General features: G+C 44.3%; 1 protein-coding gene and 1 long non-coding RNA gene across 2 annotated transcripts; one reads left to right on the forward strand and one right to left on the reverse strand.

Annotated features, from left to right (window-relative positions):
* Positions 1 to 64840: 64840 nt before the first annotated feature.
* Positions 64841 to 94353, reverse strand: LOC132532668 (uncharacterized). The gene is made up of 4 exons (XR_009544572.1): positions 93538 to 94353; positions 72481 to 72566; positions 66293 to 66387; positions 64841 to 65183 (listed from the first exon to the last, which is right to left on the reverse strand). It is a non-coding gene; the product is annotated as an uncharacterized LOC132532668 (long non-coding RNA).
* A 1035-nt stretch (positions 94354 to 95388) lies between these two features.
* Positions 95389 to 121685, forward strand: SKIL (SKI like proto-oncogene). The gene is made up of 7 exons (XM_007518338.3): positions 95389 to 95533; positions 96805 to 98494; positions 110150 to 110244; positions 114119 to 114348; positions 115804 to 116048; positions 116880 to 117104; positions 118066 to 121685. Exons 2-7 carry the CDS (start codon positions 97478 to 97480, stop codon positions 118222 to 118224), a joined length of 1971 nt encoding a protein of 656 aa, XP_007518400.2. The 5' UTR covers positions 95389 to 95533; positions 96805 to 97477; the 3' UTR covers positions 118225 to 121685.
* The last annotated feature ends 9360 nt before the right edge of the window (positions 121686 to 131045 follow it).

Consider the following 131045-nt stretch of genomic DNA (forward strand, 5'->3'; position numbering starts at 1 on the left):
TTGTTGGATAGGACAGAGAGAAATGAAGAGAGGAAGGGGAATACAGAGATGGGGGAGAGAAAGACACCTGCACACCTGCTTCACCACCTATGAAGTGACACCCCTCCCCCTGCAGGTGGGGAGTTGGGGCCTCAAACAGGGATCCTTAAATAGGTCCTTGTACTCTGCCCCATGTGCGCTTAACCTGCTGTGCCACCGCCCAGCACCCGTGTTTGCGATTTCCATGACTACAGTTGAGAGGTAGTCAGATGACTTCATCATCTCCTCACATTCTGGAACCTGAACAAGTCACTAGGCGTATCTGCACCTCAGCTGCCCCTCTGGAAACTGAGGCTAATGAGTGGATACCTTCATATCAGCGTTTGAGAAAGAAATGAGATGATGTATACACAGTACTCTAGATCAAACAATGTGTGCTGCAAGATTTAAATTATAAGGAGCTTAGTCGTGCAGACAGTAAAGAACCCTTGGAAATGTTTTGTGAAAGTAGGTTGACAGCAGCAAGCCCAAGTTCTCAGGGAATTGGTGGCAGTGAAGTCAGCCCACCTTTTTCCTGTCCACACTATCTCCTTTTGGTTGGCTTCTGTGTTGTGATATAACACTGCCTCTTTCTGGGAAACTCTACATATTCCAGTGTGTCTATGAACTGCCTGAGCATCTGGTAAAATCTTTATATGCTCTGCCTGCCAAGTCTGGTTTTCGTTGCTTGCAAGTAGAAATTCTTCCTTTTTTATATCTGACTTTACTCGCTATCCAAATTCATAGTCTTTAGAAATAAGACAAGATTGGTCTGAACCTCACTGTATCATTTAATGTATTTCATTTTCTTTTTTCAAAATATTTTTTAATATTTATTTATTCCCTTTTGTTGCCCTTGTTGTTTATTCTTATAGTTATTATTGTTATTGTTGCTGTTGTTGTTGGGTAGGACAGAGAAATGGGGAGAGGAGGGAAAGACAGAGAGGAGGAGAGAAAGATTGACACCTGCAGACCAGCTTCACCGCCTGTGAAGTGACTCCCTGGAGGTGTGGAGCTGGGGGCTCGAACTGGTATCCTTACTCCAGTCCTGGTGCTCTGTGCCACATGCACTTAGCCCACTGCGCTACCACCCGACTCCCTATTTCATTTTCTTGAACTCATCGAGTCTCCAGCTTTTTTTTTAATGGAAATAGCATTGCCTACTATACAAAGTAGTCAGAATATGTAACAGAGATCATGTATAGTGGTCTGGGAGGTGACACAGTGGATAAAGTATTGGATTCTCAGGCATGAGGTCCCAAGTTCAATCCCCGGCAGCACATGTACCATAGTGATGTCTGGTTGTTTCTCTCTCTTCTCCTATCTTTCTCATAAATAAATAAATTCTTTGAAAAAAAAAACAACAGAGATAATGTATATTAAAAGCTCATATCACTAAATGCCACCTCTAATAAATATACAGGACAAGTGAATATCCTTCTCCCAAAGCCAGTACAATTATCTTTATTGATTTCATAAGAGGGATTGGATTTTTTTTGTGTGTGCTCTATTTCTTTTTCTAAAATTTATTTATAAAATGGAAATATTGACAAGACCATAGGATAAGAGGGCTACAATTCCCACCACCAGAACTCCAGGTCCCATCTTCTCCCTTGAAAGCTTTCCTATTCTTTATCCCTCTGGGAATTATGGGGTGCAGAAGGTAGAAGGGATTGGATTTTATAAACATTTTAAAGTGAAAATTGACGCTGATAGCAGGATGAGTCAAGGAAGCTGGTGAGAAGTGTGCCTTTGAGATCAAATAGGAAACCATTGGAAAGGCCTGTCTTAACTGAGTAGAAAGAATGCCCCAACTTAGAATGAAGTGTTCAACAAGCCTGAGTGTTTTGCCTGCATTCAGTGCCAACTGAGTCTGCATGATTGTGTTCACCCCATTAGGCAACTATATTGTTAGCATCATATTCACAAGGGTCATCATGCAGCAAGAGTCACTGGAGGCAAATCCTCCTTGAATCATGTAGATATTTTCTTTCTTTCCTCCTTGTGTCCTTCTTTACTCTTACTGAAAACACACACACACACTGCAGGAAGGATATGTATTTATGCACAACTGGCTCATTTATGGCAGTGAATCTAGCTTCCCCTAGCACCCAGGATAATGACCCAGTAAAGTCATACTAGCTCAGTTACTCTGAGTGTGAAAAATATTTTATCTCTTATTTTATTGATATTCTTCAAGGGAATACTTTAGAATAGTGGTTCTTAAACTTCATCATGAATGAAAATCACCAAAGAGATCACTAAGGATGGAGAATTTGTGAATCACTCAAATGAGGCTAGTATTACTGCAGCTTGGCTTCCAGGAGGTGTAAACAGAACAGAGAAGTTAAATGACTTGTCTGGCATGGCTGCAGTCATAGAGTGAGCTTGAATAAAATCCCAAATACTCCTGATTTCATAACACATAGAAAAACAGCAGGACATTATGCTCTCTGACAGCAAGATTAGTATCCTAATCATAGTCCAATAATTAATGTATAGATTATTTTGTATTCAATTTTTTATTTTGACAGCAAGATTAGTATCCTAGTCATAGTCCAATAATTAAGGTATAGATTATTCTGTATTTAATTTTTTATTTTAATGAGAGAGAGAGACATCAACCATAACATTGCTCAGCTCTGGCTTATGGTGGCTGTGCATGCTGAATCTAAAACCTTGTAGTCTCAGGCATGAAAGTCTTTTTGCATAAACATTATGCCGGCTCCCTAGCCCTGTTGTCTTTTTATAATACAAGTTTTTACCAGTTTTCAATTATGGGTGACATTCACCATTCTCTTGGTTCTGTGTATTTTATTATCCCTTTTCCTAACTGATAATATATATATCAAATAACTGTCCAACAAAAAACAATACTTGAAGGCATCATCGTATAAAAGCATCTTCTTGTATTTCTAGATCTGTTAGACTTCCCCCATGTAATTAGGGTTAAGAAATAGACATCTGGTCCTGTTAAGACATAAAGATCTCAAGAAATCCATATTAAAATATAGTTATAATAATTGGATTTTCTTAAAACTTCTTCTGGAAAAAAATATGACTCTTGCACTAATTGCCCCATGTCCAGTTTTTTATAACCATTATGCTTTCTACCCCCACCCATGTTCAGTTTTTATTATTGTCTGTTGAATCCTTTCCATACGCAGTTACCTTCCATCTAAGATCATAATTACTTGTTACAACCACCATATATGCAGTTCTTTTACTCTGTTATTATCTTATTCTTCCTACATAATCAGTAACAGAAACATGAACTTCTCTAATATCACACAGGTAACAAGCAGAAAAGCAAATTAATTTTTTATTTTTATATTTTTTATTAGTGATTTAGTGGGCAAACGCTAGAAGAAGAAGAAGTGATTTAGTAATGATTAGCAAGATTGTAAGATAACAGGGGTACAATTCCACCACAGTTCCTAATACCAGAGTTTTGTATCCTCCATTGGAAGCTTCCTTATTCTTTGTCTTTCTGTGAGTATGGACCAAAATTCTTTATAGGGTGCAGAAGGTGGGCATTCTGGTTTCTGTAATTGCTTCTCCACTGATCATGAATATTGGCAGGTTGATCCATACTCGCAGCCTATTTCTGTATTTTCGTAGAAGGGGAAGGGCTCTGGAGAAGTGAGATTCCAAGACACATTGGTGAGATTGTCTGTCCAGGGAGATCAGGATGATATCATGGTAGTATCTGCAACTTGGTGGCTGAAAGGTGGTGTGACATAAAGAAAATTGTTCAATAAAAAGCCACCCAAGGGTAGGAAAAGAGCAAATGACACTAGGTGCCTTTGTGGGGGAAGAAGCTGGGAAGTCTATTTTAGGTATTTTCCATGTGGCAAATTAATTTAGTTTTTTTTTTTTTTCTGAGCTTAATCACTCAGATGGAGATGGACTAAAAGTATTGTCTGAGAAGATATTGTCAGAGTTGAGAATAGTACTAGAAAGCTGGATTAGGGCAGAAAGCAGATCCCAAATATGAGAAGAGAATATAAATACCATAAACTAGTAATCCCATTGATCTCACCCAGGGTCCATGTCTATTCATATTTAGCACAGGAACCTGTGTAAGCTCTGAGTCTGTCATTCTGACATCACAATCCATGCTCACAGCCTGGAACATTCTGGGCTGCACTCATTTCAGGAGGGTGGCATGTTCTCTAGACAGGCCTCAGTAATTTCAATTAGAAGAAAGAAAAAATAGAAATTGGGTGGAAAAGAAACACGCTGTTGTAAAATCATTCCAGTTGCTCACTTAACTATGAAATTGTAGGGTGGGAGAGAGACAACATAACGGCTGTGTAAGTGACTTTCATACTTTAAACCCTAAGTTTTCAGGCCAATCCCTAGCACCATCATATGCCAGAGCTGAGAGCTGTTCTGGTAAAAGGAAGAAATAAATAAGTACCATGTGAGGGAGGGCTGGGCGCACTCAGATGACTACACATGTTACAATTCACAAGGACATGGCTTCAGGCCCCTGGTCCCCACCTGTAGGAGGAAAGCTTCCTGAGCAGTGAAGCAGTGCTGCAAGTGTCTCTCTATTTCCCCCTTCCCTTTAAATTTTTCTGTCTCTATCCGAGAAATAAATATGTAAATAAATAAAAATAAGTGCCATGTGCATGACCTGCTTGAAATTCATCCCCATCACATTGAAGAGTCAGTTCTGTGTTCTCTCTCACTCTCTGTCTCTCTACCTCACTGTTTCTATCATGAGTCAAAAGCAAAACAACCAAAAAAGCATGGCATTGTGAGAACTTGAATTTAAAACAACATCTAGATTTCAACAGTGTCCTTTGAAAGAAGTTAAAAGTTATTCCACAAGGAACAGAGAATGCTTCCTTAGAGAGTAGAACCTCTGAGCTTTGCATTTCATACTACACTGCCCAGGAACTCTGAATCTAGACATCATATCACAGTGAGGTGTGCCATGTTATTTCTGGATGTCTTGTACTGTCAGTTTTGCACAATAGACCCATACTCACTCTTAGTTCTGTGCTCATTCTTTTAAATAATATTTCCATATTGAGCAAGGAAATACTTCTTCTAGTGTTTGCCCTTCTTCCGTAGCCAGTCAACAGCGTCAGGTTGAAAGCTGTCAGGAGCTGCTTGTTGCTGGCTTTCAAAGTGACTAGGATCCATGTGGATTCAGTAGGCTAGGAAGGATCGTCAGTTTCCCCAATGAATGGGTACTCAAGGGATGCACCACGAGAAGGTCGATCCAATGCATCCCAAAGAAATACTAATGATTCACAACATCAGTGATGCGCAGGCGTACCTGAGTGAATTCTGGGATCGCAGACATGCAATTATTGCTTCAAATAAAGCTGCCTGGCTGTTTGATTTCTTGTCAACAAATGTACATGTTTATTTAATACTATCTAAACATGACATTTGGGTTTCATGGATTCGTTTCTGAGGTGTATTCTACGCCATGCCCACAAGATGGCGACATAACACTACAGTACAACTTGTTTGCAAGACCTCCAAGTGCACAGCCTGCCCCTGCTTCTTGCTTATTTGTTCGTTTTCCTATGAAGCAACCAGTTAATCAACTAAACATTTTTGGAAATGTTCTTTCATGTCAAATGCTAGTGAGTAACAGATGGAATTCCTCAATCCGTTATTGGTTGAAACTCTGAGCTCTAAGGTTTAATACCCAGCATAAGCCCTAATTTGCCTTTGATAACAATATGCAGGCTTCAGGTATGCACTTTGCAAAAAATCTAAGGTATTCCACAAGTGACAAAGGTTTTCCTGATCTCTGTATTTCATATTACACTGCCCAGAAACACTGAAATTACAACTCATGTCAATGAATTTACAGCTCATGTCATGGCCTCAGGAAATAACATACTGATTATGCAAAAAGACTTTTCATATCTGAGGCACCAAAGATCCCAGGTACAGTCCCCAGCACCACCGTAAGCCAGAGCTGAGCAGTGTCCTAGAAAATAAAAAATAAAGAGGAAATTTAAAAAGGGGTGGGCGGGTGGTGGTGCGCTGGGTTAAGCTCACTTAGTACAAGGTGCAAGGACCCACACAAGGATCCCAGTTTGAGCCACTGGCTCCCCACCTGCAGGGAAGTCAGTCGATTCATAAGCAGTGAAGTAAGTTTATCTTTCTCTCTCTCTCTCTCTCTCTCTCTCTATCTCCTCCTCCTCTCTCAATTTCTCTCTGTCCTATAAGAAAAAAAAATGGCCGCCAGGAACACTGGATTCATAATGCAGGTACTGAGCCCCAGAGATAAACATAGAGGAAAAATAAATAAATAAATAAATAAAATAAAAAACTAGAACTCATGACAAATCGTGGTGTGCAGAGGTGAACATTCTTTCTCTGTATTTCTTTGTGGTGTACATTTTCCATGCTTGGCCTATATTCTTTCTTCCTAAATGATAAATCCATTTGAGCAAGGAGATAGAGTCCACAGCAGCAGTGAGGCACAGAGTAAGTGAATGAAGACTGGAATCTTACACATGCAATTCCTGCTCTTAATCTCTTAATTACACAGCCACCAGTGTGGCTATTCAGTTTCTCATCAACAAAATTATTTTATTTTATTTTATTTTATTTTATTTCTTCCCTCCAGCATTATTGCTGGGGTTCAGTGCATACACTGAAAATCCACTGCTCCTGGAGACCATTTTCCCCCTTTTTTTGTTGCCCTTGTTGTTATTATTATTGTTGTTGCCATTGGTGCCATTGTTGTTGGGTAGGACAGAGAGAAATGGAGAGAGGAGAGGAGACAGAGAGGGGGAGAGAAAGAGAGACACCTGCAGATCTGCTTCAACACTAGTGAAGCGACCCCCCCTGCAGGTGGGGAGCCAGGGGCTGGAACTGGGATCCTTATGCTTGTCCTTGCACTTTGCACCATGTGCACTTAACTCACTAAGGTATCACCCTATCCCCCTTATTTTATTTTTAATGGTTCATTTTTATCAGTGATTTAATATTTATTTACAAGATTGTTTGGGGAGTATAAATGTAATAAGGTGTAATCCCATACAGTTCCCACCACCAGAGTTCTGTCTCACCAACAAATTTACATGCCTATTTAATCCTACCTAAAATTAACATTTTGATATCATGAAGGGTTCCCTTCTGAGTTGCATTGTACTGTTCCATAAGACCATGATATAACAACTCAACACACCTTGTCAGCAAGTCTTCTTTCCAAGTGGATGGCCTCAAGTGAGTTCTTGCTTGCTTGGTCAATTTCCTATGGAGTAACATTTTATAAGGCTTTACATCATTCCAAGTGCTAGAGAGTAGCAGATGGGGATAGATAGCACAATGGTTATGCAAAGAGACTCTCATGTGTGAGGCTCCAAAGTCCCAAGTTCAATCCCCAGCAGCACATAAGCCAGAGCTGATCTATGTTCTGAGAAAAGAAGGAAGAGGAAGAAGAAGAGGAGGAGGAGGAGGAAGAAGAAGATGAGGAGAAAGAAGAAAAAGAAGAACCTTTTCAGTGACCAAGTAGTGAAGTGCCTTTTTAAATGCATAAATTACAGTGCATAAGGACCCAGGTTCAAGCCCTCACTCCCTACCTGCAGGGGGAAAGCTTCACAAGTGGTGAAGATATCTCTGTCTCTTTACCACTCTATCTCCCCCTCCTCAGTTTCTGTCTCTATCTAATAAATAAATATTAAAAAAATAAAAGAGAGACAGAGCAGCAGTAGATGGGATAGCTCAACCAGTAAAGAGAAGTATGGGACTATGTGAAAGCTTGGTAGAGCTTAGGGGAACTCTCCCATCCTTGGATGGAGGGCTGGAAAGACACCCCACTTGTTAGCCTCTCTCCTTATAGAGATGAACAAAGAGGAAAAGTCTCCCAGACTCAGCTTCCCCTTGTTAGTATCTCAAGCCCACAGAAAGCCTACAAGCCTCTCACACTTCGTTCCCCCTGCTAGCAGGCCAAGTGGCTACCTGCTTGAGGGTTCACTCAGAGTTCACTATAGTCATTCAAAGTTCACACATTCACCTTTTGATCATATAGGAGAACACACTCTATCATACACCCCTGCCAGTACCCCAGCATCGACCCCATATTCTATTTCCTTGTGTCCTTTGATATCTGTGATTTACATCAAGCTTTGTTTTTCCTCCTTCTCTGCCTCACCTTATTGGTTTAACCCCTATTCTTTCCCCAAATACCTTTGGATAATTAACTTGTCTGCATCATGGAAACTAATTGACTTGACCTTTATGTATCTCATCAATTCTTGTCATACCAACCCCCTACTATGGGGGAAATCTGACCTTTAAGAAACCTGTAATTTCTGACATATATGAAAAATGTTCTTTGTTTAACTCAGTATAAAATCCTGCACCCAACTCGAAATAAACAGATGTTCGTACCAGAATATCTCCTGATGTCTCTGTCTAATTCATGCAGTCCATAGAGCTGGTGAGGAGGCTTATCCCCCTGGTTGGAGCCACTCCACATGAGCACCAGCAGAGAAGAACTTTATCCTTAAGGCTCTGGGCTCTACTACCTCCCATCGCCATTGTTGCAGTATTATTTTGATATGTGTGTGTGTGTGTGTGTGTGTGTGTGTGTGTGTGTGTGTGTGTGTGTGTGTGTTATGTATGTCTTGTATAACTCTACCCTTCTCTGTTGAGAAAGAAGTAAATATCTCTTTAACAAAACAGAGAGAGAGATGTGGAGAGAAAGCAGAGCAGGAAACTGATCAAGACATTACTTGGGATTCAAGGGAGAAACTGTTAGGGACAGGTCTGAGGGACAAAAGGCCTGGTACCTCAGTTAGTCAGGATTGTGAATCTGTGGTCACTTTGCTTTGTGGTATCACATGTCTTTTGTTCCCCAGTATGGGTGGGGGAGAACTGAAAGGTAACACCAGGGAAGTGGAAGAGGATGAACATCCGGAAGTTGCAAAATATATGGATGTGGCCTAGAACATAAATGAAGGTATGGCCTTTGAAGTTCATTAAATGCTAAATCCACATTTCAGCCTTTTCACCCATGTGTCAACCTGCATGTATGTGCTCATTTTTCCAAAATAAAAGCTTAAAATTTTCTAAAAAATAGGGACCACTTGGTGGCACACCTGGTTAAGTGCACATATTACAGTGTGCAAGGACCCAGGTTCAAGCCCCTGGTCCCCACCTGCAGGGGGAAAGTTTCATGAGTGGTGAAGTAGGGCTGCAGGTGTCTCTCGGTCTCTCTCCCTCTCTATCTCCCCTTCTCAATTTCTCTCTATATCTAATAAAGGACATCTTTTAAAAAGAAAATTTTTTTTAAAAATTCTAAAAAATAATGTTTTCCCCTCCAACTCTTTGTTGAGTTTAAGTATGATGAACATACCATCATGTGGGAGAGCCACCTCAGTCTTTTTCCTCCCCTCTACATTTGGGAATGCCAAGCAGAAGCCAAAACTCAAGTGTTTTAAAGCTCTTATCCCTGTGTCACTGACACTTTTTTTACCCCCCTAACACTTGTCTCCACTATTCCAAGCTTTGGGTCCATGATTGCTCTACAATTTGTTTGGCTTTGTATGTTTTTTTTTTTAATTTAAGAAAGGATTAATTAACAAAACCATAGGGTAGGAGGGGTACAACTCCACACAATTCCCACCACCCAATCTCCATATCCCACCCCCTCCCCTGATAGCTTTCCCATTCTCTATCCCTCTGGGAGCATGGACCCAGGGTCATTGTGGGTTGCAGAAGGTAGAAGGTCTGGCTTCTGTAATTGCTTCCCCGCTGAACATGGGCGTTGACTGGTCGGTCCATACTCCCAGTCTGCCTCTCTCTTTCCCTAGTAGGGTGTGTCTCTGGGGAAGCTGAGCTCCAGGACATATTGGTGGGGTCCTCAATCCAGGGAAGTCTGGCCGGCATCCTGATGACACCTGGAACCTGGTGACTGAAAAGAGAGTTAACATACAAAGCCAAACAAATTGTTGAGCAATCATGGACCCAAAGCTTGGAAAAGTGGAGAGGAAGTATTAGGGAGGTACTCACTGCAAACTCTAGTGTACTTCTGCTTTCTTACTTTGGTGCCATACTCCAAACTCAGTCAATTTCTGCTTTGCGTTTCTACTTCTTTTTTTTTTTTTACATGCATAACATTCCCCAGATTCCCATTTAACAATACAACCCCCACTATTTCATTCATCATTTTTCATGGACCTGTATTCTCCCCACCCACCCACCCACCCCAGAGTCTTTTACTTTGGTGTAATACTCCAATTCCATTTCAGGTTCGACTTGTGTTTTCTTTTCTAATCTTGTTTTTCAACTTCGGCCTGAGAGTGAGATCATCCCATATTCATCCTTCTGTTTCTGACTTATTTCACTTAACATGATTTTTTCAAGGTCCATCCAAGATCGGCTGAAAACGGTGAAGTCACCATTTTTTACAGCTGAGTAGTATTCCATTGTGTATATATACCACAACTTGCTCAGCCACTCATCTGTTGTTGGACACCTGGGTTGCTTCCAGGTTTTGGCTATTACAAATTGTGCTGCCAAGAACATATGTGTACACAGATCTTTTTGGATGGATGTGTTGGGTTCCTTAGGATATATCCCCAGGAGGGGAATTGCAGGGTCATAGGGTAGGTCCATTTCTAGCCTTCTGAGAGTTCTCCAGACTGTTCTCCACAGAGGTTGGACCAATTGACATTCCCACCAGCAGTGCAGGAGGGTTCCTTTGACCCCACACCCTCTCCAGCATTTGCTGCTGTTACCTTTTTTGATGTGTGACATTCTCACAGGAGTGAAGTGATATCTCATTGTTGTCTTGATTTGCATTTCTCTGACAATCAGAGACTTGGAGCATTTTTTCATGTGTTTCTTGGCCTTTTGGATCTCTTCTGTGGTGAATATTCTGTCCAAGTCCTCCCCCCATTTTTGGATGGGGTTATTTGTTGTCTTGTTGTTGAGTCTGGCAAGCTCTTTATATATGTTGGTTATTAAACTCTTATCTGATGTATGGCATGTAAAGATCTTCTCCCATTCTGTGAGGGGTCTCTTGATTTGGGTAGTGGTTTCTTTTGCTGTGAAGAAGCTTTTTAATTTGATGTAGTCCCATAGGTTTATACTTGCCTTAGTCTTCCTTGTAATTGGATTCGTTTCATTGAAAATGTCTTTAAAATTTATGCGGAAAAAAGTTCTTCCAATATTTTCCTCTAAGTATCTGATAGTTTCTGGTCTAACATCCAAGTCCTTGATCCACTTGGAATTTACTTTTGTATTTGGTGAAATACAGTGATTCAGTTTCATTCTTCTGCATGTTTCAACCCATTGTTTCCAACACCATTTGTTGAAGAGACTCTGCTTCCCCCATATAATAGTCTGGGCCCCTTTGTCAAAGATTAGATGTCCATACGTGTGGGGCCTCATTTCTGGGCTCTCAATTCTATTCCACTGGTCAGTGTGTCTGTTCATGTTCCAGTACCAAGCAGTTTTGATGACAATGGCCCTATAATACAGTTTGAGATCTGGCAGTGTGATGCCTCCAGTTCTGTTCTTTTTTCTCAAGATTGTTTTGGCAATTCTAGGTCTTTTCTGGTTCCAGATAAACATTTGTAGCATTTTTTCTATTCTCCTAAAAAATGTGCTTGGGATCTTGATGGGGATAGCATTAAATTTGTAGATGGCTCTGGGTAATATATTCATTTTGATGATGTTAATTCTTCCAACCCATGAGCATGGAATATCTTTCCACTTCTTTGTGTCTTTTTCAATTTCTTTGAGTAATTTTCAGTATACAAGTCTTTCACTTCTTTGGTTAGGTTTATTCCTAGATATTTTATTGTTTTTGTTGCTATAGAAAAAGGAACTGATTTCTGGATTTCAATTTCTTCTAACTTAGTGTTTGCATAGAGGAATGCCACTGACTTTTGAATGTTAATTTTATAGCCTGACACATTACTGTATTGCCTGATGATTTCCAAAAGCTTCTTGCTGGATTCCTTAGGTTTTTCCATGTATACTATCATGTCATCTGCAAATAAGGAGAGTTTGACTTCTTTTCTTCCAATCTGTATGCCTTTAATTCCTTGCTCCTGCCTGATTGCTATGGCAAGAACTTCCAGCACTATGTTGAATAGTAATGGTGATAGTGGGCAGCCCTGTCTAGTACCTGATCTGAGGGGAAATGCTTCCAGTTTTTTACCATTGAGTATTATGTTGGCTGTAGGTTTGCTATATATAGACTCCACTATCTTCAGGAATTTTCCATCTATTCCTATTTTTTGTAGTGTTTTGATCATAAAGGGATGTTGTATTTTGTCAAAGGCTTTCTCTGCATCTATTGATATGACCATGTGGTTTTTGGTCTTGCTTTTGTTGATGTGGTGGATCACATTGATTGATTTACGTATATTAAACCAACCTTGCATGCCTGGGATAAACCCCACTTGGTCATGATGAACAATTTTTTTGATATACTGCTGTATCCGGTTGGCTAGAATTTTGTTCAATATTTTCGCATCTATGTTCATCGGAGATATTGGTCTGTAGTTTTCTTTTTTGGTTTTGTCCCTGTCTGCTTTTGGTATCAGAGTGATGTTGGCTTCATAGAAGCTGGCAGGGAGTATTCCAGTGTCTTCAATCTTCTGGAAGACTTTTAAAAGTAGAGGTATTAGTTCTTCTTTGAAAGTTTTGTAAAATTCATTTGTAAAACCATCTGGTCCAGGACTTTTATTTTTGGGAAGATTTTTGATAACTGTTTCAATTTCATTAGCTGTGATGCGCCTGTTGATGTTATCCACTTCCTCTTTACTTAGTTTTGGAAGTTGGTAGGTATCTAGAAAATCATTCATTTCTTCCAGGTTCTCTAGCTTGGTGGCATATAGTTGTTCATAGAAGCCTCGCATGATATGTTGAATTTCTGCAGTGTCTGTTGTGATTTCTCCTCTTTCATTTACTATCCGATTTATTTGGGTCTTCTCCCTTTTTTGTTTTGTGAGTCTGGCTAAAGGTTTGTCGATTTTGTTTACTCTTTCGAAGAACCAACATTTACTTTCATTGATCTTTTGTATGGTTTTCCTATTCTCAATGTTATTTATTTCTGCCCTAACTTTAGTAATTTCTGTCCTTCTGGTTGCTTTAGGATTCCTTTGTTGTTCTTCTTCTAGGTCTTTAAGATGTGCAATCAGGCTGTTTATTTGTGCCTTTTCTTGTTTCCTAATGTGTGCTTGTATAGCTATGAACTTCCCTTTTAGGACTGCTTTAGCTGTGTCCCAAGTATTTGGATAGCTTGTGTCTTCATTTTCATTGAACTCTCAAAACATTTTGATTTCTTCCTTGATTTCCTCTTTGACCCAGAAGTTGTTAAGAAGTGTACTGTTGAGCTTCCACATTTTGGCACTGTTACTAATCTTTTGTTGATTGTTAAGTGTTAGTTTAATTCCACTGTGGTCTGAGAAGATGCTTGGGATGATTTCAGTGCTCTTGAATAGGCTGATGCTGTCTTGTGGCCTAACATATGGTCTATCCTTGAGAATGATCCATGTGGATTTGAGTAAAATGTGTATTCCAGTTTCTTGGGATGAATGACTCTGAAAATGTCCAATAGTTCTAGTTTATCTATCTCTTCATTTAGCTCCCTTATGTCTTTACTGATTTTCTTCCTGGATGATCTGTCAAGTTGAGATAGTGGGGTGTTGAAGTCCCCTACTATGATTGTGTTACTGTTAATATATTGCTGTAGCTCTTTCAGTAGAAGTTTGATGTATTTAGATGGCTTCTCATTGGGTGCATAGATATTAATAATTGTTAAGTCCTCTTGATTGACTGATCCTCTGAGCATTAAGTAGTGTCCATTCCTATCTTTTTTAATCTTATCTATTTTAAAGTCTGTCATGTCAGATATGAGAATAGCTGTTCCTGCCCTTTTTTGTGGGCCATTGGCTTGAATGATAGTTTTCCATCCTTTCACTTTAAGTCTGTGTTTGTCTTGTTGCGTTAGGTGAGTTTCCTGTAGACAACATATTGTTGGGTTGTGTTTTCTGATCCATCTTCCTACTCTGTGTCTTTTAATAGGTGAATTCAGGCCATTGACATTTATTGATATCAAAGATTGAAGATATTTTAACGCCATTCTTGTAGAGTTTTAGAGTGTTTTGATATATGTCCTATTTGTGGTGGTCTGGTTGTTTATAGGAGACCTTTCAGAACTTCTTTCAGGGCAGGCTTGGTGATGGTTGCTTCCTTCAACTGTTGCTTGTCTGAGAAGGTTTTGATGCTTCCATCTAGTCTGAATGACAATCTAGCAGGATATAGTATTCTTGGCTGAAAGCCTTTCTCATTGAGCACTCGATAGATAGCTTGCCATTCTCTTCTGGCCTGTAGTGTTTGTATGGAGAAGTCTGCTGCTAATCTTATGGGTTTTCCTTTGTAGGTGACTCTTTGTTTTCCTCTTGCAGCCTTGAGGATCCTTTCTTTATCCTTATTCCTTTCCAATCTAAGTATGACATGTCTTGGTGTCTTTAGGTCTGGGTTAATTCTGTTTGGGACCCTCTGGGCTTCTTGAATCTTTATGTCTTTGGTGTTGTCTAGACTAGAGAAATTTTCAGCTATTATGGCCTGGAGAACGCTTTCTTCCTCCCCTTCTCTTTCTTCCTCTGGTAAGCCAATAATGCGTATATTGTTTCTTTTGAAGTCATCCCATAGGACTCTGTTGTTGTTTTCAGCATCTCTTAATCTCTCTTTGAGATCTCTTACTTCTTTTTTAGTTGTCTCTAATTCATCCTCAATCTTGCTAATTCTGTCTTCAGCCTCATTGATTCTATTCTCTCTGCCCTCTACTGCTTTCTGGAGTTCATCTATTTTGTTGCCCTGCTCTGATACTGTTTTAGCTTGTTCAGCTAGTTGCCTTCTTAGCTCAGCGATTTCAGCTTTCAGCTCTCTAATAACCATGAGATAATTAGAATTTTCTTCCATATTCTCATTTGTTGTTCCTGCATTTCTGATTACAATTTTTTCAAATTCTTTACTCACTCCTGTTATTATTTCCTTAGCTAATGTTTGGATGTTGAACTCGTTGTTTTGTGCTTCACCCTCTGGTGGACTTTTAGCTGGACTCTTGTCCTGGTTCGAGTCTCCAATATTTTTTCTTGTTGTTTTAACCATTTTATATAAGTTAACAGTTTTTTCAATCCCTGAGTTGGAGTTCAGTGGTGTAAAAGCCTCTTTTTTTTTTCCCCTGTAGGATATGGGAGCCTGAGGGCTTTTAAACTATCAATAGGCTTCTTAGCTTAATCACTGACTCCTGACCAAGAGATAAAGCAGGGTGTGGCAGAGATAATCCAGTGGTTATGCAAAGAGACTTTCACAGCCCCTCAGCTATGCCACCGAGGTATAGGTCTTCTCCTGAGTTTCCCAGTTAGATCTCTGTACCCTGGTGTCCCTCCCTGTTGCTGCTCCAGATACTGAGGGTAGTAGCAATGGAGACTCAGAGTTGCACTTGGTGAGTCTCTGGGGAGTCCTTTCCTCCCTTCAGCTTTCCCCTTGTTGGTGGAGCAGACTGGAGGTGGTGTCTCCACTGACAAACTGTTGAACTGTTAGCAGTCACTTAGTCTCTCCTTAGGCCCCTCTCTCCTCTCTGTCACCAGCCACGCGTGTTTGTACTCACGGGTGATTTACTGGGTTTCTGTGGTCATTCTAGTCCTGTCTTGTTTCGGTCTGGGTGGTCTCCCTTGGTATTCCTAGTTGATCCGGGAGAGGAGAGGAGAGGAGAGAAAGCGATCTGCTGCTCGTAGCTCCGCCTCCGGAAGTCGAATCCTGGCTTTGTATGTTAACTCTCTTTTCAGTCACCAGGTTCTAGATGTCATCAGGATGCCGGCCAGGCTTCCCTGGACTGAAGACCCCACCAATGTGTCCTGGAGCTCTGCTTCCCCAGAGACCCATTCTACTAGGGAAAGAGAGAGGCAGACTGGGAGTATGGACTGACCTGTCAACGCCCATGTTCAGCGGGGAAGCAATTACAGAAGCCAGACCTTCTACCTTCTGCAACCCACAATGACCCTGGGTCCATGCTCCCAGAGGGATAGAGAATGGGAAAGTTATCAGGGGAGGGGGTGGGATATGGAGATTGGGTGGTGGAAATTGTGTGGAATTGTACCCCTCCTACCCTATGGTTTTGTTAATTAATCCTTTCTTAAATAAAAAAGAAAAAAATACTTAAATATGTTGTACAAAGTATCTCTCTACAACAAATGATGTTGGGAAAATTGGATTAATACATACAGAAGAATGAAAGTGAATCACTACATTTCACCACAAACAAATGTAAATTCCACATGGGTCAAGGATGTGGATGTTAGACCAGAGGCAATCACTATTCTAGAAATTGAATCACTCATCAAAAATCTTCCCAAGAATAAAATCCCAGGCCCGGAAAGCCTTACTAACAAATTCTATAAGACTTCCAAAGAAGAAATAATACCTATTTTCCTCAAACTATTCCAGAAAATTGAAGAAGGACAAACACTACTGAGCACATTCTCTGAGTCAAACATCATTTTGATCCCCAAAGCAAGAAAAGACCCTACCAAAAAAGAAAACTATAGACCTATATCCCTGATGAACATTGATGCAAATATGCTAAATAAGATTATGGAAAATTCAATCCAACAGCATATCAAGAGAAAAATTCACCAAGACCAAGGGGGTTGTATCCCTAGGAAAAGGGATGGTTCAGCATCCAAAAATCAATCAATGTACTGCATCATATCAACAAAAAGAAAGCTAAAAATCACTTGGTCATTATTAATTGATGCCCCAAAAGTCACTGAACAAGGTCCAATACCCATTTCTGATAAAGACCCTCCAGAAACTAGGAATAGAAGGGCCACCCCTCAACATAATAAAGACTATTTACGACAAACCTACAGCTAACATCATTCTCAATGGGGAAAAGCTAAAAGCTTTCCCACTAAAATCAGAAGTCAGAAAGGATGCCTTCTATCTCCACTCTTATTTAACATAGTTTGCAAGGTCCTTGCCTCTGCAATCAGACAAGAAAGAGATATCAAAGGCATACAGATTGGAAAAGAAAAGAAAAACCCAACTATCACTATTTACTGATGACATGATATTATAACTGGAGAACCCTAAAGACTCGACCAAAAACCTACTGGAAATAATTCAGAGATTCAGTAGAGTAGCAGGATACAAAATTAAGGCACATAAATCTGTGGCATTTCTGTATACAAACAAGGAGTAAGAAGAAAGGGAAATAAAAGACTCAATCCCATCTACAATTGAACCCAAAAAGATAAAATACCTTGGAGTGAATCTCATAAAGGAGGTGAGGGACCTTTACAATGAAAACTCTAGGACATTGCTAAAAAGAAACAGAGAACACACAGAAGTGGGAGAAAATGCCTTGTTCCTAGATTGAAGAATAAACATTATTAAAATAGCCATTGTACCAAAAGCAATCTGCAATTTCAATCCAATCCTTATCAAAATTCCAATGGCATCTCTCAAGCAAATTGAACAACTTGTTCAAAAATTTGTGTGGAACTACAAAAGGCCACAAATTTCCAAAGACTTCTAAGAAAAAAGAGAGAGAGGGAGAGAGAGAGAGAGAAAATATGGAGGTATCACACTCTCCAACTTCAGTTTATGCTACTGAGCAAAAATAATCAAAACAGCATAGTACTGGAATAAAAATGGACACTTGGAAAAATGGAGCAGAATCAAAAGCCTAGAAATGAGCCCAAACATATATAACCATCTAATCTATTACAAAGGGGCCAAAACCATTCAATGGGATAAAGAAGGTCTCTTCAGGGGGCCGGCAGCAGCACAGCAAGTTAAGTGCACATGGCAAAGTGCAAGGATCAGCATAAGAATCTCCATTCAAGCCCTCCCTCCTCCCCCTCCCCCCCCCCCCCCCCCCCGCACTCCCCACCTGCTGGGGGGAGTCATTTCACAGGCAGTGAAGCAGGTCTGTAGGTGTCTATCTTTCTCTCCCCCTCCTCTCTAGATTTTCTCTGTCCTATCCAACAGCAATAACAACAATAATGGCAACAACAACAATAACAACAAGGGCAACAAAAATGGGAAAAACGGTCTCTAGGAGCAGTGGATTTGTAGTACAGGCACCAAGCCCCAACAATAAACCTGGAGGCAAAAAAAAAAAAGGTCTCTTTAGCACTTCAGCAGATAGTGCTGGGAAAATTGGACAGCCCCATGTAGAGAAGTGAAATTAGACCACCACCTACTACACCAAGGTCATACAAGGTCAAGTCACTATACACCAAGGTCAAATCAAAATGGATTAAAGATCTAGATATTAGACCATAAACTTTAAAATTTATAGAAGAAAATGTTGGTGAAATTTTGAATGACCTTCACATCAAAGATGTATCTGGAGACTCAACCCCTGTATATGGGAATTGAAAACATGAAAAAAGAAATGGTATTACATGAAACTAAAAAGCTTCTACACATCAAAAGCAAATTTCACAAGGGTGACCAGGCTCGTCTCAGTGACAAGGAGGGATGGATATTCATGGTCCTCCTCCCTTGACAGCTGTACACAAAAACAATCACACTCATACACACACACACAGAGAGAGAGAGAGAGAGGGAGAGAATCCAGCAGGAGTGTTCGGAATCATGCAGGCACAGAGCCACAGTGATCACCCTGTCACCTTGGTAGTTAAATTCAATGAATCAATCAAGCAAACAAACATGTGAGCATTATACTTGGAAACAAGAGGTCCTGGGTTCAATTCCTGGCATCACATCTGCATGTCATGTGCCAAAATGATGCTCTCTCTCCCCCTCCCTCATTCTCATTCATAAATAAACACATCTTACAGAAAAGGAAGGAAAGAAGGAAGGGAAGGAGGGAGGGAAGGGAATCCCCATCCTATTCTGCATGTACTCTCCCCTTTTCTGTTTCTCTTTCTGGTATCCTCTCTCTCTCTCTCTCTCTCTCTCTCTCACACACACACACTTTCTGTTTTCAGTCAGAGTGCTGTTCATTTCTGGCTTATCATGGCAATGATGATTATACCTATAATACTTAGACATGAAAGCCCTTTGTGGGAGCTAATCTCTTCCCTGATCCAGCTTTCTAGCCCTTTTTCCAACCATGACATCATCTCCCCAGATAATAACTTGGGTCCACCTGCATGTCAGAGGTCAGGCTAAGGAAAAAACTAGTATAGTCATGGGTCCCTTAGAATATACCTAAAATAAACCTACTAGCTTTTTCCAAAATGGAGACCCCAAATCTTCATGTGCAATATTACAGCCTTTAGGTTCATGATTAATCAATGATTTGTTTGGCTCTATATGTTAATTAATTCTTTTTTCAGCCACCGGGATCCAGAAGCTACCATGATGCCAACCAGTCTTCCCTGGGCAGACGACCCCACCAATGTGTCCTGGAGCCCCGCTTGCTTCCTCTGAGCCCCACCCCACTAAGGAAAGAGATAGACAGGCTGGGAGTATGGATCAACCTGTCAACGCCCATGTTCAGCGGGGAAGCAATTACAGAAGCCAGACCTTCCACCTTCTGCATCCCACAATGATCCTAGGTCCATACTCCCAGGGGAATAAAGAATAGGAAAGCTATCAGGGGAGTGGCTGGGATACAGAGTTCTAGTGGTGGGAATTGTGTGGAATTGTACTCCTCTTATCCTATGGTCTTGTCAGTGTTGCCGTTTTATAAATTTTTTTTTAAAAAGCCCTTTGTCCATTTCTCTCTTGCACTTTGTAGCGTGTTCTCCCCCCCCTCCCGCGCGCGCGCGCGTGTGTGTGTGTGTGTGTGTGTGTGTGTGTGTGTGTGTTTTCAGCAGAGCATTGCTCATCTCTGGCTTATAATAACAATGATGATTGAGCCTGGGACGTACAATGCTTCAGGCATGAAAGTCCCTTCCCTTTTTCTCTCCCTCTCCCTCTCCCTCTCCCTCTCCCTCTCCCTCTCCCTCTCCCTCTCCCTCTCCCCCTCCCTTCCTCCTTCTCTCTCTCTGTTTTAGTAGAGCACTGCTCATTGTGCCTTAGACCCACTTGCAGATGCAGTGCTGGGCCCAGGATCTCAGATCTGAATCACTGCCCTCCAGCCCCCTTCTCCCCACACACATCATAAGCATAGGAACTGGTTACTGAATCTGTGAAATTCACATATTCAAATGTACTGTGCAAGTCTGAACTATACCACCTGAATTGTGATGTTTTTCTGCCCCCTTGTGGACATGCCGCAGAATGCACCTGAGGACCAAAATTCATCAACTCCCAGTGAAGTCTTCAGATTAAAATATAGAAATCCTACAAATTGCATCACCAGGACTCTTCCAAGTACACTGCTGCCATCAGGAAGGGGTTTGATCCTCCTTGGCCAGCATCTGTAAATCCCACCCGCCTGCCCACCAATTGAGGGTCCTGCCCCTCCACTCAAAGTGTCCAGGGACTGAAAACACTGCCAATGCCCCTTTGCTTTACTTTCATTGGCCAGAGCTCTTCAGCTCAGCCCATGGAGGTCAGTCCTCCTAGTTTCCTAATGGCCAGCTTTCTGTCCCAGAAGGGACTCCCCACACGCTCATTGGACAAGGTCTGTAAAGTCTGCACCCAAGGCCCTACGTCTGATCTTTGATTGGCCAGTTTCCATAAAAACACCCCAGGAAGCCCTCTTATAGGCTCATATTAGTCAGACTCCTTAAGACCTACCCATTTTTCCCTACCTGTGCTGATAGGCTAGGAATTTTGGGGGAAGCCCAGGACCCCTGCCAGCAATATTATTGGCCAGTAACCTTAGGACACGCCCAGGAAAGTCAGGTCCTCCTGGTCTGTCATTGGCCACAATCTGGTGGTTTTCTGCCACCTTGTGGACAAACATCAGCGTACACCTAAGGACAGAAAGTCACCAACTTCCAATGGAATCTTCCATCAAAAAGAGAGAAATAAATCCTAGGAATTTGAAAAAACAAATTGTGGAACACCTTGAAGAAAGAACAAGCGTTTTCTGAGCCATATGTGGAATTCACACATGAAAATGCACTGCGGGCTGGCAAGATAGCTTGCGAACTTTCCTTCTCATGGGCACAACCCAGATTCAAGGCCAGTCCCTATCACACTGAGGGAGGCTTCAGTGCTGTGATCCATCTCTCTCTGCCTCTCTCTCCATCTCTCTTCTCTCTTCACTCTTCTCTTTCCCCTACCTGAAAATTTTTCAGCCTGAAATGGTGAAACCCCCGTGATGACCAAAAATAAAGATGTGCTTCAAGTAAAATGTAATTGGAGATCATTCTTTAGAACCTTCATATCAAATCAGCTTTATAATTGATGCCAAAATCATAAACAATCTAAGGAAATGCTTAATTTCCTAACAATGAAGTTTTGTGCACCAAAAGACACTATTAATTTAAAATCAAAGACATCGAGCACAAGCAAATGCTTCACATGGTATATCAGCAAAACCTGAGGGGCAGGATGTGGGATTTTTACAAATTATTAACAAATCAAACAAAAAATGGCAGAGAAACCAAAAGAAAGTGACATAATAAAGGCAGAGTGTCTAAATGGTAGAGTTTGCTTCAAGAAGTCTTCTGACATATTAGTGTTTATGGGAAATTAAGATGTCCAGAGAATGAAAGCAAATGCATGTATATCAAAATAAGTTAGGCTGGGGGCAGGGGAAGCAGTCTCTCCGCAATGATGGATAAAATAAGTGGTTTTATTTAAAAGATAAAAACCAGGAAATAAAATTTAACATAGGGAAAACTTGGTCCATACATGTGGCAAAGAGCTTAGGGGGCTGGGTGGTGGTGTACCTGGTTAAACACAGGGAGTACCACATCAGGAGCTCATGCAAGGACCCAGGTTCAAGTGACTGCTCTCCACCTTCAAGGGGGGTACTTCATAAGCAGTGAAGCAACTCTGTAGGTGTCTATCTTTCTCTCTTCCTCTCAGTCTCCCTCTCAATCTCTCTCTGCCTTATGAAATAAAATAGGTAAAATCTGGCTATCATGAGTGGTGGGTTCATAGTGCCAGCACCAGGCTCCCTATGATAACCCTGGAGACAAAAAAATAAAAATAAATAAATGTTTTTTTTAAAGAGCTTATGTAAAGGGAATCAGGATAGTATGTGATAATTCTGAATTAAGATCAAATATATTGCTCAGAAAGTTTTGAATGAGCTGTCTGCTGTACAGTGCAGTATAGTTTTGTAGAAACTCAGTTGTGGGCAGCAAGACACGCGTAGGTGAAGTTGCAGGTTTGATCCCCACTCCTCCTAGGCCTGACTGCTGCTCTAGGTGCTCTCTTCTCTTTTTAAATAAAGAAATATCTTTAGTATAATTTTTTAGATAGAGACAGGTAGGCAGAAAGAGGGGCCGGAAGAGACTGCAGCACCAAGGCCTCCTGCAAAGCTGTCACTAATAACTAATAACCTGGGTTGTACAGATGGTACAACAGCAGCAGCACCATATCCAAGGGACCTTTGGCCTCAGCCCCATAAAGACCTTTCTAAAAACAGGAGCACACATGCAGTGAGGGAAATGTAGACCCCAAAGACATGGCAGAACTCATGTGGAGCAGGGCTCTGTACTTCCTCTCTCTCGAGAAAAGAATAATTAAGTCACTTAAAAAACCACAAAGGTGGGAGTCAGGCAGTAGCGCAGCAGGGGACTCAAAGCACTAGGACCAACGTAAGGATTCCGGATCGAGCCCTCGGCTCCCCACCTTCAGGGGAGTCGCTTTACAAGAGGTGAAGCAGGTCTTCAGGTGTCTATCTTTCTCTCCCTCTCTCTGTCTTCCCCCTCCTCTCTCCATTTTCTCTCTGTCCTATCCAATACCGACGACATCAATAACAACAACAATAATAACTACAACAATGAAACAAGGGCAACAAAAAGGAATAAATAAATAGGTAAATATTATTTTTTTAAAAAAAAGGTAAATTGACTAACTCAGCAACACAATCATGGCAGTAGCCACTTTGCCACTTCTTGACCACGACTCGAGAGACACTGGACACCAGGCTCTGTACTGATGCCGATGCCTGCATTTCCCCAGGAGCTGACACTCACTCCAGGCTCTGGTCCCCACCAGCTCCCAGGTTTCCTTCAGCTCCTGCCATCTGCCGCCCCACCTGTCCAGACCTGTGTGTGGCTACACAAACCTTGCCTCCTCTAATCTCTCAGCACGGCTGCCAGGTAGCCACCCTCACCTAAAACCTACCTACACCTACCTACAGACACCCAGGAGGTTGGGAGCTAGTCAACAAGCTTGAGACGCTGGCTGGGGAGGACTGGGAAGATAGCATGATGGATATACAAAGAGTCTGTCATGCCTGAGGGCCCCTAATTCAGTCCCCTTTACCACCATAAACCAGAGCTGAGCAGTGCTCTGATTTAAAAAAGGAGGCTGTGGTAGCGCAGCGGGCTAAGTGCAGGTGATGCACCAAGGATCCGCGACCCGCTGAAGGATCCCAGGATCCCAGTTCCAGCACCCCCCCCCCCCCCCCGGCTCCCCACCTGCAGGGAAGTCGCTTCACAGACGATGAAGCAGGTCTGCAGGTGTCTATCTTTCACTCCCCTTCTCTGTCTTCCCCTCCTCTCTCCATTTCTCTCTGTCCTATCCAACAACAATAACAACGACAATAATAACCACAACAAGGATAAAACAACAAGGGCAACAAAAGAAAAAGAAAAAGAAAAAGAAAAAGAAAAAAAAAGCCTCCAGGAGCAGTGGATTTGTGGTGCAGTCACCAAGCCCCAGCAATAACCCTGGACGCAAAAAAAAAAGGAGGAGGAGGAAAGAAGAAAGGGAGAAAGGGAGGGAGGGAAAGGCTGTGCAGTGGCACACCCAGTTAAGCACACATAGTACTAAGTGCAAGGATCCAGGTTTGAGTCCCCAACTCCCCACCTACAGGGGAAACTTCACAAGTGGTGAAGCAGGTCTGCACGTATTCATCTTATTCTCCTTCACTATTTCCCCCTCCCCTCTCAATTTCTCTCAGTCCTATCTAATAAATGGCCTATAGAAGCAGTGGGATCATTGCCAGCACTGAGCTCCAGCAATAACCCTGGAGGCAAAAAAAAAAAAAAAAAAAGGAGAGAGAGAAAAAAAATGAGAAAGTCAGATGTGGAGATGCTTAGTCCCTCCCAGGGCCCCTCCTCCCATGGCTGAGGCCTCAGTTCTGCTCTAGCTGCTGTCCAGTCCCCAGGGCTCAGCTAGGGAGGCAGGAGACAATGTTTGCAGAGGTCCCGGTGGCGAAGGGAGAGCAGGAACAGGCCAGAGGACTGTCTACTTCCTGTCCTCCACCCTGGCAAGGGGTGTACAGACTGTAGAGCTTCCAGGCAAAGCCATTCCCCACCCAGGAATCTCCACACAGTGCTGGGTGAGGGTAGCCCACCTGGAGCTACCCAGACGACGTCCCCCTAGGACTCTTGTGCACCCCCCAAAGCTCAGGGGCAGGAGCCTGGCTAGTCACCTCATGCTGCCCACTGAGCCTCCAGCTTCTTGGACCCAGAACCACAGATTTAGCTGCTCCAGACTCCAGATTGCAGACATCTGCTGTCAACGCTCCTTCAAGCTCTTTAGCAGCTCTGAGAACACCAGAAAGCGGGCTGATGGAGGTCAGACCTACAATATTAACTGTGCTAGAAACTAGAGTTGAGAACAAAAGAATTTAATCATTTTAAAACAACCCAGTAATAACAGCAATGGCCTGTTTCTATGAAAACAACTGTTATCCCAAAACAAACACCTCCAAATGCTAGGAAGCAGAGCTGCAGGTTTTTTAGTGCTTGTTTTGCTTTGCTTTTTTTTTTTACAAAAAAAAATATTTTATTTATTAATGAGAAACATAAGAGGAGAAAGAAAACACCAGGCATCACCCTGGTACATGTGCTGCCAGGGATTGAACTCAGGACCTCATGCTTGAGAGTCTGATGCTTTATCCACTGCGCCACCTCCCGGACCACTTTGTTTTGCTTTTTATGGAACTCTGTGTGACCTAATAAAAGGTGAGCCAGGCCCCCTATCTGCTGAGTCTGCTAAAGTATTGCTACTGCGACCTCCAGGAATCTCAGATGTGCACTCACAGGGGACAGGTGGTGTCCAGGAGTCTGTACACCACATGTAGAAACTTCCCAGAGCCAGTCAGGAGTCTCGGATGTGAGGTAGCTCTGCACACCACTCAGGCCTTGAAAGCAGGTCCTTCCTGGCTCTAAGCTTCTGTGCATGAAGCTTTGATCCTGCTGTCATGGAAAGAGTTCTGAAGTACATAGTAAAAGCTACTGAAAGACACAGTTAAGATGTCTGACTACATTTGCAGAATAAAGTACTTCCTGCAGAAGCTCACAGCCCCACCTCTTCTTTGCTTGCCTGGCTCTTTCAGAACAAAGGGAAGTTTAAGATCTGTTACAAACTTTGGCCCTGAGGAGATACCCAGAAAAGCCACCTGGATGACCTTCTGACCTCTTGTATTTGACCCAGAGGTGAACTCCTGGTTTTCCAGTCCCTCAATCAATATACTGGAACATTCCTGGAAGGCAGGGTGTATGTGGCGGCGGGGGGGGGGGGGGGGGGGGGGGGAGCAGGGAAGTCTGAATAATGCTCCTGCCTTGGTCACAGCATCCCAGTTCCTGCCAGAAAAAGAGACAGAGAGGAAGGTACAGGGCTGGGGATAGCATAATGGCTTAGAGAGAGACTTAGGGCCACAGTCTTGTTCTTTGCCAAGCTAGGAGCATCAACATGTGAATAAATTTCTCTCTCTCTCTCTCTCTCTCTTTCTTTCTTTCTTTCTTTCTTTCTCTCTTTCTCTCCCCACATGTACTCCAACATGCATGTGTTCTCAGTTTTTCTGAATAAAGCTTAAAATTCCTGAAAATCACACTTTCCCCTCAATTCTTTGTTGAGTTTATGTGTGATGAATCTAGTTATGCAGGGAGCCATCTTGGCCGTACTCCCCCCAGTGCAAGAGGACAGAGAAAAACTGAGGGGAAGAGAGAGAGAGAGAGAGAGAGAGAGAGACCTGCAGACCTGCTTTACCACTCCTAAAGCTATCCCTTACAGGTGAGGACAGGGGCCTTGAACCCAGACCCTTGCACTTGGTAACCTGTGACCTCTACCAAGTGCACCACTGCCTGCCTGCCCACTGTTTCCCATCTTTGTCTGTGTTCCTAAGTGTTGTCCAGGATGGAATGGGGTCAAGAGGCATGCCCCCCCTTTTTTGAAACGTATCTTCAAAGATTTTTTAAAGATTATTATCCCACACCTATGGACATCTAGTCTTTGATAAAGGGGCCAAAAGTATTAAATGAAGGGAGTAGGATCTCTTCAATAAATGGTGCTGGGAAAACTGGGTTGAAACATGGTGTGAGGAACAGGAAAATTTATACATTCAGTCAGGTGCCCCCCTGTATTCAATTGTAACTGTAACATTCAACTGTAGTAAAGCTAGACTGACTGAATATTTAAAGTGTTAAAATACTTAGCTAAGTGACAAATAATAAAAAGTGTGTACTTAAAATAATATTGATATATAAGAAGTGTGAACTTAAAATAATACTTGTGTGCCTAGGAGTGAAAAGTGTTTGTAATAAAATATGTATGAAAAATATTTATGAAACTAATGGTAAATATTTGTGAGAAGTTAGTGGTAAATATTTTTCAAAGTATTTTCCTCACAAATAACAACCCAGAGGCCCAAACCCGAGATAACATATGTGCCTGTTTAGGATGTTAAGCTTAGTTTGACGTGTTAGAGAAGTTAGTGGAAAGTAGTTAGTGGAAAGTATTTGTGTAAAAATATTTGTCAAAATATTTTTGAGAAAGAGAAAAATATTTTCCTCACAAACAGCAATCAGAGGCTTGAACCTGAGATAACATATATGCCTGTTTAGGTCAATAAGTTTAGTTTGACGTGTTAGACAAGCCCCGGACCTAATTGGATGGGAGGTGGTGTAACCCCACACCCCCAGCCGGGGAAGCATAGGATAAAAAGTCCATGAAATGGACACTGGACGGACTGACTGAAATGGAGCAATCCATAACATCACTCTCCTGTGCTCATCCGCTTGTCACACAACCACTTTGTAAAAGGCAGTAGCCTTGAAATTCCCTTTTTATGCAGTTGTTTGTGTGACAGACAACAATATGCTGTTACTTCCCTTCAGTACCAATGATTTATTAATATTTTTTATGGTTAAGTTCCTTTTTTTAGGTTTTAGTGTTAAATTCCTATCTCTCTCTTTAGAGTTGAGCTGTCTTGCTGAGTGAAGTAGGAAATTCCTTGCCCCTTCCCCCTTGAATAAACAGGATCTGATCAGTGAAGGCCACCCATAGTTCAAAGGACCCTACATGGGGATAAGCCTTATCAGGACCTTTGAACTGACTTTGTGGTATGCAGCCCACCGGATGGGTGGTCATAGCAGATGGCAGGGGGATGTGGCGACCCTGCCTGGTTGAATTCTATTGGTTGTGTGATCTTACTATATTTGAAACTAGCCCGCGCTTTGCTTTGAATGGATCATGCTTTTGCTAAGTTTGAAATGATTGGATCTTGTGTTTGCTATAGCCTGTTATTGGATGTAGATTGATAAGGTGATGTGCTCCCCCTCCCTGAGTGTAGTCTGAATTCCTATAAATTGTATGGTTTGAGCCCTGTTCGGGGCCGAGCTTGGTAGACTAACACCAGTCACCATCTTGGCCCGGATTGCAATTCGTCAATAAACATCTTTGCTTCCTTACAGTGGATGGTGGTTTGATTTATGCTCGCTAACATTTGGAGGCCCCAGCGAGATCCCTCAGACGGGTATTCCTGAGGACACCCCATCCTGGGTCCGGACCCTCGGAGGCCTTGGAAGTCCTGCCCGGCGCCGGTAAGTCAGGCCTGAATTTTGTATGGTACCATTTCTTTTCTAGCTCTGTGCCTCCGGAGGACCAGTGAGTCAAGCTTGATTTTTGTGTAAGTCCCCGCGGGGCCTGGGGGTCTGTGGATTGCGGGACGCCGCGTTAAAATCCCAGACCGCAGCACTGGGGAGTGACGACTCCCAGGCTGCTGGGGTAAGGATCTGGAACAGGGTTCGCCCCGGAACCTGAAACAGGGTTCACCCGGGACCTGAAACAGGGTCCACGTAAGGATCTGGAAAAGGGTCCTCTTCCGAACTGTCTCTCGTGGCCACTCTGTGTTTGTCTCTTTTACTCTCCTCTCTTTGGCAATTCGCGAAAAGGCTGAGCCTATTAGTGCAACTGAGGGGGTCTGGCCGGAGCTACTCTCCGGTGACTCCTGAAGGCCTAATTAGCAACATTCCTTAGTAGCGGCGGCCGGAATGGTAATTGCCCAATCTTGACTGAGTAAGTGGTCTGCTGCATGCGTGTGTGTGTGTGTGTGTGTGTGTGTGTGAATACCGCGTGCCTCACGGCCTCAGGGCTACGGGGCCTGAGTGGGCCCTAACCTGCGTGTCCGTGGAGTCATTTCAGCTAAACGGGGATTCTCAACTTAGTTGAGACCAGGGCCGGGGATCATACGGCTACCCTTAAGCTAAGACTCCTTAAGGTCCCGCGAGGGGCCCGGCCAGGCGGGCACAGTTGAGTGCCTGGCGTCCTTCGGATGCCAGTTCTATTTCCCCACTAACTGTCTTGTTGGTTGTCTATTCGTTTGTCTCCCCCTTGTGTTGTGTTACGGTACCACAAAGAAGTTAACAAATTAGGAAAACTGGAGTCATCACTAATAAAGGAAGACCATAGCCCTGATGTAGGAGAAGGTCCCAAGTGGACACCTTTTGGGCTATTGGAAGTAGAACAAAGGTGTGTGAGTGAGAGAGCGTATGAAAGCCTTCTGTGTGCTGGCCAGCGAGTGAGTGGAAGAAGGAAGGTAATCCTAGGTGCGACTGCAGTGACAATTGTTGCCTTGTTTGTTTCCTTGTTATTTCATTTTGACAGGAAGATGGGACAGGCCTCATCAAAACCCACCCCACTCTCCCCCCTGGAATGCTTAATTAAGAATTTCTCAGATTTCTCTCGCAGGGCAGCCGGATTCGGAGTCCAGGTAGACGCCTTCACCCTACGAAAGTTCTGTGTTAGAGAATGGCCCACGTTTGGTGTGGGCTGGCCGGAGGAAGGGAGCCTGGACCCTGGCACCTGTGCAGCAGTACAGGACGTAATTTTTGGCGAACCAGGGCACCCTGATCAGATGCCATACATTGAAATCTGGGCTGGTATCATTTATGACAAACCCAAATATTTGCTAAAATGTCAGAAAGGTTCCAGGGAGAAGGGAGAGTCAAAAGAAAAATCTGGAATATATGTGGTACGGGGAGGCAGGAGAGCGGGAACACCTAAACGCCCCAGCCGTCCTGTGCTCCCGAGCCCCCCTGAGTCCCCACCGGGACCGGGTAGAAAGAAAAGTAATAATCCTCCCCCTTACTCCAGCTCCCGTAGGCCCACTGCTCCCGAGCCTGATTCCACCTCAGAGACTCCTCCTGGGCCCTTTAGTCCACCCCACACCAGAGCGGGGACAGCTTTCGGCTCCGGGAGGACCCACGAGGAGGCGGTGCCGGCTGGAGTTTTTCCCTTAAGGGAAGCCGGGGAGCGAGAGGCGGGAGGGAGGCCACTTAGGATATATGTTCCCTTCACTACCTCAGATTTGTACAATTGGAAAAATCAAAACCCTCCCTTCTCTGTAGACCCTGAAGGTGTGGCAACCTTGCTTGAGTCGGTTTTTTACACTCACCAACCTACGTGGGATGATTGTCAGCAACTGTTAAATACTTTGTTCACGGCCGAGGAGAGGGAGAGGATTAGACTGGAAGGGAGGAAGCAGGCTCAAGTTGGAAAGGGGGAGGCATTTACGGATGCCGAGATGGAAGAGGTGTTCCCACGTAGTAGACCGAAATGGGACCCGAACACACACGCCGGACTTGAAGCCCTTTCCAGGTACCGCCAGACTCTATTAAGGGGCATTCGGGCGGCTGGCCGAAAGCCCACTAATTTATCTAAGGTGACCGAGTGCATCCAGGGTGCGAGCGAGAGCCCGACGGCTTTCTTAGAGAGGCTTTATCAGGTCTATCGGACCTGGACCCCTATAGACCCTAAAGCCCCCGAGAACTTGCAGGCCATTGTTCTCCAGTTCGTAGCCCAATCCGCCCCAGATATTAGAAAGAAATTGCAGAAGCTGGAAGGTTTCCAGGGGAAGTCTCTTTCTGAGTTAGTGGCCATAGCCCAGAAGGTTTTTGAGAATAGGGAAGATCCAGCTAAGGCTACAGTGGAGCTCAGTAAGAAGATGACCCAAGTTCTTATGATGAGAGAGACAGAAGGTAGAGAGGGGAGAAGGAGTTTTAGGAGAAATGCTAAGGAAGGAAGAAGCCAGAAAAGAGCTAAGCCTTTAGGGAAGAATCAGTGTGCATTCTGCAAGAAGGAAGGGCACTGGAAAAGAGAATGCCCGGAGAAGGAGAAGAGGAAGCCTGAAGAGGAAGCACCCCTATTAACCTTTGATTAGAGAGGTCAGGGCTCCCCTAGCCCCCGGGAGCCCAGGGTAAAACTCTCGGTAGGGGGAAAGTTAGTTAATTTTCTAGTGGATACCGGGGCCACACATTCAGTAATCCAGCAACCAGTAGGACCCACTGGAAAGGAGAAAGTTAAAATTATGGGAGCTACGGGGGAAGTAAAAAGTTATCCGAAATCCACTGGAAGGGTTGCGGGCCCTGGCCTGCAGACTATCACCCACTCCTTCTTGGTAATTCCTGAATGCCCGGAACCACTCCTTGGAAGAGATCTCCTCCAAAAACTACAGGCAACTGTTTCATTCGAAGTAGACAAGGGACCCACGGTACATTTTGGTGGGCGCATCTTGCTCACTATGCCAGCCAGTGAAGAATACCGACTATATGAGGATATGAGGCAGGAAAATGACTTGGGCCTGTTGGAAATATGGAAGCAGGAAATCCCTAATGTTTGGGCTGAAACAAACCCCCCCGGGCTAGCTAAACATGTGACCCCCGTAGTGGTGCAATTAACCAGTTCTGCCACTCCAGCCCGTGTGCGCCAGTATCCCATGAGCCGAGAGGCCCAGCAAGGCATCAGGATCCATATCCAACGCCTGAAGAAGGCCGGCATTTTGGTACCCTGCAAATCAGCGTGGAACACACCTCTCCTCCCAGTTCGGAAACCAGGAACGAACGACTACAGGCCAGTACAGGATCTGCGAGAGGTAAATAAGAGAGTGGAAACTGTCCACCCCACAGTTCCTAACCCTTATACTCTTCTCAGCCTCCTGCCACCAGAACGGACTTGGTATAGCGTCCTGGACTTGAAGGATGCTTTCTTCAGCATTCCTCTGGCCCCTCAGAGCCAGCCCATATTCGCCTTTGAATGGACGGACCCTGAAGAAGGAGAGACTGGTCAGTTAACTTGGACCCGCCTGCCACAAGGGTTCAAGAATTCCCCAACCCTGTTCGATGAAGCCTTGAGTAAGGACTTGTCCAGTTTTCGAGGTGAACACCCATGGTGCAGCCTCCTACAGTACGTGGATGATCTTTTAATTGCTGCCCCCTCCAGGAAAGATTGCGAAGAGGCTACTCGTGACCTATTGAAGGTATTGGGGGCTCTGGGGTATAGAGTGTCTGCCAAAAAGGCCCAACTGTGTGCCCAAGAAGTGACCTACCTGGGCTACCAAATAAAGGAAGGCCAGCGGGCGCTGTCCCAGGCAAGGATCCAGACTGTCTTGAAGATCCCGACCCCGTCCACAAAGAGACAGGTCAGGGAATTCCTGGGGGCGGTGGGCTACTGTAGGTTATGGATCCCAGGATTTGCAGAACTGGCCAAACCCCTCTACGTCGCCACTGGAGGAGGCGATACGTCATTAAAATGGACAGAGACAGAGGAGAAGGCCTTCCAGGCACTGAAAACAGCCTTGGTAAGTGCCCCGGCCCTGAGCCTCCCTGACCTCAATAAACCTTTTCAGCTGTTTGTCGCAGAAAGTGTGGGGGTGGCCAAAGGGGTTCTCACCCAGACTCTGGGACCCTGGAAGAAACCAGTAGCCTATCTGTCTAAGCGCCTGGATCCTGTGGCAGCTGGGTGGCCGGGGTGCCTGAGAACAGTGGCTGCCGCCGCTTTGCTGGTAAAGGAGGCTACGAAACTGACATTTGGACAGACTCTAGAAATTGTTACGTCCCACAATCTGGCTAGCTTGCTCTACTCTCCTCCAGACCGGTGGATGACCAACGCCCGGATCACGCATTACCAGGTACTATTGCTAGACCCGCCCCGTGTTACTTTCAAGCAGACAGCCGTATTAAATCCCGCCACCCTGCTCCCCAACCCGGAGGACGAAGCCACCCATGACTGCGGAGAAATCCTGGAAGCCCTGACCTCACTGAGAGCTGACCTGACAGACGTCCCCCTGCCTGATGCACTGGTAACTCTCTACACTGATGGAAGCAGCTTTGTGGAGGACGGTGTGAGGTATGCAGGGGCAGCCGTGGTCACTAACCAAGAGGTCCTATGGGCAGCTTCGCTACCTCAAGGGACTTCAGCTCAGAAGGCAGAGTTGATAGCACTGACTCAAGCACTCAAGTGGGGAGCAGGGAAGAAGATAAACGTGTACACTGACAGCAGATACGCTTTTGCCACTGTCCACGTTCACGGGGCATTGTACCAAGAGAGAGGACTGCTAACTGCAGGAGGTCAGGCCATCAAGCATGCACCAGAAATCCTAGCCTTGCTGGCAGCTATATGGGAGCCTGAGAAGGTAGCTGTAATACACTGCAAGGGCCACCAGAGGGACAATTCAGATGTAGCACAGGGTAACCAGTTTGCTGACGACATCGCCCGGAAGGCTGCCAAAAGACTAGTGGGGACTCAGGCTCAGTTAGTAGTAGCCTCACCTACGGAAATATCACCAGACAGACGACCAAGTTATTCAAAACAAGAGGAAGAATTGGGGAGAAGACTTGGAGGAAGACAAAGTGAAGACGGGTGGATTATCCTCCCAGACCAAAGGATACTGCTGCCCCAACAGTTGGGGAGACAAGTTGTGACCCTGGCTCATGGAAGTACTCACCTGGGGGGAGAAAAGTTGGCTGAACTAATAAACAAATTCTATCTAATAACAGGTTTATACAGGATTTCCAGGAGTGTGGTAAGCCGCTGCGTCACATGTGCCAGAGTAAACGCCAACCCCATCCAGGCCAAGCGGCCTGGAACCCGATGGAGAGGAGAAGAGCCTGGTGAACATTGGGAAGTGGATTTCACTGAGATGCCCACAGCTCCGGGAGGTTACAAGTATCTCCTAGTGATGATAGACACCTTCTCGGGTTGGGCCGAAGCCTTCCCTACTAGGAAAGAGACTTCCCCAGTAGTGGTGAAACAATTGGTATCTGAAATTATTCCAAGGTTTGGTCTCCCATATTCCCTGGGGTCGGATAATGGTCCGGCATTTATTGCCAAGGTCACCCAACAATTGGCTGAGACTTTGCAAATTAAATGGAAGCTGCACTGCATTTATCGCCCTCAGAGTTCAGGGCAGGTAGAAAGGATGAATAGGACACTTAAGGAGACTTTGACTAAGTTAAGGATAGAGACTGGCGGGAACTGGGTTACTCTTTTACCTTTTGCTTTGTTAAAAAGTAGAAATACCCCTTATGTTTCTGGATTCACCCCATTTGAAATTGTGTACGGCAAGTTGCCCACCCTGGTGCCCCGGATAGGGGCTGAGAAGTTGGCTGAAATAGCCCGAGGTAACCTATTAGAATCTCTGCAGGCCCTTCAGGCGGTGCGGGGAAAGGCCAGACTCGCTGTCCGGACTGCTAAACCAGGGACCCGGAAGGAGGAAGCCCGAGGCCGGATTGCACCCCTGTTCGAGCCTGGGGACTCTGTGCTAGTGAAGAAACTGCACCCTGATCACCTGGAGACCCGGTGGGAAGGACCATTTACCGTCATCCTAAGCACACCGACAGCGGCGAAAGTCGCCGGGAAGCGGCATTGGATCCACCACACTCGCTTGAAGAAATTTGTTCCGGATCCCACTGATTCCACGGAAGCGGAAGAGCCGAAGAGATGGCGTGCTGTGCCCACCTCGGACCCCATGAAAGTCCGGCTAGTTTCTTCCTAACTCTGATATTTTTGCTTTGTTTCAGCTGGGCCTCCCAGGATGAACACCCTCAGGTGGCCCCAATACATGTATGGGAACTGAGAAATGCAGAAGGGAAAGTAATTAACAGCTTGCCAACCACTGGCCAGCCGATATTCTCCTTTGACCTCTGTGACTTATTTGGGGAAAATTGGAACGGCGCGAACTGGTCCAGCTCAATTACTAAGGATGGAGGGTGCGGCTCCATCAACAGAGAAAGTCGCCTGTGGGACAGACCCTACTATGTCTGCCCCAGGGAAGGACGTTCCAATGACTGCAGAGGAGAAAACTACTTTTTCTGTGGCCTTTGGGGGGAATGTTTGACGGCATCTCCGGTGAAGGACAGTGATAAGCACCTGGAATTTACAAGAGTGACCCGGTTGGGTGCCCCAACTAAACAAGGCACCTGCAATCTCGGAGACTGTAACCCTGTGGAAGTTAAGGTCAAGACATGGCATGAGACTGAGACTTGGACAGGAGGCCGGATGTGGGGCATTCGGATAGTGTTCGCTGGGAAGGATCCGGGAGCCCTTTTCACCATCCAATTGAAGGTGCAACCCTGGTTCCCGAACCCCGCAGGTCCCCTGAGACCCATTCCCTTGGACCAGGACCCTGGAAACCCCCCAAATGACACAGGGATTGGAAAAGACCAAATTGGTATGAGTTCTGCAGGGAGAACAGAACTAGGTACCAACCACCTGCCCGATGTACATCCCAGAGTAAAGACGCTGGTGAGGTCTGTGGAATTGGTGTATGCTCTTTTAAATAGCTCTACCCCAAATGTAACCCGTGACTGTTGGCTATGCCTGCATCCTGAACCCCCTCATTACATTGGAGTAGCAGCCATAGCTAAGACAGGCACAAGTAAGGGAAACATCAAGATGTTAACCTTGTCATCAAGGAACTCAAATAGCCCAGAATGCAAATGGGGAACGCAGCTTCACCAAGTAACCCTGGGGGAGACTCAAGGGAAAGGAACTTGTTTTGTTACGGCTAATTATCAGCTAGAAATGTCCCCATATCGGGGCCATTGCTCCCAGATTATAGAGGCTAATAAAACTCAGGAATGGGCAGTCCTCTTAAGAGCCCCAGAGGGAACCTGGTGGGTCTGCACTTCAGGCATGGGCATGGCCCCTTGTGTTACTTTCTGGGGAATGGAGAAAGAGGGACTTTGTATCCTGACTCATGTCCTTCCCCACTTATACTATGCACACGGGGAGGCTGGGTGGGCGCACCTGGAAGGCCAAGAGAGTAGCCCCCTCCGGTCCGAGAGACAGAAGCGTGCTCCGGTACTAGTTCCCCTACTGACAGGAGTAGTAATTGCCGGATCCATTGCTGTAGGGGCAACGGCACTGGCCAAGGAAGAAACCATAGTTGAATTAGACCAACAGGTGGACCAGGACTTAAGGACATTAGAGGACTCAATGGAGGCTCTTGAAGGGTCACTGTCCTCCCTGGCTGAGGTGGTCCTCCAGAACCGGAGAGGACTTGACTTGCTCTTTTTAAGACAGGGAGGATTATGTGTTGCCCTTAATGAAGCTTGCTGTTTTTATGCCAACCATTCTGGATTGGTAAAAAAAAGCCTAAATGAAGTCAAGAGGAGAATAGGAGATAGGGCTCAGAAGTGGAAGGAGCTGAGAGAGAGCAGCTGGTTTAAAGGCGATTGGTTTTCTAACTGGTTTTCAAATATTTTCTCCGGCTGGCCGTCTTGGCTTAAAACCCTAGTTGCCACCATAGCTGGGCCCCTGATTACTTTACTGCTTATAGTCACCTTGGGTCCCTGCCTGTGGAGAACCTTGGTGTCTATGATCCAGCAACGGACTGGAAAAGTTATGAGCTTAGAAACCTATCTAGAAGCCAATGGAGGTCATATTTACTATGACTCAGACTATGACTCAGAAGAGGAAAAGAAAGGTGAAGAAGAATCAAGGATTTGATTTGCGGCCAAGACTAGTGGGGAATGTGACAGACAACAATATGCTGTTACTTCCCTTCAGTACCAATGATTTATTAATATTTTTTATGGTTAAGTTCCTTTTTTTAGGTTTTAGTGTTAAATTCCTATCTCTCTCTTTAGAGTTGAGCTGTCTTGCTGAGTGAAGTAGGAAATTCCTTGCCCCTTCCCCCTTGAATAAACAGGATCTGATCAGTGAAGGCCACCCATAGTTCAAAGGACCCTACATGGGGATAAGCCTTATCAGGACCTTTGAACTGACTTTGTGGTATGCAGCCCACCGGATGGGTGGTCATAGCAGATGGCAGGGGGATGTGGCGACCCTGCCTGGTTGAATTCTATTGGTTGTGTGATCTTACTATATTTGAAACTAGCCCGCGCTTTGCTTTGAATGGATCATGCTTTTGCTAAGTTTGAAATGATTGGATCTTGTGTTTGCTATAGCCTGTTATTGGATGTAGATTGATAAGGTGATGTGCTCCCCCTCCCTGAGTGTAGTCTGAATTCCTATAAATTGTATGGTTTGAGCCCTGTTCGGGGCCGAGCTTGGTAGACTAACACCAGTCACCATCTTGGCCCGGATTGCAATTCGTCAATAAACATCTTTGCTTCCTTACAGTGGATGGTGGTTTGATTTATGCTCGCTAACAGTTTGTTAAGTGCTTTTAGTATGAGTTGCTTGTAGTATGAGGTGGAAAATTCCTTGCCCCTTCCCCCTTGAATAAGCAGGACCTAATCAGTTAAGGCCACCCATTGTTCGAAGGACCCTGCCTGGGGACAAGCCTTATCAGGACCTCATCAGTGAAGGCCACCCATTGTTCGAAGGACCCTACATGGGGACAAGCCTTATCAGGACCTCTGAACAGACTTTGTGGTGTGCTGTCTACCGGATGGGTGGTCATAGCCGATGGCAGGAGGATGTGCCTGGTTGAATTCTATTGGTTGTGTGATCTTACTATATTTGAAACTAGCCCGCGCTTTGCTTTGAATGGATCATGCTTTTGCTAAGTTTGAAATGATTGGATCTTGTGTTTGCTATAGCCTGTTATTGGATGTAGGTTGATAAGGTGATTTGCTCCCCCTCCCTGAGTGTAGTCTGAATTCCTATAAATTGTATGGCTTGAGCCCTGTTCGGGGTCGAGCTTGGTAGACTAACACCAGTCACCATCTCGGCCCGGATTGCAATTTGTTAATAAACATCTTTGCTTCCTTACAGTGGATGGTGGTTTGATTTATGCTCGCTAACATTTGGAGGCCCCAGCGAGATCCCTCAGACGGGTACTCCTGAGGACACCCCATCCTGGGTCCGGACCCTCGGAGGCCTTGGAAGTCCTGCCCAGCACCGGTAAGTCAGGCCTGAATTTTGCATGGTACCATTTCTTTTCCAGCTCTGCACCTCCGGAGGATCAGTGAGTCAAGCTTGATTTTTGTGTAAGTCCCCGCGGGGCCTGGGGGTCTGTGGATTGCGGGACGCCGCGTTAAAAATACCAGACCGCAGCGCTGGGGAGTGACGACTCCCAGGCTGCTGGGGTAAGGATCTGGAACAGGGTCCGCCCCGGGACCTGAGACAGGGTCCACCCGGGACCTGAAACAGGGTCCCCTAAGGATCTGGAACAGGGTCCGCTTCCGAACTGTCTCTCGTGGCCACTCTGTGTTTGTCTCCTTTACTCTCCTCACTTTGGCAATTCGCGAAAAGGCTGAGCCTATTAGTGCAACTGAGGGGGTCTGGCCGGAGCTACTCTCCGGTGACACCTGAAGGCCTAATTAGCAACATTCCTTAGTAGCGGCGGCCGGAATGGTAATTGCCCAATCTTGACTGAGTGAGTGATCTGCTGCATGCATTGTGTGTGTGTGTGTGAATGCCGCATGCCTCACGGCCTTAAGGCTACGGGGCCTGAGTGGGCCCTAACCTGCGTGTCCGTGGAGTCGTCTCAGCTAAACGGGGATTCTCAACTCAGTTGAGACCAGGGCCGGGGATTATACGGCTACCCCTAAAGCTAAGACTCCTTAAGGTCCCACGAGGGGCCCGGCCAGGCGGGCACAGTTGAGTGTCTGACGTCCTTCGGATGTCAGTTCCATTTTCCCCACTAACTATCTGTCTTGTCGGCCTTGTAGTCTTAGCTGGTTGTCTCTTCGTTTGTCTCCTTCCCTTATTTTGTGTTACGGTACCACAGGAGGTTAAAGGTTAAAAATTTTTTTTAGAAAAACTGGAGTCTCCATTAATAAAAACTTCTTGCAACCTAAAAAGGGAAGAAGGTCCCAAGTGGACACCCTTTGGGTTGATAGGGAAAAACTGTGTGAGAATGAGAAAACAGTGTGCCAGCTGGCTGTAAGAAAAAATATAAAAAGAACCCGTGAAATCTGGGGTGTTAGGTATTGTCTGGACATTTGTTAAGCGCGCTTGTCTGTCTGTGTGTGTCTGTCTGTTTGTCAGTCTGTGTTTCGTGTTCACTTACTTTCACTTTGCAGGAATGGGCCAGGCGGCATCTACCCCATTGGACCTGGTTACTCATAGTTTGGGGGTAGGAGTGCATAAATATAAACTCATGACTTTTTGTTCCTCAGAGAGGCTCACCTTTGATGTAAGATGTGTTTCTGTGCTTTTTTGTGTCCCTGTGTCTTTTTGGTCAACATTAAGAAATCATCTCAGAACGACGGGACCAGATTTGGTTCCGGCCTGAAGTTGCCAGCTGAATTTTGCCTTGTCTTTGTCTCTCTTTTAAGCCTGAGTAGCAGAAGCATGTCCTCAGGCTAGTCCAGGCAGGACCCTGAGGGTGCCACCCCTCCCTCACAGGAGTCAGGCTGGCTGGTCACAGCAGGGGCCTGGAGCCGGCCCAGGCAGCAGCTCTAGTGCAGGGGCGACACCCCGCCCTGCCTTGGTGTGGCTGTGACCTGGGACGGGCCCATGGGTGCAGATGGGTGATAGTGCTAGCATGTGTGTGGCTTTACCCATGCCCCCCGGAGCTGACTGGAGCTGTCTGAAAACTGTCCTTGGTCCTCTTGGGCTCCTCGTGGAGAGAAGCTGAAAGAATTTGTTTCTTCCTCCTTGTTTTTTTAGGGCTAGTTAAGGTTGTCCTAGGAACTATTGGATAAAAAGAAAAATCTTAGTATATAAATGTGAGATGCTTCATCTTGAAAAATTGTGTGAGTGCAGATCTAAATTTGTGTTTGACCAGGTATGTTGCTAAGATGTGTCTGTACTGGTTAAAAGCTGCTCTTTTCCCCTAAGCAATCAGCCCAGATATATAAATGATTAAAAGGTGGCTATGAGATGTCTTACATGTTTATATGTGTGTTTTAGGTTTGTTTTTGTGGCCTAAAAATGTTAATCTTAAGGTTAAAAGTGTAAGTAACTTTAAAGCTGCATTCTTATCAAAGTTCTTTAAAAAAGAGTTCTCAATACAGTTCTTATGTGGTAATATAAGGGTAAAAATTCATTTGCTAAGACAGCTAAAGATTTAAAGTCTTGAGTATTTAATGTGACAATTCATCTTCTCCAAATTGATATGCAAATTATCTATTTTATAGATATTGGTCCACAGCAAATTTGGCATTTGTCTGACATTGAAAATGCTTTGAGAAGTCACTAGTATGTGTTAACTCTCTAAGTAATTAGAGTTTGTTTAAAGTTTAAAGAAAAATTTAGTTAAACTGAATTTGGTTTAGAGATCCTGGTTATGAAAATTGCTACAGGAGGTTAAAAAAATAACTTTTAAATGTATGCTCTTTAAAATTCAAACAGAGTCTCTCAAGTTAGGTATCACATACTGAAGATGTGTCTCTATCCCTTGTGTGAAAAATGGCAGAAAGGTTATTGACATGTAAACGTTTTAAAATACCTTCTCAACTAAAGAAGTAGAACTGGCTTAGGTGAGTGAAAAATAACACAGTGGTTATATTAATGATTTTCTAGCCTGAAGCTTTTGCTCTGGTTTTCCTCTTTATATCTTTCTGCTTTTAAAAATTATCTGGTTTGTTTTAAGACACTGTCAGAGATTTATTCTTGGCAAATGGTATTTTTGGTCTGATAGAAGATTTGTTTTGGCAAATCCTGATTTAACAAAATTATTATTTTGAATATTTAAGTTATGAGGTTTATTTTAGCCCTTTAAGTTGCCATATTAGAGTTCTAAGGGGTAAAATCTATTAAGAGTTTTATATCTACACTTATTCATGATAGCTTTGTGATGAGTAAAGATCTTAACAAAAACTGTTTTGATATTGTGCTTAAATTGTCCAAGCAGTTTAAAATAATGCCAAAAAATGGTGATCATTTTATTATGTCAACACATTAGATATTGACTTTATATACTATACTGGTATATCTGTTTGTTAAAAAGACCTTCTAAAATTACATAGAGATGTATAGACAAATTCTGGTCATTAGATTGTCAGTTTTGGTAAGCTCTTAATCTGGTTTTGTGTATGTCTCACTGGTTACAAATGTAAGAGTACTGCAGTGATACCCCTTCAATCATACTGCCAGGTTCTCTTAGGGGGTCTCCAAGAGGCAGTAAAATGGCCCACAAATTTCTCTAAGGTAAATAGAATGACACTAAATTTGGCGTTTTGTTGCTCAAATCTGCCCCAGGTGTTAGAAAAAAGTTACAGAAGACAGAAAGATTTTAAAGAAAAGCTGAGAGATTGCTAAGAGGGTTTTTAAGAAGTTGGTAAATGTTTTGACATTAGACTTTGGAAAGAAAGAAAGGAAGGAAGGAAGGAAGAAAGAAAGAAAGAAAGAAAGAAAGAAAGAAAGAAAGGGAAAGTTGGGGCCATGCCCAGAGGGAAAAGGAAAGTCAGAAAATTGGGGCTAAGGGTAGAGAAAGATCAGTGATGTTACTGCAAAGAAAAAGGACACTGGAAGAAAGGCTGTTTTATCAACAAGCCATTTAGACTGCTGGTGGATGAACTTAAAGGCATAAGCCGGGGAGTGCTGACCCAAAAACTTGGGCCATGGCACAGACCCGTTGCCTATTTGTCAAATATTGAACCCTGTAGCTGCTGGATGGACAAAATGCCTGAAGACAGTAGCACCTGTGGCACAGCTGGTAAGGAAAGCAGACAAGCCATCACTGGGGCAAGTCCAATGCCCACCTAACCTGCTACCAAGTTCTGTTCCTAGACCAGCCATGAGTGAAATTCAGTGCTGCCACCGGCCTGAACCCTGCCACCCTGATGTTGGAGATGGATCCTGAGGCTCCCTACAAAAGCATGACTGCCAAGAGGTATGCCTTTGCTACATGGTGTGTGCACGGAGCATGTGGGGAGAGAAGATTCCTGACTCCCACCGGGAAGATGATCCAGCAAAAGAACCTACTGGAGGCCGCATGGACCCTGCAAGAAGCAGCCGTGACCCATTGTTCCGGACATCAGAAAAGAAACTAGAGGGCAGATGAAACCACTTGTGCAGCTACACAACAAGCAGAGCCAGCCTTGACATTGATTCTACTAGGCTCCCTGCTTCCAAAGGACCCTGGATACAGTAAGGAGAAATAAGATGGGCAAGAGATTAGGACTAGAGACTAAATAGATTTTACAGAAGTAAAATCAGAGACTTTTGGGTATAAGTACTTGCTGATAGACACATTTTCAAGTTGGGTAGAGGTTTAACCAATAAAGTCTGAGGGGGCATAGATGGTGAGCAAGAAAATTTTAGATAAAACAGTGCCCAGGTGGAGAGTTCCCTCTCACCGTTGGTTCTGGTAAGCAGACATTCACTGTTTTTGTGTCTCAGTTAGTGACCCGAGAAATGGGAACAAATTGGAAATTTCATTATGCTAACGAGCCCCATATCCCTGGGCAGGTAGAGAGATAAATTAGACCTTAAAGGAGACTTTAACTAAATTAACCCTTGAAACTGACAGGGGATGGGTATCGCTCCTGGCTCAGGCCCTTCTGAGAGTACACTGTTTCCCATTGTAAACAAACTGTCTCCCTTTGAAATGGTTTTTGGCAGACTGCTGCTGTCATGATCTGTGATGCTCTTATCTCTGATCTATCCCACAACTGTTACCAAGTTCTTACAGATCTCCAGCCTATATTGCAGGACAATTAGAATGCTGTGCTACAAGCCTTTGGGAAGGACCCTGTCACCTGCTGCCTGCTCCACAAGGCACACCCAGTGAGAAAGACCTTATATTGTGATCCTGAGTACACCAACTGCTGCAAAGGTTGCCGGAAAGTGCCACTAGATTCATCACACTCCTTTGAAGAGGACAGTTGCTGATCCCACTGACCCAAAAGAAAAAAAAGATGAAGATGAATCAAAGATTTGATTCTCGGCTAAGACAAGTGGGGAATGTAAAAGGCAGTAGCCTTGAAATTCCCTTTTTATGCAGTTGTTTGTTAAGTGCTTTTAGTATGAATTGCTTGTAGTATGAGGTGGAAAATTCCTTGCCCCTTCCCCCTTGAATAAGCAGGACCTCATCAGTTAAGGCCACCCATTGTTCGAAGGACCCTGCCTGGGGACAAGCCTTATCAGGACCTCATCAGTGAAGGCCACCCATTGTTCGAAGGACCCTACATGGGGACAAGCCTTATCAGGACCTCTGAACAGACTTTGTGGTGTGCTGTCTACCGGATGGGTGGTCATAGCCGATGGCAGGAGGATGTGCCTGGTTGAATTCTATTGGTTGTGTGATCTTACTATATTTGAAACTAGCCCGCGCTTTGCTTTGAATGGATCATGCTTTTGCTAAGTTTGAAATGATTGGATCTTGTGTTTGCTATAGCCTGTTATTGGATGTAGGTTGATAAGGTGATGTGCTCCCCCTCCCTGAGTGTAGTCTGAATTCCTATAAATTGTATGGTTTGAGCCCTGTTCGGGGTCGAGTTTGGTAGACTAACACCAGTCACCATCTCGGCCCGGATTGCAATTCGTTAATAAACATCTTTGCTTCCTTACAGTGGATGGTGGTTTGATTTATGCTCGCTAACACACTTCAGCTCAGCCCTTGGGTGGTCATGGTTTACTGATTCCTAAGTTGGACCCAAGACAGACAGTTCTTCAGGCTGACCGCATCTGGACCTGCTCTCCAGGCCAGGCTGACCACATACAGACCTGTTAGAGAGACCAAACTGACTGCTGACCACAGACTGCTGGACCTGTCCTAGGCTGACCACAGACTGCCAGACCTGCTATAAGATGACCACCAGCTTCTGGACCTGCCAGAGAGATCAGACTGACCAGCCTGTTTAAGAGGACATCACTAAAAAAAATAAAAAATAAAAAAATAAAATAAAATAAAATAAATAAATAAATAAAAAAGAGGACATCACTGACGAGACCTTACCTGCGCCATTATAGTTCATAGGAGAGGTACTAGGGAATTGGGATTGTATATGTATTGAATAAAGTGTTGTGACAGCATCATAAACAGCCCCGGTCTCATTAAAAGAGGAGAGAGGTTCTCTCCCCCTGTCCGCCAACCTAATTTAACTCTCCTAACCTTTAATGCTCTCATCACATGCAGAAGAATGAAACTGAACCACCTTATCTCACCATAAAAAAAAAATCAACTCCAAATGGATCATGGACATGGATGTTAGACCAGAAGCTATCAAATAATTAGAGGAAAACATTGGTGGAACACTTTCCCACCTAAACCTCAAGGACATCTTTGATGATACAAAACCAATTGCAGGGAAGACTAAAGCAGAAACTAACCAATGGGACTATATCAAATTGAAAAGCTTCTGCACAGCCAAAGAAACTATCATACAACACTGCCAGGCTGGAGTAGTGGCTCTGCCTATGGACTCTGAGACAGAAACTATCACACAAAGAGATCCCTCACAGAATGAGAGAAGATCTTCACATGCTATACATCAGACAAGAAGAGGCTAATAACCAAACTATACAAAAAGCTCAGCAAACTTAGCAACAAAAAAGCAAATGACCCCATCCAAAAATGGGCAGAGGATATGAACAGAACATTCACTACAGAAGAGATTCAAAAGGCTAACAAACACATGAAAAACTGTTCTAATTCTCTTATTGTCAGAGAAATGCAAATAAAGACAACATTGGGATACCGCCTCATGCCTGTGAGAATGGCATACATCAAAAAGGACAGCAGCAACAAATGCTGGAGAGGCTGTGGGGACAGAGGAACCCTGCTGCACTGCTGGTGGGAATGTAACCTGGTCCAGCATCTGTGGAGAGCAGTCTGGAGAACTCTCACACGGCTAGACATGGACTTTCCATATGAACCAGTAATCCCTCTCCTAGGGATATACCCCAAGGACTCCATAATACCCAACCAAAAATAATTGTAGCAGCACAATTCATAATAACTATGCTTGTATCAGCATAATTCGTAATAGTTAAAACCTGGAAGCAATCCAGGTGCCCAAAAACAGATGAGTGGCTGAGAAAGTTATGGTATATATACCCAATAGAATACTATGCAGCTATTAAGAAGAATGAACCCACCTTCTCTGACCCATCTTGGATGGAGGTAGAAGGAATTATGTTAAGTGAGCTAAGTCAGAAAGATAAAGATAAGTATGGGATGATTCCACTCATAAACAGAAGTTGAGAAAGAATAACAGAAAGGGAAACTAAAAGCAGGATTTGACTGAATTTGGAGTAGGGCACTAAGTAAAAACCCTGGGTTGAGGGTGAGGGTGGATGTGCAGCTTCATGGGGGGGAAGGGACACAGTGGGAAGGTGATGGGAAGGGTGTTTATATACACTCCTATCAATTTGTAGTCATATAAATCACTATTTAATTAATATGAGAGGGTAAAATTGATTGAATCTCTCAAACGTTTAAAATCACAGATTGAGTCTTTTTAATACATAGGCTGAATCTTTGATATGTTGACTCTCTTAAAAGCTTAGACCAGGGAGAACAGCTGGTGGCACAGCTATATACAAATAATGTCAAAAGGACATAAATTATGGTGATGTTGTGTGTGATACAGCAAATCCTAACAAAGGGATATTTCAAAGTTAACCCAATTGCCAAATAATGTGATTATAGCAATAACTATCTATTGTCTTCTTAAATCCTAAGACAGCAGGTACCTCCTGCTTTCTCTATAGAGCCTATATTTCCTCCAGTCCTGGAACCTCTAGGGTGGGGCCCACTTTCCTGCATGCTCCTCTCAATTCATACCAAATGATATTGCATCTGCTGATCCCAGCTTAATAAACACAACGCAACGAGTACCACCTCAGCATGCTTCACTTCAGACTGTGTCCAGAGAAGTTAGGTATGGAATGTCAACCCTTCACCCTCATTAGTCAGGTGAGAACTTTCCTTTCATAGTATTCTCTAATTCCATTCCAGGAGGTTCACTTCCTAACAAAGTCCGAAAACCTAGATATAGACCAGGTCCCATAAGATAGAGCATATGTTCACATGTATCCATAAAATTAGGGCAAAATATATACCTGAAAGCAAAAATACACAATAATCTGTAGTGAATGAGTATAAAGTTAATAATGAAATAGAATCTACTTAGACTTAGATACCCTCCTCACCTACTTCCTATTACAGTTCTCTCACTCATTCCAAAGCTAACCTCATCAAAGCAAGGACTGCAAAAGCTAAATAAGGGCAAGAGACTGGCATATTTTAATGATGACTCTTTAGTCACTATCAGGCTACCCCATCAGCTGGGGCCCTAGTAGGGGAGTCCTGAGATTCCCACACAGACATGATGGGCCTAGACCTCAAATAAATCCCTCTCTCCCTTGTTACCTGTAATTTCTATCAGGAACAACACAATAGACCCCTCTGTGGGCCCCCCATAGTACCTTGGCCTCAACTTGGATCAACAATGATAGAAAATGCTCCATCCTCCGAAGGGAGGATGGACAATATTTTCTATGCTACACCTGAGGAAGATGGGTCCTGAAATTGGGGCAGCTTGGAATGTTCCTACTTATGACCACAGAATGTGAGCTCAGATCTACAGGGATGCTGAGGTCACATAAGCTCGTAAGCTGATTATGGGCCCCAGATCAGATCAAATAGATGGGGTTTACAACCAACAATATTTATATACCTTTCCTATATTTGGGAGCTACTCTCTTCCCTGATCCAGCTTTCTGGTCCTTCTGCCAGCCATGACATCATATCCCCAGACAATAATTAGGATCCACCTGCATATCAGATTTCAGGCTCAGGCAAGAAACAAAAAACAAAAACAAAAAAAACTACTATAGCCACAGGCCCTTTGAAATATAACTAAAATATGCCTACTAGCTATCTACAAAATGGAGGCCCTCCCCCCAACTCGTCATCTGCACTATTCCAGCCTTTAGGTCCATGATTGTTCAACAATTTGTTTGGCTTTGTATGTTAACTCTCTCTTCAGCCACCAGGTTCCAGAAGCTACCATGATGCCAATCAGACTTCCCTGGACAGACAACTCCACTAGTGTGTCCTGGAGCTCCAATTCCCCAAAGTCCCACCCTGCTAGGGAAAGAGAGAGACAGGCTAGGAGTATGGTTTGACCTGTCAAGACCCATGTTCAGTGGAGAAGTAATTACAGAAGCCAGACCTCCCACTTTCTGCATCCCACAATGACTTTGGGTCCATACTCCCAGAGGGATAAAGAATAGGAAAGCTATCAGGGGAGGGGATGGGATATGGAGTTCTGGTGGTGGGAACTGTGTGGAGTTGTACCCCTCTTATCCTATGGTTTTGTCAATGTTTCCTTTATGTAAATAAGAAAAATTTTAAATGATTATTATCAATACCCTGAGCCAATCAGCAGTGAACTGACACAGGTTTTGTGTCTATTTTGTTTGTCTTAAAAATATGACAGCAGATAATGTGGGCTATTTTGATCAATTATCTGTCATTGCAGATTCCCTTCTCAAGGTCTTCATGGCTTATTCATGTGTTCATTCCTGCCCACTCCCCATGCAGCTGTTCTAGCATCTGCAATGTGGACAACTGAACCCCTCCCCCATGACCCACACCATGCTCAGTGGGCCAGCTCTGCCTAAGCTGGACCTGCGGGATGAACTCTGTCAGAATGTCTTCCAGCCAGAACAACTCTCTCACTCTCCTTAGCTTTACCTTCTCCCGCCTGCCCTTTCTCTCACCTGCCTGTGTTCCTAACTGCCTGTCTCCACCTGCCCAGGTCCCCACCTGTCTGTGTCCTTACCTACATGTGTCCTTACCTGCCTGTCTCCATCTGCCTGTGTCCCTACCTGGCTGTGCCCCTACCTGCCTGTCTCCACCACCTGCCTGTGTCCTCACCTGCCCCTGCCCCCACCTACCCCTGTCCCTACCTGTCCATGTCTTCACCTAACTGTGAGCCCTCTTGGTGCAAGGACAAACTTGCTGCTGACCTGGAGACAGTGAGCTATGTGTATTTGCCACCTACAGAAAAGCATTCCTTTCATCTACTGCCTGCTGCAAGAGCTAGCCACTACATCTACATTGAGCTATGAAAACAGAGATGAAACTAGTTTTCAGACATTCACTTCAAAGCTAAGTTACCCTAGTAATCCAGCAGCCTACTGACGAGTGATAAAGTGGTCTTCTTCATTTAGAGGAAATACTGGTGCTTTACAAAAAAGAGTATCTGTGTCCCCTATGCTAAATATGAGTATATATGGGCCCCAGGTCAGATCCATGGGGCTAACAGCTAATGGTATTTACATAGTTTCCTCATATTTGGGAGTTAGTCACTGCCTTGATCCAGCTTTCTAGTCCTATTCTCAACTTTGACACCATCTTCCCAGACAAAGCTTTTAGGCCACCTGCATGTTAGCTATCAAGCTCAGGCAAAAATTAATAAAGGCATGGGTCACATGAAACATACCTAAAATAGACTTCCTAACTTCTTCCCACACAAAGACCCACAGTTTCATTTGCTCTTTTCTACCTTTAAGTGAATGTTTTACTGAAAATTTTGTTTTATATCATACTGCCTTTCAGCCACCAGGTTGCAGACACTATTATGACAGTGTCCTGACCTCCCCTGGAAGATGACGTTACTAATGTGTCCTGGAACCTCATCTCTCCAGAGCCCTGCCTCACCAGGGAAAGATAGAAACAGGCTGAAGGTATGGATTGACTTACCAATGTCCATGTCCAAGGGAGAAACAATTACAGATGCCAGACCTTCCACTTTCTGCACCTTATAAAGAATTTTTATCTATACTCCCAGAGGGATAAAGAATAAGAAGCTTTCAATGGAAGGGATGGGACACAGAATTCTGGCAGTGAGAAATGTGTGGCATTGTACCCCTGTTATCTTACAAATCTTGTTAGTCATTATTAAATCACTAATAGAAAGGAAGGAAGAAAGAAAGAGAGAAAGAAAGAAAGATAGATAGATAGATAGATAGATAGATAGACAGAAAAGGAAAGAAAGATAAAAAAGGAAAGAAAGATAGAAAAGGAAAGAAAGAAAGAGAAGAAGGAAGGACTCTCTGTGGAACTGAAGCACACATGGTAGGATTACATCAGAACTGTCATTTAAATTCAGGGCTCCAGCAGGCCAGGCTAGCTTCACGGCGGTAGACAAAGACTCTAGGACACACGGCTGGGCTGAGAAGCTGCAGTTTAATCTTTATTCACGAGCGGGAAAATCACCACACCATGTGCTTCCCCATCATTCTTCTTCAGCAGCTGCTGCTGGAACTCTGGATCTCCTTAGCATAGGGGGTGGGGAGAAAGAGGGGTGTGAAACTAGCAGGGGCCAAACCAAATCTCTCAGAGGTAGGGGGAAGGGGACCAAACCAACACGAAGAATACCAACATATTCTCCCTTCTTTTTTTTTTTTTAACTAAATGACCATAGTATCAGGGGTGTGGGGTGAACAGAAACCTATATTGTACAGGCATTTTCAAAAAAAGAAACTGGCACAAACATGGAGAAACATATAAGCAAGTAACAAGAACCAGTGTGCTGCCAAGGGAAGGCCTGAGGGGGGCTTTTTTGCCTCTGTGGGCAAAACTTTATCAGCTAAAAAAAAAAATTTCCTGCCTCTGGGGGCTTCTTTTGCCTCTGGGGGGCGTTACTTGCCTCGATGAGCATTTTCTAGCATAGGAGGAGGGTGAGGCCTAGAGTCTCAAGGCAGCTGGCTACAGTCAGTCTTTGAGAAACCCAGCAGCATAAAGGGAAGCTGCTAGTTTTGTGCAAAGTGTCCGAGGTGTACCAGTGAGTCTGATAGAAGTACGAGTCCAAAGCAGATGTCCACCGAAGAATTGCCAAGGGGTGAATTGTTGTATGTCTGTCTCGATGGGGAATGTCAGCCATTGGAATTCTGCTTTTCTTTAGAGAACTTGACAGCTGCAATTCACTTACTTATGAAACAAAACTTGTAGCAGGTTAGAAGTTTACCACAATTGATAACTTTATTACAATTGGAAGTCCCTTCCAGCATGATTCCAAGGCTATTATAGTTCAAACAATAAAATGTGGAAAGGCAAACATGAACCATAGAAACAAAAAAGCCTCAGGCACGAGAATTATTAGCATAACCATAGCGCAATCTAACGTTTCTAATTGAGAAGGAATTTGAGACATTTACATATCAACAACGTCCTTTTAACCTTTTGTTACACCCATTCAAGATGGAGACACACCCTAGGTGTGCACAGGTTTTTTTTTTGACCAACTTAGTTAAAATATATTGATTGTTAACTAATTTTTACCTCAGACTTTAAATGTAAGTTAATTTTATCTTTATGAGAATTAAGTTGAAAACCTTTTTCATTTAACTTTGTCTGGTAAGAATTTAGCCTTAAAGTTATATTCTTAACCTTAAAGTTAATGTTACCAAACTTTAAACACACACATACACATGGTCTTCAATACACAAGGAGAGAAACTTTTGTTACGAAGACATGTCATTTCAAACACGAATTCAGATCTGTACTGTCTTAGTCGTTCTGGGAGTGCATTGTCCAGCAGTGGCCTCTTGGGCAACTTCAGCTTTAGGAATTGTAGGTTGCGATCTCTGCACGAATCTCTGCATATTCTAGCTTGTCTGCCTTCAGACCCAAGCTGGAGATCTCGGCCAGGGGGCCCAGTTTCGGCAGGGAGCCCGCGGTCTCCGGGTGATCCAGGATCTGCCCAGACTTCATAGCAGGAGGGCAGCGGGCCAGCCGTGCAGAAGGCGTGGGCCGAGGTGCCCGGGGTGGCACCTGTCCGCCATGTCTGCTGCCCTGCTCCCCCCGGCCGAGCAGCGTGGAGGGAGCCCACGCCCAATGTCCCGCGCCACACGGCGGAAAGCGGGCTCTTGCAGGCTGGCGTTGGGCGGAAACCACAGAGTGGTCCAGAGACAAATGTTCAAGAAACAGCGAAACAGTCTCGTGAAGAAAGAGCAGAGGCCTTTGGAGATCTCTTCACAAGCAGAAGAGAAGGCCATAGTGTGTAGGTAGCCAAATTGTCTTCACTTATCTGAGAGATGCACAGGTCCGGTCCCACATTGTAGGCGCCATTTGTTGTTTAAATTTGGGGCTCCAGCAGGCCGGGCAAGCTTCACGGTGGTACACAAAGACTCAGGGACACACGGCTGGGCTGAGAAACTGCAGTTTAATCTTTATTCATGAGCGGGCAAATCACCACACCATGTGCTTCCCCATCATTCTCCTTCAGTGGCTGCTGCTGGACCTCCTTAGCATAGGGGGCGGGGAGAAAGAGGGGGCGAAACTAGCAGGGACCAAACCAAATCTCTCAGAGGTAGGGGGAAGGGGACCAAACCAACACGAAGAATACCAACACAGAACTCTGCCATGCTTTTTGTCATTTTTTGCTAAGGTATTTAAGTTAATCAAGTTAATCAATTGACTTTTGATTTTTGCATAGAAGATGCATTCAGAATATAACATATTATGATGTTACCTACTACTTTCTGGGTTTTTTGCATTTAAAAATTCAACCATAAATTGTATCATTGTCTTGTGTAAATTACTGATTTAAAGGACATGATTATTGATGATAGTCACTTTGCATAACCATTATGCTATCTACCCCTGCCCAGGACATTATTGTTAAATTAGTGATAAACAGTGTTGCTTGGATTAGAATTGAGAAATAGACTCCTTGAGAGGGAGAGAGAGGGAGAGAGTGGAGGTGGAGAGTAGAAAAAAGCATGTTTTACTAAGAACTAGATTATGATTCATCATCTATCTGGAGAAAAGTTAACTGTGATATTTTTAGTATATTAAGGACTTAGCTTCTAAGTTTATCCATCTAGCCAAAACATTAAGTAGAATATTCATAAATGTAATTCAAAGGACCCAGCCCAAGATGCTATTGAATAAAAGATTTTCCATTATACGGAAAGGAAAAATAGAGATCTGAAAAAGGAAAACACAATGGTAACATTTACCTATGTCCTTTTAGAGAGTAAATCTCACAATTATTTTTTGTCATTTAAGCACTCACTTGTTATTAAACTTGTAAACTCATTCCACTTCTCCAACGGAAACAATTTTTACTATTATTTTCTTTAATGATGTGGCACTTTTGGTAAAGTAACTTTTCAGATTGTATCTTAAATATACTCATTTCATTCCCCATGGCACATTATTGTTCATACTTTTCAGATAATCTCTGTGGATTCTTCAGTGAAATAGAAGAAAAGTAATAAAACAAACATGAAGATACAAAAAAATATACATCCACCCGAAAGAGAGACAGAGAGAGAGACTCTCTCCCACACCCACATAAATCACAGTTCCAGCTCCTTGCAGGAGTTTTTGCTAAGTGGGTAATATATGTAATAAAGCAGGCTACTGTATTTCGGAGGCAAAGTTGATTTTATTTTTTTATTAATATTAGTGTTTATTGATGTACTATTTAAAGGCATGTCAGATAGCACCCTTTGTGCTGTTTTGTTTTGAGTATATTTCTATGGAAAGAGACTTCAAAAATTAACCACACTGAGTAAGTTTTGGTATATATACACAATGGAATACTACTCAGCTATTAAAAATGATGAATTCACCTTCTTTACCCCATCTTGGATGGAGCTTGAAGATATCAAGCTAAGTGAGATAAGTCAGAAACAAAAGGATGAGTATGGGGTGATCTTGCTCATAGACAGAAGTTGAAAAACAAGATCAGAAGGGAAAACACTAAGCAGAACTTGGACTGGAGTGGTATATTGCACCAAAGTAAAAGATTCTGTGGAGGGGCGATCTGGTCCTGGAACAGCATGCCGGTGAAGGACCTGAGGGGGTTGTATTGTTATGTGGAAATGTTATACATGTACAAACTATTGTATTCTACTGTCGACTATAGACCTTTAACCCCCCAATAAAGAAATATTTTTAAAAAATTAACCACAAACATCTAAATGATTTAACAATGCTTCAACCTTAGTAATATTTTATTTAGGTAAAATGTGTTCAGTCTTAAATGTTGGATGACAACATCTCATAGGCATTTAATAAATTATATGTACTTATATATAATTTGTTAAATATACATTTATATATATTTGATACTGCATTTCATTAGAAATAAATTTTCAGGCTGGGGAGACAGTATTATGGTTCAGTAAGACTTTCATGCCTGAGGCTCTATGGTCTCAGGTTCAGTTCCCAGCAGCAACCTCAAAGGTGAGCAGTGCTCTGGTCTTTTCCTATGTATCTTTCTCTCTGCTCTCTCTCATTAAAATAACTAAAATATTTAAAAAGAAGAAGAGAAAGAAGAGAAGAAAGAAATATAAATTTTCCAAAGTTTATGGGCACATAACTTTTCTTCAAATAGCTAGTCTGAAAGAAAAAAAAAACACTTCAGTAGAAAATGTTTCTGAGGTGTCGGAAGGTAGCACAGCGGGTTAAGCGCACGTGGTGCAAAGCACAAGGACCACCGTAAAGATCCGGATTTGAGCCCCTGGCTCCCCACCTGCAGGGGAGTTGCTTCACAGGCGGTGAAGCAGGTCTGCAGGTGTCTATCTTTCTCTCCCCCTCTCTGTCTTCCCCTCCTCTCTCCATTTCTCTCTGTCCTGTCCAACAATGATGACATCAGTAACAACCACAATAATAACTACAACAATAAAAAAACAAGGGCAACAAAAGAAAATAAATATTAATAAAAAAAATTTTTTTAAAGAAAATGTTTCTGGAGGCAGGCGTGAGCTCAGTGGATTAAGCGCACATGGCCTAGAAGCCCACCTGCTCCCCACCTGCAGGGGGGTCGCTTCACAGGCAGTGAAGCAGGTCTTCAGGTGTCTATTTTTCTCTCCTCCTCTCTGTCTTCCCCTCCTCTCTCAATTTCTCTCTGTCCTATCCAACAACAACAGCAATGACAACAAAGGCAACAAAACGGGGGAAATGGCCCCAGGCACAGTGGAATGGCAGTGCAGGCACTGAGGTGCAGCAATAACCCTGGCAGCAAAAAAAAAAAAAAAGTTTCTGTATTATAAATGTATATTTAAGGGGTACATACATACATGTATACATATATACAGATATATATATATTATTAAGTTTCTCTTAATACCTGAAACATATTTTAAAACAAAAGGCAGTGTCATACACTTACAAAAACTTCTTTAAACTGTATCAGAAATATGTTTAGGATTTTGTGTTTGACTTGTGCAGTTCCCCAGAGCATTAGTTCTCTGGCTTTTGGAATGTGGGATAAACAACTAAGAAGGTAATTTTAAATGACACTACTGGACTCACCTTAGAATCCCTGTCAGTCGTTGGACCTCATTTTGAAAATCAGGTCAAATCATTCATTGTTTGACCCAGTAGTCAAATATTACAAAGACCATTAATGCCAAAACAGTTTGGCATGGTGTAGCCAAATGAATTACTACAGTCTTAAGTAAAATTTGAATGACTTCTTCAAATTAGATATCTTTTGAAAATATCCATCAGTTTTCTTTTTTTTGTTTTTGTTTTTGTTTCTGTTTCAGATGCTTGATATTTATTTATATGTATTTGAAACAATAAGAACTCTTTGTGGAACACATATGCCCATATTATAAATGGTGTAGAAACACACAAGCTAGATACCAGTACAAAGGAAGCGCACCTCTCCTCATGAAATTAAAAAAAAAACCCGAATAGTTGATACAAACAGGCAAATCCATTCTCACATTCACAGCCATATACAGACCCAACACTGAGAAAGTGCAGTGTTCATTGAAACTTGCTGGCTATCCATCCATCAGTAATCTACCAGTGTTAACAATTCATGAGCATTTGTCTATAAGGAGGCTTTACTGTTTCTCAGAGTGTTTGTTTCTAAAACTTTTTTTTTAACTGATAAGATTTACTGTGCATATTTTATAGAGAATTGGTCTACAAAGGTGTCTTTAATTTAATTTAATTTAAAGATGTCTTTAATTGTGGTGTTTTTTTTTTTAAATCGTGGTGTTTTTGATCTTTTTTTTTTCTTTTGTAGTCTTTAGGTGCCAGGTCGATTCTTTTATTCTGTAAAATGTCTCTTGGAATACTCAGCAGGGAAATGAGGAAGTTAACAGAATGGCTGGAACTTTGGTGTCCTAAAAAGCTCTGTTCATCCTTTGGTTAGTTCTTTTTTTTGGGGGGGAGGGGGGCAGTATTATGCTTCTTTGATACCTGTACATTTGCTTCTTTTTAGATTTTGTGTCGATTTTTGTCCTGTAAGAAGCCTGCCTACTCACTACCTACAAAACAGAGACACCCACCCACACACACACACACACACACACACACACACACACACACACACAACTCTTCATTTGAACTATTCCAGCCTTTAGGTTCATGATTAGTCAACAATTTGTTTGGCTATATATGTTAACTCTTTTTTCAGCCACCAGGTTCCAGACACCATGATGCCAACCAGACTTCCCTGGGCAGACGACCCCACCAATATGTCCTGGATCCCTTCCCCAGAGCTCCACCTCACTGGAAAAATAGAGTTGCAGGCTGGGAGTATAGATCGACCTGTCAATGCCCATGTTCAGTGGGGAAGCAATTACAAAGGCCAGACCTTCCACCTTCTGCAACCCATAATGACCCTGGGTCCATACTCCCAGAGGGTTAAAGAACAGGAAAGCTATCAGGGGAGGAGATGGGATACCAAGTTCTGGTGGTGGGAATTGTACCCCTTTTATCCTATGGTCTTGTCAGTGTTTCCATTTTATAAATTAAAAAAAGCAAATAAAATTTAAAAAAAGAAAGAAAGAAAGAAAGGAAGGAAGGAAGGAAGGAAGGAAGGAAGAAAAGTGGGCCCCGGTGTGACATAAGAAGGGTATAAAAGGTGGATGTGAGGGAGATCTGGCTGCGACATCTGTCACCCCATTGATCGCCAGGGTTGATTCAGCTGATCTGGCTGGCTAGGCGGGTGTCCTCTTCCTCCCTCACCGCTACATGTGCGTCCCTCCCGAAGCTACGCGCCTTCCCCGAATAGAGATGGACTGGTATACGAGTAGCTGCGCTCCCCTGCTCGAACCTCCAACCAAGCTCTCAAGAAGGGTATAAAAGGGAGGGGCTTGTAGAAGTCTTGGTCTTTTGGTCTTGGACTTTTGCCTTTTGAAACAGGTCCAGAGACCCCTGGAAACCTGTCCCCCAAGCTTTTAACTCTAGCTTTAATTATAACTTCACTTTTGCTTGGAACTAACTATCTCAGACACCAATAAAGAACAAATTTACAAACTGCACACTTGTAATGCATGTTCTCTTGAAATTTTTTTCCAGCAAAACTGTGTCAAACCCCAGAAGGGAATCATACCTACCCTAGAACCCTTCTTCAAACCCATTGAAAGACTCTAGCGAAATCTTTGGGAAAAATGAGACTCGGGCCAGGTGGTGGTGCACCTGATTAAGTGCACACATCACAGTGCACAAGGACCCAGGTTCAAACCCCTGCTCTCCACCTTCAGGGTGACAGCTTCACGAGTGGTCTTTCTTGTCTCTTTCCTTCTCTGTCTCCCCTTCCTCTTGAATTCTCACTGTCTCTATCCAATAAATAAAGAAAAATTTAAAATTTAAAATTAATTTTAAAAAAGATGAACATCTGTGTACATTTCAACTAGAACTTAGTTGAGGACATTTTCTTTACTTAAGGCAGTACTGGGAAGACACATGGGGCCTTTGGGTGTGTAATATTGTCAAGCCATCTCCATGGCCCAATTTTTATTATCCGTTTTGAAGAGAGGGACAGAAAGACAGAGGGACAGATGTGCCCAACACCAGAGCATTGTTGTTCTTATGATCTCTCACACTTGGCATTGAGAATTAGACTCAGGACCTCACACGCCAAAGGCCTGCACAACTACAGGTCCTGAGACAATATTTTAGTAAGGGAACTAAATCAATGTGCCAAAGACATGATATTCTTTTTATTATTATTATTATTATTATTATTATTTTATAGAAAGGAAAACCATAGGATAAGAGGGGTACAACTCCACACAATTCCCACCATCTGAACTCCACATCCCATCCCCTCCCCTGATACCTTTCCTAATTTTTATCCCTCTGGGAGTATGGATCCAGAATCATTATGGGGTGAGAAGGTGGAAGGTCTGGCTTCTGTAACTGCTGAACATGGGCATTGACAGGCCAATCCATACTTGATCTCTACAATTGTTGATCCAAGTTGAGGGCAAGGTCCTATGGGGGCCGCCCTATTCGAGTCCTGAGATTTCCAGACAGACATGATGCGTCTAAAGCTTAAATAAATCCCTCTCTCCATTGTTATTGTTCATCTATATGAGGAACAACACAATACACCCCTTTGTGAGCCCCCCATAGGACCTGGCCCTCAACTTGGATCAACAATGGTAGAGAACGTTCCATCCTCTGAAGGGAGAATGGACAACATACTCTATGCTATACCTGAGGAATATGGGTCGATATTGGGGCTGCTTGGAATGTTCCTACTTATGACCACAGAATGTGAGCTCAGATCTACAGGGATGCTGAGGTCACATAGGCTCCTAAGCTGAATAAGGGCCCCAGATCAAATCAAATAGATGGGGTTTACAGTCAACAATATTTATACCCTTTTCCCTTATTAGGGAGCTACTCTCTTCCCTGATCCAGCTTTCTGGTCCTTCTGTCAGCCATGATGTCATATCCCCAGACAATAATTAGGATCCACCTGCATATCAGATTTCAGGCTCAGGCAAAAAAAAAAAAAAAACTACTATAGCCACAGGCCCTTTGAAATATAACTAAAATATGCCTACTTGCTATCTACAAAATAGAGGACCCCCCAACTCTTTATCTGCACTATTCCAGCCTTTAGGTTCATGGTTGTTCAACAATTTGTTTGGCTTTGTATGTTATCTCTCTTTTCAACCTCCAGGTTCCAGATGTTAGCATGATGCCGACCAGACTTCCCTGGACAGACAACCCCACCAATGTGTTCTGGAGCTCCAATTCCCCAGAGTCCCACCCTGCTAGGGAAAGAGAGAGACAGGCTGAGAGAGAGAGACAGGCTGAGAGTATGGATCGATCAGTCAACACCCATGTTCAGTGGGGAAGCAATTACAGAAGCCAGACCTTCGACCTTCTGTATCCCACAATGGCCTTGGGTCCATACTTCCAGAGGGTTAAAGAATAGGAAAGCTATCAGGGGAGGGGATGGGATATGGAGATCTGATGGTGGAAACTGTGTGGAGCTGTACCCCTCTTATCCTATGGTTTTTTTCAATGCTTCTTTTTTATAAATAAAAAAAGAAAAAGAAAAAAAAACAAAAACAAAAAAAAAGGTTCTATGGGGGCCCACAAAGGGGTCTATTGTGTTGTTCCTGATAGAGATGACTGATAATATTGGGGAGAGGAATTTAATCAAGGTCTAGGCCCATCAAGACATGATATTCTGTATCTTTACTGTCTTTTAAGTTTTTTAAAGTCATGTTTTTGTTGAAGTCTTTGCAATGTCTTTAGTACCTGTTGATTCTGTGGGACTGAAACAATGTGATCACAAGGGATGTGCGGAGTGTGTGTGTGTGTGTGTGTGTGTGTGTGTGTTATAAGAAATACCTTCCAGAGAAGATAACTTAGGTTTAAAAGAAAAGCCTGTGTCGGGGCAGCCAATGGTTATGCAAATGACCTTTATGGCTTAGGCTCCAGTGTCTCAGCACCACCATAAACCAGAGCTGAACAGTGCTCTGGTTTCTCTCTGTGTATCTTTCTCTCTGCATATTTCTCTCTTGATAAAATAAAATTTAAAAGAAAGAAAGGAGAGGAAAAAAGAATGAGAAAGAAAAAAAGAAAGAAATAGTAATTAAGAAAGAAAGAAAGAAAGAAAGAAAGAAAGAAAGAAAGAAAGAAAGAAAGAGGAGAAAGGAAGGAAGGAAGGAAGGAAGGAAGGAAGGAAGGAAGGAAGGAAAGAAGGAGGGAGACCAATCCTGTGTGGCTGTGTGGCAGCCTGGAAGGTGGTGTGGTGTATAACGGATTAGGCTTTCAAGCAGGTGGTCCTGAGTTTGAGCCTGGCTATCACATGTGTTAGATGCTCTCTGGTTCTTTGTCCCTCTCTCTTTCTTGTAAATAGATAAATATTTTTTTAAAATCTAAAGAAAAGTCTCTCTGTGTGTTATCCTTTTTTAGGGGATATTTCCTTTGATTAGAGTGAAAATGATCCTTCTCCCAGTTCCAGAAAATGTAGAAATGGGTGGGGGGGGGGGGGTGCGGACAGTGAAGATTCTCAGGATGTTGGATTTTCTGCTTCTCCACCAGGGGTCAGTATTACTGTGATAAACGATACCTCAGCAGCCCTCACCCAGCAGATGACAACTTTTTATCAGATTTTGTCAAAGGATCTTCTCTGTTACTTCTAGAGCCCTGATCAGCTCTGGCTGATGGTGGTGCCAGCAACTGAAGCTGGGACTTCAGAGCCTCAGGCAAGAGAATCTGTTGTGCCACCAATGGTGCTATGTCCCCAGCCCCTAAAATTGATTTGTTAAAAGATATTTTGGGGGAAGGAGAGATAACATAATGGTTATGCAAAGAGACGCTCATGCCTGAGCCTCCAAAGTCCCAGGTTCACTACCATGAACCAGAGTTGAGCAGGGCTCTGGTAAAAATAATAATTAATGAGAGATATAGATACCAGAGCCCTACTCATGTGTGGTTTTTCATAGTGCTGGGAATTGTGCCTCTGAGGCTTCAGGTATACAAGTCTGGTGAGCTACCACTGTACTGTCTCCACATGCCCAAAATACATTTCAAGTGATTTTTTAAATTGTACTTTATGAGAGAGAGAGACTGAGCTGTAGAGGAGCTCCAACACATGTGGTTCTGAGGAGTCACAAGGGGGGTGGGGGAAGGGCTCACATTTGCAAGTCCTGCCCTCTACCCACTGAGAGCTGCTCCCCTCAACTTCTCACAACCACATTGGTTTTACATAACTGCTAATATCAATATGCCTTTTGTTAATTTAATTTTTCAAAACCTTTCATTTTCAAAAAGCATTTATTATTTGAGAGGAAAGACAGAAATAGAGGAAGGGAGAATATTGAGAGACACCTGTAGCCCTGCTCCACCACTCGTGAAGCTTCCCCTGCACCTGTAGGTGAGGACAAGGGGCTTGAACTCAGGTCCTCATGCTTTGTAACATGTGCTCTCAACTGGATGTGCCACTGTCTGGCCCCCTCAATACACATTTTAAGTCAATCTTCTGAAGGAAAGGCCACTTCTGCCAAGCTTTCTTGGAATTGCTCAGACTTCTTAAACTGGTTTTGGGAGTTAGACCTTCCCTGTTTATTTACAATGTAGGGAATTTCCTGTGTGGGAACTGTCTAGAGAGAAACCTGCAGGCCATATTGCATGTGGCCTGGGCACTGTGCTGCCCAGGAGGGTACCTTTAGCTGAGAATAAAAGTGAGCTGATTTAGGTTACTTAAAGACAGAGAACTTGGGGGTCGGGGTGGTGGCACACCTGGGTTAAGCACACACAGTAGGAAGTTCAATGATCCTGGTTCAAGTCTCTGACTCCCCAACTATAGGGAGATCACTTCACAAGCAGTGAAGCAGATCTGCAGGTGACTATCTTTCTCTTCCCCTCTTTATCTGCCCCTCCTCTCCCAATTTCTCTCTGTCCTATCCAATACAAATGGAAAAAAAAATGGCCACCAAGAGCAGTAGATTCATAGTGCAGGCACTAAACCCTAGTGATAACACTGGAGGCAAAGAGAGAGGGGGGAGAGAGAGAGAACTTAAGACAAGCTCCAAGAAATCATCTATGATTTTTAGTGGAATTTCCTAAAGCCAATACTGCCTGAGAATGAAGTAGCACCCTTCACAGATTCCACACCTCAGTGTCTGCAGACACCCACATTATTTGGAGATGGTGGGTTCGGCGGGACTGCTTGGGCCATGCTGTTCTTTCACCAGCACTCTCTGTATTGAAAGTGGATAGTTTAAAGCCTCCATTGGGATTCAAGGAAAGATGCCTGTCCTGATCCTGTTAAGCTGAATCTCTGCCATGCCCCCATTCCAGGGCTACTCACATCACTGCTGAAAATAGCAGAGTGTGCCAAGTGCAGTAATCTGTGTTAAACAACCTCACACTTCTCCTTCACAGGTTTTTTCATCAACAACTTTTTTAGATTTATTGTGTTGTTGACACCACTTTGTAATCTGCACACTGTAACTCAGTAGTAAGAGTAGCTAAGGAAGTATGAAATCCATCCACTTACAGAGTATTCCTGCAAGTAGAGGAATTCCTTTTCATATTAAGAAGTAGAAGAAGCACACGCCTTATCATTACAGTGAGGTCTGGCATCTTTTTATTTTTTTAATTTTTTCCCCTTTATTGGGGAATTAATGTTTTACATTTGACAGTAAATATAATAGTTTGTACGTGCATAACATTTCTCAGTTTTCCACATAACAATACCACCTCCCCTAGGTCCTTTGTCATCCTTTTCCAGCACCTGTATTCTCCCCCGAGCCCACCCCAGAGTTTTTTACTTTGGTGCAATATCTTTACTTTTTTTAATATATATTTATTCTTTATTTTATTTCAATGAGAGAGGGACAGAGAACAGACCACTGCTCACCTCTGGCTGATGGCAGTGCTAAGAGGTGAACCTGGACCTCAGAGTTTCGGGCATGAAAGTCTTTTGCAGAACTATTATGCTGTCTCCCCAGTCCCTCTTCGATTTTCCTGTAATGCCAAAGGATGTTAAGTTTCCCAAAGAAAAGACTCTTCTTGTGGCCTGGGAGGTGGTGCAGTGAATAAAGCTGTCAGACATCACCTATACCAGAATCATGCTCTGGTTATCTCTCATAAGGAAATGAATACATAAATTTTTTAGGGTCAGCAAAACAGCTCCCTTGGATAGTGTACTGCTTTGCAATATTGTGATCCCTGATTTGAGTGCAGCCCCAATCGCATTGAAGGAAGCTTTCACTATTTTTTTAAATTTTTATTATTTATTACTGTATAGAGACAGAGAGAGACTGAGAGGGGAGAGGGAGATAGAGAGGGAAAGAAAGATGCCTGCAGCTCTGATTCACCACTCGTGAAGCTTTCTTCCTGCAAGTGGGGACCCCAGGAACTTAAACCTGGATCCTTGCACACTGGAATATGTGTGCTTAACCAAGTGAGCCACCACTTGGCCCCCAAAGCTTGCTCTCTCTCTTTCTCTCTCTCTGCTTTTATCTTAAAAAAATAAGAAAGACGGGGGTCAGGCGGTAGCACAGTGGGTTAAGCACACATGGCGCAAAGCGCAAGGACTGGCTGAAGGTTCCGGAAACCATCACCCGTCTCCCCACCTGCAGGGGGAAAAGCTTTGCGAGTGGTGATGCAGTGCTGCAGGTGTCTCTCTGTCTCTTTCCCTCTCTATCTCCCCCTTCCCTCTCAATTTCTGGCTGTCTCAATCCAATAAATAAATAAAGATGATAAAAAATTAAAAAAAAAAAAAACATTTGCACATACCTCATTTTCCCTTAACAATTCCATTTCCCACTGCAGAACTACTGAAATAATCTTTGTTGGTGGAGTCAAAAGCTAGTAGCTTAAATTACTCTCAAGTTAAATTTTGAAAACCACTAACCTGTATTGATATGTGTCATTACCACATTCATTAACTTAGGAAGGAAAAAGAGACACAGAGGCATTTAAAAAAATAGTCAAGGGTGGACCTGGAGCAGTGGGTAAAATTATTGGACTCAAGCATCAGGTCTCAAGTTTGATCACATGTGCCAGCATGATGCTCTGCTTCTCTCTTTTCTCTCTCTCTCTCTTCCATTAATAAACAAGTAAAATCTTTTTATAAAAAAGATAAACCCACAGGAGAGGATATTTACATGTCACACATCATATAAATGACTAATAACCAAAATATATAAATAATTTAGTAAACTCAACAACAAAAATCAAGTGACACCATTTAAAAATGGGAAGAAGACATGGACAGAATATTCACCAAAGAAGAGATCCAGAGGGCTAACAGACATATGAAAACATGCTCAAAGTCACTGAAATGAAGACAGAGAAATGAAGATAGCAATGAGATACCACTTTACACCTGTGACAATGTCAGACATGAGAAACAACAGAAATGGGAGTCTGGCAGTAGCACAGCGGGTTAAACATACGTGGTGTGAAGCACAAGGACCTAAGTAAGGATCCCAGTTAGAGCCCGCAGCTCCCCACCTCCAGGGGAGTCCCTTCGCAGACGGTGAAGCAGGTCTACAGGAGTCTCTCTTTCTCTCCCCCTCTTTTTCTCCCCCTCTTCTGTCTAACAAAGATGACATAAATAATAACAACAATAATAACTACAACAATTTTTTTAAAAAAGGGCCACAGAAACAACCAGTCTTGGCAAGGATGTGGGGTAAAAGGAATACTTCCACATTGCTGGTGGGAATGCAAACTGATCCAACTCCTGTGGAAAACAGAAATTACTCAAAACACTAGAAAAAGACCTATTGTACGGCTCAGAGATTCCTCTTTTGGGGTTATATCAAAAGGAATCAAACACACCCATCCAAAAAGATCTAAGTGCACCTATGTTCACAGCAGCACAATTTGTAATAGCCAAAACCTGGAAGCAACCCACATGTTCATCAACAGATGAGTGGCTGAGAAAGTTGTGGTGTAGATACACAATGGAATACTACTTAGCTAGTAAGACATTATGAAATCTTGGGGGAGTCAGGACCAGCGTAAAGATCCCAGTTCGAGCCCCCGGGTTCCCACCTGTAGGGGAGTCATTTCACTGGCGCTAAAGCAGGTCAGCAGCTATCTTTCTCTCTCCTTCTCTGTCTTCCCCTCCTCTCTCCATTTCTCTCTGTCCTAACAACAACGACATCAATAACAACAACAATAACTACAACGACAATAAAAAACAAGGGCAACAAAAGGGAAAATAAATAAATAAATATTTTTTTAAAAAAAGAAATTATGAAATCTTTTCCTTATCTTTATCTTCGATGGAATTTGAAAGTATCATGTTAAGAGCGATAAGCCAAAAAAATAAATACCGGGTGATCTCACTTATAAGTGGTGCTTAAGAAGCAAGGCATGAAAAGAAAAAGAAAAAAAAAAAAACAGAGTGAAACTTGGACTGGATAAGATGTGTTGCACCAAAGCAAAGGACTCTGGGAAAGAGGGCAGGGAAGTGGGTCAGGTGTCTTTGGGGTCCTGGTGCAGGATGGGGGGGAATGAACCTAGGTTGAGGGTAAGAGTGTTTTACACACACCTATCACAGGGAGATGGGAAATTGTACCCAGGTGTCAGCAATTTCACTGTAAACCACTAACCTCCCCCCGCCCCACAATCCAATGGTTAGAAAATAGAAGAGGAACTTCCCAAGGCTTGCACCGTCCCAGTGCTATCACTCTGCAGACTCATAGTACACATGTCCCTGGTTAGGGACACCTGCCCACCCCCCCCACACACACTCCCTGGGGTATCTCTGCTCTCAAGGCTTAAGTCCCTTCTCTGCAGCCATGTTGCTCCACACAAGCAGCTTTCCCCTGCTGTCGTGTTCTATTTTTCCACATTCTACACCTCCTCCTTCCTAAACCTAAAGCATACATGCAGAACTGTGTGGGAGAGTCAACGGAATAGCTCAGTGGGGTAATGCGCTGCTCTACCAGATACATGACCCCACCTCACTGAAGCTTGGGTGCTAATGCCCTTCTCTTTCTCCTCTCTCTCTCTCTCTGTGTGTGTGTGTGTGTGTGTGTGTGTGTGTGTGTGTGTGTGTGTGTGTCTGTCTGTCTGTCTGTCTGTCTTTCATGAAAAGACGATATAGAGCTGTATCAGAAGTTTTCCAGCATGGTCTGAGCCCCAGAAAGGTCATCCCTTGTGCACTGCTTGATGGACACCCTCCAGACCCAGAAGCCCAGGATGCTGCCAAGCACTGGGTGATCCATTGGTGCCCATCCTCACAGGCCCCTTGGTGTCATCTGTCCAGTCACCACCCTGCAGCCCACCTGCCCTTCTCTGTTCTCAGTTCCCACTCCTCCCCTCCACTCAGCCCTGCGCTTAGCAGGCCCATTTCCCTGTCAGCAGCCAGTGGGCTCGGCATCCCCAGTCTGGCCACTGCCTCCCTGAGGACAAATTTCTTTTTATTTTATTTTATTTATTTATTTTCCCTTTTGTTGCCCTTGTTGTATTTTTATTGTTGTTGTTGTTATTGATGTCATCGCCACTAGATAGGACAGAGAGAAATGGAGAGAGGAAGGGAAGACAGAGAGGGGGATAGAAAGATACCTGCAGACCTGCTTCACCGCCTTTGAAGAGACTCCCCTGCTGGTGGGGATCCGGGGGCTCGAACCGGGATCCTTAGGCTGGTCCTTGCGCTTTGCACCACATGTGCTTAACCCGATGTGCTACCACCTGACTCCTGAGGACAAATTTCTTTTTTTATTATTTTATTTATTTATTTTTAAAAAGAGACATTAACAAAGCCATAGGATAGGAGAGGTACAACTCCACACAATTCCCACCACCAGATCTCTATATCACATGCCCTCCCCTGATAGCTTTCCTATTCTTTATCCCTCTGGGAGTATGGACCCAAGGTTATTGTGGGTTGCAGAAGGTGGAAGGTGTGGCTTCTGTAATTGCTTCCCCGCTGAACATGGACATTAACTGGTCAGTCCATACTCCCAGTCTGCCTCTCTCTTTCCCTAGTAGGGTGGGTCTCTGGGGAAGCGAGCTCTAGGACACACTGGTGGGGTCATCTGTCCAGAGAAGTCTGGTAGGCATCCTGCTGGCATCTGGAACCTGGTGGCTGAAAAGAGAGTTAACATACAAAGCCAAACACATTGTTGAACAATTATGGACCTAAAGGCTGGAATAGTGCAGATGAAGTGTTGGGGGGTACTCACTGCAGACTATTGTGTACTTTTGCTTTCAGGCATATATTTTGCCCTAGTTTATGGATATGTGTGAACATATGCTCTATCTCAGGGGACCTGGTCTATATCTAGGTTTTGGGACTTTGTTAGGAAGTGAACCACCTGGAATGGAATTAGGGAATACTATCAAAGGAAAGGTCTCACCCGAGTAATGAAGCTGAAGGGTTGCTGAGGACAAATTTCTATGCCCCTTCTCTGGGGGAGGGGGCTCACTCCCTCAGGGCCCCAGGTCTGGGCAGCTGCCTGGTCCCTGCCATAAGTCAGCATTAGGGTCATATGGTTTAAAAATGTATAAGTACTTATCTATTGGATAGACAGAGAAAAACTGAGAGGGGAGGAGGTGGGAGAGAAGAGAGTCAGAGAGAGACACCTGCAGATCTGCTTTACCATATGTGAAGCTCCCCCGCTCCCTGCAGGTAGGGAGCAGGGGCTCGAACCCAGGTCCTTGTGCATGGTGATATATGTGCTTAACTGGGTGCACCACCACCATAATTCTTTTTCTTTTCTTCTTTAAAATTTATTTATTTTTACATTACAGAATTACATGTCAACAGGGGTTTGGATCCACACCATTCCCACCAGCAGAGTTCTGAATCTTCGGTCTCCTACTGCAATCCACCACAGTTACCCTAAGGTTGTAGATATGGGCCGACCATCTTCCCTGCAACTATCTGTCCATATTTACACATAGTTGTTCCCTTTTTTTCTGATTCAATCCTTTCTTCCCCTCTAAGCCACTCATGACATCATTGCTACCTCCATATGTCCCTCTCCTTTTTTTTTCCCTGTCTCTCTGGGTGCTGATAAAGCTGGAGTTCAGAGTCCTCTTATCTTCATCCTATGACTTCTCCCCTGCTGGGAGTATGGATCAAGGTTGTTTTACAGGAGCAGAAGATAGGAGTTCTGGCTTCTGTAATTGCTTCTCCACTAAGCATGGGCCTTGACAGGTCAATCCATACCCCCAGCCTGTTTCTATCATTACCTAGCTCTGGAGATTCAAGGGTCCAGAACACATTGGTGAGGTCATCTGCCCCGAGAAGTTGGGATGGAGTCATGGTAGCATCTGTAACTTGGTGTCTGGAAGGTGGCAGGACATAAATTGAGACAAAATGGTTAATGAACAGGAACCAAAATATGTAGGACTAGAGCAGAGGAGATTAGGGATTTTGGGTAGAAGAAAGCTAGGAAAACCATTTTAGACATGTTCCTGGGGCACAAAACAATAGGAATTTTGCTTGAGTTTGTTAGCTAGCGTGAGGTTGGATGAGAATATTGTCTGAGAGAATGGTGTCACAGTAGAGGAAAAGGGCTAGAAAGTTGGATTAGGGGAGGGAGTAGCTCCCATTCTTGAAAAAAAAAATTCTGTGGCTAAAATTAACTATTTACCTCCTTCCACCTGCTCCAGGGCCTATATTTCACCAGAGCCTATGTCACCTCTAAGTCCCTATTGGTCTGGGCTTATCCTCATGGTCACAGCTGAGAACATTACAAGCTGAACTTATTTCAGGACCAGTCTTTTTCGAGTGGCAGGGCAGGACATCCCCAGCCTCCCTTCGGAGACTGGGGTTATCTGTACCATCATTGTTTTGTGGTGAGGACAAGGTCTTGGGAAGGCCCACAAGATGCCATTCCTTATGGAAGCAACCAGTGGCCACCACCATCATTCTTAACTGAATTCATTATACCTACATTTGGGACAGAGAATCTGTATTCATTAAAGTGTGGGTGCTAAAAGAGAAACATCTTGCACACAAGGTGGCCTGACAAGATCTTTAGAGATGCATATACATCTGTCAGCTCTGAGAGCCCAGGGCAGGAGTGGGGTGAGGTGGGGTGGGAGTGGCAGTTTTAGGGGCAATGGCTGGTCTGGATTTCAAGGCTTCGATGGCAGAATACTGAGCCCCCAAACCCCAGTTTTCTGGTTCTGACACCTGCACTGTACATACCAGAATGATAGTGCTCATGCTTGTCTCTCTTTTTCCCTCTCTCTGCCTCAAGTGAAACATTCTCTCATATATATATATATCCTTTTAAAAGGAAAGAAAGTGCATTTTTCTTTACAGAACTCAACCCATTTGAAACAGGGGAGAAAATGCTAGCGGATATGAGAGGAAGTGGGTGACAGAAGCCTGCCGGCTGTACCTGCCCACAAGAATATGCCCGCCTGATGACAACGACACTAATTATAGAAAATATAAGTTGAGTGGAAGAAGACAAATTATGTAAATTCATACCCATGGCATTTCCTTCCAGAGGATTCCAGAGTTTTGATTGTGGAAAATAAACCCAGAATTTTCCTGCTTGGGGAAGCAATTAGAAGGTGAAGGCAGAGTCCCTGTGGGCTCAATGAAACCTGGATCAGCCTCAGTGAAACCCTTTACTGACATATCTGTGAATGACAGAAGTACATAGTGTGGACTAGCTTGCTCGTTCATGTTAGATTTTTTTTTAATTTTGTTATATTTATTTATTTTCCCTTTTGTTGCCCTTGTTGTTTAACATTGTTGTGGTTATTGATGTCGTTGTTGTTGGATAAGACAGAGAGAAATGGAGAGAGGAGAGGAAGACAGAGAGGAGGACAGAAAGACAGATATCTGCAGACCTGTGAAGCGACTCCCATGCAGGTGGGGAGTGGGGGCTCAAACTGGGATCCTTGCACAGGCCCTTGCACTTTGCACCATGTGTGCTTAACCCACTGCGCCACCACCCAACTCCTTTTTTTTTTTTTACTTTTAAGAAGTTCCCTGCCTCAGAGTCTCAGTGTTAGCATAGAAATTCACAACTTTCTCTGCTCCATTTCAAGTCATTTTCTTGTTTTTTTTTCTTATTTAAATATTTAGGATGGGGGTACAGAACTTTGGGGTGAGTGTGGTATGTAATCCTATGATCTTGTAAGCCACTATTAACTACATTTAAAAAAAAAATCATTTGTAAAAAATAAGGGGCTGGGGGTCAGGAGGTGGCGCAGTGGGTTAAGCGCACGTGGTGCAAAGTGCAAGGACCTGCTTAAGAATCCCGGTTCAAGCCCCGCCTCCCCACCTGCAGGGGAGTCGCTTCACAGGCGGTGAAGCAGGTCTACAGGTGTCTATCTTTCTCTCCCCCTCTCTGTCTTTTCCTCCTCTCTCCATTTCTCTCTGTCCTATCCAACAATGAACAACATCAACAATGGTAATAATAATCACAAGGAGGCTACAACAATAAGGGCAACAAAAGGGGGGAAAATGGCCTCCAGGAGCCGTGGATTCATGGTGCAGGCACCGAGCCCAGCAATAACCCTGGAGGAAAACAAAATAATAATAATGGACTGGGCAGTGGTGCATCTGGTTGGATGTACACATTACTACTATACTCAAGGATTCAAGTTCAAGTCTCCAGTTCTTATTTGCAGTGGGGAAGCTTCCCAACTGGTGAAGCAGTGCTGCAAGTGTCTCTGTCTCTCTCCCTCTCTCTCTGTCTTTCTGTTCTCTTTCAGTTTCTCTTTTTTTAAAATAAAAAAAAAAAAGAAAGAAAAGGAAGACATGAAAATAGCTGCTCAGAGTGGTGGATTCCTCATGCAGGCATTCTTCTTCTTCTAGCGTTTGCCCTTCTTCCGTAGCCAGTCAACAGCAAAGCTGTCAGGAGCTGCTTGTTGCTGGCTTTGAAAGTGACTGGGATCCATGTGGATTCAGTCTGCTAGGAAGGATCGTCAGTTTCCCCAATGAATGGGTACTCACGGGATGCACCATGAGAAGGTCGATCCAATGCAACCCATGCAGGCATTAAACCCCAGTGATAGCCCTGATGACAAAAAATAAATGATAGATACTAAGATAGGTGCTAAATAAAACTGAACATTGTATAAAACTTTTATGAAAACAGTATAAACCTTAAAGACTGAGGTCTAGCAAACAACAAAGAATGGTAAATCCTGCCAGCTTTTAAAAGAAAGCATTTATTTGGTAGTTTTTTTTTAACTTGTTTGTTTTTGTTTTGTTTTGTGTTCAAAGATGGGTCATGGAGAGCACTTCCTCCCTAAGGCTGCTTATAGGGATCCTTACACATTTAAAAGCTGGATGAGGTCAGGTTTAGCAAATACAGTAACAAAAGCAAACGAAACTGATACTTAAAATTTCCCTTAGTGAAACATTACTCAACACTTTAATTTAACATGCTGTAATTTCAAATGAATCCTTTTCCCCCTCCTCAGACACATTGGAAACACAGCAGAATTGTTTCAGCCACCCACTCACAGAACAGGAGAGGCGGAAAAAAAAAAAGACTTGTGATACATTAGAAGGGTGAAAGGTCTCCCACTGAAGCCGTGATTTTCACAGAGAAGGTTTTCTTCTCACTCCCAGCCTCCTGGTACTTGACAGGGTGGGGGCAGCCCTCCTACACCAGGCTCAGAACACCATGGACAGCCAGGTGCCCAGTGTCCATTGTAGCCCTGAGTCCCAAGTGAGACTCTGAGCACGGCCCCTGCGCTGGAAAGGACCCAGGCCTTTTTCCATGTGCAAACCCTCCCTTGTTTTGGATCAAGATGGAAAGGCCTCTTGCAGACAAAGGGCAGCGTGGGGGAGCCTAGTCTATACCCAGCACTAGCCGGCACTTCCCTCCCTGTGCCTGGGGACAGAGGGACTAGCAGAAAAAGCGGCACTGCATTTAGCAGGAGGCCACCATGAAGCCTGTAGGCAAAACAGCCAGTGCATAAATCACAGTATCCACCAGCAAGGGCTGGAGCACCATAGGGCTCCCTCCTCATATCCTCTACCTTTTTCTTGTTACGATGCTGCGGATGCTGGATCCAGTGCTAAACCTCACATTTGCAAATGGGCACTATGCTGTAAGACAGCCCTTTGAGAGCGCTCGGGGAGAACAACCAATCGATCGATAGCAAGTTTAATTAATCGACTGCAGACTGAATTCACACAGAGAAGCCCGGACAGAAACACCAGCTAGGACCACCCCCTGTCGTGAGCAATGAATTAGAGCAAGGACTCACTCGGAGAGCATGTCGGGGTTAAGCAATAATTCTTTACTTATTTTAGGTGCCAGAGAAGGGTCACACAATTCACACAACACACAGTCAGCCCGATACCTCTCCTTACTAGGAGCTGTCTGCAGGTAAGGCTCACGAAGTGGTCACCATCCTCTGTGTTGCTGGACTGGAGGTCCTACGTCTGCTGGCACAACGAGACTAGCGAGGGTCTTTGGAAGCTGGGGAAGCGGTTACTTAGCCTAGCCCCATGTCTTTAGTAACGGTGAAGGTGCTTCATCCAGCTGGTTTCTGAACCTTTACTTATACTTAGCTTGCCTCTGGTTTCAAAGTTACATCTCCATTGGCCAATCAGAAGTCTTATCCTATGTATACATATATCTCTGTCTTTATCACACTATGCAGGAGCACTATGGTTACTATAGTTACTAGGGGTACATGTTCACAACACCCCCCACCCCACCCCCACGGACCATGGTGCAGCTGGAGAGTCAGAACGAGGATGTCTGGGTGGGTGAGTTGGTGAGTGGGAGAGAGAAGTTGTACTGCCTGCCCTCTCAGGGCCAGGAGGGGCCCTATGGCTGTGGTCTTTTCAGAGTTCCACACCTACTGAGCCAAAGTGGCCATGACTGGTGACAGCTTCCACAGGAAGGGATGGAGAGGCAGCAGGAGACCAGGCTATGTCTCTTTCTCTCTCTCTCTCTCTCTCTCTCTGTGTGTGTGTGTGTGTGTGTGTGTGTATGTGCACATATATGCTGTGTGTACCTCTCTGTGTGCATGCGTATCTGTGTGTATGAGTATGTTTCCCAGGGCTCTGCTCAGCTCTGGCTTAAGGAGGTATAGGGGATCGAACCTGGGACCTTTGGTGCTTCTGGCATGTAAGGTGTTTTTGCATGACACCCTGCTGTGTCCCCAACTGTGAGCAGAGCTCCCTGCTTCCACCACACAGGGGCCCTGACCTGTTTCTGAAGGGGGTGTTGGGTGCTCAGTGTGATGGGTGTGAGGCACCCTGAAGGACAAGTGCCCAGTGAGCTGTCCTCTCCCTCTCAGTGCTGACTTGGTGAGTGAAGTCCACAGAGCTATCCAGCCCCAGCTGCCTCATTCCAATCCATCCCGGGGTCAGCACAACTTTGGCCACTCTGGTAGGTGCACCCCTTCCGCACTAGGTAATAAACACTTGCTACAGGTGGGCCTGTCCTCAGCCACAAGCCCAATGGTGAAGAGTGTCTACAAACATGACATGGACTGTTTTATCAGTCACTTTGTACTCATCCTGGGCCACAATGCGAATGTTTGAGTGTTGTATTGGCTTAAATACGGTATCTTAAAATAAATCCCCACTCATTTCACTTTTTTAAATTGTGGATATGGAAGACTGAGAATTACATATGTAGGGGTTAGGCAGTGACTCACCTGGTTGAGTGCACATATTACCATGCACAAGGACCCAAATTCAAGCCCCTGGTCCCCACCTACAGGGGGAAAGCTTCAGGAGCAGTGGAGCAGAGCTGCAGGTGTCTCTCCTCAACTGTTTTTCTCTCCCTCTTTCTCTTTCACTCTCTTTACCTCTCTATTTCTCACCCTCTATTTAAAAAAGAGCCCACCAGAAGTGGTGGAACTACACAGGCACTGAGTCCCAGCAATCGCCACAAAAGCAAGATAGAGAATGAGGAGGAGGAGGAAAACATAATTATAGGCATATCTCACAGTTGTGGTTTACACTGTTTTCTCATGGGACCAGAACATAACTCTCAAATACCTTAGATCACATACTCCATTAGTTATGAGAAATACAAAGTTGGTAGAAGCCCCCCAAATATGTCAATTTTCTGTTTTTAAGTGTGCCTGGCATTAGAGACTGTCCAACACAGACATAACTTGTCTGGAAGGAAGTCCTGGTGACTCTTGTCCCTGCCAGTGGCATGTCCTGTGCAGACTGCTGCCTCAGAGCTGGGGCCTGAGAAGGCAAAGGGCCACTTCTCTGGAGGAGAGGGAACAGAGCTCAAAATTACAGCAAGGATTGCAACACCACACAGATTACACAAGTACAGACCAAGCACTGTAGATAAAAAACCATTATACATGTAACAAGGCTGACAGTGGCTCTGGGCACTTGCTGTGGAGTATTTCTGGGGCTGTGGGCTGGGGGGGAGAGGCAGAGTGAGAGACTGGCGGGGCGGGGGGGGGGTGCGCACCTGAACAATGAGAGACTGAAGTCTGCACAGGAAACCTCATCCACAGAGAACTCTGCTCACACCCAAGCTTTGTCTTCAGCAGAAACCTGTAGAAATGTGACAAACCTGAATGTAGAAACCTGAATCAGAAACCAGTAGAAATGTGACAAACTTTTAATTTAAAAAAAAAAGATTTATTTACAGAGAGTATGTATCTATGGCCGTACCACCCCGAACACATCTGATTTCAACAGAGAGAGAGAAACTGAGTGTCACTCTGGCATGAGGTACCTCATACCGGAGAGTCCAGCCCTCTTTATCCACTGCACTACTTTCTAACCCACTGTAAGTTTTTAAATTTGCATAGCTACATTGCTAAAAGTGTCAGACAATTGGAAATAAAAATCCACAGTCCTATCTCCACAATACCATTCTTCACTCTAGGAATATCCACCTTCACCTATTTTTAGCTGTTGTTTTTTATATTTCCTTCTTCCTCTTTTCTTTCTGTAGGCCAGAGGCCTCTCACCTATGCTGTTTCATTGCTCCATTTCAGTTTCAGTTAGACAAAGAAACAAAGACACAGAGAGGGAGAGACACCACAGCACTGGACCCTCTCCTGGTGCTCTAACATCCCTCATGTGGTGCCAGGGCCTGCACTCTACCTAGTGAGCTACCTCTCCAGCCCTGCCTTAATATCTCTTTCCCTTTTATAACAAGATTTTTAGAATTTATTTTTAAAGTGATTAAGGGAGAAAAATACAGAAAGAGAATAAGAGAGACTACAGCCCTGCTCAGCTCTGGCTGATGGTGGTGCTGGGGATTGAACTTGGGACCTCAGAGCTTCAGGCAGGAGAGTCTTTTACAGAACAATTATGCTGTCTGTCTCCCTAGCCCCATATTTCTTTTTATTTTTTAAGTGTTCTTTATTTGTGAGAAAGAAAGATACACACACATACACACACGGGGAGAGGGGGGAGATGGAGAGAGACATCTAGAGCATCTTTCTGCAGTGCTAGGGTTCGAACTGGTAACCTCCGGCTTGCAAGTTGGGTGTTCTACCAGATAATCAACTCCCAGGCCACTTTGTATTCTCATTAACATTATTAACCAGAACTCTACTTAGTTCTCGATTCTGGTGGTACTGGGGGTTGTACCTGAGATCTCAGAGCCTTAGGTAGGGAAGTCTTTATGCAAAACCACTATGCTGTCTCCTTAGCTCCCACCTTCTTATTTTTAAATAAGGCATTCTTTCTGCTTTCTGATATTACAGGACTTTTTGTATCTTATATAGTGTCTAAGAGCCTCTTACTATGGAAGATAAATGTTCAACTCACACACACACACACACACACACACACACACACACACTCCTTTCTCTTCTCAGCATAAGTATATCCCAGTTTTCGTTGTGAATATTAACATAACTATATGATCCAGGCAATATATTGTGCTTTTCCTTTCCTGAATAACTTCACCCCCCCACCCCAAAGTTAATAAGTAGCTTAGAATGCTTTTGCTTAGTCTTCTAGTTAATTATTTATCACTCATTCATCTTTGAGCTTTCTCACTGCATAATGAGACTCTCACTTAGTTCTATGCTGAGGGACATGTGTCCTTCCTCTGTCTTTCCCAAGAACTCACACTCATCTGGTCAGGAACAAGTCTGTCACAGAGCTTCCCCTTTGCCATCATCCCCATGTCCTTTTGTCCTGGCCTGACATTAAGGCTGTTCTGGTGCATGTGTGGCTACTGCACTCATCTACTTCCCTTTTTATGAGAGTCCTGGAAGGGGCAGTGATTTTATTTTCCAGAAGGGCTGCTTATTTTGTCATAGAAAGAAGACATTACTGCTTTTTTATTTTATTTTTATTTTTATTTATAAAATGACAAGACCAAAGATGAGAGGGGTACACTTCCACACAGTTCCCACCACCAGAACTCAGTATCCCATTCCCTCCTTTGATCACTTTCTTATTCTTTATCCTTCTGGGAGTGTGGACCCAGGATCACTATGAGGTGCAGAAGGTGGCTGGCTTCTGTAATTGCTTCCCCACTGAACATGGGTGTTGGCAAGTCGATCCATACTCCCAGAAAGAAAATGCTTCCAACTAATGAATGAGATGGGGTAGGTGATATGGTAATATCTAATGAGATAATGGATCAATAATCATTGATAATTACCAAAACCATGTGCTGAGAATCAGTGAGGAGCTTTAGCATAGATGGATTATGCTAGTGCTACCTGAATCTTAAGACAGCAGATGAACTTTGTGTAAACAGGAAAGGCATTGCATCATCAGTGGGATTTTCTTGTCCCACAGATGGCACAGGGGGAAAGCTTCACAAGTGGTGAACTGGGCTGGAGGTGTCTCTCTGTCTCTCTTCCTCTCTATTTATCCCATCCCTCTAGCTTTCTGTCTCTATCCAATAATAAATAAATAAAAATATTTTTAAAAAGAAAAATACACTAAAATGGCCCCTTTCCCTTTCTCTCTCTCTCTCTCCTCTCTCTCTCCTCTCTCTCTCTCTCCTCTCTCTCTCTCCCTCTCTCTCTCTCTTTCTTTCTCTCCAGTTTATATAAGAATGCCAGACATCATTCCGGCACATGTGGTGGTGGGGATTGAACTCAAGATCTCTTACTGGTGAGTAAAAAGCCTCACCTACTTCACCATGTCCCAGAAGTTTGGATGGCTGTTATGGTACTTTGCACAGAGGAGCAGTGGTCTGTAACTGTAACAATCAGCAGCAGGGGGTGTGCTGGCTGCAGTAATAGGATGGCCGTGGGCAGTGTAGCAAAGGCCCAGCTTGGTGGGCAGCAGAAAGCCCACTCTCTGCTCTCTAAATGCCCCCAGGCTCTCCTACCATAAGTGCTCCCCTTCTTGCCCACCAACTCCCACCAGCTGCCCAGCACACTGAAGCCCCAGTGGGGGTTAGCACTAAAGATTGGATACTCAGTCTAGGCCAGTGGCAGATGCTCTCTTTTTTTCTTTTCTTTTCTTTTCTTTTCTTTCTTTCTTCCTTCTTTTTTTTTTGTAGAGACAGGCAGAGAGAGAAAGATACAAGGTCACAGCTCAAAAGTTTCCTTCAATGAGGTAGGGACCAGGTTTGAACCTGGGTCTTGCAAATAGCTAAGCAGTCCACTATCCAAGTGAGCTATTTGGCTGGGATAATAAACCTTCAAAACCTCATTTGAGCACCGAGCTTCACAGGCAAGTGAGCCGCCGCTGGGAGTCCTGCCACAGCTGCTGAGCTGAAGAGGGTGTGCACTGTCTGCTGAGGTGGATGCTGACATGGGGCAGAAACCAGGTGCTTCGGACTCACAAACTTTATGGTTTTATTTTGTTTGTTATTTTGAAGGGACACAGATAGGAGGGAAGACAGAGAGAGAGAGACAGAGATACCTGCAGCCCCACTCACAGAGCCTCCCCCCTACAGGTGGGGCTGGGCCTTGACCCCTGCTGCCCCCGTCTTACAGCTGCTCAGAGGATCTGGCTGACACCTGGCAGGGACTTGAGGCCCCCAGTGGACCAGTCAGCCTCACATCTGTGACCCCCTTCACCACTTGTGCCAGAGAACCAGCCATCCACTGACTCTGGTGTACAGGAGGTTGCAGAATCAGGCAGCCCAGGCCCTAGTGGTCACCAGTGAAACCCAAAACTGCCTTTTCCCCTTACAAAGACATCTATAAACATTGCTCCCCAGTCTCCTTGCAAACACATACCCCAACTCTTCCCAGTCAGACCCTGCCCCCCAAATAACATACCACATAAGGTGCCCGGGTTGGCACCCGGCCCATGGCAAAGAAGGCACACTAACTGGTACAACATAGAACAGGACCCAGGGCCACTGTCCTCTTCAAGGTGTCAAAACTCCTTTCCCTTGCAGCTTGCCCTGCTCACACTCCCTCCTGCACCCCAACACCCAACTCCCCAGAGTCCAGTCCTCTCTGGCTGAGTCCTGGCTCAGAGACCAGGAAGGTAAGGGGAGTCCTCACATGCCTCACATGCTGAGGCAGGGCTGTAGGGTCTGTCTAGGGCCTCACCCCCAGCCTCCTAAAGATGCTACCTGTGGGAGGACTCAGTATCAGTACCCAGGAGGCCTTGAAGAAACCCAGACATGGAGGCGGGCAAGCTGGGCCCTCCCTGGAGACCTGCCCAGGACTGGCTCCAGCTGCTGGAGGTCATCTGGTCACTGTGTCAGGACATGCGTTCCTGGACCAGACAGACCTGTCTGGCTCTGTGCTGACTCCAGGGCCCGGAGTGGTTGGGATCCCTCCGCTTCCTGGGAGCTGGAGGTAGGTGGTGTCTGGATCCAGGAGAGAAGTGGGGTCTTGGGTGGTGATGGAGCTAAGGTACTGGGCTCTTATGGGAAGGCAGGTGTGAAGGGGCGGGGGATGGGGGAGAAAGGGCAGTCCTTGGACGGAGACCCACAGCCTAAATCCTTGAGAATTCTGGAAGAGAAATAAGGGGGATAGATGCCTGTGTGGGAAGGAAAAGGGGGTGCAGGAGTGGCATTGGGGGGCTGGGACCTCCCTAGGTACCCCGAGTTGGGTGCCAGAGCTGGTTCCAAGGATCCTGGAGGAGACACGGGTTGGCCTCTGGGTGGGGAGTGGAAAGAGGGGTCAGCTGGCCTCGGCCTGGGCATCCCCAGAAATGTCAGTAGTGCAGTGTCCCCGGATGCCCCAAGGCCCAGCCAAGCACCTGCAGCTGCACCCTGATGTCACCGGACCCGCTCACCGGCCATGTTGCCTGCCAGTCAGTCCCATCCTCCAATCTGCTCTCGTTGTCTGCGGAGGCCCCTCCCAAATGCAGCTGGTTGTGGGGTTAAGTTTCCTTCTCATTGCGGGGTCAGTGTTGAGCGGGCTACTTGGGTTGGGGTCCCAGAACCCAGGGAAAAGTGTAGGGCCCTGGCTTCTCGTGTGGAATTTTCCACTTCTGTAAAATAAATCGAATAAATCTTTTATAAAGCCAGGGAGACAGCATGATGGTTTTGCAAATAGCTTTTTCTGCCTGAAGCTTTGAGGTCACAGGTTCAGTCCCTAGCACCACCATCAGCCAGAGCTGAGCAAGGCTCTAGTAACATCATCATCATCATCATCATCATCATCATCATAATTACAACCTTTTATAGTATCATGCCCATGGACAAACACCCCACCCCACCCCCCAGGAAAAGCCAGGTGACAGGGGACCAATGTGGAGTGACATTGTGGCCTCCAGGCTTCTCACAGGCTCCAGGAAATCCCCACAGCTCAGGAAGAAGCAACCTAAGTTGTGCCCTGAATTGTACAGGGGAGAGAGGTTCCCCTGCAGAGGCCTGGGGAACCCCCATCACCAGAGAGGGAGGAAGGGCCTCTGCTCTCCAGACTGCAGGATGCTCTGAGTGCATCTGGGGAGCAGGTGGCTGTCCAGTGGGATGGGATTAGGAATTCCGGGGCCCCTGGGTGCAGGCAGGATCCTGCCTGCCCCCAATGGGAGGTGAGGTGACAAGAGGTCAGCAGCTGTGCTAGTGGTCCCCGCAGAGGATCCTGAACTCTGGGTGGTTTGGAAGCAAGGTCTGTGAGGAACAGAATGGCCTTTTCAGAAAACTATTGTTTCCAGGGCTGGGGAGGCTGGAATATCCCCTCTTGATCTTGGGTCAACTTCTTTACGCATCTGGCATCCTTGGGGAGGACTCATGGAAGAGATGATCTTTTTACACATAAGTAGAAATGTATACAGATCAAAACCTTTCTTTTAAAGGAAAGAAATAGGGGGCAGGCACTGGTGTACCTGGTTAAGTGCACACATTACATCTTGCAAGGACCTGTGTTCTAACCCCTGGTCCCCACCTCCAAGGGGAAAGCTTCATGAGTGGCTACAGGTGCTTCTCTCTCTCTTTTTCCCTATCTCTCCCTCACTTCTCAATTTTCTCTCTCTCTCTATGTAATAAATAAATACTTTTTTTAAAGACATAAAGAATACAATTTGAGATGGAGAAGCAAAAGAATTCCAACTCTAACTGAGGTGATCAGTGGCAGGAAAGAACCAAGAACACAAACTCAAATGTTGGTAAATAAAGACCAATTTAAGAAAGACTGTTATAGGGCTCAACAGTGATGCAAAAGACTTTCATGCCTGAGGCTCTGAGGTCCCAGGTTCAATACCTAACACTACCATAAGCCAGATCTAAGTAGTGTTCTGATCCCCCCCAACTTTCTCTCTCCCTTTTTCTATCTATCTTCACTCTGTATCCCTCAAATTAAAAATAAAATATTTTAATTGATTTAGAATACTGTGGTATATCTTGTAAGTCAGACACAACACTCATTGTAAATAAAAAACAAAATAGTGGTCTGGAGGTGGTGCAGTGGATAAAGCACTGGACTCTCAATCAAGAGGTCCCAAGTTCAATCCCCAGCAGCACATGTACCAGAGTGGTGTCTGGTTCTTTCTCTCTCTCCTCTTATCTTTCTCATAACTACTAAATAAAATCTTAAAAAACAAAATATAGCACATAGACAAATAGGAAGCATTATGCAGTAAGCAAGACCATCATAGAGAACCATCTCCACAAAGTGTCAAGGAAAAACAAACAGGAAGAGAATCAACAAGAACATAAAACAAACTCAAAACAGAAGTAAGTATGGCTACAAGTAAACTGCATGCATCAATCATCACCCTAAATGTGAACAGCTTAAATTCACCAATCAAATGAATTAGAGTACTGAATGGATTAAAATGTGGCAGCCATTTAGTCTGTGTCTCCAGGAAACACAAACCTGAAGCAAAGTCTTTCTTTTAGAGGAAAGAAATAATGCAAAGCTTTGTTGTCATCTGGCATTCCTGTCCCTTCCCATCCTAAAAAAAAAAATTCAAGCATGAGACTCCCTGTGGATGGGAGTTGGCTCGGGATGAAGCCCACGCTTTGCAGTCCTGAGGACTTGAGTTAGATTCCGCAGGAGTGGGATTGAAGGTCATGAGGTGAGTCCATTTCTGGAGTTCTGATGAATCTCCAGACTGATGACATCTTGTGCAACTCAGGCATCCAAGTTTGACATCCTCGAGGAAACACTCACGAAAGATATGTCTCTGATATCTGATTACTGTAAAAAATGGCGACTAATCCCTAGCACTGCAAAAACGGTATCATCTGTTTTCCATCTACACTATGCCTCGGCCTTGCGTGAGCTTAATGTGCAGCTTGGCGATACGAGAATCCGGCATGAAGCCCAGCCAGTCTATCTTGGCGTTACTCTCAATCGCACTCTGTCATTTCACGAACATCTCATAAAAACTGCAGCAAAGGTGGGCGCGAGGAATAACATCATTGCAAGACTGACCAGCTCCTCATGGGGCGCGAGCGCTTCCACACTACGATCATCATCTCTGGCATTATGCTATTCCACTGCAGAATACTGTGCCCCAGTATGGTTCCGTAGCCCCCATGTCCACTTGGTCGATTCCAAATTATATTCCTCCATGAGGATAATTTCTGGAACCATCCGTTCCACCCCGGTTCCATGGCTGCCAGTTCTTAGCAACATCGCCCCGCCAGATATTCGTAGGGATACGGCATCATCTAAGTTCATTTCCCACGTCTACGCTCGACCGGACCTGCCAATATACGCGGATATCTTCGCCCACCCTGTCCAACGCTTGACATCTCGTCACCCAATCTGGTCCCCTACGCCTACACTGAACTTCCCTGTTCCAGTCTCTTGGAAACAGAGTTGGCAGTCAGCAGAGGTAAAGAACAAACACCTCATTACAGACCCCTGCAAGCGTCAACCCGGCTTTGACCTAGCACGTTATGATTGGGCCCTCCTCAATCGCTATCGAACAGGCCATGGCCGGTGCGCCGCTATGTTCCATCGCTGGGGAGCCAGAGACGACCCGAACTGCCCCTGCGGCTACAGACAGACTATGACCCACATAGTCAATGACTGCCACCTCTCCAGATTCAAAGGAGGTCTCGAAACTTTACGTCAGGCTCAACCTGATGCTGTTGACTGGCTACGGAAGAAGGGCAAACGCTAGAAGAAGACTGTTTTCCACAAGGGTTGGACCATTTTAGGTTCCTACCAGCAGTGTGGGAGAGTTCCTTTCCCCCCACAGCCTCTGCAACAGTTGGCATTTGTCTTTTCCAATGTATGACACACTGTCCATGTGAACTAGTTCACACTGCTCAGATCTGGCTGATAGTGGTACTGGGGATTGAACCTGTGACCTCAGAGCCTCAGAGCCTCAGGCAGGAGAGTCTTTCTTCCTTTATTTCTTTATTGGAGAATTAATGATTTACAGTCAGCAGTAAAATAAAATCCAGTAGATTGTACATATGTAACATTTAGGAGAGTTTTTTTCTTTTCTTTCTTTCTTTTTTATTTATTTATTTTTTTTGCAGAGCTGTTGTGTCATATCCCCAGCCCTGGCCCAATGCTTATGGGAGATCCCCCACTGCACTTGCACTTGAGCTCCAATCTCAGCTTGGAAGTCTAGCTGTCCTCCAGCCTGTGGAGAGGTACAGCACCAGATAGGAGAGTCTGCTCACCCACCAGACTGAAAAAAAAAAAAAAAAAAGAGACAGAGAGAGATAAGCACAGCTGTCTAGCAGCTGAGGGCTTTCTGGCTCTAGTGACAGATTTCCTTATAGTCCTCAGCCTCTAAGTGACATAAAATAAATGGAGCAGAGATATCCAGTCATTAACCAAGTTATCTGATTAAACTCCATGGACACACTGAAAGGAAACAGCAATAGAGGCTATTACCCCCCTTAGTTTTAAATGTGTCTCAGTATGAATACCTTGAAAGTCCCTTAGGATTTACAAGGCGGACATGCCCTTACACTTGACTGCAAAGGAATGTACAAATGACTGGTCAACCAGAATTTCCAGTTTCTCTTTCTCTTACTACCAAGTGGTTCCCTCTTCTCCTCCCTTGTCTTGGGGGTGAAATGAAAAACTGCAGGTGGGAGAGAAAAATCAGACCAGGTGTTGAGTCAATACACAGCTGGATGGAGTCTTAAAAATTCAGTTCTGAGCTAGGGAACTGAGAGAAGCACCACTGATCACAATTCTTAGTATTTGTAAGACAGAAGCAAAACATATGAGACTGAACAGAAAGTTCTCCCCTGTGTCCTCATAAACAGAACACTCTAAGGTTCTGAACTAGTGACAGGTGGCTCTTAGAAAATCTGTTATAGGGGGAGCCGGGCAGTGGTGCAGCTGGTTAAGCACACATGACGCAAAGCCCAAGGACCGGCGTAAAGATCCGGGTTCAAGCCCCCAGCTCCCCACCTGCAGAGGGTTCCCTTCACAGGCAGTAAAGCAGGTCTGCAGGTGTCTATCTACACCCCCATCTTCCCCTCTTCTCTCGATTTCTCTCTGTCCTATCCAACAACAACAATTATAACAACAACAACAATAAACAACAAGGGTAACAAAAAGGAGAAAAAGAAAATCTCTTATAGGGTTAAGGTGGTGGCACACACAGTTGAGCATATCTGTCACCATGAGCAAGGACTCAGGTTCAAGCCCCTGGTCCCTACCTGCAGGGAGGAAAGCTTCACAAGCTATGAAGCAGTGCTGCAAGTGTCTCTCTTTCTCTCTCCCCTTCCTTCCTGGTTTCTCTCTATCTCTATCAAATAAATAAATAAATAAATAAATAAATAAATAAATACTTTTTTAAAACCCCAGCTATTTAGAGACTAGGTAGTGGCATGTTACAATGCGCAAGGACTGGGTTCAAGCATCCTCACCTGTAGGGCAAAAGCTTCAAGAGTGGTAAAGCAGAGCTGCAGGTGTCTCTCTCCCTATCTACTCTCTCCCCCCTCTAAATTTCTCTCTGCCTTTATCCAAAATAAGTAAATAAAATAAAACAGGATTTTAAAAAGATAATAAAGTCCAATATTGGGGTGGACAGAGAACTCACTGGGTGGAGCCAAGGCCTGTCTGTGTGACCCAGGTCTGAGTCTCAGAACCACATGGGGGTGGGGGGAGGCGGACAGACTAGACACTGGGGAAGATCCAGCACTAGGATATCTCTTTCTATCTAAATGAAGAAAGAAAATCTCTCACGTCACTGGAGAATATAATGCTCAGATCCTGTTCAGGAAACAAACTCTCAGTAGAGTGCACATATTACCATTCACAAGGACCAAAGTTCAAGCCCCTGGTCCCTACCTGCTGGCTTCATGAGCGGTGAAGCAGGGCTCAGGTGCCTCTCCTCTCTTCTCTACTTCCCTTCTTCTCTCCTCTCTTCTCCTCTCTTCTCCTCTCTTCTCCTCTCTTCTTCTCTCTTTTCCTTTCCTCTCCTCTCCTCTCCTCTCCTCTCCTCTCCTCTTCTCTTCTCTCCTCTTCTGTCCTCTCCTCTTCTGTCCTCTCTTCACTTCTCTCTCATTCTTTATCAAAAAGAAAGAAAGAAAGGGGGGAATATAGACTAAAGGAAAAGACTGTTTCTCTTTATTGTTATTATTTGTTTGCTCGCTTTTTTTTTTTTTTTTTACCAGAGCCCTGCTCAGCTCTGGCTTATGATGGTGTTGGGGATTGAACCTGGGACTGTGGAGCCTCATGCATGATTCTTTTTGCATCACCATGAAGCTATCTCCTCCCACCCAAATGTTCCCTGTGTTAAGGGTGCATATTTCTGATGGTTTGATTTAATCCAAAGGAAAAAAATCAAAGATGTGGGGGGGGTTGGTGGTGGGGAGAGGTGGGCTGGGGGTCTTTTATCTTGCAGATAATCTCTGATGAGTCCCCCCCTCCAGCTGTGATAAGGGTTTTTTTTTTCCTCCAGGATTATTGCTGGGCTCGGTGCCTGCACCATGAATCCACCATTTTCCCCCTTTTTTTTGTTGCCCTAGTTGTTGCAGCCTCGTTGCGGTTATTATTGCCATTGTTGACGTTGCTTTGTTGTTGGATAGGACAGAGAGAAACGGAGAAGAGAGGGAGGGGAAGACAGAGAGAGAGGGGAGAGAAAGATAGACACCTGCAGACCTGCTTCACCGCCGTGAAGCGACTCCCCTGCAGGTGGGGAGCCAGGGGCTCGAACCAGGATCCTTAAGCCGGTCCCTGCGCTTTGCGCCACGTGCGCTTAACCCACTGCACCACCACCCGACTCCCTGTGATAAGCTTTAATGAGCCTAGAGGTTGGGTCTGAAGAGCAGAGACCCAGCAGAGCTTGTTGATAGCAGGTGCACATCTTTGACATTCTGCACATGGACTCTGTGTGTGGGGGGGTGTGTGTGTGGGGATGATCTAGGGGAGGATGGCTGCCTTCACCTGAGAACAGGAGCTGTGGGGGCCCAGGAAGGTCACATGGAGGAGAGATCAGGGCAGCCCTGCAGGTAGGGGTTCCCACTGGCCTGAGTTCCTGTGAAGCTGGACTGGCTCCCTGTCTTACTGGGCTCCCCAGGTTCTGCCACACAGATTCCATGGGGGCCACAGGAGTCCACTTCCGTACAGCTGACTGTTTACAAGGAAATCACACTGTAGTTCTTACTGGCAAGTCGCCCTCCACCTCCTGGTGATTACTGCAGCACAGTGTTTGTTCTGTCTATTTTTAAATGTGTAAAGCATACGGGGTGCCTGGCACCCGTCCCCCCAGAAGAAAGTCACTGGAGCACCCAAGGAAAAAGAATGACACAGAGCTTTATTTGACAAGCTGATTTATTTAAAAATGAACTTAGCAGCTAATGGGATTTCAGAGAAGTCATTTCCCATGTATATTAACTTTTACTGCCTTTACTGAGACTGATAATTTCTTGAAAAATCTATCTACTTGTGTAAAGACAATCTATTCCTCAGAAACCAAGCCTCCCATCTTGATAGCAGCCAATATTTAGGCCCCACAATGACCACCTCTAGTGAGAGCTAACACACAACACATTTTCCTTTCTGAATACACATCATGATGGTCAACATTTGTCTCCCATAACTGAAAAAGAGTTATATTGTGACCACCTACTGTAACTAATGTAACTGGTAAGTGGCTGAGATAGTAACAAATAATACAAGTGAGTTGTTGATACTGTTTCTTAGGAGAATATCCCTAATGCTTTGACTTGTCTTTGCCAATAATTATTTTACTTCCTGAGGGTTTAATATATGGTTTTGAAGTTTGTGAGTAAAAATGCATGTGACAATTTCAACAGACTAATTCTGTATTTTTCTCGTAAACATAATAGGAGCAAGTCTACTTATCTGAATTACTGGTCAGGCTGTGGAGGGAACAGGCTCAGCCTGGGTGGTTGGCAGTCTATGTTCAGGTTCCCGCTGGATTGGCTCAGCCTCAGGTCACAGTAAGGGATGGTGGGCAGGAGATTAAAGGAGAAAGGAGGTGGCCAGAGAAGTGGCCTGGGAGGTGAATATAACATTGGACCCTCAAGCATAAGGTCTTGAGTTTGATCCCTGGCATTGCCTATACCAGAGTGACACTCTGGTTCTCTCGTTTCTAAGAAGAAAGGGAAGAAAGAAAGAAAGAAAGAAAGAGGAGGGAGGAAGGAAGGAAGGAAGGAAGGGAGGAAGAAAGAAAGAAAGAGAGGGAGAAAGGAACAAAGAAGCACTTGTATCCACCCACATCATGTATCTTTTTGCACTTGTCCACTCATTTTGTAAGGATGTGTTTCTATAAGGATTGTTGAAGACTGGGAGATGGCACATCCAGTGGAGAGCACATGTAATCGTGCCCAAGGACCAGAGTACTAGCCCCCTGTTCCCAGCTGCAGGGGGAAAGCTTCACAAGTGGTAAAGCAGGTCTGCAGGTGTCATTCTTTCCCTCTCCCTCTCTACCTCCCCCTCCTCTGTCAATTTCTATGAAAAATTAATAAATAAATTAATAATAATGATAACTAAGAGTCAAAGGGTATGAAAGACTTTAATTTTGCTACCAAGCCTGTCATATTTCTCCCATCATACTTCTCTTGCTCTCCTAAGAGTTTGCCTTCTGAACAGAAGGAGAATGCTTGCTCCTTCTTTCCATGTGCTCAGACAGAGAGGAAATGCAAGTTTCACTTCTGTAACTGGCTCTCAGAAACACTTCAGGCTGACCACCTTGTGCTTTTCCTGGCTTTTCTGCAAAACTGCTTACGAAAGACTTTCCATGTTGTTTGGGGAAGTAGTTCTAGTTCTAGGATGGTTTTGCTTTCAGAAAAGGTTAGGACAACTTGCCAGCTGCCAGAGAGGCTAGAATCCTCAAAGAAAGAAAGAAAGAAAGAAAGAAAGAGAGCGAGAGAGAGAGAAGGCAGGAGCGAGATGGAGAGAGAGAGAGATCACTTTAGGTATTCTTTCTTATCTGATTTTGCAAACTGTAAAATGTTAAGACAAATTGGCCTTTTGGTGGGGTGGGGGCCAGCTGGCAGAGCTAGGGAATCCTGGCCTGGCCTCAGGAAGTGGAAGTGATCTTCTGTCCCGTGAGCACAGGCTGATCTGTGTGAAGGGGATGCCAGACTTTCTCCAGCCACACTTGAGGCCAGAAAACACCTCCCCCTTCATCTTTCCTTTCTTTCTTCTGTTTTAAATTATTTTAGTCCCCAGGGTTATTGCTGGGAATCAGTGCCTACATAATTCTACCATGCCCAGAGGCCTTTTTTTTTTTTTTTACAGAGGGTGAGATATACAGAGATAAGGAGAAGTACCTGCAACACCATTCTACCACTTGTGAAGCTTTTTCCCTGTTTGTGGTGCTCGGGGGCATGAATCTAGGTCCTTTTTCTTTTTTTCTTTTTTTAATCTATTTATTTTTTAGGTAGAGGGAGAGATAAAGAGTGAAAGAGACCATAGCATCAAAGCTTCCTTCAGTACAGTGGGGGCTGGGCTTCAACCTGGGGCTCACACATGGCACAGCAACACACTATCCAAGTGAGCTATTTGAGATCACAGAGAAGCACCTGGGAGGGTTTTTTGTTTTGTTTTGCTTCCTTCCAGGCTTATTGCTGGGGCTCGGTGCCAGCACTATGATTCCACTGATCCTAGAAGCCATTTTTTTTTTTGTTGCCCTTATTGTTACTTTTATTGCTGTTGTTATTGCTGGATAGGACAGAGAGAAATTGAGAGAGGCTGGGAAGACAGAGAGGTGGAGAGAAACCTGCTTCACCACTTGCGAAGCAAGCCCCGTATAGGTGGGGAGTTGGGGGTTTGTCCCAGGACCCTTATGCTGGTCCTTGCGCTTCCTGCCATGTGCACTTAACCCACTGTGCTACCTCTGGGCCTCCCACCTGGGAGTTTTCAGAGTGCAGGTTCCTACAATTTAACTCTGAAGATATGATTTGGTTATTATTTTGGGGGGGCTCAAGGATGAGTATGTATATACGTGTGTGTGTGTGTGTGTGTATGTTGTGTGTATTTTACAAAGTCTTCAGATGAACTTTGTTCAGGTGCCAGATAAACCCCACTTTTAGAAAGTCTGCTTTAGGGATTTGGTGATACTTCATGGGTAGTGGGAGGAAATGAAAAGCTTTCTTTTCAAAATTGTCTTTTTTTTCATTTTTTTTCATTTTCTACTTTCTTGGTGTTTGTTTTCATAGAGACAAAGAGGAACAGAGGCAGAGAGAGCTAGAGAGAGAAAGAGAAAGATGTGACATTGGTGACAGTCCTACTTTTCCTCCAGTGCAGTGGGGCTGTGATTGAATCTGGGTTGTTCTCATGGTAAGGCCAAACACAACTGAGGTGAGCTGTTTTGCCCGTCCCCTCTGATTTCAATATTACTTCATCGAAGAAGTGTTTAGGTACAGGATTATTGTTGTTCACAAGGGTACATTTCTACATTTCTCCTTACCCTCCACCAAGTCATCCTGGTCTACCTTAGAAAACAGCTATCAGGGACTGGGCAGTGGTGCACCTGGTAGAGTGTGCATGTCACAGCACACAAGAACCTGGATTAGAACCCCCCCATCTGCAGGGGGGAAGCTTCAGGAATGGTGAAGCAGGTCTGTAAGTGTCTCTCTCCTTTTCTACCCCCCTCCCTTCTCAATTTCTCTATGTTTATCCAAATAAATTAATATATATATGTTTAGAAAACAGCTATTAAAATAATTGTGCTGCTGTTTCACTGGGTTTTTTTTTTTCTGGGTCCCATTAAGCAAACTACTTACATAGACTATTACTATTATTTTATTGCCATAACTGTTATTGCTGGGGCTGGGTGCCTGTATATGAATCCACAGCTATCTTTTTCATTTTTTATCCTTTTTTTTTTTGATAAGACAAAAGAAAAAGTTGAGAAGGGGGAATAGAGAGGGAGAGAGAGACACCTGTAGCACTGCTTCACTGATTGTGAAATGTCCCCCTCCAGGTAGGGACTTGAACCAGGGCAGTATGTGTGTCCTGGGCACATAGACTATTTTTTTAAAAAAAATTATAAACTTTACTGATAAGAAAAAAGCTCAAGTTTGAGAGACAGAGCAGCATCCTAGTACATGTGATGCTAGGGAGCTGACTCAGGACCTCTTGCTTTTAAACCCAGAGTACTTGCCACTGGGTCATCTCTAGGCACAGGTTAGTGGTTTCTGCCCATCCAGCACTTTTCCAGACAAGGGTGATGTCCTATTCCTACTGCCTGTCCCTGTCAAAGGAGTCCTGTTCTTTGTGCCTAAGCCCTCTGGTCCCCTTAGCCCAGCCGGGCCTCTGAAGCCTCCTCTAACCCCAGGACTGTCTCTTGCCAAGAAAGCAGCCTGTTAGGTTGGGAGGATGGGAGAGGGCCATACTGGTGTCCAGCCAGGACCGAGCTGATGTTATCTGCCTGCCATCAACCCAGTCGTGCCTTGGAGCTTGGACACCTGATTCTGTCAGCACACAAGATCCAAGATCCCATCTGCTCTGTGGGCAGGTCCCAGGAGCCAAACAGGCCTGCACGGCATTTACAGTGACCATGGCAGCAGTGAACAGGGCTGACTGATCTCCCTATATACAGCCTGAGCTTGGGAAGCCCAGATTTAATCAGAAGGTCACTACATGGGCAAGAAACCCGAGGAAGGGTGCTGATGTGCACAGCCAAGTTCCCTGGCAGCCTTAAGTCTGTATTCGTCTTCACGATTGAGAAGGCGGATCCTGTAGGCTTTAGGTCTCCTGAGACTAGTATTTATCCTGCTGGGTGGCTAATACCATCATCCACATTTCTCTCTGGCCAGACAGCCTTGCTCCCACTCTGAAGGGACTTGGCTTTCCCTGATTTCTATTTTTCCTTCCTTTCAGTCTACCTTTCTCTGTTTAGAGCTGATCCTTACTATCCTTTTCACATTTTATTTTATATTCTTAAATATTTTTATTTATTTATTTATTTATCAGAAATCGAGAGGGAAGGGAGTGATAGAGACGGAGAGAGACACCTGTAGCATTACTTCACCATTTATAAAGCTTTCCCCCTGCAGGCAGGGACTGGGGGCTTGAACCTAGACCCTTTCTCAATGTAATGTGTGTGCTCAACCAGGCACACCACAACTTGATCCCACCTTTGTCCATTTTCATCTCTTTTCTCCAAATTACTTCTTGGAGAGGGAGGGAGGGGCATGGGCTACATGTAGAGGGTCAGGCACTCTATAGTCTTCCTGCACTGTTTCTCTCTTTCTCATTAAAAAAAAAATTATTAGAACACTGTCTGATGATGGTGCTGGGGATTGAACCCAGAACCTCAGAGCCTCAGGCATAAAAGTCTTTTTGCAGAACTATTATGCTGTCACCTCAGCCATCTTGTTTTTGGGAGTTCAAGCTCACAGGCTCTTTAAACAGCACATTTTAACACATCCACTTCACACGCAGGCACCTACACTTCAAAGCAAGAAGCCCCTGAAATATAATCCATGCCCAAGGCAAAACAAACAGGTGTTTTGACAATTCTGCTTTTTTATTTTTTTCCCTGTTGGTTGAGGAATTGAACACTATCACAAGGCAGTCTACTGACAGATAAGGTTTAAAGGGACAAGTCTTGTCTGCTACAGCCTCATTTGTCGACGTTCTTCTTACTGCCAGCCCCATGACCAGAGTTGAGCTGACATAGGGAGGCAGTACAACCAGAGCATCCTGCTCAGACACTGCTCAGCCGGGACACACAGGGAGCCAGACAAGTGACTGTGCCGGCAGACTCTGGGCCTCTCCCTGCACACAGGCTTGAACCCATTTCCATTACACCACCTGTCAGCCTTTGACAAATCACTCCAGTGATGTGTTTGCCATCTAGCAGGCTGGCCGGGCACAGCAGACTTTTCATGCTGGATGAGTGTCTCCAGGACATGCTGGGCCCCTGACTGTTTCCAGTCTGTGCAGATGGGGGCCCAGGTTACCCAAGGCAGCAGGCTGCCCTGCAGCTGAGGCTGGATGGCTTAGTGGCTGGGCAGGCACCCCCACAGACCTGGCCAGGAGCCAGCTCCCAGGGAGGTTGTGCAGGGGCCCAGGACTTCCCAGTGAGGACACTGCATGCTCCAGAATCCAAGCCTCTCTGTCTGCTGTCCCTCCACGACAGGAGGGCCTTGGAGGACTGGTCAATGCAGCACAGTACAGCCGGGGATTCAGAGAAGTCCACCTACTCCTTTTCTTGTCTGATAAGGAGGTGCCATCACCAGACTTGAGGCAGCACCATGGTATGGAGATTAAGTCCATGAGGACCTCGACAGTGTCACAGCTACTGCTGTACTCCTTTAAAATGTTTCTGTATCTTTTATTCTTATAGAGATGAGCAGAAAAGGAAGGGGAGGGGGACAGAGAAGGAGAAAGGGAGAGAGAGTGAGATGCCTGCAGAGCTGCTCCACCATTCCTGAAGCTATCCTTCTGCAGGTGCAGACAGGGGATTGAACCCCAGTCCTTACTCTTGGTAACGTGTGCACTCAGCTGGACGAACTATCTCTCTTTTAAAATTTTGTTTTCTATTTTTAGAGCCGTGCTAGTACTATCAACACAACTACTACTAGTAGTACGATTACTGTTCATACTATGGGTACCAACATTATTAGCACTAGTAGTAATTCCTTTCTAAGTCATACCTTTTCACTTTAACCTGAATATTAATAGAAATCGAATGTCGGGGGCCAGGCTGTGGCACATCTGGTTAAGAGCATACGTTACAGTGCACAAGGACCCAGGTTCAAGCCCCTGGTCTCCACCTGCAGGGGGAAAGCTTCATGAGTGGTGAAGCAGTGCTGCAGGTGTCTCTCTGTCTCTCTCCCTCTCTTCCCGACCCCTCTCAATTTCTCTCTGTCTCTATCCAATTAAAAATAATAAAGTAAATAAAAATTAAATAAAAAAAGAAATCAAATGTCTTCTGGGACTTCAAAAACTATCAGAAAGGCTGTTGGGAGATACAATTTTTACTGATTCTCAAATATAACATCAACTTTAATCCTTTTTTTTTTTTCTTTTAACACAATTTGTGCTGACCTTGCATAGAGCTTAGATCTGAAAACCACATCTGACCTTTGCCACAGTCCCAGGGGAAGGGTGGGTCCAGTTGTGTGATATAAGCATGACTCACTCACTCATCTCAACATGGGGCCACTGCAGCCAATGCCTCAGAAGGTGGTGACCCGAAGGAAAGCCTAGCAGTTCTTTAATATATGGATGTTTAAAGTGTTTAGTTGCAACATATCAGCAGTGAATGGAAATATAAAGAAATGAAACAGTGGCTCTGGAGGGGGTGCAGTGGGGAAGGGCTGGACTCTTAATCATGTGTACCCACATCTGATACTGGTATCACATGTGCCAGAGTGATGCTCTGGTTCTCTTTTCCTCCCTCCAATCTTATAAATAAATAAGTCTTTAAAAAAAAAAAAGGCAAAAAACTCAAGTGGCCAGCAAAATAGCTCACCTGAATAGTGTGCTGCCATGTTTGCCACCCGGGTTTGAACCACAAGACCCATCTAAGTGAGGGATTGTGCTGCTGCCATAGGCCAAACTGTCTAAACACTCATGGAATGCCTAGGGCTGACAGTGAAATATACTCAGTGTTTCAGTACACCGAGCTTAGAGTTTACTGCAACTGAGTATTCTAGAATTGCTACAATAAGCTGCTTCTATTTTGCCTTTTCTGGTTATTTCTTTTGGCTTTCTTCCTAGTCCTCCCCTTCCACTTTGACAGAATCCAAGTTAAAACCTGAAAGGGGGGGGGGCAGTGTTGTGTGCCACTATCCAGAGAGGAGAGGTCAACAGTCCTCAAGCATCTGGTTTTCATCTGAGTGAAGGCTGGGACACGGGAATTTGAACTCTGTGGACCCAGTGTTGGCTTGGCAGTTACAGGGAGAAGAGAAACCTGGTCAGTGAGGAAAAGGAACTTTGGACTGTAAGGAAGAGAGCAACCAGAAAGAAATATGGGGGATAAAGGGCATGGGAGGAGGCCAGGGAGGAAAGAGATTAAACGAATTGGGAGTCATCCTAGCGCTGCCAGGTAGAAAGCAACGAAAATGAAAAGCTGGAGACAGAAATGATCTGGGAAAGGTTGTGATTCCTTTGTGAAATGGTAGGGTCTTGTGTTATCTGATCTGCACTAAGACATTTCACACACACACACAAGTTATTGTTGTTGAAAATCAAGGACAGGGGAAAAGGAGGCAGTAGAACTCTACTAAGTTTCTCTTCCTGGGAAAAGAGCAGCAGGTGTGAACGCAAAGTCAGAGTGTGTCTGTGGCTTGGGGGCTAGAGGGACAGCTCACCTGGTAGGGGGCCACTGTTTGAAGCCCAGCCTCAGGCTGGAGTCCTGGCACCCCACTCTTGGCACATTCAGTGCTGGGTTTGAAACTAATGCTTGTAAGTCAGCCACCCTACCTGAGATGCCACGTCCCTGATCGTCTTATTTCTTTGTACTATTATTTTTAGATTTGCTTATTAATTAATGAGGAGAGAGAAAAAACAAAACATCATTCTGGCACATTCGATGCCTTGGATTGAACTCAGAATCTCTAAATCCATAGGTCCAACTTTTTACCCACTGTGTTAACCTCCAAAGCCACAATTTTGCAAGCCCTAAATCCTTGGTTTCTAGGGCCGGCAAGATAGTTCACTTGGGAAGGACCCTATCTATGTGTGCTACCTGGGCTGAAATCACCAAGGGATCTTCAGTATTGTGGAGCCTCTCTTTGTGTCTTTATCTGAAAAAGATGGCCTGACATGGTGAAGCCCTAAATACGTCAAAAGGAAAAAAAAATCTTGTGAAACTTTTTACCAGATGGCCGATCACAACTACAAATGAAATTCTCAACTGCATCGTAACTGTTAGTTTGCATTTTCTATTGTTTAAAAACCATTTATTTATTTATTGGATAGAGACAGAGAAACTGAGATGGAAGAGGGAGGTAAGAGAGATATACTGCAGTACTGTTTCACCACTAGCGAAAGCCTCCCTGTCCCCATGGGGGGGGTGGGGGGGCGGCTGGGGGCCTCAACCCTGTCCTTACACATGGTAATGAGTGCATTCAACTTGGTGCACCACCACTGACACCGTTTTCCATTTGTACCCCGTTCCGTTCCCTATCATTTGGAATTCTTACAAGCTCAGAGGCCTGGCTCAGCACCTGCCTTAGTCAAGAAGGCGAGGTGGGAGCCTCACCTAATCACTGTCCACTAACCAATACTTAAAACTTTGCAACAATGTAGACCTCTGGCTCTGGGGAATCAGCAGTCATCTCTCACAGCAATCCCCCGCCTCCCAGGTTTGTAATCTGAGCTGAAGAATCATTGTTGTTTCAGCTTTTTAAATTTACCATTGCACCCACAATTCCTTTCTTTGAAAAAAAAATCGTCTATTCTTTATTTTACTTATTTTGGATACATATATTGAGAGGGAAGGGGGAGACAGCCTTGCTTCGCCACTCATGAGGTTTCCACTCTGTAGGTGGTGGCCTGGGGTTTGAACCCGGGGTCTTGAACATTTTAATATGTACGCCCTGATGCACCAAATTCGTTCCCCACCCCAATTCTGACACCCCCCAGGAAGGCCTGACTTAGGGTTAGCGCTCATCTGCATCAGACTGAAACACACACTGGCAGGGGCACTTGAGTGCAAATGTGGACCTCTGAGGCAATCCCAGGGCAAAAGGGATTCTAATTCAGCACATTTGTACTTGATGAAGAATGAAAACAACGGGGCCGGGCAGTGGTGCCAGGTTAAGCGCAAGACCTACCTGCGCAAGGATCCTGGTTTGAGCTCCTGGCTCCCCACCTGCAGAAGGTCGCTTTACAAGCAGTGAAGCAGGTCTGCAGGTCTCTCTCTCTCCTCCCCCTTTCAATTTCTCTCTGTCCTATCCGATTTAAAGAAAAAAAATGGCCTCCAGGAGAAGTAGATTCTTAGTGCCAGCACGGAGCCCCAGCAATAACCCTAGAAGCAAAAGAAAGAAAGAAAGAGAGAAAGAAAGAAAGAAAGAAAGAGAGAAAGAAAGAAATGCCTTGAGAACCTGGTTGCTTCTTGTTGTATTTGTTGCGATTACTTCAAACTATTTTGCTCAGAGAATCACAGGCATAAAAAAGATCATTTCCGAAAAAAAGAAAAACCAAAAAACCGAGTTCTGGCGAGTTCTGGGCAAAGCAGACAGAAAGGGGTGAGGGGGGTGGGTGGGGTGTTTGCTTTCTCCAAGTCTATTGACTGTTCAAGCTATTTTGGGGCCTTTGGCCATGTCAGCAAGTAACTTATGTTTATGGTTGATAAAATCGGAGCTAAACATTTGCCATTAACTACAGTTCAGAATCACCGAAAAAAAAAAAAAAATCTGTCATCTTCCTTCCAAAAAATTCGTTTCTCGTCCTCCCCAGGCCCAGAGCCTGCAGGGCATCGCCCCTCCCGGCTGAGCCCGGGGTCCCCGCCAGGGACGCTACCCCCGACTCCGCCCGCCTGCACCCCCCCCCGTCTCCATGGCGACAGCAGGCGGGGAGCGCCGCGGGCTGCTCACGCCCGGGGGGGGGTGGGTGGGGGGGCAGAGAAGGGGGCGCGCCCGAGAGATGGGGGTGGGAGGCCGGGGACGCGGGCGGGGTTCTGAGAAGGGGGGAGCTGGGGGCCACAGAGCTGAGGGCGGGGGGAGCAGGGGAGGGGGAGGGGTGTGTGGGGGAGGGGTGGGGGCCTGGAGGTGCGGGGGGAGGGGCGCTGGGGCCGGGGGCTCGCGGGGTGACTGGGTGGCGAGCGCCTGGCAGCCTCGCCAGTATGAGACGATCAGAGGCAAAGAGGTGGGTGGGGGGACCCCCAGCTCGGGGGTGTCCGTGGGCCCGTCTCGGGCGAGGCCCCGCAGGCGTAACTCGGCCCGGGTGAGGGGCGCAGCGCTGTTGTGGCTTCCGGTTCCCGGCCCGCGGAGGGGCAGAAAAGGGGCTTCCTCGGCGTTTCGAAACCCGCCGGGACAGCGCGAGGGGTGCGGCCCGGGGGTCACGGCCGAGCGCCCCGCCTGCCTCCCCACCCCCCGCGGCTGGCTCGGGGCCCCCGCGGGGCCGGGGGTGGCCAAGTGGGTGACCCGGGTACGGGGGATCCCGGCGGGGAACTGTGCGGGCAGGCGTGGTGACCCGGCGGGGGGCCAGGCCGAGCCAGGCGGCGAGGTCACCGGGAGGCGTCTGGGCGGGCGGGGCGCCGGCAGCTGGCCTGGCCGGGCCGGGCGGGGCGAGGCCGAGCGGCGCGCGTCTCGGGCTGCCTCCGGGGCGGGGCGCCAGCTGGGGCGCGGGGAGGCCGCCCGCGGTGACCCCCCCTCCGCCTGCGCCGACCCGCCCTGGAGCCTGGAGCGGCGCAGACGACGGCGGGCGGCGCGGAAGGAAGGCGGCGGGGGAGGGGCGGCACATCCTGTCTCGCCGGCACCGCAGACAGCGCCGCCCAGACGGTGGGGGGAGGGGAAGCCGCCCGCGGCGCACCCGGGGCCGAGCTCGCGCAGTGCCCAGCGCGTCCCCGAGGCCGCGCTCCCACAGAGCCCGGTGCGTCCCCGAGGCCGCGCTCCCACAGAGCCCGGCGCGTCCCCGAGGCCGCGCTCCCACAGAGCCCGGCGCGTCCCCGAGCCCCCCCACGCCCCCCCCCCCGTCTGCGGCCGCCGTGTCTCCGCAGTGACGTGGGCGGGCCGGCCGTGACGTCAGGCGGTGTGTAGCCTAGTGGGGCGACAGCGGCGCCGGCTCAGCTCAGGGCAGCGGGCGGCGACGGCTGCGGCGCGGGCACAGGTGCGGCGGGTTCTGGGGGGTTCAGGGGGTTGGGAACCCCGGGAGCTCCGGCGGTGGCGGGACGGGTGGGGGGGAGGTCGGGCCCGGGCGCTACACTTGAACGGAGCGGCGGGACCCAGACCCCGGATCCTCCACCCATCCCCGGGTGCGCCCTCCGGTGTCCGGGCTCCTCTTGCTGGGGCGGCGCGGGGACCCCGACCCACCTGTCCGCGACCCCGGGGCTCTGCTCCCCGCCGGAGAGGGGGAGGCGCGGCTAGAGGGGTGCCGGGGTAGCACCCCAGAACTTCCAGGGAGGGTGGGTGCGCGGGGGTTTCCAGCCGCCCCCGCCGCTGGCCGCGTGGGACGCACTGGGGTGGCCCTGGGGCTGGGGGACCCGGACTTCCCACCTCCTGTGCACACACCTCGGGGCGTTCCGGGGACACCCCGGTTTGGGGGTGGCATACGGCCTTGCGTGGGTGCAGGTTTGAGGTGGCGCCCCTTCTGGGTTGCGCTTCCTGCTCCCTTTTTTGTCCTGTGGGGGGGCAAGTCGGCACTGCTGGCATTGGCCCTTAACCCCTTGAGGTCTGACTTATAAGGTAAATTGCGGGGAGTTTGGGACTCAGAATTTTTAAAATTTTTATTTATTGACTGATGCCTTCTGGATGTCAGGAAGGAAGTGGGAGAAGGAAGCCCCCCCCCCCATTCTTTGTGAGGTCTGTCTGCCTGGTGTGTTTTGTCCTGGATCAGCCTATTCAGGGATGCAGCTTTCTAGGCGAGGAGTCTAGTTTTTGGTTTACACACAGCCAAGCTCGCTAACCATTTAAAGGGAAAGTTTATTTATTTACCAATAATCATTTCACAAAAAAACTGGATTGATGCACTTAAGGCTGTGATTGAGTCACATATGGTTAACTTGTATCTGATTTGGGGAGGTGAGAAGTGTTAGCAATTTTTAAATTTGCTGGTGAAGTCATTATTGTAGTTCATATAACTGAGAAAGCCTCTGAGCCCCTGTTCTGGATGAGATTGTCAAGTGTTCTCCAAATTCTAAATTGGAGTGGCCTCTCCATTTTGAGGAATCTTTTTCTTGCTGCCTTTCCCTCATTCTCCACACTGCTCTTACATTTTCATGAAGGCTCTTCTAGTTAACTTGCTTTAGATATAAAGAAATCATTCAAGTGTCACCTTTGGTAAAGTGAACTCAGTTTAAGCTTAAGAAACTGGTTGTGAACTGACCCTTTGGCCTCTAGAACTAATTCAGATCTTTCTCCCCATCCCCCCTTCCCTTCCAGATTCATTCAAAGAAGAATGAACAGGACGTCTTGAAGATAAATCTGGGAGCGTTTTCTTTTTCTTTCCATATCAATTGCTATGTAGACATGCAGATGGACTGCTGTGGAGATTTTCTAAGTTTGTTAAATGCAGAGCGACTGATCATCCTTTCTAGATAACTTCCCACACTCCTTTGAGCCCCCCTTTTGGTCCTTGGTGCCAAGAATTAAATTCGTGTGCAACATGCTATGCTGACTTGTATTTGTGTCGTTCTGTGACACAAGGAACCACATAATTCTTTTTGTGTATTTTCCTTAAAACAAAACCCGTGTGTTGAACCTGGCCATTTGCATTGAGAACCCTAGTGAATTGATCTTGATCCATGCAGCTGAAGAACGAGAAAAAAACGAAGATTCAGAGGTATGCCTCTTAAAGTTATACGTCCTTTATTCAAAGAGACAGAGGGAAAAATTGTGTATGGCTCTCAGTGAGATTATCCAGAAGCAGAACCAACAGGAGGTGACAACCTTTAGGCAGAAGGGCGATCCCTTTGGAAATTGGATTTTTCTGCGGGAGCGAAGGACAGCCAGCGTTGGCGCCATGCGTTGCTCTTGGATGCCGACATCATACCTGTTGATCTAACACAGAGGCGTTTTTTTTTCTCCCTGTTGTTTTGTTTTGTTTTTCCCAGCGATGGAAACCATCCAGACGAGTTTCGCCCTAGTCCCGGGCACAAACCACAAACTGAGTGAGCTGGAAGATGACGGCGGCCCCCCAGCCAAGAAGATGCTAAGCGACTGCCCGGTGGCCTCCGTGAAGCAGGAGCGCCAGGACCCCGAAGGCGGAGAGCCGGGCCCGCGGCACCTGAGCCCAGGCCTGCAGCACACGCTGGCGCAGTTCCACCTGAGCAGCCAGAGCTCCCTAGGCGGGCCCGCCGCCTTCTCGGCCCGCTGTGCCATAGAGGGCCTGCCACCCGCTGTCTTCCTGCCTCTGCCTGCGCCCCCGGCGCTGCCCGGGCCCCTGCTTGTGCCCCCCGACAGCTCCACAGAGCTGACGCAGACGGTGCTGGAGGGCGAGCCCATCTCCTGCTTCCAGGTGGGCGGCGAGAAGCGCCTGTGCCTGCCGCAGGTGCTCAACTCGGTGCTGCGCGCCTTCTCGCTGCAGCAGATCAATGCCGTGTGCGACGAGCTGTTCGTGCACTGCTCGCGCTGCAGCGCAGCGCAGCTGCACGTGCTCAAGGCGCTGGGTGTGCTGCCCCTGGCCGCGCCCTCGTGCGGGCTGGTCACACTCACAGATGCACAGCGCCTGTGCCACGCGCTGCTGCGGCCTCGCCCCCGCGCCGCCGGCCCGGTCTCCAGCTCCAGCCCCGCACCCGGCGCCCTGCCACCTGGTGCCTTTGAGGTGCAGCACGAGTGCCTGGGCCGCTGCCGCGGGCTGCTGGCGCCGCAGCTCTATGCACGCCCCGACGCGCCCTGCATCCAGTGCCTCGAGTGCGCCGCCCTGTTCGCACCGCAGACCTTCGTGCTGCACTCACACCGGCCGCCCGGCAAGAGGACGTGCCACTGGGGCTTCGAGGCGGCCAAGTGGCGCTGCTACCTGCACGTGAACCCGCGCTACCTGGGCACGCCTGATGAGAAGCGGCTCAAGGGCGCACTGCAGGAGATGAAGGACAAGTTCCGCATGGGAGCCGGCAAGCGGGCGCAGCCCCAGGCAAGTCCCCTCTCCCCCCAACCCCCAGCAAAATGGCCTTAGGGACATGCATGCAGAGATGGCTTGCTAGGCAGGGTGCCCATCCTCCAAGCCAAGGTGTGAACCCTGGTGTTACCGCATTGGAGGAAGCTCTGGTACTGTGGTGCCCTCTCTGTTTCTGGTTGGGAAAAAAAAGGGGGGAGGGCAGGACTGGGGAGATAGCATAATGGCTCTACCGAAGACGTTCTTGATTGAGTTTCTCTCCTCAGCACCACCATCAGCCAGAGTTGAACAGGGCTCTGGGAAAACAAAACCAGGGTTATGAAACCACACATGCCAGGGGCCCAGCCTCCTCTACACACAAAACGTGGGTCTCTTTGGAATCCGTCTATTTTCTGGAATCTTTTGTAGTTTGAGTTGGGAAGCCTATAAAGTACTTTGGGTGTCAGGGATTGAATTTAGGGCCACACTTGGGGCTCTCCTGCAGAGCCACCTCCTACTTCCAATTCTTTATTTCTGGCTGGGTAAGACTCTCCACCATTCGTGCTCTTCTCCGTTGCCTTTGTTGAGCTGGGTGTCAAACTGGAGGCTGGAGACCTGGAGTTCTACCACTGAGCCAGCTTCCTGCTCCTCCTCTGCTTTCTCATTCGCTCTTCTTACAAATGAGAGAACATGGTGGTTCCCCTCTCCCAGGTAGAGGGAGCGAGGCCAAGATTAGGTGGCCTTCCCAAGTTTTGTAGCCTGCCTGGGAGGGAGGCCTTGGGGCGGCTTGGCTAAGCCAGGGCCTGTTGTTCACTCAGCTCACTTTTTGGTGACTAAATCTGACTTTTCCTAGGAGTTGTGATAACCCACACCCAGGTACTAGCTCCATTTGCAGGTGAGGGAACAGAGCAGGCTTGCTGGGGACAGCAGGCAGGCTCAAAGGTGCAGCTGGCCAGGGTTCTGCCATTCCCACTGTACCTGCGGGTGCAGATCTGATCTGTGGAAACAGATGTTTCCAAGCTCCCAGTCCCCACCTTCAGGGGGAAAGCTTTGCAAGTGGTAAAGCAGGACTTCAGGTCTCTCTCCCCCCCACCCCGTATCTGATCTTTTCTCTAGATTTCTGGCTATCTCTATCCAATAAATAAAGATTTAAAAAAAGATTTTTTCATATGAGATGGAGAATTTCACATAATAAACGAGCCAGAGCACCACTCAGGATTGAACCAAGGAGCCTCGGGCATGCACATCCTGTCAGCAGTGCTGTGTATCCCCCCACCCTGTCTCTCCTCTCCCCCAGCAAAGAGACCTTGAACACACACTGATGCTTCCAAATTATGTCAGATGCTAAACAGATACCTTGGTTTGGCTAATGAGCAATATTTGAGTTTGGTGCTACTATAAATCTATTTTCTTACCAGACATTTTTCTCGAAGAGCATTACCTGCCCTCTTTGATCGGACTCCTATAAGGGACACTTGGCCACCTTTCATCCTAAATAACATTTTTCCTCCGTGTCGTTTGTTCCTTGCCCTCTGCTTCCCAGAGCAAGTAAATGAAGTAATTTAACAGCCTAGAGATCAAAGCAGTAGCAGAATTGTGGTGGTGGTGGTGGTTTGGAGTGGGGGCAGCAAGGCTGGGGACCCCATCTGGGTCCTGGTCCGGGTCTGAGGGGTGCTAATAGCAGCGGAAGACAAGACAATGCAGAAACTGCAGACGGATAACCTTAGCAGGGCTGTGGACTCTGAGCTGGGCCTGGAGCATGGGAGATACTTGCAGACTCTGTGCAGGTGGCCACTGAGTCTGTGCCACTGGGGTACAGTGAGCAGGTGGTGTCCCTGCAGGTGGTTCTGGGACCCGCTTCCAGCCAGGTTGCTCCCTAGCACTGGGAGCTGACTCTAGGAGGAAGGCAGAATGTGGCTCTGGTAAGGCCTGGTGGTGCTGGCCAGGTGCCCCTGCTCCATCTCAGTCCCACAGAAATACTGGGACAAAGCCGCTTTGCATAGTATTCCTGCTCTGTGTTTGAGGCTGAAAAAAAGGGGCCTGAGATAAAGGTTAAAAGAAGAATTTGCTTAACTGAAACTGGATGTGAAGGGACTTGGTTAAAATTGAAACCGTCCTTCATCTGGGTGTAGTCCTTCATTGTTTCAGAACTTAATTTAGTTCTTTTTTTTTTTTTTTCTTTCTTCAATTTGGAGAAGGTATGATTTTTTTTCTCTTTTGCTATGTTTTCATAGTATTTGCAACAACATTTCTGGTGTATTTGGGTCTGACTTCCCAGTTTTAGTGGATTTTAAGCAGTGTGAGGTAGAATTTTGGGGGTTCCATGTCATTCATACTTGCCTGGTTTCATTTTTGTATAATTGTGCTTGTCTCTGAGCATCTCAGAAATGCCCTTTCTCCCTCACTTTGGTGAGGTGGCTCTGTTTTGAAGGTCTGAGAAGAGGCTCCCTCCTCAGTGAGAAACCATGCAGATGGGGCTCCTTCCCGCTGGGGTTGTGTAACCGGAGGTGGTGGAGCCAGAGTGGGAGGGAGGGCCCCGGCCTGTGGCTCTGTACTTCATGGCTCTTCCCTAAAACAGACTTGGCCCTGGTTGAACCTGCACTGGGGAAGCCCGGCTCTCTTGACTCACACAAGCAGCTGGCCCATCAGCTTTCTGGGCACATGTGTGCAAACCAAGAGCTGGGGAGGGAGTCCCTGGCTGGGGGACTGGCCGTGTGCTGCCTGTGCATCACCAGACAGACCAGACAGTCCTACAGGAAGCTCGATGCAAACAGCTAAGAAAGACACTGCAGATGTAAGAGGAGTGTCCTGGTGCTTTCTGTCTGGGTGGCCATGGCTGAACAGGGTGTGTGTGTCAGGGGTTGGCACAGAATATCTACCACTCAGACAGGACCTTGGTAATCCATTTTGTTCCCAAGAAAATACAAAAGTCAATTTTATAGGATGGTGTTGGAAAACTATTCCTCCTACATCCTTGCCTTCTGGTTGATAGCACTTATAAAAGCTAATGGGCCCAAACTAATAAAAAGCTAGTCAGGGATTAAGAAAATAGTCAAGAGAGATGTAAAAAAGAAAAAAAAAGAATATATGAGTTATATTAACCACTTCTGCTTAGTATGAACACTCCTGTGACTATTGTTTGTGTACTTTATGTGGTCAAAATATTGTGGGTTTTGTTTTTTTAACAAGAGCCCCAGAGCGCTGTTCAGCTCTTGTTTATGGTGGTGCTGAGGCCTTGTGGTGCTTTAGGCAGGAATAACCTTTATGCTATCTCCCCAGCCCCCCCCCCCATATTGTTTTCTGATTTAAAAACCTGAAAACTCACTAAGCAGTTGTTTGAAGTGTTAATGGTTAAATTATTTCTAAGAATGGAGACCATATTAGTAGTAATCACCAAACTATTTGCATAGCTAAAGCTTTATTTTCATTTACATAGTAACTATATTTAAGTGGGGGAAATCAGTGTTCTTAGTGGAGAACTGACTGTTCTTTATATAAACGAAAGGTATATTTGAACTCTTTCTTCCTCTGGCCACAAGACATGCTCTTGACTTTATACCTCCCTGGGTTGCTTTACAAAATTGTGTTGAACCAGCTTTTTGCAGCATTTGAATTTTCCATTTTTTAACTAGAAAAATGGTTATTGTATTTTAACTATAAACAAATATACTCGGTAATATATCCCTGGCCCTTTTCCGAATATTTTGGGGTTTTTTTGGTGGTTGTTGAGACTTCACTACTCCAAGATGATTTTTTTAGACAGAGACAGACCAAGAGACCTCCCTCAGTGCTGTCACACACATGGTAGAGCAGAGCACTAGCCAAATGTGCTTTTTTTTTTTTTTGATGGCCCTTTCCAATATTCCAAAAGGGCATTTACTGATTTTGTTGAATTCTGTATTCCTTGCTATGGCAAAAGGTTGCCAAGCAATTTCATCAGTTAATAAAATGTGAAGGGCAGTGTTTACGTAAGAATAATTTCAACCACATTAGAAAAGGCCACTTGTAGGCAACTGATAGATAATCATAGATGATTCTTTACTGTTGTGGCATGTAGCTCACAGTCGCCCCTTTACTGAGTTAAAATGGTGTACACCCTTAGAAGTATGTTTCCCTAAAGCTAAAATCCTAACAGTCAGACTGTATGTACACTTCTCTTAGATAAATAAAATAACCTTTTTCTTTGCTTAGGAAAAAAAACACACTATAGACTGATGCAAATAGATGGCATAAAGATATTGACTGATTTTTTTTTTCTCATAGATTTTATTAATGATTTATTATAGCGGCTTTCAGTATCCTAAAATGACAGGGGAGTAGTTCCTCACCATACCCACGACCAAGGTTCTGTGCCTTCTCCCCATCAACTTCTCACTATTTTTAGTTTGTGTTCTTCTTTTGGCTGGGTTTGTTTTTTTTTCCTCTTTCTTTCTTAATTGCCTCCAGGGTTATTGCTGGGACTAGGTGCCGGCACTAGGAATCAATGCTCCTGGTGGTTGTATTTTCCTTTTTAATTTTTTCTTCCATTTTTATTGTTATTTGACAGAATAGAGAGAACTTGAGAGGGATGGGGAGATAGAGATGGAGAGCAAAAGATAGACACCTGCAGACGTGCCTCACTGCTTGTGAAGTGGCCCTCCCTGTAGCTTGGGGAGGAGGGGTTCGAACCCAGATCCTTGACTTTATACTTCTTGTGTTTAACCAAGTGCGCCACCACCCGGCCCCTTGGTGCAGATATCATTGAAATAGTAATAGAACAATTTTTCTTCCCTCTTTAAGTTATCCTTATTTATTTAAAAATATTAATTTATTAATGCTCTTGAGAGAAAGGAGAGAGAGAACCAGAACATCAATCTGGCATATATGATGTTGGGGATCAAACTCGGGACCTTATGCTTGAGAGTCTATCATTTTATCCACTGTGCCACCTCCCAGACCTTGATATTTTAAATTCTTTACATCCATAGTTCATACATAAACTGCTGACAGTGATAACTGACCAAATGAGAAAGCGGATGTTGACAGCATTTTGGAATTTAGGAACCTAAAACTGTAGGGTAGTATTCCAAACTATTACTGAAATACTAATATATATTTGAGGATTTCTTCTTTGCCCAGTTTTGTTTTCAGTCTAGGGTTGTGCAAAGATATTTCTAAGATAAATGAGATAGCTTTGTGTTGGGTTCAAATGCATCTCACTCTTAGGTGTTTGTATATAGTGATTGCTCCCATCAGATATTTGTTTATTTACTAAAATGAAATTTGCAAGAAAATGTGAAACAGGTTTGTTAAAAGCATCAATGGACATTTTAATGATATCTTTAAAATGACTTTGGGAATATTGCCCCCTTGTGGTTCACAGAATTGTGTACACTTGATTTTTTTTTTTAACCATTAAAATAGGTTGAATATTTTAAAATTAACATTTTGATAAAGGCTTATGATGAACTTAGCTTTTTCATTTGTTTTGTAAAAGTGTTGGTCTGAGAAATGAATAAAAGTTAAGCTTTGAAGAGGAGAAATAAGAGAGTGGGCGAGAACCTGTGTGCGGAGTGGCTGGGAGTGATCTCTTGACTGTGCTCACATCATAAGTTAGGCCCCAGGAAGGGCAAGGAGGACTCAAGAACAGGGCTTGTTTTAATCCCCTTAGAGTTCTGGGAGTGAAAAGTGTTTGTGGAACTAGTTTCTACTCCCAGAACTCTAAGGTAGAATGAATTGAGAAGAGTATTGGGTTCTGCAGGCTTGAAGCTGTACTTGATCCTCATAGAGCATTTCAGTCTTTTGGTGATTTATGTCCATAAGATAATTTAAAGGATTTTATTAGACTGCAGACAGCAAAAAGAAAAAAAAAAAGAAAAAGAAAGAGTATGTATTTATTAGAGTCCTTTTAAGGTACGCTTTGCTTCAGTCACTAAATTTAGTAGGCGAGCACCATTGCTAGGCAGAAAAAGGAAAGATATAAAGTTATTTAAAATGCACACTTTGATCGCAAGGTGTCTAAACTTAGAAGTGTGTCACAGGAAAATGTCCGTAAGGGCTTGGGAGGCTCCCTAGGAATTTCACTTGGCAGTTCTGAATCTAGAGTGTGGTGGGTGTTTAGGGTGACCTGGGGGTGGTGGGGGCTAGCATGCAAGGCAGGTGAGTCTGAGGTCCTGGGTTCAAGCTTCGGCATTGCGTGTGCTAGAGTGATGGCTCTGTCTCTCTCCTCCCCCTCTCTCATTCAGACACAGGTACACCTTCAACAAACAGAAGGGTTTAGGTTAACTGTAAAGTACTGTAGCTCTGTGTAATTACAACTGGTTTTTGAGGAGGACAGCCAATACAGTTTTAAAGTAAAGCATCACTGTGCTTTTATTATTAGTGAATTTGTTCTGAGATTTCAGATAGCATTAGCATTTTTTTTGTTTTTGTCTTAAGGGAACAAGGAATTAAAGCATAAGGAACATGCATACCAAAGACCCTTCTGGTAAAGAATAAATAGTGTGGCTTATAATCTGTGTTATGAGTCTTGTGTATATGTGTGATAATGAAGTCACGTAGCTCTCTGTAGTACATCTTAAAAAGTGCAAACAAAGGAGTCAGGCTGTAGCACAGCGGGCTAAGTGCATGTGGTACAAAGCGCAAGGACCGACATAAGGATCCCAGTTCAAGGCCCCGGCTCATCACTGCCAGGGGGGGTCACTTCACAAGCGGTGAAGCAGGTCTGCAGGTGTCTTATCTTTCTCTCCCCCTGTCTGTCTTCCTCTCCTCTCTCCATTTCTCTATGTCCTATCCAACAACGATGACAACAATAATAACTACAACAATAAAACAAGGGCAACAAAAAGGAATAAATACATATTTAAAAACAAAACAAAAAAAAGTATTAAAGTATTAAAAAAGTGCAAACAAACAAACAAAAAAACCACATAATTTCCTCAGAATTTCACCATGGAATAATAACCGCTGCTGGAATTCATTCCCTACAAAGGAATATTTTGTGCATCTGTGGAATATATAAGGGTGGTTGCTGAAATACTGTAACTGGACCAATTTTGAGACAGTTAGTTCAGTCCCCACCTATCCCTAACCCCCTTTTAAAATATAATTTATTTTCAACCAGTCACTTCCCATCTGGAGTTCCTTCCATGAGAGAATTAAGTCCTACAAAAAATGACTTCAGTCATGCTTTTGTGAATTCTCCCAAGGATGGTATGTCTACCATTTTAAAATGCTTTGGAGAGAAGTTAATTCATTACATACAACGAATGCCTGAGGGCATTGGGGTTTAATTCTCTTGAGAACCCCAGTTGAGAAGGGCTCAGGAAGCTCATGAAATCAATTTAGTGTGAGTCCATAGCATATGCATATATATCTATATCGCACATAGTAGAATGAATCTGTTATTTTGATATTGTCAAATTACATTATTTGAAGGTTAAAATAATACAAGATTATATTATTTTTAAAGCATATGTGCTGAAATTAGTTAGAAAAGCAAGGTGTTGTTTTTTTTTATATAATTCTTTTTCCTTTTGTTGCCCTTGTTGTTTATTGTCGTTGTTGTTAACTATTATTGTTATTGATGTTGTTGGATAAGACAAAGAGAAATGGAGAGAGGAGGGGAAGACAGAGAGGGGGAGAGAGAAAGATAGACACTTGCAGACCTGCTTCGCCGCTTGTGAAGCGACCCCCTTCCCCGCAGGTGGGGAGCCGGGGGCTGGAACCAGGATCCTTGCGCCTGTCTGTGTGTGCTTTCTGCCATGTCGTTTGCTTTACATTGGCTTGTTTCTTGATAGTTTTTAACACACAGGATAATTTGTCATAAATGCACTTGAGGCCTATCACTGCATGTTTGGTCAAGCTAACTCCCAACTTTAACATTTTTTTATTTATTTTATGTGGCTCGGGAGTCTTTTGCATGTGTGACTCTGCTGTCCTCGGACTGACTTTTTCATTCATTTTATTGCCAAGAAGGGGAAAAAGGGAAGGAGAGAGACACTGCCCCACCACGTAGGGCTGCAGGCCCCGTCTGTACTTGCTGCTCATGGGGTGCCAGCACTTGGGTGGGGTTTGCTCATGGCCAGGCCTCTGCTCTACTGCTGAGTTACTTTATGACCACTCCCAAACTTATTGTTATTATTATTATTGTTATTATTATAGTTGATGTTTTCTTTTTCCTTTCTTGTTACTGCTGGGGCTTCACTGCACTTGGCTGACTTTTTCAGACAAAGAGAAAAGAGGGGTGGGGGGAGAGATAACACAGGAGCAAGCTCCTGCTGGCTGTGCCCTGTCCACTCTGTCCAGGCGGAGTGCTGGGCTCCTCTTCACCCTCACTGCCCTTTGTGCATCAGATGCTCACTGAGACCACGTTTCAGAGACCGCTGGAATTCTTTGGCACATTATGGCAAAAAGCTCATTGAAAGTGAGAGAGACTGTGTGAGTTTAGTGGTAGGTTTGGAAGCTTATGAAAGCCCCCCCACACACACACACACAGCAGAGATTCAAGAGCTGGGCTGTCACTCAGGTGTTTGCTGAGACTGCCCCACACCAGACATGCTGCCAGATGCTGTGAATACCCGAAGGTTGGACAGTCCCAGCTTCAAGCCACTGCCACAGTGGAGACAGCTGCTTACTGAGCAGTGGACTGTGCAGCAGGAATTCAGACACCGGTTAGGACAGCGAGGTAATGCTGAGGGATGGTTTCTTTTGTTGCATTTGTTGTTGCTGAGGCTTCCTTGCTCCAGTTGGGAGAGGGAGAGTGACACCACAGTGCCAGAGCTCCTCCAGTGTGGTGCAGGCTGGGCTTGAACGTGGGACACTGCAGGTGAAGCCAGTGCACTGGATGAACTGTTTGGCCAGTGCAGGGGGAGATTTCTTTTTCTTTTTTTTTTTTGCCTTCAGGGTTATTGCTGGGGGTCAGTGCCTACCACTGCCCCTGGAGGCCATTTTTTCTCCCTTTTGTTGCCCTTGTTGTGGTCATTGTTGTTGGATAGGACAGAGAGAAATGAAGAGAGGAGGGGAAGACAGAGAGGGGGAGAGAAAGATAGACACCTGCAGATCTGCTTCACCACTTATGAAGTGACTCTCCTGGTGGGGAGCCGGAGGCTTGAACTGGGATCTTTATGCTGGTCCTTGAGCTTTGCACCATGTGCGCCTAACCCACTGCACTACCGCCCAACCCCCAGGGGGAGGTTTCTTAAGAGCCAGTAGTCTTTGTTTTGGTTAGTGGGTGGATATGAGAGTAGGAAATTAAGAATAGACACTAGGGAAGGATGCTTGCTTAATAATAAATAAGTCTGCTAGTAGCTATTTAAGGTAATATCTAAATTTAGAGATATCCTAGAAATAAAGATAAATAAAGGTTAGGGCTGTGAGTAAAAACAAAACTAACACAAATGAAATGTTAAGAGTTTTGAAATGAACTTAATGATCAAAGTCAAGCTCTCTGGCTGAAGAAGTTTAGAATTTGCTTTTCTGAGGATTTGAAATTTCAAATCACCATAATAAAAACCTAACTAGATAAATCAGTGTTGGATTACAGTGAAAAACTGGAGTGGCTGGGGAGGCAGCATAGTGGTTCAGCAAAACAATCTCCTAGCTGACCCTTTGAGTTCCCAGGTTCAATCCCCACCACCACCATCAGCCAGAGCAGAGCAAGGCTCTGTTCTCTCTCTCTCTCTCTCTCTCTCTCTCCTTCTTCCCCTCTCTCCCTTTCTCCCTTTCTTTCTCTCTCCCTTTCTCCCTTTCTCCCTCTCTCCCTCTCCCCCCCTCATTAAAATGAAATAAATGAAAAAAAAATTCAGCAGCTAGAAACAATTCTCTAGGATAGTGTGTATTCTAGATTTGAAGTTTTCAGTAAGTCCCTGTGTGTTTGAAGCACGTGGTCAACCCCTGTTGTCCTGATGCTATAAATAAGTGATCGACATACTCTAGACATAATCAAATGAGTTTGCCCCAGATACTGGACTTCTGAAGTATATCTGCCCAGGATTGTGCAGTACAAAAATAGTCCACCTGGGAGCTGGTGCAGTGGGTAAAGCTCTGAACTCTCCAGTAGGAGGTCCTGTGTTCAGTCCTTGGCACTGCACTTGCCAGAGGGATGTTCTATTTTGTTTTCCCCTCTCACTCTTTCCTCACTCCTCCCTCTTCTAGTAAAAAAAAAAAAAAAAAAAAGAAAGAAAAGAAGAAAAAGAATCTTTAAAATGAAAAAAAAAAAAAAAAAACTACTCCAGAGTCCTTAACCAGATACTCAGCTCTTAAATTTTCTTACAGTATCCATTTCCTCCTCATCTTGTGATCTTGTGGCCTTGTTTGCCTTTGAAGTCTCTTTTCCAGTATTCCTAGCAGAGAACATCCATCTCCCATCAGTACACGTAGGCATGTTCTATTCCTGTCTCTCTGTTGCCCTTGAGTCACCTCCTGATCAGGCTGTGAGGGAGGTGACTTCACAAGCCTTCTCTGAAGGAGTCTAAGGTGACTGGCAGACTTGGGGTGTCCTCAGTGGCACTCCCCCGCCATCACCAGCGTGGCCTCCCTGACTAAGCCACAGGCAGCTGATGGACAGACTTTGATCCTTTCAAATTTATCTTTTCTGGGACAGACAGATGTTTTATGAGTCAGATGCTGACTCCTGGGTGCTGATTCTGCTTCTGCCATCTCTGCTTGGTCCCTGGAGATCTATTCTCCACGGCTCAGCTTCTCCTTCTGGACTGCAACTTGGGGATGCCACTTCCAGACGCTTTGGCATCACTTTTGAAGCAAGTCAGGGTCCAGCCCAGGTCTCATCATGGGTGATTTGAGCACCACCCACAGACCTCTCCCACCTCCCCCATTCCTGTCTGAAATGCTTTTGCTGGAAGAGCAGGAGACTTACTGAAATATGAAATATGCACGTGGCAGAGAAGAAATGTGAATAAAGCAATCTAAAACAAGGAAGAACCCTGAAATCTCAGGTTATTTTCTCTTGTTTCTGACCCTAAGTTTCCTGGCTTGTAGGATGGGGAGAAGAATGCCTACTCAGTGCTGTAGTACTTGGAAACCCAGGGCTTGAACCTGGGTCCTTGCACATGCTAATAGGCAGTCTACTAGGTGAGCCACCTCCTGACCCCAAGAAAATCAGTTTAACATTTATTTATTCTCATTTCATTTTATTTATTTTACCAGAGCACTGCTCAGCTCTGGCTTATGGTGGTACTGGGGATTGAACCTGGGACGTTTGGTGCCTCAGGTATGAAAGTCTCTGCATAACCATTTTACTGTCTCCCCAGCTCAGAAAATCAGTTTATTGTCAGGTGGCATCCTAAGTTTCAGGCTAAGTCTGGCAAAGTATCGCTCTAGGTGCTGTGCGACATACTAGCACACTGCAGGACCAGGGGTGTATCCCGGCTGGTTGTGGCAACAAAAAAGGCATAAGAATATTAGATAATTTTGTTTGATGATGATTTAAAAGAGGTTCCATATGTCCACAATTTGATGAAGTCATTTCTGGGAATCGTGATGGTGTGCAGACTGGAGCTGATGTGAGGGTCTGGCTCATGTGGTAGTCACTTGGAGTTCTGAGTGATTATATTTGGTACACTGTCTTTGTAGAAGATGGCTCTGAAATCAGAAGTGATTCTTTCAATTAGGGTTCTCCGGAGACACCCTATGACCCTGCCCCATAAAATTAACCAGCATATTATCCCTCAAAAAACTGTTCTCCTTTTTCTACAGATTGATACACCAGGCATGGAATTGCAGCCATGGTACCCAGTCATAAAGCAGGAAGATGACCACATTTCTCAGACACACTCACTTTTACATCCAAGGTAAGGGAGTATTTGCTTTCATTCATCCAATGTTCCTATGTCAAACAATGCCCTAGGCCTTAGAAATCTTAGTCAGTTTTAGGCTTGCTAATCATAGATTATCTTTGACAATACAAAATAATATCATACTCTTTTGTCTTTGAGGCCTCACTACTTTGGCTGCCTTTTTCAGATAGAGAGACAGAAAGAGACAGATCAACCGGGAGTCAGGCGGTAGCACAGCGGGTTAAGTGCACTTGGCGCAAAGCGCAAGGACCGGCATAAGGATCCCGGTTCAAGCCCCTGGCTCCCCACCTGCAGGGGAGTCGCTTCACAAGCGGTGAAGCAGGTCTGTAGGTGTCTTTCTCTCCCCCTCTCTGTCTTCCCCTCCTCTCTCCATTTCTCTCTGTCCTAACCAACAACAGTGACATCAATAACAACAACAATAAACAACATAATAATAATTATATAAAAAAAAGATCAACCGACCACAGCACTGAAGCTTCATCCAGTGCACTGGAGCTGGACTCGACCTTGTTGTGAAGCAGTGTACTGCCCAGTTGAGCACCAGGTTAATAGCGGGGACTTAGTGTCAGCACCAGGTTAATAACGGGGACTTAGTGTCAGCACCAGTACTCCATTGTTCAGGTGGTTTGTCTTTCTTTTTAATTTTTTTTTGGAAAGAGGATGAGAAGAGGGGACAGAAGCAGAGACATCTACAGCCGTGCTCTACTGTTTGTGAAGCTTCCTCCCTGCAGGGGTGCTGTGGGTTTGAACCCTGTCCTCCTGCATGGTAGCATGTGCTCTGCTGGGTGAGCCACAACCCAGGCCTTCAGAATTGTTTTTTTTTTTTTTTACTAAGTACACATTGGTGGGGTCGTACATTGACTTTCTAATAACCTTTGGGGATGTATTTCTGTGTGTTTTCTAGAAATAGGCCACTTGCCCCAAAGTAAGGAAAACAAAAGTTTTTTTTTTTTAATTTTTAAATATTTATTTATTTTTCCTTTTTGTTGCCCTTTTTTATTGTTGTTGTAGTTGTTATTGTTATTATTGATGTCGTCGTTGTAAGATAGGACAGAGAGAAATGAAGAGAGAAGGGGAAGACAGAGGGGGAAAGATAGACACCTGTAAACCTGCTTCACCACCTGTGAAGCCACCTCCCACCACAGGTGGGGAGCTGGGAGCTCGAACTGGGATTCTTATGCTGGTCCTTGCACTTTGCGCCACGTGCGCTTAACCTGCTGCATTCCCACCCAATGTCGAAAGGTTTTCTTTTAAAAAGCAAGCTGACTCTTAAAGAAGTTTAGTATAAAAATGTTTATTTGAAGAGAAATTAAAAAATTGAAACTTAGAAGCTTTCATTGTAATAACTGCACATAGAAATTCCAGCTTCAGAGTTGGCATATTGCACCAAAGTAAAAGACTCTGGGATGGGTCAGGGGGAGAATACAGGTCCAAAAAGAATGACAGAGGACCTAGTGGGGGTTGTATTGTTATATGGGAAACTGGGAAATGTTATGCATGTACAAACTGTTGTATTTACTGTTGAATGTAAAACATTAACTCCCCAATAAAGAAATAAAAAAAAAAGAAATTCCAGCTTCATTTTTTTAAAGCTTTATTAGAGAAATAGTGATATACAAAAAAAAAAGTTGTTACATGAGTACAGTATCTTAACTCCTTGTTATAGGGGTCTTTTTATTTTATTAGTGACTTAATACTGATTTACAAAATTATAAGATAGCGAGTATAATTCTGCACTGTCCCACCACCAGGGTTTTGTGTCCCCATCCCCTCTATTGGAAGCTACAGAAATTCGCCCAAGGTTGCAGATAGGGTGACTGTTGTTTCTATAATTTCTATCTGTCTATATTTGTATATATTTGCCCTTTTTTTTTTCTATGGTCCTTCTTTCTCTTCCTTTCTAAGTCACACCTTCATCTATGACTATGCCAAATACCCTTCCCTTTTTTTTTCTTTCTTCTTTCTCTGGGTCCTGATGTGGTTGGCATTCAGAGCCATCAAGATCATCTTCTGTCATTTCTCTCCTGCTGGGAGTATGGACTAAAAATTTTTGGAGTGCAGAAGGTGGGCGTTCTGGCTTTAGTAATTGCTTTTCTGCTGCACATGGACATTGGCAGGTTGATCCAAACCCCCAGCATGTTTCTTATGATAGGGGTCTTTACAACACTCCCACCACCAATTTCTGTCCTCCCCCACTGTGGGGCACTGGACCCCCAGCTTAATTTACTAAATCCTACATGTTTTTTTTTCTGTAATTATATATTCCCCTCATGCATGGTAATGAAGAACCTTAGTCATTTTACATTTGCATTCAGTTCCTGCCATTTCTATGTTTGTCTTGGGACAATATTAAACCTGTCAATTTTCTTAGCAGAATATTGAGGTGTTTTTCTCTTATGTGATAGTTAACATATACTGAACTTGACTCACAGATCTTAAAAGTTACTAAAATACAGTAACTAAGTTAATGTGGCATTGCTGTAAAGATAGAGAATTGGAACAGGCTAAAGCCTAGACTCACAAATGTATGCAAATATTCATAAAATAAACTTGGTGCTGTCAACATTGGAGAAAGTCTGCAAGATACCTCAGAGATACTGTTGGTTAGACTCCAGACCACTGCAATAGAAAGAATGTCACAATAAAGTGAATCACATAAAATCTTTAGTTTCTTAGTTCATACGAATTTTATGTTTGCAGTAACTACACTGTCGGGTGTTAAGAATTCAACAGCATAGAATACTGAATTTTTATTTTCAGAATTCACACGACTGGTAGAGAAAAACAGTGTATATGTCCTCTACAAAGGTAATGAGACATAAGAACAGATTATTAAGAGTTTACATGATGAAATAGTGTGTCAGTTAAATAGTCACAGCTCTTGGCTATAGGTTTTGCATCTTATAGTTAATATGTTAGCTAGCTACCCAGCTCAGATTTTGTTCTACTGGTCTCTTAGATCATCTACAAAACAATCTCACCTGAGACGTGAGCATGATCACCTGTAATCCTGTCAGTCTTGGTTTTACACAACGTCTTGTCACTGTTTTGACTGGAACTGTTCTAGCAAGATCATGCCTTCAGTTTTGACACAGGAAGAACGGTCCAGCATCAGGGCAGCCTTTGGGGTGTTTGTTCTCTCCTGAGCTGGGTTTGTGGCGGGCCAGGCAGCCAGCCACGCTGTGTGGGCTCGAGTAAGCCTCATTGCAGCATGGACCACGGGTGAAGGAGTCCTGGGGAGGGAGGCAGGCAGACGACTTTCCAGGCTGGCATGCAGTCAGTCAGCCTTCTATCTGGCATAACTTTGCCTTTCTTCTTAGTGCTGTTGGCTCTGTAAATGCCTCCATGCTGCTAATTCTCAGCTTGTTTTGAAGGAAGGAGACTCATTTCTCTCTCCCAGTAATTGTTTTGATGCTTAGAAGTTACCCTTTTCCCTCAGCAAAATAACCAAAAAACTCCTTTATAATTTAATACTGTTTTTACTGCCTAAAGTATTTTCCCTGAAAATTTTTTTCTGGTAGACCAGGAAACAGAGCAATGGATAGATTCAGCATTGGACTCTCAAGCATGAGGTCCCAGGTTTGGTCCCTGGCATCACATGTGCCAGAGTGAGGCTCTGTTTCCCTCTTTCTCCTCACTTCTCATTAATAAATACATTAAAAAGGTTATTTTCTATGATATTCCTTAAACTGATAATGTTTTCAGTTTGGGGGGAGAACTTGAAGTTCAGCTAATGTATCTGAGCTGTTAGAAAAGTCACAACGTACTTTGTGTTTTTCTGTGGGAAAACTGCATCATGACTTTTCAAAAGCTGGGTATTTTGCTCTTTACTTAAATGTATTGTGTTTTGTTTTGCTTCTGTTTTCAGCTACTACTTGTACATGTGTGATAAAGTGGTCGCCCCCAATGTGTCTCTGACTTCTGTGGGCCCCCAGATGAAAGAGGTCACCAGGACAGAGCTGAGTGGAGCCTCCCCAGGACAGACAGAGACATCTCCCAGGGGCAAGCAGCAGAAGGCAGAGTCTTACCTGGATGTCTCACTCGAGGAACAAGAGAAAATGGATGGAAAAAGAAGCAGAGACTCCTGTAGTCGTTTAGGTAAGTATTCAGGGGTCATCATTTTAAAATGAAACAATCATTTAGCATTTTCAAAGAGGATTTCAGTTTAGGGGACTTTGCCAGGTAATTTAACAATTTATTTATTTATTTAGTACTTGAAAGTGTTTGAGGGCTGAGTGGTGGCACACCCAGTAAAGTGCATGTATCACCATGGATAAGGACCCAGGTTCAAGCCCTCAGTCGCTGCCTGTAGTGGGGGAAAGAAGCGGAACAGTGAAGCAGGGCTGCAGGTGTCTTTCCCGTCTTGCCTCCTTTCCCTCTCAATTTTTGTCTCTAGCAAGTAAATACAGTCTTCAAAAAACTTTTAAATGTTTTCACTTAAAAAAAAAAGTCACCTTTTAAAACTCTGGATGACTACTTTGAGACTCCTCTGTTGTACTTCCCTGGAAGAGTGTGTACTAGGCAGGCTGGGGTAACTCTCTCAGGCTGTAAGACAACCTCACTGGGTCTCTCCCCTGCCACTCCATATGCTTTATTCTCTGTGAACTGAGAGACAGTTGAATGAGTACTGCTGTGGAGTAACTAACTAAGAATACTCGGCTCTAGCATTTAGGGAAACAGTAGTCGAGAAGTACAAGAGGGAAAGCTGGGTAGGAGCCAGGCAGATGCACACTCGGGGTGCTTACTGGACAGCTGGACAGCTTGGGAGGTAGGGGAGAGTGGGTTGTCACATCAGGCCAGCAAGGCTGTCTGCGCCAGCACCCTCCTCCCTGCCTTCCTGTAGCTGCAGAACTTTGCCTGCTGCCAAGCCAGTGACAGTTAGCCGTTACCAAGCAGCTGTGGAGTCCTCTGGCCAGTTAACTGCTGTATATATTACCAGGCTTCCTTGCAGTTTTCTGTACTTCAGTTTTGAGATTTTTTTTAAAAATCAGGTCTTTTTTTTTTTTTTTTTTAAATGATTATCATTACTCTCCCAGTCCCCAACCCTAAATGACTTTTTAAAAAAAAAATTATTTGTTAATTATTTTTGATTGAGACAGAGAGCTTGAGAGAGCTAGTGAGGTGGGGCTGGGGACTAATAGTTTTACTTGGCTATTCATCATGCTTGAGGCCCAGGGGCTTGAACTAGGGTCCTTGCATACAGTAGTGTCTGCACTCAACTGAGTGCACCACTGGTTTCTCTTTTTTTCTTAATACCGTCACATTTTAGGATTAGGGTTTTAAACAAGAATTTGGGGGGCAGGGAGTAACCACAGGCTGTGCTGTCCTGTCTTCTCAGCACTGCTAATGTGCCCAGTCCGTGAACATGGGACACACTTCCATTTAGTTAGGTCTTTGACTTCTTTTAGTGATGCTTTACGGTTTTTATGATACTACTATTGTCAAAAAACCCTTTTTTCCTAGATGAATTACATTCTTTTCTTTTGTAAATGCCCTAGCTTTCTAAACTTAGTGATATCCGTACTTTGCTACTATGTTTTTTTCCTCTCAAAGATCCCTTGATCTCAAATAATTCTGCAGGTAAGAGGAAACCCGAGTCCACTGCTGTCAGCACTGCTAGAGACAGCAGCCGGCTAGGAGCTGATCACCGTGCCGCTGCAGCTTCACCTTCACTTTCTGTCAAAGACGCTCCTTGTGAGGACGACAAGGGAAAAATCATGGAGGAGGTCATGAGAACTTACATCAAACAGCAGGAAAAACTGAACTCTATTCTGCAGAAGAAGCAACAACTACAGATGGTAGTTTTTTCTTAAGTGTTAGTCTGTTAACAAACAAACATTTTTGTACATGAAAATTGTTTTTATTAATTTCTTTGGGAAAGAAGCAGAACATCACCCTGGCACATGAGATGATAGGTATTGAACTAAGGACCTTGTGCTTACAAGTCCAGTGCTTTACCCACTGTGCTGCCTCCTGAGCTGCCTTTTGTATATTCTCTCTCTTTTTTTTTTTTTTTTTAAAGATTTTTATTTATTTGTGAGAAAGATAGGAGGAGACAGAGAACCAGACATCACTCTGGCACATGTGCTGCCAGGGATCAGACTCGGGACCTCATGCCTGAGAGTCCAAAGCTTTATCACTGTGCCACCACCTGGACCACACCACCTTTTGTATATTCTTAAGAAAAATCAAGATGGCATATGCTGCAAGTGCATTTAAGATTATTTAAAGTTTCAAAGGTAGATCCTAAGAAACAATGGAAGGGAAGTTATAGGCTGAATCTTCTAGTGAAAGAGGATGTTGGGAATCCAGATTCCTACAGTGGAGGAGGGTGAGGTTTGGTGGAGCGAGGGGCATGGAATTGTCCCCCTGTTAAAGCAGCCCTGCAAATCAACACCAAGTCATTAGGATAACCCCAAAATAATGACAGTAATTAAAAATTAATTTAGTTTTTACCCTGATGAAATTTTAATATGTATTTATACCTTTAGAGAGAATAGTTTTTTCAAAATAGTCTAAGAGAATTGGCACAGCAGGTGAACTTTAATTTCTGTTTATTCCTAAATTGACATTTTTAGTGTCATGGGGAAAAAGGGTAAAAGTTGTGTTTGTGATTCTTTATATTACAGGAAGTCGACATGTTGAGTAGTTCAAAAGCTATGAAGGAACTCACTGAAGAACAGCAGAATTTACAGAAAGAGCTTGAATCTTTGCAAAATGAACATGCTCAGAGAATGGAAGAATTCTATGTTGAACAGAAAGATCTTGAGAAAAAACTAGAGCAAGTAATGAAGCAAAAATGTACGTGTGACTCAAATTTAGAAAAAGACAAAGAGGCTGAATATGCTGCACAGGTAAGAATTACCTGCTTTATTTTATTAAATGTATTTAATGAGAGATACAGAAAGATACCAGAACCCAGCTCAGCTCTGGCTGCTGGGAGCTGTATGGACTGAACCTGAGACCTCAGAGCCTCAGGCAGGAGAGTCTCAGCAGAACTACTGCACTGTCTCCCAGCTGGAATTACTCACGTAATTCCACATAGTGTTGGCCTTTTAATATGGACATTGAAGCATCTCTATTAAAGAAATGCCATTTTTTCCCCAATTTATATGGCTAGATTTTTAAAATAGATAATTTTGTTAAAACACATCTTTCTGCTATCTCATTTAAGATGCTTTCTTTACAGTTTTGATTGCTTAATTATTTTAAACTTTCTGTAGTTTAGTTGATTCATCTTCAGCTCTGGTATATACATAAAATGTCTTATTATTATGTGTCATAGTTGTACTACTTTGAAATGAATAAGCATGGACTATTGTGCACTATGTTCAAAAGCACTGGAGCAAAATAAATAGTAGCTCACAGCTTAGAAAGGTGAACAGATAGTATCAGCAAGCTGTGATGATAATACTTAATGCAGTACCCTAGGCATCCAGTTCTCTTAACTCTACTTTTTCTTGCCACATCAAATGTTCAATTAAGAATCGTACCAGTCAAGAGATTATTGTATGCACAAAACGGTTTATTTTCAGGGAACCTATTTGAAAATAGGTATTTGTCATGAGGTGAGGGTGAAATGGAAAACCAAGTGGGTTCAAGTCCCTGATCCCCACCTTCAGCAGGGAAGCTTCATGAGCTGTGAAACAGTGCTGTGGGTGTCTCTCTCTCCCTCCTCACCTCTCCCCACTCTCTGTTTCTCTGCATTCTGTCAAATGTGAGGAAAATAAAACAAACCGTTAAAAATCTTTCTTTGCAAACAAAGAAATGGGAAAATCAAACGAGTGTGAACTGACACAGTCTTCCCTCTCACAGCTGGCGGAACTCCGACAGAGGCTGGATCACGCTGAGGCTGACAGGCAGGAGCTGCAGGATGAGCTCAGACAGGAGCGAGAAGCCAGGCAGAAGTTAGAGCTGATGATCAAAGAGCTCAAGTTGCAGATTTTGAAGTCATCAAAGACTGCTAAAGACTAGAGACCTTCACAGAGATCCATCCGCATATCCCCAACAGAGTTCAGTTTTGGTTTTGGTTTTTGTGTGTGTGTGTGTGTGTGTGTGTGTGTGTCTGTGTGTGTGTGTGTGTGTGTGTGTGTGTTTGTTTTGTTTGTTTTGCTTTAACCAATGAATTCTCAGCAACTTGCCTGCATGAAAATTACTAGACAGTCTATCCATTTCTAGATGAGAGAAAGTGAAGAAGCTATATATTAGTATATAAATTTTTACATTTTCCAAATGAACGAAAAGGTATGTTCTTTGTACTACTCCCTTCCAACCAACTTAATGAGACTTATGGTTTCAACTAGCAGATGATCTGCCTATATTTCTAGTGCAAATTCAACAGTTGTGTACTTTTTAAAAGCTGTGTGTGTGATGGCAAATAACTGTGTTCAGTTTTATTATCCGCATTTTAGATGGAATGGTGGATATTTCAGATACATAGAGTCACTCAGAGGCTCTGCATTTCTCTCTGGAATGCAGTCTCCTTTCTAAATTAACACAGGATGCTCATTATTACATGCAACTTTTCCGGGTCAGGTTATGGGGGGAATAATGAAGTTCTTTTGTTTGTTCATATCTCTCTGGCAAAGTCTGTGAGCACAGGAGTTTCCCTGTGGAGATGAACCGTGCCTCTGGGCCTGGGGCCTGCTTCATCACACACTGCTGCTAAGCACACGAGGCCCTCAGCCTTGGATTTTCAGTTTAAGTACTGCTCTCTTCAGAAGTTTGTCTTTTTCATTTTGCATCTTCGCAGGAGGGAATACAATGTAATAAGTTTTGGACTTTTGTTTATTTCTTTATAGTAGCTGTGAGGACATTAATGTTCTTAAAAATTGACACCTTTGTTGTACACCAGTTTCTATGCAGTGCATAATCCCTCTGTACAGTTTTGATATCTAGTTATGGATCTTACTGAAATTTGTATAATGAATTTGTTTTTCCCTAATGGATTTTTTTTTTAATTGTAAAACATTAAACACCGTGAAGGTTATTTTGGATGTTTGTATGTTTAAATGTTATGTCTTATCAAAATTTGCACGAGTGGACCATTTTTAGTTACTACTTTAAAATTAGAAATTTACAGTCAGCTGATAGTGTATGATAGACAAGTGTAGGGAAGCTGAATTATTAGCTACTTTAAAGGTGTTTAGATAATTTTTAGGAGACAAAATGCCATGGTTTGGGGGAAGGGCAGCATCTGCACTTTTTTTTTTTTTTTTGCACAAAAAGTTATGCCATTCTTTAGTGGCAATTTCATTGTTAATATGTTGACTTAAAAGAGAATAGCTAAAATTCCTAGTATTGCTTTTTAAATTTTTTTTTAAAGGAAGCTTCTTACTGCTATCAGTAGTTAACATTATCACATGGATTTTTTATATTTTTGCATAAGGTACTATATCAAATTACTTGAGTGGTGACTTTATTTAAAAATAAATTAGTTGGGTGTAAGGTTATGTTCCCAGTATAGAAGATAGACTATCTTAATGGTATAGAATGGGAAAAAAAAAGGTTACCATTTAGCACATTATATTCATATTTTGCTAAATTTATACTAAAATAATTTTGGGACATTCCAAAATGTGGTTTTTAATAAGAGAGTGTGATCGAAAAATATTTTCTAATTTCCATTTAAATTTCTTGTAACTTTGCAATTTAATTTGACTCTTGAGTGTTTCACAAGGAGGAACAAATGTGAAAAAAACATAAAGGAATTGCTGTTAAAAATGGCAAGCCCTCCAAATAACTTTTATTTAGGTCTGGAGAAAGAAAAGTCACAGGCAATTTATGATACTGTTTCATTGTATTGTGGCCTAATTGGGTCACAGCTAAGCATTTTGGGAGATAAACTCAGGCCCCTTTAACTTCATTCCTTTTTTTTTTTTCGAATTCCCAGAAAACCATTCTGCACGTTGCTTAATAAATAATGAACTTAAGTTTCAACCCATAACTTCTAAAATAAGCTGTTTAATGCTTAACATGCTATTTAACACCTTTAAGTGATCATAAACTCTTAGAGTTGAATAAAGAAGTATTTTTTGCTGGTCCTTGATATAGTGAAGACTTGCCCCATCAAATTTGTATAGTCTTCATTCTCCAAAATGATGTGCCATGAGTTTCTGCCTCACTTCCTGGGAACCTGTATCTTTGTCACTTGTAAATATTGCACCTGTTATAGCTGAAAATAATTTTAAGTTAAACTGCAACACATAGCTTGGAATAGTAATTTTGTAATTCTTTAAAAGTGGTCTCTGCTGAAATCTTACCCATATAAACAGATTATTCTAGTCTTTGCATGCTCATTTTGTGTGTTTGTCTTGGTGTTAGTTTTTGCATACCAATGTATTAGGCAAACAGATTTTTTTCCCTCAGACTTTGCACTACTCTTCAGGAAAAAAAAAAAGATCAAAATAATCACTTTAAAAATATTGGGAGGCAGGTGGTAGTGTAGGGGTTAAGCGCACGTGGCACAAAAATATGCCTGTTCAGGACTAGATCATCTCTGGAAGGAATAACGGATACAGGCTTTCTCTTGAGCAGTGGTCATATCTGATCTGGATGTTGATAGTTTTTGTGCTTTAGACATGAGAAAAGTGCCCCAGACCTACAAAGGTAACAGAGGGAAAGGTAGCGAGGAAGCCCTGAACCGCCCAGACTTCACTTCACACGCAGCTTGTAACACTGGGAAAGGATCTAACCACCCAACTGTGTGTGACCTGTACTTCATGGTAGAGCAGAGTTTCCTACTTGAATTTCTTTGTCTATGAGCTAGGATGCTTTATCCTTCTTGAACTAGTTTTCTAACACACTTAATATTATTACCAGGTAAAGTCATTTATACATAACGGAGTTAAAAAGAAAAAAACAGTGACTAAAGTAGATGAGATGGATTGAGTTCGATTCTGTTTGCCAGGTGTACCCACATGCTAAAGAAGTTGTGACAGAATAGTCATTTGATTTGCACACCCGTGGCTTCTGTTTGAAGGAAAATGAAAATGATAAAAAGAGACGAGTAACTCCCTGAAAATTGATTGGAAAACTGGTTCTGAAGGTTTTTGACCAGCTTCTAAAATTTTCTTCTCAGTGCAACAACAATGACAAAAGATGACTTACATTTTAGTTGCCTAGGGAAGAAACCTCATTTTTGTTTGCCTTTATGCTTTTAATCCACATTGACAGGACATTAAAAACTCCTATAATGAAAAGTTGTGCTCATACTGTATCTATTTCTGTGCTTGGAACTACTTGTGAATAATTTTTTATAAAGCTGTCAGCAATAAGGGACACATCACTGCTGTATAATATATTGTTGGATTGAATAAACAGCTGAAGTTTGTTTTCTAGTAAAGGATACTTAAGCATTTCCATTTATTGGAAGAAAGCTGTATGAGTATTCTGTATTAGCATTTTTTAAAGGACAGTCTTTATTACATTTTTTTTTTTTTTTTGTAAAACCTTTCCATTAAAATGGCTTCTAAACTAAGTAATGCAACTTGGACTTGGAGCCTGTTTCTTTAGTAATAGAATTAAATATCCTCTATGAAACTACACTTCTGGAATTAGCGATCAAATGTAAAAACCAGAATTTTTTAAAAGCCCAGAAAACAAAGTAGTGTATTAAGTTGAATGTAAAAGAAATTTATAAGACTTTTTTTCCCTCCAATATAGATACCTCACTTTAAAATAAAAGCACAGCATACTGAAAAGTAGTTCTAGTGGGAAAAAAAAATTCTACTAGGAGAATTGCTAAATCTGTAGCAAATGGGGAGTTATAGTATGGGAGAAACAGAGTATACTTGCTTTTAACCACCCTGTTAGAATTATGTATTTATCCTGATAATTTTAAGCCAACACAGTAGTCTTAAATTATTTCTAAATTTTCTCATCTGTGAAGGCAATAAATAAATTTTTTGCTTAGCAATTGTTGAAACAAGTTGTTGATTACTTTGACCATAATTCAATTGATTTTTTTTTTTTTTGCCAATGATGTACAGTTTTATGGTTAAAATAGCTGTGGTTGGTTGCATTACATGACACACAAAACTGTCCTCTACCTCACGTGAAATAAATATTTTATATGGTTTTACTATAAGACAAGACTCATCTATCTGGTCACTTAGTTTACAAATTTTGAATTATATTTATTGAAACATGACATACTGTGCTCTTAGCTTATACCTCAATTGTATTTTGTGCTGTTTTCCATTTTTCATGCCTTGTACATAACTTGTATAGATTGTGGATTCAATTCCAAATAAAGACTTTTAATGCCAATGAAATCAGTTGACGTTGTCTTGGTATCCTATATGAGCTTAACTTTCTTGTCACTTAAGATTGATACCTGCTGCTTTTATTCAATTTTTTTTTCATTTTACATCATCAGTGAGACAATGAAAGAAAAAAGCTGAGAAACCCAGCTGCTTCTTCCTGTCTTTGCAGTCTTGTTCTGTCCCGGGTCCTCCTTCAGTACTTGTCCTGCTCTGACTCTGGGAACCTGTCTTCAGTGAGAGTTCCGGCTTTCTCAGATCCTTCTGGGCTTTCCACTGGGCTGGGCTGTTCTGGAGCCTTCTGAATACTCCTAGATCCACAGCTGCTTTCATTATTTTAACTTTGAAATGACTTTATTATCACTAGGGTTGACTTTTTCAGAGACAGTGCTAGAGAGGGAGAGAGTGACCACAACATGGGAGCTTCCTTCAGTGCAATGAGGGCCAGGCTCTAACCTATGTTCTGTGCATAACTAAGCAAGTGCACTAACTGCTTTTGAATTCTCTGCTTGCCCAAGTACTCTCTTCCTAGTATTTCCTCTATCAAATTCTCAGGCGAATAGAAAAAGGAATGTCTTGTTTCAGGACTAGTATCCAAGCCTGCTTGAGGAGTTGTGATGGGGGGGTGCGTGCAGAGAGAGAGTAAAGGTAGCTGCAAACTTTCCTCTCATTCTGAAGATAGCCTTGTCTCCCTGGGGTGTATGCTTGACTTTTTTTCTGGAGCACTGACAAAGCTGATTTTGACAGTTTCCAGTTTTAAATTGTATTTACTAAGGAAAGTGAAAGACCACATGTGTGATACCTGGAATTGAACTTGGGGCCTCGTGTGAGAACCCAGTGCTTTGTCTGCTGCTCATGACTATTTAGCCATGGTCTTTAGTGTTTAAAGATGTATTTATTTCTAAGAAAGAAACAGGGAGAGAAGCATAACGTCACTGGCACAGTGGCACAAGTGAGGTCGGGGATTAAACTCAGGGCTGTGTATTTGTGAGTCCTATATTTTAGCCACTGTGCCACTTCCTGGGGGGCTACTTGGGGACACACCTTTTTTTTTCCCATGACCTGTCAGAAACTCCATAAAGACTTGGTGAAGAGGGACAGTTATGGGAGGGCATACATAGGATGGAAGACCCCAGGAAGACGGGCTGAGAGGGCTCAGTTTAGAGGCTGCTTCTCACAGCTGGTTTGAGTTGAAACCACTAAGTATTATACACTAAACCCAGGACTTGGGTTTGGAAAATATTAAGGCAAGGAATTTGAATCACTTACTTACTGGTGACTGCCGATATTACAAATCAGAGAAGAATGGGTAGGGCACAGCTCCACCCTAACTTTCCAGATGCTGAGCAGAAATTGAGTGGTGCTGCTGACTTGCAAGGGAGACATCAGGGCAGGGGTGTCCTCTACTCAGGCCAAGTACCCCTGCCCTAATGCTGATGAATATAGTCCCCCACCCCGCCACCTCCCCCAGAGCTGGGCAGGAAGGTGGATGGGGACAGCTGTGACTGGGCTAGGAATGTTCTAGGCAGGAGTTACCTGAGGCAGGATGCAGGCTAGGAATCAACTAGTACTATCCTTCCAGAGGACAACTATTGAGTTCAGTTTGAAACAGCAGGGTAACCTGGGGCATCTGTGCTTTGATTGGAACTATAGACACCATCATAAGCCAGAGCTGAACAATTTTCTGGTAAAACAACAACAAAAAACCAAACAAAAACAAAAAACTGTAGACAGCACTTAACTAGTGGAATCTCCGGATGTTCATCGGAAGAGGCAGGGGATAGAAAGCTTCTTGGCTAATTTGGGGTGACTGAAAAGGAGTGATGAAGAGGTCATTATTTCCTGGAGAACAACAGGGACCAGAAAGCTCCTCTGAAGAACTGCAGAAGAGGCCATTGTGACTGGTGTGGGACATAGCCAGCAGCTACAGAGTGGAGGCGACTGGCTATTCAGGGCTGCACCAGAAGAGACTCCTGTGGGGACACACACATACACACACACACACACACACACACACACACACACACACACACACACACTCACATCAAGGGGACTGTTGACAATCAGTAACCCATTGAACTCCATTCGTGATGGGGATGGGGATTGCAATTATTCCCCATGAACGAGGAATTCCCAGTAAGTGCGAGTCATAAGCTTGCTTTGATTAAGTCCCTGCCCTAGTTGCCTAGTGTGTAGTGACAGGCATGCTCTCAACAGATCCTGAGTGACTTCTGAAGACCCTTAAATATTTGCAATTTAAATATTTTCTTGATAGACTGATTATTTTACCAGAGCAGGTCTCCTACTCTGGCTGATGATGGTACTGGGGATTGATCCTGGGATGTTTGGTACCTCAGGCATGAAGGTCTCTTTGCAGAACCATTATGCTGTCTCCCCAGCCTTTTTTTTTTTTTTTTTTTTTTTAATATTTTCAACTGGACCAATAAAATAGCTAATTTAGATAGTGTGCTGCTCTGGCCTATATGTGACCCAGACTTGAAGTTAAGACCAAGCACACTGGGGGAAGGGTCAGTACTGGGCTATTTCTCCCTCTTTCCCTTCCTCTTTCTGCCTCTCTCTTACCTGAAAAAGTTAGCCTGGAGTGGTGCAGTCCCCAGAGATCGCAAAAAAAAAAAAAAAAGTGCATAATAATGACCCTGGGTCCATACTCCCAGGGGGTTAAAGAATAGGAAAGCTATCAGGGGAGGAGGTGGGATATGGAGCTCTGGTGGTGGGAACTGTGTGGAGTTGTACCCCTCTTATCCTATGGTTTTTGTCAGTGTTTCCATTTTATAAATAAATTAATTTTTTCAGAAGTGCATAATTTAAATCTGTTGCTATACATAACTGAATTATTGAATTATTTGAAAAGGGGTCAACTAGTTGTACAATTTAATGTTTTATAATGTTCATTTTTGTATTATTTTTATTAAGACACCTTTATGTACCAGTAATGAGAGGCGTGAGAGCCCTCCAGTGGCCAAGCTAATTTCTGCAATAATTTGCAAAGATTGCATCTGTTCAATCTTAATGGCAAAAAGAGGAAATAGCTAGAAAATCTTATCATGCCATATCTTTTATTGTAGCTGGGGAAGAAATGTCATTTGCTTTCGACTTCTTATTCATTTGCTGCAAGATTGTCAACTGTTTAAAATTTCAATGCTCTGTAATATGATGAGTAAGATTAGGCTGGTTTCAAGGTTTGCAGTCAACGAAGTAGCTATTTTTTACTGTGGAGCTTAACATTTGTTGAGTACTTAGTGCATGTTTGATATTGCCCCAAGCATTTGGCACATTTAATTCTCATGTGACCATCACTCTGGTGTCATCCCAGAAATCAAACTAGACACCTTATACTTGAGAGTCCAATGCTTTATCCATTGTGCCACCTCCCAGGTCACTACAATTATTATTGTTGTTGTTGTTGTTGTTATTGTTGCCTCCAGGGTTATCACTGGGGCTCAGTGCCTGTACTACGAAGCCACTGCTCCTGGAGGCCATTTTCCCCATTTTTGTTGCCCTTGTTGTTATTGCTATTGTTGTTATTGCTGTGGTTGTTGGATAGGACAGAGAGAAATTGAGAGAGGTGAGGAAGACAGAGAGAGGGAGAGAAAGATAGACACTTGCAGACCTGCTTCACTGCCCTTGAAATGACCCCCCCCCCGCAGGTGGGGAGCTGGGGGCTTGCCCAGTGATTGTTATTCTGGTCCTTGAGCTTAGTGCTATGTGTGCTTAACCTGCTGCACTATCACCTGGCCCCAATTATTATTTTTTAATACCATTTTATTGGAAAGCATAGGTTGCTAAGCATAATCACTTAGGATGTTTAAGTAACATGTTCAAGATCAAATGACTGATAGCAATGGAGCCAAGATTTCACTCCAGTGCCCTTAGCCTTCTGTTCTAATGTCTTTGGGTCTTGGTGTCCAAGAATGTTCCCATTCAGGATTTCATAAGTAGTAGAATTTTATTTATGTCACAAATAAGAGCAAATAAACAAGCAAAAAAGAAAAACAGTTGGCATGTCTTATTTTATTTTATTTCAATGAGAGAGGTACAGAAAGATATAATGAGAGAGAGAACACAGCTCAGTTCTGACCTATAGCAGTGCTGGAGATTGAACTTGGGACCTCAGAACCTCAGGCATGAAATCATTATACTATAGCCTAGAATACGTTTTTAAAATCTCAAAGCATAGTGTTGATACACATAATTTTATATTATGTAGTGAATGACTAATAAGAGTACACATGACAATTTGATCACTACAAATTTATTTTTATTTTATTGCTGGGACTCAGTGCCTGCACCACTCCACTGTTACTGATGACAATTTTTTTAATCATGATAGAAACAGAGAAATAGAGTGGGAGGGGGAGGAGAAGGAGAGACAATGAGAGAAAGGGAGACACCTGCAGCACTGCTTTGTCACTTTGTGAAGCTTCCCCCCTGCACGTGGGGACTAGGGGCTTGAACCTAGGTTCCTGCACATATTAATATGTGCTCTCTACTGGGCTCCTTTTGGCTATATTATAATTCATGTTTTTAGTAAGACTTAAGTTAAAGAAACTTCTGTATTTTTTTTTTTTGCCGCCAGGGTTATTGCTGGGACTCGGTGCCTGCACCACGAATCCACTGCTCCTGGAGACCATTTTTCCCCCCTTTGTTGCCATTGTTGTCTTATCATTGTTGTGGTCATTATTATTGTTGTTGTTATTATTGTCATTGGATAGGACAGAGAGAAATGCAGAGAGAGGAGGGGAAGACAGAGAGGGGGAGAGAAAGATAGACACCTGCAGATCTGCTTCACCACTTGTGAAGCGACTCCCCTACAGGTGGGGAGCTGGGGGCTGGAACTGGGATTCTTACGCCGGTCCTTGCCCCCCTGCGCCACATGCACTTAACCCGCTGCACTACCTCCCAACTCCCCTGTTCTGTATTTTTTATGTTCTTGGTAGCTAAAGGGAATACTTACTCTTTTAAAAAAAGTTTTTTAAACTTTATTTTAAATATTAAATGTGAGTGGCAGTTTCACATGAGGCAGAAAGAAGATGTGAGAGCAAGAGAGAAGCCTAAGCACACGCAGTGTAGGCAGTGCCGGGAACAAACCTGCAGCTCAGGCATGAGGGCCTGATGGTCTGCCAGTTCAGCTTTGTCCCCAGCTGCAAACACATTCCTTTGTCTTTTTTTTTTTTTTGTCTTTTTCTTTCCCTTCCTTCCTTCCTTCCTTCCTTCCTTCCTTCCTTCCTTCCTTCCTTCCTTCCTTTCTCCCTCTTTCTCTTTTTGGTGAGGGGAATATCTATTCTTAATCTCTAAGATAATTGAAGACTGTGACTTTATAGCTATTTTTTTTCAGTGCTTGTATATTTTTATTATTGCATTTAAACACAGGATTTCTAGTTTTATGTTTAACATAAAGACTTTTACTGCTTTTCAGAAAATATGATCAATAGAGTCAATTAGATATGTCATCCAATGTATCCTAAGACTTCTGACAGAGAAGTAAATAAGCAGAAATTGTAGAGAGAATATTCTGGAAAGGACTCAATATCAACTCTTCAGGTACAGCTTTTACTTATGTTGTTGCATCTCCACATTGAAGAGGAGAAATTCAGAACTTGGCTTCTTAAGAAATAGCGTTATCAATATACCACAGAAGCCAGAAAGGGGCTTCTGACAAGGTTTGCCACCCCTTCCCCACAACTGAGTGTGAAATTCTTCTGAAGGTTCTGCGTTTCTCTTTTCTTCTCTTTTCTTTCTTTCTCTCTCTCTTTTTTTAACCAGACTGTTCACCTCTGGCTTATGGTGGTGCGGGGGATTGAACCTGGGCCTTTGGGGTCTCAGCCATGAGAGTCTGTTTGTATAACCATTATGCTATCTACCCTCTGCCCATTCCCTCCCTTCCTTCCTTCCTTCCTTCCTTCCTTCCTTCCTTCCTTCCTTCCTCCCTCCCTCCCTCCCTCTGTTCCTCCCTTCTTCCCTTCCTCTCTCTCTCTCTCTCTCTCTCTCTCTCGCTCTCGCTCTCTTTCTCTCTCTCTCTTTCTCCTTTTCCCAAAACAATGGCAACCTCTGGCTTCTACTGATGCTGGGGTTTGAACCTGGAACCTTTGGTGTCTCAGGAAGGAAGGTCTTTCTGCAGAGCCACCATGCTATGCTGACAGTCTGTTCAGGTCTGCTGTGTGTTCCCCCCTTCTTTCTTTATTTTCTTTTTAAAATTTTAATCATTTTTATTGGTGATTTAATATTGATTTAAAAATTATGAGACAACAGTTGTTTAATTCCACATCATCCCCACCACCAGAGTTCTGTGTCCCCATCCCCTCCATTGGAAACTGCAATAGTTCTCCCAAGGTCACACATATGGGTTGACTATTATTTCTATAACTATTTATATTTATTGCCCATTTTTTCCTATGGTCTTGCCTTCCCTTCTTCTCTAAGTCACACCTCCATCTATTGCTACTTACAAATGCCCTTTCTTTTTCCTTCTTTTCTCTCTGGGTCTTCATGGAATTGGAGTTCAGAGTCCTCTGGTTATTTTCCCCTAACATTTCTCTCCCTCTGGGAGTATAGACCAAAATTATTTCGGGGGTTCAGAAGGTGGGATTTCTGGATTCTGTAAATGCTTCTCCACTGGACATGTACAAGAACCCAGGTTCAAGCCTCCAGTCCCTTCATGAGCAATGAAACAGGGCTGTGGGTATCTCTCCGTCTCTCTCTCTCTCTCTCTCTCTCTCTCTCTGTCTAAAGGCAAAAAATAGGCAGGGGAATAGTGGAGTCATGCAAGTATCGAGCCCCAGCAATAACCCTGGTGGCAAAAAGAGATGGTAAAACCTGTGAGTTTTGGAAATTGCCTATTTTATTGAGCACTGGAATCTGAATATATAGTACCCAGTAATACATAGTACCTGGCAAACATGATGGCATTCAGGAAAAATAAGGGGGGCAGGTGGTGTCACACCTGGTTAAGCACATGCATTATAGTGCATGAGGACCCAGGTTCAAGCCACTGGCCCCCTGCAGGGGGAAAGCTTCATGAATGATGAAGCAGGGCTGCAGGTGTCTCTCTGTCTCTCCCTCTCAACCTCCTACTCCCCTCTCAATTTCTCTCCATCTCTATCAAATGAAAAATAAATAAATAAAGTTTAAAAAAATGAGAGGAGACACTCAATACATACCTATTGAATGGAGTTGAATAGGATTCCAAAAATAAAATCAGATTAAATTTGAAAGACTGAATTTTTCTTGCTTGTTTACGCCATCAGGGTCATTGCCTGGGCTCTGGCCCAGCACAACTCCACAGTTCTCAGTGGCCGTTTTCCTGACAAAGAGTATGAGAGAGAGTTGAAGAGAGAGAACTATACCCTGTAATCTTGTAACCTACTATTAATAACAAATGATTTTTAAAAATCTACCACTAGTGGGCGATGTGAGCCCATTCCTTTAGTCCACGTTTTCCAGGTCCTATGGCCTTTGGAAACCTGCCTCCCAGCACCTGCCAGTGTGTTAGGTATTAGGGCTTTTTAACTGGATCCCACGCTGAATGAGCTATCTTTAGGTGCAACAGCATAAGAACAGTTAAACAGGCTGGCTTTTTGGGGTATGTGTGTGAGAGGACCTCACCACCTGTGGTTTAGGGTATTGACTCTGTAACCTCTCTTTTAAATCCCTTTGAATAAGATTAAGGATCTTTATTCAAGCATAATCAAGACACATTTTTCCATTTTTATAATAGAAATAATCTTGGATCCAGAGGTTAAATACAAAGCATGGCCTATTGGTTCTTTTTTGTCTTGTAGAGATGGGAAGATGGGACACAACAGGGTTTCTTGAGAGAGTATTAACATGCAGGTCCTACAAAGTCATTTCATTTAGTTATTATTTAAAAAAAAACATTTTGGCTTATACTTGCAGAGGGGGGAAATGATAGGGGAAGATGACCAGAGAGCTCTGAACTCCAATTCCACCAGGACCCTGAGAAAGAAGAGGGAAAAGGAAGGACATTTGGAAGTAGTAATAGGTATAGGTGTAACTTAGAAACAAAGAGGAGGGGAGTCAGGTGGTAGAGCAGCGGGTTAAGTGCAGGTGGCACAAAGCACAAGGACTGGTGTAAGGATCCCCGGTTCGAGTCCCCCTCTCCCCATCTACAAGGGAGTCACTTCACAAGTGGTGAAGCAGGTCTGCAGGTGTCTATCTTTCTCTCCCCTTCTCTGTCTTCCCCTCCTCTCTCTATTTCTCTCTGTCCTATCTAACAACAATGACATCAATAACAACAACAATAGAACAAGAGCAGCATAAATAAATTAAGAAAAACCTAAAAAAAAAAAAAAAAGGAAGGACGAGGATGTAGGACCTTGGGAAAACGAGCAAATATATACAGAAATAATAGTCAACCCCTATCTGTGACCTTGGGAGAACTACTGCAGTTTCCAATGAAGGGGATGGGGACAATTGGTAGTTGGTGGGAATAGTGTGGAATTATACCCCTGTTATCTTATGGTGTTGTAAATCAATATTAAGTTACTGAAAAAA

Source organism: Erinaceus europaeus, chromosome 14, assembly GCF_950295315.1.
Source record: "Erinaceus europaeus chromosome 14, mEriEur2.1, whole genome shotgun sequence".
NCBI lineage: Eukaryota > Metazoa > Chordata > Mammalia > Eulipotyphla > Erinaceidae > Erinaceus > Erinaceus europaeus.

Bases quoted from the DNA above. Each gene is read 5' to 3' on its own strand.
- SKIL (XM_007518338.3), top strand. From the start codon at position 97,478: ATGGAAACCATCCAGACGAGTTTCGCCCTAGTCCCGGGCACAAACCAC. The intron at 110,245-114,118 runs GTAAGGGAGTAT...TTCTGTTTTCAG, and splicing joins CACTCACTTTTACATCCAAG to CTACTACTTGTACATGTGTG. The intron at 114,349-115,803 runs GTAAGTATTCAG...TTCCTCTCAAAG, and splicing joins AGACTCCTGTAGTCGTTTAG to ATCCCTTGATCTCAAATAAT.